Consider the following 134,807-nt stretch of genomic DNA (forward strand, 5'->3'; position numbering starts at 1 on the left):
AAAACTGAAGGTTTAAGGACTTAAGCAATAGAATAACTTAAATGGTGCAGGTTTGCTTTAACCAAGAGGTTCCCAAATGCTGCCATTACAATCCAGGTTTTAAGGATATCCATGCTTGAGTCCAGATGGTTAAATCAAATTGACTGAGGTACTAATTAAGGCACCTGTGCTCAAGCATGGTTATCCTTAAACCTGGAATGTAATGGCAATGTTTGGGAACCTCTGCTTTAACCTATATCATCCAATTAAAGGAAGTTTGTTTTCATTAGACTAACATGAATTAGATACTGTGATCTAGTGTCTGATTGCTGTGGTAGCGGCAGATTTGTTCCACTTGCACCCTGTTATTAAAGTAGAGGTCCATCCTTGTGGAAAATTTGTTTTAGCATATATTGCAAATATAAGACCTATCCCAGTGGTTCCCAAACTGGGTCCTCAATGCTTGTGCGTGGATTGTATACTCAAACTGACTGAGGTACAAATTCAGTAAGGATAGCTATTGCGATTTCAGTGGAGTCTTCACGTCCGCGCACTGCAATGCATGCGCAGAATGCAACAATTGGCCGATTGCGTGTGTAATCGCAGATGCGATCGGGAATGAATCGGGTCCTATGTCACCTGTGCTTAAGTATGGATATCCTGAAAACCTGGGCTGTTAGGGTGCCTTGAGGACTGGGTTTTTGGACCACTGACTTATCCTATTTCTAAATGTAGGTTACATGCACTCTCTAGTCCAGTCCAGTTAATTTAACGGGAACTCCGCAGGGGCGTATTTATAATGGGTGCAGGGTGTGCCAGGCACATGGGGGACCCGCACCCGCACCACACACCCTGCACCCATATTATACTTACATCTCCGGAGTCCCATGTCAGCGCCGGTGTCTGCACTGTAAAAAACGGCCGTAAAATGTGGCAACCGCGGCCATTTTCCCGTTGTTTGCGCATGTGCTATAGACTCTGGGCACACTCTAGTGCCCAGAGTCTATAAATGCAGTGCTGGGCACGCACCGAGACTGCACACGGACCCCCCTCCTTTCTAGAAACGCCCCTGGAACCCTGTATTCCAAAGTTTCCATCTTCAGGCGGCCAGGTGTATGTTTGTAGTCCTTTGGTCACATCAAATGTCTAGTGTGTACCAAAGTGAACCAATTATAACTGTCCTGCTAACCAATGATTACAGATCATTTTCAAATGCATAGAAGCTCCCAGAAATCATTTTTAATCAACATGTTATTTAACGCTTTCGGGGTGAGTCAGGTCCAGTGTTGAAGATATGGACGAAGAGCAAACATTTTCCTTTAGCTGTGAGTGTATGAACACTTAGACCCATTCCGAGTCGGACACAACTTATTATAGTAAATAGCGAGTTTTAGCAAATTGTATGTGCACAGAAGGGAAGTTACACATTCAGATGGATCTTGGTCGGACCTCTCTTTGGATGAAATGCGCGTTTCTGGGTGGCAACGCTGCCATCACGCGCAAGAGATCTGTCTCGTGGGAGTGTGGTAGGCGTGCAGCTATACTTCCGTGCCATTCTGAGTCATACAGTGAAATAGTAATCCTGTTTCTGATGGATTTCTTGTTCCCTAGCATAGGGCAGGTGTACTGTAAGTACTGATACCAATGATGACCAGATGGGACTGCAGCCCACCCCAAGTAAACATCGAACACTATGTTGACACAGACAGCCACAGTGAGCTCCATTCCGACATTCTTCACCAGGACACTCTGCACCCCAGGACTTGACTCCACCCCCGGCTTCTGTTTCCTTTCCCCATGAGTACGATCAGGCAAGGAGCAGGAGACAGAGATGTCTTTGGAGTGGCTTCTGATTGGTAGCTCTTTCTGCTCATCATCTCACACAGGGCAGGCAGTCTCAGAGGGAGGAAACTCCTCCCCTTGTGGGACTGCCGGCCCAGAGTGTGATTAGCAGTAAAGCTGGCTATACTAAACAGTGTGTGTACCCAGCGATGCGACGGACGTCTGCGAGGGCGACGGGCAGACATATTGGGCGGCCAGTACATATTACATGATCCAGTGCCCGACCACCCTATATGTCAGCCGCAGCCATGTCCCACTGCATGGGGTTGTCAGTCACATTGTCAGACTGGACTGCATGTAGGGATGACCTGACGATATGACTGACGACCAAACAGAAGCACGCATGGCCTGACATAGTGGGTACACATTAGGCGATTTTGACGATATGTCAGCCCGATTAATCGGATTGGGTGAAATATCATCTAATGTATTGTGTACCCACCTTAAGAGCTTCTAGCTGGAAGCCCACACTGTGCTAATCACTGGCCATAATGTGCTAATAGGGGCTACAGACTGTGCAGCACTAGAAGCTGTTTCACTACAGCTGTGCATGAGCAAACACTGCCTGGCTCACTATTCACTATCATATAAAATAAGTCACATAAGATATAGACCCCATTTACTAACGAGTTTTATCACCAAAACGTGTGATACATCTCACTGTGTATGATAATTGGTGCCCCAGCCAATCAGCTCCTAACTGTCATTTTTCTAACAGTGGACAGTTGGGAGCTGATTGGCTGGAGCACCATTTCTCATACATAGTGAAATTTATGACTCGTTTTGGTGATAAAACTCGTTAGTAAATGAGGCCCAAAAGTAATTATCAATTGTACTGTTATGAATAAAAAACTATATATATAACAGTCTCTTAGCGTAATAAAGTAATGTTTCTTACTAATGTAATAGGATAAATAATCCACCAGTCGCTGATGGAAAATTAGTCCTATAACTTTAGTGGGGAAAATTATTTTACAAAATTAAACCACTATTATAAAAAAAAATCAATGTATTTATAACAGTACAATTGATAATTAAATCTATCTGATGTGGCTTATTTTATATAATAGTGAATATATAGTGAACCCTGAACTACGCTTACCAGATAGCACACAAACACATTTAGGCCTGATTCTAAATCACACACAGTGCAGATACTGGTAGATCTTTTTTCAACTGTGCATTTGTCTAAGTCACTACAAAGTCACTGCGCTTGCATCCTACTGTGTGTGCACAGGATAACAGTAGCGATTAAGTCTAAAGGTAGGAGCCACCACTGATATTCACTACCTTCAATACTGTACAAGGTGTGTGTACTGTGTTTATTTTAACATTTCTTTTGCAGGTGAACTACAGGTACCAGCGGGCCTGTAATGCCCCACATGCTGATACTTGTGGTCCTCCAAGTACCAGCATGCAGCAGAGGCTTCCTGGGACCTCTATTTCTATTGCAAAAGACAATATTTTCACTTTGATTTTTTTCCACCACATTTACACTATCAACCGACACCCACTGGCCAGGGGTACCGGGGATAGCCCTGGGGTACCGGGGATAGCCCTTGGCTATCAGCCCAGGCCTGGTGGTGCCCTAGAGAGGGGGACCCCTTTATTGGGGGGGTCCTCATCTCCCCAGGGATCCCCAGCCTAGGCTGACTAGTGGTCAGAGGTAATGCTTTGGCCAGGGGACCCGGTGAAAGTGTTTCCCTGGCTGTGGCATTACCCTTCCCAGGCTAGAAAGAGTCCGGTGCTGGTTATGGAAATTACAGGGGACTCCTACTCATTTTGTCCCCTGTATTTCCACAACCAGGACCGGATCAGTAAAGCACTGTGCTGGTACTAAAAATACAGGGGACCTCTACACATTTTGGACCTCATTCAGAGTCGGTCGTTGCGGCCGCACGGTTGTACGCCACCGATGTTCGCTAAACTGCGCATGCGTAAAATTCGCAATGCGCGTGCGCAAACTAGCTGTTGCGATCGGAAATATCTCTCTCCTTGAACTTGGCCAGGTCGTTAGTTTGAGTGACAGGATGAGGCGTTTGTGGGTGGTAACAGGGGAAGGTGCTTGTGAACGGGGGAGTGGAGATCCGAACGCAGGCGTGCCTGACTATGCAAACGGCGTTTTATGGGAGTGCATAATTAACAAAGTAGTGTCATAGCACACGTGACATGGGAGGTTTTTACACTGACATGATCGTAGTGCTGTAGAGAGGGTTTGGTCAACCTTAAGCTCTACGACCAGCTCCGATGGTTTCCGATGGTCGTGATTAATCCTTATATGCCCGGAGATGACGTGTAATGCGAACGAGAAGGGGGTATTTTTTTAGTCTTACGGCCGCATCCTCCCCTTGCTCGTCCAGCTAACGATCCCATCTTAACGACGCAACTTGCGAGTGCATCATTTGCATATCCGGCCCCTTTTACCTTACGACCGTGCGGCCGCAACGACCGACTCTGAATGAGGTCCTTTGTCCTCTGTATTTTTAAAACCAGGACAGGCTTTACATAGCCTGGTGCTGCTTCTTAAAATACAGGGACCACCTACACATTTTATCCCCTGTATTTTAAAAACCAACACAGGCTCTACAGAGCCTGTGGCTGGTTATGCTTATCGGGAGGGGGGTGCACACCATTTTTTTAACAATTTTATAGTTACTTATTTTTTTAACAGACAGAAGCCTTCACGGATCTCACTGATCTGTGAAGGCCTCTGTATAACTCGCACCTTTTAATGCTAGTCGCATTAATAGGGGTTAGTTCACACAGGAAATACTCTGCCACATTCGCATGGTGTAGTAGCCTCGAGTACAAAAGTTTGCAGATTATTACATTTGCGAGTCCCGGCACCAACTTGCAACTTCAAAAAATGTGAGAATGTGCAAGATGGATTTTAACCCATGGGAACTGTGTGATATTTAAAAAAAAAAAAAAAAAAAAAACGGGGTTAAAAAAAAAAAAGGGGTTACCATCATATGCTGCAATGTAGCAGTTCCCACCATAGACTTCAATCGCGCTTTCCCACAATTGAAGTCTATGGGGGTAAGTTTAACAGGCTGCCTGGCTGCTTAGAGCCAATCAGCGGGCAGCTCCTACGGTAGCTGCCGACTGCTTAGAGCCAATCAGCGTGCAGTTCCTATAGTAGCATTTATTAACACTGTATGTATGTAGATTTGTGAATGTAAACGCAAAGAACAGTTCTTCAGATAAGAGCTGTCCATGCGATATGAGGACCACTGGGTTTATGACACGGGAGTAATATTGCACATGCACAAGCCGCAGGGAACCCTGGGAAAGATCCTATTGTATCCCTCTCTGGGCATTACATGAAAAGAATCTCATAGTCTTCTGTAGGCAATGCTATCTCTAGATGCCATCGCCTAACAAGTACAAGCTCCAGAAAGTTTCTCTTTCCAGCACTTGATTCATATGGGGAATACAGTCAAACCTTGAAAACTACAGTTTTAGAAGGTTTGACCGCATTCAGTGTTATTACATCCCGCCGTTAATACACACCAGGCTGGAGCTACCTTTTTCCCTGCAAAAGTAAGAGACACTAGACAAATATTTTCAAGCTCATAGATGGATATAACTGCATGAGGTTGTGCAAAGGGTATGCAGTTAGGGGGGGAGAGGGTTAGGTATAGTTAGTTTACTTACCTGTCCCATAGGCAAACGCAGGGGGGGTTTCCATCTGCCTGGAAACCCCCATCCCCAGCCCACACCATGACCACAATAGAAATAGTAATATAATAGAATCTTACTAGTGCTGCATTTTCTTCAAAGTATCACATATGAAATAATTAGCACCACCTGTGGATCTTTTAACATGTATCAGTCAGTAATAAATACACCTGTGCACCAACTAGGAGATATGGAAACCATGCACTGTTAGGGATGTGCTGCTATAGAGCCCAATATGTACATACAGTCAGGTGCATAAATATTGGGACATTGACAGAATGTTCATATTTTGGCCTCTATTCACCACCACAATGCCTTTTAAATGAAACAAACAAGATGTGCTTTAACTGCAGACTTTCAGATTTAATTTGAGGGTAATTACATCCAAATCAGGTGAACGGTGTGGGATTTACAACTGTTTCTATATGTGCCTCCCACTTTTTAAGGGGCCAAAAGTAATGGGACTATCAACTCAAAAGCTGAGTCCGGCCCCATTGACATCAGTAATGATGTCAGTGGGAGTGATTTTGGCTCTGATAGAGCCAAAATCACTCCTGGGCTTGCGGAAGTGAGACCCTACCGCAGGGTCTCATCGCAAGCCCAATGGTCGCGATGGTCTTTGACCATCGCGACCATCATCATGGACGCTCGCATAAGCTGTGGGTGGTAACCCACAGCTATGCGAGCGTCCAAAAGGCCGCTCCACATTTAAATAGGACAGCCCTGATTCAGAGCGAGCGCTCTGGTCAGAGCGTTCAGCTCTGAATCAGGCCCTCTGGTCCTGTATATGCTGGAATTATTACACACAATACACTTTGTATGACGCATATTAAAGGTAGATAAGTGCTAATTCTGCCCTCTTCATGGACTGGCCACACTCACTCTAACACCAGGCATTTGGAAACCCCCCCTCTAGAAATCCTGCGTTTGCTACTGTGTCCAGATCTTCACTGCTGCCGATCTTCCGGCATCGGGATTTAAACCATCGGACATAGGTCCGACGGTCATTCATACCGATCCCGTGCAAGGTGCTGTATCTTTATTTAGCATATCAGTTTAATTTGTTTCATTTCATGCAACAAAGCCCACATATGGGCCCAAATGTGACGTTCAAGTAGAATACATGTCAACAAATATCAGCCTTGTTTGCAAAATGTACTGTGTTCTGGAACAGTAGAAATTGTATTCTAATAAATGAAACCAGGGGAGGTGCCAGTTAATAGTTACACACCTTTGTTAAAAGAAGAAAACTCCACGGTGTAAATTAACAGTGTGAGACTGGCAGCCTAAACGTGCACACAGGAAACCAATTACAATAAATAGCGCTGAGATCTGTTTCAAAGACAAGAGGTCGGAACTAAGATTATGGGCATAAAAGAGATTCTGGCAATCAATAATAAAAACTCTACTGATACAAAACAAGTGATGGTGAGTAGAAGCAAAACTGTATCAATAACTAAAGTGTTTGCTAAGTGTATAAAGTCAGTAAATGAACTTGCTGGAAGGAACTACTGTGTAAAATAATGAGTATTTAAGAGACATAGAAAAAGAAGGGAAACTATACTCAGCTAATGGTAAAATATGTTGTATGTAAAATAGGTATTTTAGTAGCATAGAATCCAGTTAGTTTCCTTATTCCTTAATCCACTATGTAAGTTTACAGTTAGTTGTGTATAATATTTTATTACTCAGTAATTTAAATTTTGAATGCATTCTTCATGATTGACTGGATAGTAATATTGATTATTTGAGTTGCATAGAAAGAAATCCCACATAATGTCACAAGTAGGTATCACTACTAGATCACAGATAGCTCTTTCCTCCCGTGTGATGGAATGCCTTATACAGTACAAGCTTTGTTTTTTCACATGAACTGCAAAGTGCTATGCAAATGTTGTGTGCTTCTTTATATTCACATTCAGTGCACAGAGGAATGTGACTGAGGGCACCTGCAAAGCTAGATGGCCCAGGGACCTATTTAAAAATCTGGTTCCCGCTAATGTTCCCCTAATGTACCTGCATCCCATCCATGGCCTAATGCAGGGGTCAGGGAACTTTTTTATCTTATACCCCAAAATATATTTAGATATGCCGATCTTATCCCCTTGATTTAAAAGGAAGGAAATCATATAGTAGTGCCCCCATATAATGCCCCTGTAGTAGTGCTCCCCATAGTTATGCCCTTTGCTTGTACAAAAAAACCAAAAAAAACCCACTTACCTTAATCCCCGCTCCTGCATCCGCCGGCGTCCTGTCCGCCCCGGCTGCTCCTCGGAACTATGTGAGAGACGTCATGACGTCTTTCCCATAGTGTGCATGGAGAGAGGCGGAACCAGCCTCCGGCTAATGCAGCGCTGCAGGGAAGGAGCTGGGCGCCCGCTGGTAATAATATCTCAGCGGGCGTCCGGCTTAGAGCCACTCTGCGGCACAGCCGGGCATGCATATGAATCATTCTATATTATAGAATGATTCATATGCATGCCCGGCTGTCCGTCCATTACCCCCAGGAATTTCATTTTTACCCCATGTGGGGTAATTTACCCTTGTTCCCTGACCACTGGCCTAATGGATATGGTAGTCTAAGCTTGAAGCTGCATTATATCTTTGGCAAACACATTTACACACAAACCCCATGTTTGCCATCAGCATTGTACTGGAAGCCTCATGATCGCCAACCGCAGCTACAACCTCAGGATAAACAGCTACTGTACATTGACAGACAATGCTCATAACCAACAGCCACATTGTACAGACATTCTGCTGCTCATCCCTATAATACCCCTTTTCCACCCAAATTCCGGGTCTGACCCGGAGTTGGAACAGGGTTCCTATCCGGATCAGACCCGGAATTTGCCGGTGCCGACTCGGGATATTCCCGAGTCGGTGCCACTCACACCGGACTCGGGTCTGCATAGACCCGGCTTTTCCAGCGTGTAAAAGGTCGCTTGGAGATGACGTCATCTCCAAGCGCCACTGAAGCCGGACCAATCTGCCAGCTAGCAGCGCATTCCAGGTCATCGTGACCCGGAGTGCGCTGTTCTCACAGCAGGGTTTCACTGGCTACGCCCATGTTAAACCCTGCTATTTACCTGGTTTGGATGGCCGGGTCACTCGACCCGGCGATCCAACCCTCTCCCCTTTTACACCAGGGAGCTGCCCGGGTTAACCCTGCAATAACCCGGGTTTTAGCTCTGGTGTAAAAGGGGTATAACTGTTCATTATACACTAATTTATTCCTGGGAGGCTGTTCAGTGTGCTTCATCTCAGCTCACAAACTGTACCTGCATTGTCTGGCGTGTTTAGAGTTTGTAAGTTGTAAATGGTACCAAAACCTCCAGAAAATGCATGTAGAAATGACGTTCTGGGCATTAGTTCTGGGCAGAACTGTAACACAAACTTGTGGAACTTTTAATGTTACATGTTTATTGAGCTCCACAGTCCATCCTTATGGTTCTTCTAGGCATGGTCTCATTTGCAATCAGTGGAAGATTTTACCTAGGGGCTGCAGGGGTGCAGTAATATATGCAACTCCCAGTGAGTCTTCCCTATTAGAAGCGCTATCTGCCAATCAAACACCAGACAGGCAGGTGTTTTCTCTCCCTGGGACTGCTAGTCCTGACCGCGATTAGCAGAGAGTGCTTCAATTTGAGAAGCCACATCCTGTCTTTCCGCCAGTACTACCTGGGTTCTAAACTTCTAATGGCTGCAGATGATGTAGTCCCTAGAAGCTGGTGTTTCAGTGCGTGCTCTGGTCAGGGGCCCTACCACATGCATTATGTATGCGCAATGCACCACCTGGTAGGCACCGTGCAGGACGGGAGCTGGGCCACTGACCAGACTGCAGCACGAGCTGCCCTTCCTCACATAAAAGGGTATGAGCTGCCACTGGTTGCAATTGCTCTAACCCTGTAACTTGCCTAGGAATGAATGGGTTAAGAGCATGAGCAATGAATGCTGTAATAATCAATGCATATGTTGCTCCATCTAATATTGCCCATTTTATGCTGCCCTACAGGATAGTGCCCATTTTATGCTGCCCTACAGGGTATTACTGCACTATAGGGAGAGCTGTGATGTCTCCTGATACTAATTACTATATTCTCTTATGTAGAATAATAAATTGATTCCACATTTCCTGTGCAAGCCTGTTATCCAGTATTTATTTTTAATAAAAACTAGAAAAAAACATATAATAAATATAATGATGCCACTTCCTCTACATGGCAGGCCCTTCCTTTTGCTCTACACGGTGAGACATGCCCTTCCTCTACACAGTGGGCCCTTCACCTTCGCACAGTGGCCATAACACAACCTCCTCCCATTCCCTCTGCCAAGTGCACTGCACAGTGGGCCAGGCATGTATATGGAATTTTGCCTTCTGACTATCCCACAGATGGGATGTGGGAGAATGGTGTGCCAGTGATGTGCTGGTTGGTCTGGAGAGCCCAGGGAAAAATCAGAGTATCGGGAGGAAAATAAATATGTGCCTGTAGTAATTGGAGGTATTGATGTATGAGGTGTGTTCTTGCAAGAACACAGATACGTTGGGGTGGAGGGAGGAATTAATATAATTGAGGGAAGTTAATGTTGTGAGCATAATGATTATGAGGTGAGGGGGTTAATGATCTTAATATAGTTAATTTTAAAAGGGTTTGTTTGATGAGCCTGAGGCAGGTAATGATTGAGGGGGTTAATGGATATAAATGGAATTAATCATGTGGGGATAATTAGTGATAAGGATGAGAGGGTCAAGGAATTAAAGATTTTGAATGGGAGTTAATTAATGATGAGCGGAGTGATGAGGGAGCTAATGACTATAAGGGGAATCAATTATAATGCTGGGTGGTAATTGTTGATGAGAAGGTGGATGTTGAGGAATAGCTGCCCCCTTCTTCCTAGTTGGAAGCTGTTCCAAGTTTGTGCCCCTGCCACATGACTCTGTTACATTGCCTTAGTGAGCATTTGGACTCGGGGCTGCCTATGAAACATTGTGCTCGCTGTATTTGGGCCTTGAGTCCACAAGCTTGAACATGCCCCTAGGGGAAGTGGCTGGTTCCTCAGGCACTGCACTACCGACCGCTGCACTGTAGAGTGCTGAGCATAATGAATGGGGACACTCATTGGCAGGTGTCAGCGACCAGAACGTGCCCTATCTGCTCTGACCATGGTACACATCTGTGGAATGGAACAGTGACATGTGAAGGAGAAGGAGATGGTTGGTGGAGGAAATGTGAATTGAGGGCTACAATATTTATGGAAGGGTCAATGCACGAGTCTACATGGCTCGCCCCACTCCACCACACCCGTGCCAGATCTGTCTCTTACTAAGGGGTTCTACTTATTTATCTAGCAACTTCTAGAAGATAATAACTAGAATCTGATTGGTTGCTATGGGCAACCCCTCAATTTAGTAAATGTACCACTGAGGGCTGTATTCAATTAGCGGTGAAAAGCCGTTTTCTGCTAAAAAGTTTCGCCAGTGACGTCATTTCGCCAGCAGAAACTTATCCCCGTATTCAATTGTGGCAACTTTTCGCTGGTTTGGAAACTCAATGCAATTTACCCGACAGAAAAGTTTTGCCTATGAATAGCAGTAGAAAAAAAGTGTAGAATTGTAGTTTTGGGGTGCAAAGTAGAGCAAACTACCCTGCACCCTTGGGACAGGTCCCCATATGTAATCTGTGTAAAAAAAATTAAGAACACCCCAAAAACTGACTTTGAAAAAGGGGGCCAAAAAGTACAAAGTTGGGGTACAAACTTAAAGACTAGCAAAATAGACTTTGAGGGGGTCTGCAAGTATGGGGGAGGTTTTATTTTGATTGCAGGTGTTTGCTGAAGGTGCGTTTTTCATGTTTTTTAAAACCTCAGTTTTGTGATTTTTAACCATGCTTGCACCCATTTTCATGGACCCCAAATTTGCTGGGACTAGTTATATTCACCAAAAAAGTTGCTAAATGCTATTCTTCACCACTTGTGCAAAGACGCTAATTAGCAGCTAATGAGAGCATTTAAGTACCCCAAATAGCTTCAGCAGGGCTACTCGGGGGCATCTACAATTATCCCCAATGTTAGTGCATCTTTTGGGGGGTGTCAGGCTGATTTCCCCAAATCTGACAGCACTTTTCGCCTGTTTGCGTTTTGTCGGGTGCCAATTTCGCCGACTTCTAAATGAAAATGGAGATAAGTGGGACGCACGCAATACTTTTTCGCATGGAAAACCAGCGATGTTGGCGAAAAGTCCGGCATGCGAATAGTATCGGGACTTTTCGCATCTAATTGAATATGGCCCTGAGTGTCTTCAAGCTCAGCATGAGAAAAGAAGAACATTTCAACAACATTCAGGACAGTCCATGCCCAGCCAGCACATGTAAGGAGATAATTAATACAATTACTTAAATCTGCAGTACCTATATGTTATATTGTACTAACCCTATCCCTTCACTAGCTGGTGTCCCAGGAGCAGCAGCAGTATATATAGTATACATCTTATATCACATTTAATTTAATATAAATAACATTTATTTCAATTTAAAAAGTTTGTTTTTATTTTGCAAGGTGTTAATTATATGGATGCCACTGAAGTTAACAATAGCCATGTCACTTTTTTTCTTAAATCGCTGGTTTCAAATCTTCGCTGCTCACATGATACCTGCAGTAGTGTCTGTATAATAAACAAGTACTTTCTTTTTTTTTTAAATAATAATCATAATTTAAACATTACTGCATTAAAAAAATGCTTTATTTCAATAAATGTTTTTGTACTTCTGGTAACACTACCTGAGGATGATGTTCGTAAAACATTTTGTACAATCTTGATGTTTGATATAAAGAGGCCACTCCAATTGGGAATATCTTTAGCACTATCAGAATTATTATATAGGGCAATGCAAAAATCAGTACTTTCATCAGGGAAACATCTCTTTTCTCCAACAAAAAGGCTTTTCACCCATTGATAAGTCATCTTGGTGTTCTACCTTCTAGAAGATAACAGCTATAATCTAGTTGGTTGCTATAGGCAACATCTCCACTTCTAAAAACCTGCACTTTAGTAAATATACCCTGTTGTCTTCTACACCTAAAACCACCTAAGGATGGGCTGCTGCTCATGGCCCAGTGCTGTGTGCTTGACCCCAGGCAAAATATTGTAAATCAGCCTCTATACTTTTGTTTTGTTTGTTCAACATTAACCAATACTTCCTGCTTGTTTATTTGACTTTATACACCATATTATTTTATTAAACTCTTAGAATAAAGCAGTTTATAGGCTGTATTGGAGAAATTCCCCGTTCTGCCGACACCGGGGTCGGGGGGATCAGAGAAATCCAACATTTTGGATGATCACGATTTTTGGATCAGAATCAGGGAGATGGGTATTTTTAGCACGCAGATTTTCTCCGAATCCCAGATGGACCGCTGATCATTGATGCCCGCTAATCAGCATTTTGATCGGCATCGGCAGATCACCGAATTGTCTTTCAAACTCTAGTTGCATTTTAAAGATGGTTATTCATTCTGTTGCTAGTAAACATTCTACCATAATATTCAGCTTTACTTACATCAAATAAGAGCTTTGGTCAATAGAACAATTACAGTCGCACAAGAAAATTTTTTATTATTTTACTTCTCATAAAAGAGAGAACAAACACCCTCGTATTGTATATCCTGAAAATCAAATAATGCAACTGAGGGGTGCTACCACAGACATCTTTATTATATATATACATACAGTATATATAGAAACAAAGGACAAGAAATGAAATGTCGTAAGTGGTGCACACTTATGACATATAATTTATTGTCCTTTGTTTCTATATATATCAAATAAGAGCTACCTGTTGTTATTCCTTTAATAACAGTGAATCAACTTATTGTTTTTAGTTTAGTAACATTCACGACAATGGGTACATATAAATATATTACACAACATTGTGCATTGAGCGGATTATGATATAAATGTTGCTATGTCTGTACTATTTGTGGTGATATATAAATAGTAGACGCCAGCAGAATCCAGATACAGCAGACAGCCCAAGTTTTTGGTGTTTGGTTTATTGAAGTGTAGTAGAGGTGTTTGTACAGCTGTACTCACAGTTATACCTTCAGTGGATCTGGATGGAGCAAAGTTTGAGAGAAACATAGAGAGGACCAGCCAGTCATGTATGGGGGTAGTGGTATTCGCAGGATGCAATATAGGATACTTGCAGAGTCACTAGAGCTAAGTGAAACATTTCCATGTCCCACTCTGGCACTCAAAACACAGTAACGAGGTGGTGCTGCACATGAACAGAAGACCAAACGGTGGCCATCTTGTGAAGCATTCATGGAGACAGCACTGTAGCGCACTCCTTATTACAACAATAAACACATTACATACAATGAATTGAAACAGAAAGATAGTGGTGGGGGGTGGCTTGGACTGCACACCCTATTTCTAAACATAAGAGGTGCTGCCATGCTGAGGCTTGTAGTGCCACACAGAAAAAAAGGAATTAGTTCAATTAGTTTGGGTCCATATATTTGCAGGGTACGTATTGGAATAAGCACTATCATAGGTAAGTCCTGGATAAACTTATATAATATGTCAATATTAATAATGGGTTTGGGATCGGGGTGTGGGGTCCCCTGGGCTGGTGTGGCTGGGCTGCTTTGGGGCATCATTGTGAGTGAACTACTGTCACTTCTTACCAATCTAACACTTTTTAGCATTTAAACTACTATTTTTACTAATGTAACACTTTTTAACACTTTAATTGTTACTTTTTGCTAATGTAATATTTTTTAGCAGCTAAGCTGCTACTTCTTAATAATGTAACACTTTAAAACACTTAAACTGCTACGTATCGCTCACTGGGGGTGTTCTGGCGCAGTTTGGTTGTATTGGCCCTGGGGTCCCATGTTCTGGACTCGAACCTTAGGAATGTTAGGGACCCACCTGATGAGGTCACCGTGATGTGGTAGGTGGGCTTGAATTTTTGGCCAAACTAAGAACCTAATTTTTGCTCCTTGTTAAATTGAAGAGTTATTATAATTGTTCTGTTTATCCGCATCCTTAGTGAGCACCTGCAGAAAGCTAGCCCTGTCCAAGTATTGTGAGAAAGGAATAATTGATAAATAAGTGGAATAACAAGTGTAGATAGTTGGAAAAGTATGTGTGGCTACGGTAAGGCGGAAGCTTATCAGCCACTACTATTACAGCGGAATCGGCATGTAATGCCAGCTGTCAGGATGCCTCCCGTCACATTACCGACAGCGGCATACCGATAGTTGTTATCCCAATAGAGGTCGGGTAAGTATACTAGCCCTCCCACTTCTCCCCCTAACCCTCCCTTTTTGTAGCCTAACCCAAACCACCCCGCACCCTAACCGTCCCTCCTGTATTCCGGCGTCAGGAATAGTATAGCGACGCCTATCTTAAATCCCTTGTCGGGATTTCCCTGTCGGTATTTAGACCGGCAGCATCGCAGCCACTGGTCTCATAACTACATCCCATTAAAGCAGCCATTGCAGTTGGAATGAAAACGGTATGCAGTCGAGATGCTGATGGTCTAAATGCCGACCGTTGGTATCCTGACTGTCTAATGCCGGCAAGGGTCTAATGACAGGCGTCGAAATCCCGATGCCTGTCATTTTACCTACACCAGGAGCTCGACGCCCGGCATACCGAACAAAGGTAAGCCGGGCGCGGACAGCCGGGGGGGGGGGTTAGATTAGGGGCACCAGGGGGGGACTTAGGGTTAGGCACCCCCCCTGGAGGGTAAAGGTTAGGCTAAGGGAAGGGGGGGTTAGGGTTAGGCACCCCCGGGGTGGAGGTTAGGGTTAGGCACCCCCTCGGGAGACTTAGGGTTAGGCTGCAGGGAAGGGGGGGGGTTAGGTTTGTGCACTTAGGGAGGAGGTTAGGGTTAGGCACCCCGAAGGGAGGGTTAGGTTACTGATACTTACCTTAATGAACGATCTGGATTTTCACCCCTGTCGGGCTGCCGCTGTCGGGATTAGAACCGTGCGGCCAGCGGTATTACATACTGATTCCAAACAAAGCAATTTATTCTTGTTGATCCCTAGAGATAATCTAACATTGGGTTGATGTATCAAGCAGATTTTGAGGTGGGAGTGAAGCAGAAAAAAAAAAAAGTGACTCAGGGTCTGATACAGTTATGTATGGTAATGCAGGCCGATGCCACTCCCTCTCATCCCCAAAATGAGCTTTTCAAACATGCTGTGGCTTGGGGGCCCTGAGTGAGATTACAAAGGACTTGTTCTGCAAATGTACAGAGCGGATCCTGTGCTCCACCATCGTAAATGTACAAAAACAGTTGAGTTTACATACATTTCTGAATCAGGCCCTGTGCACCTTAGCAAAACCATGGTGCACTACAGGTTGGGCAGATTTGCAATGTGCACAGATATTTAGATGTGAGAGGAGCGTGTCCTAGCTCAAATCTTAATTGCAGTATAAAAATAAAGCAGTCCAGCATTTGTGGTCTACAAGCAACAATGGCCAGTATTTACCCTGCATGCAAAATAAATGTATTTCTACTCCTTGCATTGCAACATGGTTTCTTCCATATACAAACTTACAGCCGATTTGATAAGCTACTGTATACACACCTACCAATCAGCCACTCGATATATCTGGCTAGACACCACAACTTGGCGGTCATTTAAGTTTGCACACACAGGCCCTCATTCAGACCCGCTCGCAAGCGGGTCGATGGCAGGGCACTGCGCACGCGCCGCACGCATGTGCAAGCCCCGTTGCGATTGAGAAATCCACTCCCTCCGGGGCTCGCTACAAACGGGGCGGCTGTCGATGTTGATCGACAGCTTGCCCCGTTTTGTAGGCGGGGAGGGGGGTGGCTGGACAAACGGAGGCGTTCCTGAAGGAATGCCTGCCGTTTGTGGGTGGCCCTACTGACATCACTCGTGATGTCAGTAGTGAGCTTTCTGCTCTATTAGAGCAGGAAGCTCACTGGGGCTTGCGGCAGATGAGACCCTACCACAAGGGTCTCGTCGCAAGCCCGATGGTCACGACCATCACCTGGCCGCTCGCAAAAGCTGTGGGTGGTCACCCACAGCTTAGTGAGCGGCCAGGAGGCCGGCTAAAAAAAAAAAAGCTCGCTTTTTGCGAGCGGCTCTGAATGAGGTCCACAGTTGTGATATCACTATCGGTGGTCCCTGTGGCCAGTGTACAGGCAGTTGGTGGGTCGCCCGTACACACATGCAGTTGTACCAATATATATATACATGATATATCGGCATTGATTGTGCTGCAGGGCCAACATGATATGTCTGAGATATGACGTTGTTAGTGGCGTCTCTCATTGGAGGTACTTTGCATCATGTCTCAATGATATCACTAGTTCCTTTAAATTTATCTAATGCCCACATAGGTTACTACCATTGTGTGTTGGTGATGGCTACATCCAGTGTATACATTTGTGTCTTTGTACCACAGTATTACAAACTATGTTGTGTGCTTCTGTTGGTTTCGTTAAAGGACTCTCATGAAGAATCTACTGATGAAAACAAGGAGCGTGGAAATTGGTCCAAGAAATCTGATTACTTGCTGTCTATGATTGGCTATGCCGTAGGATTGGGCAATGTCTGGAGATTTCCTTATCTTGCATACAAGAATGGAGGAGGTAAATACACTTTCTGAAAGTAATCACTGGTATTATTAAAATTCTTATTATTTATTATTATCCTTTATTTATATGGCGCCATAAGTGTTCTGCACATACACGCTTACTTTTGAAAAAATAATTTCAGGGAGATTGTAAAAGCAACACCTAGAAGAGCGCTTTAAAGTGGACTTGTATTGGTACAACGGAGAGGCGTGTCATAAAACTGACTTACATCCAAAAGTATATGAGCCAAAAAGCAGTTAGTAAGATCTATTTATTCATGAAAACGTATGCCATAGGAATCATTGTGCCTAATAACCATACATGCCTACCCTCCCGGTTTTCGCGGAGGCTCTCGATTTTTTAGGCAGAATGGGTAGAATTTCCATGGTGATCGCGGGTCCCCATGTAGGGAGCGGGGCTTAATGGCGTGATTCCCCCCCCCCCCAAATTGCGTAATTTAGCCCTGACCCCTATTTAAATTTAAACCAATCGCCATGAATGGGGCGGGGCTTAATGAAGTGAGCCGCCAGGCCCCGCCCCTGACACAACCCAACCCACCTGCTTTTCCTCCCCAGGCTTCTCCCAGGGAGGAGAAGCAAAAGGTAGGCAAGTGTGCTAATTACCAATGCAGGGAAATGATACTAACGATCCCATTTGAATGTATATTTATCTCTGTTTTTTTATGTAACAGCTTTATAATGAGGGTAAGGCGCAATCAGGGAGATTGCTACTATTTCAGGGAGTCTCCCTGACAATGAGGGAGAGTTGGCAAGTATGGTTCTGCAGTACCTTACAAAAAGTACATAAACAAATGAAGGAACAAGAAAACAGTGACTTACAGTACAACGCAATGCAGGGCAGGGACATGGTTTATAAACATTGCTACATTAGCGCTCACATAATATTCTAATTCTTACAAAGATCATTATATGATAGTGCTGTTTAAGTCTGATGCAGACTTGAAAGTAAGGCTAGGTACACACTACACAATATTTTGAACGATTTGGCTGTTTCCGATACATCGAAACGACAGATCGTTCAAAACCAGTGATGTGCGGAGAGGTCACTGGCTGGGGAGGCACATGTAGAAAAACACAGTTTTTATAGCAAAACTCTGGAGCATGACAGTGAGTATGATAGGGGAGGGAGAATGACAGGGGAGGCTCTGCCTCCCATGCCTACCCTGACTGCACGTCCCTGTTGAAAATGTGTAGTGTGCACCCACTATCACGATCTTGGTGAACGCTGCCCCGGTCATCTGTCACATCCTCAGATCTTTTGTACATGCAGAAAGATCTGAGAATGACGCTAGCGATGCCATGCTGCTGAATGCAACATGGCCCCCGCTACCCCACCGCCGACGTTCCGTTGCTGCTGGCATCGGCAACAGTGTTTGCACTTGTGGATGTGGGCACCCCCGCAGGGTCCGTTGCTAACGAGGTTGGTGCAGATTAGACATCGTCTAGTGTGTACCGGCCTTAAGTGCCGGGAGCCATGCATACGCAAGTACGGGCATTGCAGGTCCATAAACATTTTAGTTGCAAGTATATTTTACATCTTGTCATGTGTTTCTCTAAGGATTATTCTCAAGAAATAAAGTACTGTGAGATAGTAAAAAAAATTATTTTGGTTTTTATTTGTCAATGTTTGTATTTAAAAAAGTAAGAGTATATTTACTAAAGTGAGAGTTTTTAGAAGTGATGTTGCCCATAGCAACCAATCAGATTCTACTTAACATTTGACTAGCACCTTCTAGAAGATAATAGCTAGTTGCTATGGGCAACATCTCCACTTCTAGTATCTCTCACTTTAGTAAATGTACCCTTAAGATGGGACGGTTTGAATATTGTTTTTCATTTCTTCTGTTTTGATTAACCTTGAAAGCCTTGTATATTAAAGACTATGGGGTATATTTACCAGTGGCGGATCCAGGGGGGTGATTGGAGCGATCACCTCCCTTAGTATAGTCCACATCGTGCACTGAGCTGAGCAGGCTGTGTTCAGCCTGTGCTGTAATAGGAGCCTGAGTAATGCGCGGAGAGTGGAGAGCACATTACAGAGGCTCCGATCACAGCACAGCCTGCTCAGCTCAATGCACGATGCGGACTGTGTGGTAGCCGGAGGCTGGAGTTCAGGTGAGAACTCCAGGCTCCAGCTACTGCACAGTCCGCATCGTGCACTGAGCGGAGCAGGCTGTGTTCAGCCTGTGCTTCCGGCTCTCCCCACGGGCACTATGGGAGAGATCTGTCATGACGTCTCTCCCATAGTTCCGAGGAGCAGTCGGGCAAACCAGAGGGCGGCAGACGCAGGACCGGGTTTAAGGTTAGTATTTTTTTTTGTGTGTGTGTGTGTCAGCGGCACTACAGGGGCATTACTATAAGGACACTAAAGGGGTATTACTATAAGGGCATTACAGGGGCATTACCATAAGGGCACTACAGGGGCATTACTAATGAGGCATTACCATATGGGCGCTACAGGGGCATTACTAATGCTGCATTACCATATGGGCGCTACAGGGGCATTACTAATGCGGCATTACCATATGGGCGCTAGAGGGGAATTACCATATGAGGACTACTACAGGTGCATTACTATGGGGGAATTACTATATGGGCACTACTACAGGAGCATGGGGAAGGGGGCGCAGGGAGATGGCTGTGGGAGTGGGGAGCAGGGTGATGGCTGGGGGAGTGGTGAGCAGGGTGATGGCTGGGGGAGTGGGGAGCAGGGAGATGGCTGGGGGAGTGGGGGGCAGGGAGATGGCTGCTTCTGCCCCTGCACAAAGGGGAGGATGGCTTCTGCTCTAGGACTGGAAGGGGGGGGGGGTTGCAGGGAGATGGCTGCTGGTGCTAAAATTGTGTATTCACACATACATTGTAATAATCAATGTGGCCATAAAAAAACAAACTGTAAATGGGAGGCATTATGAACAGAAAGGGGAGGTGCCAATACAGGAAAAAGGAGGAGTCATAATCATTAATCGCCCCCCCCCCCCGGTAAAAAGAGCAGTCTAGATCCGCCCCTGATATTTACTAAGGGTCGATTTTGATGTTGATTCTAATCGACTGTGTAATGCACTGCCAAAATCTCTTATCTATGATCTGTGCATGCTCTTTAGGTTAAAATAACCTAAATAATTACAAATTAAAAAAAAAAAAAACAGTGTGGGGCCTCCCCCTAAATCCATAACCAGCCCTGGACCTTTTAGCCTGGTCTGGTCATAGAATATTGGGGGGGTAGCTGAAGTAGGGTTCCCCCTATTGTCCATTAACCAGCACCAGCCTGAACCAGCCGGGGTGGTAATGCCACAGCAGGAAGACACACAGTGTGGGGTCCTCCTGCCAATGCAATACCAGCCCCAAACTGGTCAGCCCAGGGCTGGAAATCCACAGAAAGTGGGGACCCCAAAAACAAAATAGGTTCCCCCCTCCCAAACATCTACCAGCCCAGGGCTGAAAGCCCAGGGCTCTTCCCTGCACCCATGGTGGCGGTGGATGCAGGCGTAATGGGTTAAATAAATTAATAATATTGCATCAGAACTACAGGTACCAGCAAGCCTGCCCTGCTGGCACTTGTAGAACCACAAGTACCAGCAGGCTGATGGCACCGGTACCCCTACTGTGAAGAAAAAACTTACCTGGACCCAAGCAAGCAGTAAACTGTATTTACAGTATAGCACTAGTTTAATGCCAGGAAACCCACAAGGTTTCCTGTACCTTACCTGTTCTTAGCCAATCAGAGGCCGGTTACTATGACAATGGGCCCTTTTTGGCTAAGAACAGCCATTCTCTTAGTCAGCTATGGATCCTCTATTTTCGTTCCGAAAAGCAAACCCCAGGTTATTATCTGGGATGCTAAATTGTGCCATACTCACAGTGCTGATACACAGACATCGTTGATGGAGTGAAGCATACAATGGAGGTGGTGCATTTGACCAGCCGGTAATGTATGTAAGGCAGAATCAGAGGACTCAAGTATTTCTGGTCCCTGCAGAGCAAACGTATGTGTATCCAGGGCCGGACTGCCCATCTGGGAAATGCCAGAAGGGCCGATGACAAGATGGGCCGATCCGGCTGTAAACCCCAGGTGAGCAGCTCTGCCTCCCGGCGCTCTGCTTGGCCGGGACACTGAAAGAAGGGGACGTGCAGCAAGGCCATGACCCCGTGACTCCCGGCACGCCCCCTTTGCAGTGAGGCCACGCCCTCTTTGCAGGTGCGCGCACATTAGATGGACTGCCGGGGATGCTGAGCAGCCCAAGTCCGTCCCTGTGTGTACCACTGTGTCTCTCAAACACAGTGAACAAGCTAAAGCCACGCATGCACAGACTAACTAACTAACGGCGACCATCTTGGTACAGGAGAATACTTCATTTAATGTGGCATTATGGAGGAAAGCCACGTAACTCACGCCATATATCAAAATAACACAAGTATAGCTGCCAGTGAAACCTAATCAAAACGTGAAGGCAGCAGAATAAAATATCCTTGTAAATTGTGTGTGCTGGATTTCAATGTAGCACTAAGCGACAGAGGAGCTAATGGAATATTAGACATTGCAGTGAATCACAGTATTATTTATTTAGGCACTAGTTATCTATTAAACGGCCATACCACAGTCTCCGCAATGTAGATGCAGTAAGCCAAAGCGATTTTCCATACAAATGAGTACAATAGTGTAAAAACAGGAATAATACTGAATGCCATTTGTGGACCAGTGTTTTTACAGCTGTGTAAATAACTTTCTTGTTTGTGGAACCCCCATCATCAGCAACGAAAGGGTTACTTACTGTGTTTGCAGGTGGTTTTCCCTTGCATTGATTGGTGAAGTTAATTCAATTCTGACTGATGCATTCATGCACTGGTCAACCAGTAGAACATTGTGTTTTTATACAGTCACCAGTTAATCAGTGACAAGACTCTACATGTTTATATAATAAACTTTCACAATAATGTATGAGACAGGATATATGTTCCATTACATTAATAATACAAACTAGAACAGTCAGCGCACATTTATTGGTACAGGAGTACTTAGTGCAACTGTCCATAAAGATTCAATATTGTCATTAATCCACTTTTAATATCCAGCTGATACCTACGAGGGCAGAGTGCAATTACAGAGAAGTATCTTACATTTTTCTAGCAGACAATGGATTTCATAAATAAACACAGTACTGATCTTCACAGAGGAATTATTTCATGGCTTTACGTTCTGCTCATTATGATGAAACTCATGGTTTTTCCAAAACACACAATATGTACTTAGGACTTTATAAGAGGAAGTATGCCACTATTTTATACACTTACATGGAGTGTCATTGAGAGTCTTTCCAGTTGGAAATTGGTCATGGTTTGAGTATCAGGGCATTGTCAGGTGAGAAAAGTACATTTATTTGAAATAATTCTTAAAAGTAAAGTATATAAAAATTATACAGTGCTAAAAAAAAGAAGAAAAAAAAGAAAATTATGTTTAAATGACTCATCTATTGTCTGATATAGAACATTGTCATGACAGGGTCACCTTTATGAAGGTATAACTCTTGGGTTTACATACATCAATAATGGGTAGGGTATGAAATATCGGCAGTCGGGATGCCTTGTGTCAAAATGCCGACAGTGGAATCCCGATATTTGGTATCCCTAATGACAACCCTCACTTCCTGCACCCCAACCCTCCCCATTAGTGCCTAAACCTAACCCTCCCCCCTTGGTGCCTAAACCTAACCATCCCCCCTTAGTGCCTAACCCCCCACTAGTGGTGCCTAACCTCCCCCCCAAATCTTAACCCAACCTTCCCTAAACCTAACCCTTTCCCCCCCGCAGCTAACAACTAAGACGCCCCGGTGCACCTTCAATCGGGATGGCGGCTGTTGAGATTCAGGCATTGGGATTTACATAGGCGTTGGGATTTCAACGCCTATCTTTACACCCGGGTCGAGCTTCCAACATCAGGATTTCAGCGGCGGGCATCCCGTCCACAGGTATACTAACTATATCCCATCAATAACAGGTGTTCATCCCCTCTGTAGGACTCCGATCTACTCATTTGTCCATTATCAGGGGCCTACGCATGTGAAGTGAAGCCCCAAATGGGCATTATGTTTAATTACTGCTCATACAAACTTTGCGGCTTATTTACTGAGCTGTGATTTTTTTTAAAATGTCCCCACTTTAAATCCTGCCACACAAATCACTAAATGTTGGTGATTTTGACAAATCACAGCTCATTAAATAAAGCTCCATGTCAGCAAGGTGACATCATGAATGGCATTATTTCTTATGTTACATTTGTCCATTTTAATGCTATTACATTTATACACTTTGATGTGTATTAATATGCTTCAAAATGCGAGTCCTGAAAAGTACAGGATGCCTACTAATTACCTGCACCACCACAGTACCTGTAGGAAGGGAGAAAGAGACACTGCTGATACCTGCCACCTAAACCTTAAAGTTTGTTTGAATTTATCACCCCTCAAAACAAAATATTGCTGGAGGATACAATAGAAGAAACGTTTGTTGCACTCACCTGCACTCTGCAAGGACTGACCGATCTGATTGGTAGTCTTGCCTTATAAATGGAAGCAAAAACAGGTGATGTGACAATATAGCATGTGCACAATAGTGCATTTTGTACACATGTATAAATACACATCCCTAGGAAGACTCCTGATATAAGACACATCCAACTAGTTATTGTAGCATACAAATTACACACTGGTTGGCAGGTGGAACACGTCTGGAGGCACCACTCAGCTTAGGGCTGTGCCACCTCCTTGACCATCTATATCAAGCACAGCCCATACGGCTCATTCTGCACAGACCACACGGGTCACACAGTTACAGAGGTAGAAGGTGGCTTAATGGTATTGGGATTGGCAAGTACTTCATATGTGTGCCCAGGCCTGATACAGTAATAACGATCAGAGGCCCTGATTCAGAGCCTGTCGCTCTGACAGAGCGCTCGCTCTGAATCAGGGCCAGTCTTTTTTTTTTTTTTAAGAACGGCCTCCTGGCCGCTCGCATAGCTGTGGGTGACCACCCACAGCTATAGCGAGCGGCCAGGAAGATGGTCGCGGTGGTCAAGACCATCGCGACCATCGTGCTTGCGATGAGACCCTTGTGGTAGGGTCTCGTGGCCGCAAGCCCCAGAGAGCTTTCGGCTCTAACAGAGCCGAAAGCTCTCTCACTAACATCACTTGTGATGTCAGTGGGGTCGCCCCCAGACGGTAGGCGTTCTCATGGGAACGCCTCCGTCTGGCCAGCCACCCCCCTGGCCAGCCCACCAAAGGGGGCGTGCTGTCACTCAACATCGCCAGCATGCCCCCTTTGGTGCGAGACCCGAAGCGACGGATTGCCCATCGCTATCCGGGTCTCGCGCATGTGCACGACGGAGCCGGCTCCGTCGTGCGCATGCGCTCTGGGCCACCATCGACCCGGTTGCGAGCACTCAGCGCTTGCGACCGGGTCTGAATCAGGCCCAGAGTTCATCAGTGTCTATGCTAACATTGCTAAGGATATAACTACTTAAAAATGAATGTGCAGACTCTCCGCCTCACTGTTGTTGTGATAAAATCTACATGTATAGTAAGCTGATATACAGTATAAAGGGAATTAGGTTTAGTGCCTTATACTGTACATCATTATTATGATGAAATTCACAGCTGTAAGGGAGAGATGTATTAAGCCTTCTACAGAGTGGAGAAGTCGACAAGTGAAGAAATTGTCCATAACAACCAACATTTGTCAGGGTGTGCATAATTCTTATTGGCTTCCCTGCTGGTTGAAAACCACAGCAGTTATATCATTGGCATATCTATAATGGGTGCAGGGTGTGTAGTGCACACAGGTACCGGGGGGCTCACGCGGCACACCCTTCACCTATATAATTTTGTTTCATAAAAAGCTACATTTACTTCAAGGCTGTTACATGTGGTCCCTTTCTTGCCATTTAGGAGGATATCTTATAGCCTTAGGCTATCTACCTCACTACCAGGAGTGGGCGGCAAATTTCTATTGATTATTGTCATATCAACTATATGTATTTATTAAGTATATTTATTATGTTCATATGATTACCTTTTTTTATGTTTTATTGCCTATTCTTCCTATCTCTGATTTTATATAGTTATTATTATTTATTATTACATTTATTTATATATATACTTTATGTACTAAAACATTTATATTTTATCATATGCTATATGTCCAGTGACGACTGCACTTCCATTATTGTTTTTTGTTATGTGCTATTTGTATGAGGTCCAACTCCTCATTGGAAGCTGCAGGACTCTAGACATACTGTATATAATGTAACTATTGATTTCTTAATGACATTTGAATTGTAATATTTAGTGAAAGTCAGAGGTGTCACTAGGTGGGTGCGGGGGGTGCGAACCACACTAGGGGGTACATTTACTAAAGTGAGAGTTTTTAGAAGTGAGTTTTAAAAGTGATGTTGCCCATAGCACCCAATCAGATTCTACTTAACATTTAACTAGCACTTTCTAGAAGATAATAGCTAGAATCTGATTGGTTGCTATGGGCAACATCACTTTTAAAACTCACTTCTAAAAACTCTCACTTTAGTAAATTTACCCCTAGGTGTCACCCTCTGAGGGGGTGACACCAAAATGCAGACTCCTCCACAGTGACCGGGAGCCGGGTGCTACACACTATCATCACTATCATCACAGTGCACGCCCAGCTCCTGGTCACTGAGAAGGAACTGGCAGTGCAGGGAAAGTGTCTGGGGGCAGCCCAGCATCTCTGGGAGTGCTGGGCACGCCCCCACAGTGACGAAACAAGAGGCTTGCTGTGAGGCCACGCCCCCTTTTGAGGCATGCACATTTGGCGTGCAAAGAGGATCTATTGTGCGCACTGGGTATCACTGACCCTGGCGATGCCTCTGGTGAAAGTTGCTGTAATGTAAATTACTTTTGCGGTTGCATTTCCTCAATTATACTGTTTTCAGAACTTAAGCCATAAACTACATAATAATTATTATATCACCTTCCACAGGAGCATTTCTTATACCGTATACAATTATGCTTGCATTTGCCGGACTACCCCTCTTCTTCCTGGAGTGTTCCATGGGACAATTTTCCAGTTTGGGACCTATTTCAGTGTGGCGGGTTGTGCCAATTTTACAAGGTACAGTATCTGAACATTTGCAATATTGCTGTAGTAAGTGCCTGTTTGAACCCACAGTTTAATACCTTTTACTTAGTAACCTTCAGCTGTTCTGTCATTTGGGATATTAATGACTAAATTCTAGAAAAATGACCTGTGTTTCCCTCCTCATTGCATAGCATAGTGGTGCCACTTACAACGGGCGCTAATTTCAGTGTATATGAATGATCACCCTAACAGCAAGCAGCATCGTTCCCTATTACAACATGATAGGATAGGAATTCTGATTAATACGATATGTTCAGTGTCTCAGCGAGAACAATGAGCTTTATTGACATTAATCTGTTTGCTGTCAGAGTTTTGAATCTCTTGCCTGGTTTTTGTTTTCAATAGAAGCTTAAGGAAGTTGGCAAGACTATGATATCACTGCCCTTTAATTTCTGTAATCACAATAATCCTGACTGAATTTATAAAACCCTTTCACAACCTGAACAACTAATTTAACCCTTGTGTTGAAAAAAACATGGGAAATCCAGAAATTATGTTCATTCATCTTCCTTCCCTTACCGGTGACTACATAATACCTAATGCTTACCTACTTTTTTTTAGATGGGCAATCAGGACAACATACATTTGCTGAGGGGTATGACAAGGGGACATAGGCACTCTACGCGAGCATGGGAATGTCACATTAGTGAGGGTACATCTCCGGGGGCACATCCAGTACTGTTGAAGCAAATGTCCACCCTAGTCCCTTCCTATCACATAGAAACACCACATAAATGCGGCTTGCACCTGCCACTGGTCCTCCCAGCGGTGGAGGGACATCTGTCAGTGGTACATAACCTCCAACTGTTCCTGAATCAGGACAGTCGGGATTATTGATATGTGTGTCCAATTTGGCATTGATATGACTAGTTGATAGCAATACCAGTGGAATTGCACATACACCAATAAGTCCAGATGCTTAACCAGGTGTCAGGTTTATTTGCAGTGTAATAGTAGTTACTGGTACAGCCATACTCAGAGTTACACACTTGTTACTCTAGGTGGAACTTGAGCGGGATATACAGAGCACCAGCCGATGACGTATGGAGATAGCGGAGCAAGTATACACAGGATGCTCTATATCTCTATATATACTGTATATATACAGTATATATATATATATATATAAAATATATATTCAAACAGGTCCTGCACTCTCATCATATACAGGTCAGAGTTGGGGTGCTTCAAGTGGCTGGAAGGGCCGCATAAATAAACTGAGATTTCCCCTGGAGGAAGGATGCACTCTCCTTTCTTACAAAAATCTATTTTATTTGCACTTAAGCATCATGCTTGGGTGAACAAATACTCCAAACAGTGTTGAACAGGTTGCGGTCGGTCGACGTTTTGGTTCTTGCTTGAACCTTTATCAAGACCTCAATTTTCAGATGCAATTGATAACAACAGTGTACAATAATTAATAATGATCTGTGAGGTAACCAGAGAAAAACCTGTGACTTGTCTAACAGGCTCCAAAGACACTCAAAACATGTTAAAGCAAAGGTAAATGAATGAACTAAATGCCATCAAGTGACCTGATGTCTGTGAACTGCGTATGTGTGTAATAAATGGTGACTGATCTCTGGCCACCAAGTGAGAACACCGCAAAGTGCTGATGGAAATGACAGAAAAAAGTACCTTCATAGGTACTGAAAACAATGGGTCAATTTACATAATCCAAGTAAATATGCAGTGGGGTCCATGCTGGAAGACCTGCGGGTGCATACACACATACCGTTATAAATTACATACTGGCTAGGAGACCACCTTCCGGCTCCCAAATAAGCCTATCTTAGCCCAGTTATGGAAAGTGAAGCATCTGGTCCAGTCTGACCGTCAGTAATGGGGAGCCGCTGCCGCCAGGTGAGTAGAAACCGGCAGCGCTCATGCTTAAATATCATGTTTCCGGAAGTGGTCATACTTCCGGGGGGTGACGCGTGGTGACTAGTGTCACCATGGAAACCGGAGGTGCCGGAGGTGATGCACCTCAGGTGGGATGCAAGCATGATGTGTCCATGGAAACGGGGGGTGGCCGGAAGTGATGCGCCTAGGCTTGGAAGGCAATCATGGTAGTAACCAGCTGGACGCTGTCTCTTACCATGGTGATGGGAGCACTGGCTGATGCCTCAAATTTATGAGACATGCCGGGTGTGTGGTCATGGGATCATATGGTGTCATGTAGGAACCAGTTAGGCAGCGTAGGCTGAACACATCTTTACAAGTTGTTATTTGAGTAACTAAATGCATAGAGTATGATCTGTCATAAATAGATGTAGATAACACATGTGAGGTACAAAAATTAATGCATACATGATGGAGAGATATATTAACATAGGACAAATACATATTACACAAATCTGTATGACAGACATAAATGTACATAATGCACATAACATGATCTACAATAGGCTACAATAGTGCTCATGCTGCTAACAATGCTGACGCATGCCCTAAGGGACAGCATGGCTTGGGTACATAATGTGAGGTTCTGAATTTGTTGTGGACCCAGGGTGGTGATAGGAGCAGACACAGGAGCAGACTTAAATGAAAAAGTGGAGTTTTTAATTAGTGACTTAGAAGACATGGGAATGGCAAATAAAAAGTCCAGGTATAGCAGTAAAGTGCACTTGATAACTGTAGTGGGGGTTAATAGGAAATGTCCAGATAGTGACAGGCAGGAACACTCCAGTATACAGGTATGGTGAGCTGTAACAGTATGCAGATATGATGAGCTGTAACCGAATGCAGGAATGCTGAGCTGTAACAAATGCAGGCTGAGGTAATGAAGCCAAGCTGGGAGTGAAGGGAGGCAAGGTGCAGGGAACAGCAGCTTCAGGTACTCAGGCAGGTGGAAAGGTATATGGAGGGTGCAGTCCAGCAGGTTGGAGCAGGCAAGGTTCAGGCTAGGAGCGTATACAAGCAGGAAGATAAGGCACAGGTAGTCTCTCTCAGCCGCAGCTGAGAAACACGTTGCACTGGCAAAGGAAGGAAGGCTCTGAACCTTCCTAAATACTCAGTGCCGCGCTGTGACTGGCTGGAATGAGCACATGACCTACCAGGATTGGACAGCTGGAATCACATGGCCGCAGGCAAGATGGCGGTGCCCATGCCAACGGAACGGAAACACCGCCAGACCTCACCAGGCCTAGTGACAATGTGCCCACACAGAACCACGCGCAGCCAATGCCCCTCGCCAAACACCAGCACCGCTGCCAGAGACCCCCCGCCATAACAACCTCACAGGTAATACCTGGTGACTACCATGCCGAGAAACTCTGGCCGTGACAGTACCCCCATCCTTATGAGTGGCCTCAGGACACACACTTGGCTTCTCTGGATGGGCAGCATGGAACTTCCTGATGAGCGCAGGAGCATGGGCATCTCGGGCATCAGTCCAACAACGTTCCTCTGGGCCATAGCCCTTCCAGTCCAGTAGGTACTGCAAATGTTCTCTGCGGAGATGGGAATCCAAGACCTGGGAGACCTCAAACTCTATGCTCCTTTCAGTCTGGACATGGGGAGAAGCAGGCAGGACTCTGTCAAACTTGTTTAGCACCAGGGGTTTCAACAGGGAGACATGAAAGGAATTGGGAATTTTCAGATAAGGGGGTAGCTGAAGCCACGGGGTTAATGACTTCTATGATGGAGAAGGGCCTGATGAAGCGTGGAGCAAATTTCATTGATGGCACTTGAAGTCATAGGTTCCGGGTGGACAACCAGACCTGGTCTCCAACTTGCATAAATGGTACTTTCCTATGCTTCTATTCAACCTGAAATTTGTAACGGGAGGACGCCTTCTCCAGGTCAGTACGAACTTGAGACCAGATTGAGGCAAATTTCCATACAGTGTCTTCTACAGCTGTGATGTCAACGACGGGCAGGCTTTGAAATTTAGGAACCCGAGGATGAAGGCCATAGACCACTTGGTATGGTGTTTGGTTCGTGGAAGAGTGGTAGGAGGCGTTATGTGCAACTTCAGCCCATTGCAGCAATACAGACAAATTATCTTGGGAAGATGTCATAAAAATCCTCAGGAAGGTCTCAAGGTCTTTATTAATCCTCTCAGTGGAACCATTGCTTTGTGGGTGATAAGCCGTACAAAAATTTAGCTTTAGTTGCAATACAGAACATAAAGCTCTCCAAAATTTTGCTGTGAACTGAACACCACGGTCAGAGACTATCTCAGCTGGAAGACCATGGAGATGGAAAATATGTTGAACGAACAAGTGAGCCAAGTTAGGGGCAGAAGGCAATTTCTTTAGTGGTATGTAATGGACCATTTTAGAGAATCGGTCTACTACGACCCAGATGGTAGTGAACCCTTGAGAATTTGGCAGATCCGTGACGAAGTCCATGGAGAGATGCGTCCATGGACGTGATGGAATAGGTAGTGGCAATAACTCACCAGCCGGTGCCTGACATGAAGATTTATGCTAGGCACACGAAGAACATGAAGAAATAAATTCTGACACGTCTGCTTTCAAGGATGGCAACCAATAGCCTCTCTTTAAAAATTCCAAGGTCTTCCGGGTACCTGAGTGACCTGCAAAGCAAGAGGAATGAGCCCAGGTGAGGAGCTGCTTCCTTAACTCCGGGGCCACAAAGGACTTCCCTGTAGGGGGCTGTAATTGTAAGGTGGCGAAGACTCTTGACTCCAAAACAGGAGTATTTTGTTGATTCTCTGATTTGTCATCTCAGCAGAAAGATCTGGACAGGTCAGAGTGAACTGGTACCGAGCAAAAAATATCGCCCATCGGGCCAAACGAGGACTCACGCACTGAAGATTCTTGAGGAAGAGAAGATTTCTATGGTCCGTGAAGATAGTGAAGGGAAACTTGGCCTCTTCCAGCAGGTATCTCCATTCTTTTAATGCTATCTTTACTGCTAAAAGTTCTTGCTCACCAATGGCATAATTTCTCTCGGCAGGAGAAAACTTCTTGGAGAAGAACCCACAGGGATGAACTCGATTATCATCATAACTCTGGGAAAGAACTGCACCCACGGCCTCAGAAGACGCATCCACTTCCACTAGAAATGGCCTATCCAGATCTGGTTGTCATAAGACTGGAAATGAAATGAATGCCTGTTTTAAAAGTTGGAAGGCAGTCTCTGCCTCAGGTGGCCATAGGGCAGGTTTAGAGTCTTTTCGGGTCAACGCAGTTATGGGAGCCAATAATGATGAAAATCGTTTAATAAAACTTCTATAGTAGTTGGCGAACCCAAGCAATCTCTGGATGGCTTTAAAAGTTTGAGGATGGGACCAATCCAAAATCGCCTGCACCTTCTTGGGGTCCATTTTTAGACTGGAGCCAGAGATGACATAACCAAGGAATGGCACACTGGGAACCCCAAAGACACATTTCTCCAGTTTTCAGTAAAGGTGGTTCTTTCTCAGACGAGACAATACTTCCTTCACATGTTCATGATGTTTTGTTACAGAAGACGAAAAAAATCAATATATCGTCCAGGTAAACTACAACCGAGACGTACAACAGGTCCTGGAAAATCTCATTAACAAAGCCCTGAAACACGGCAGGTGCATTGCACAGCCCAAAGGGCATCACAAGGTATTCGAAGTGTCCATCTCTAGTATTAAAGGCGGTCTTCCATTCATCACCAGCACAAATGCGGATGAGATTATAAGCCCCTCTCAGATCCAGCTTTGAGAATATGATGGACCCTTTTACTCTGTCAAACAATTCTGTGATCATGGGAAGAGGATATCGATTCTTAATCATTATATCATTGAGGCCCCGGTAATCTATACAAGGTCTTAGGCCTCCGTCTTTCTTGCAAACGAAAAAGAAGCCAGCTCCAGTGGGAGAGGTGGAAGGATGAATAAATCCCTTTGCTAGGTTGTCCTGGATGTACTCTGACATGGCTTGAGTTTCAGGCACGGATAGAGGATAGGTGCGTCCACAAGGTGGCATCTTGTCAGGTAGCAGCTTGATAGGACAGTCCAATTCTCTATGGGGAGGTAAGATGTTCACCTGTTGCTCGTAAAAAACATCAGAGAACATCTGGTACTCCTTGGGAATATCTGGAGATGTTAACGAAGCTGTCTTTCTTATAGGTCGTATTTTGGGAAGACAGGATTTCTGACAGTCAGTTCCCAATGAAAGAATCTGCATTGAACACCAGTCTATCCTGGGATTATGTTGGCGTAACCAGGGTAGTCCTAAGATGATTTCTTGAGAAGCCTCTGGTATCACTAAGAACTTTAAAGACTCGGAGTGGAGTGCCTCAACATGAACTAATACTGGTTGAGTCTTCTTGGTGACCAGTCCTTTAGCTAGAGGACGTACATCTACAGAAGTCAGGGAAATTGCTTGCTTGAGAGATGAACATGGAATCTGTAGTTTATCAACTAGGCTGGAAGTCATGAAGTTTCCGGCTGCTCCAGAGTCTAATAGAGCAGAGACGAAGACAGGGTTGGGCTTGAGATCCAAAGCTAAGGAAGTCTTGAAATCTTTACTATTAGGGGATGGGCAAATAACTCCTAACTTGATGTCCCCAAGGTCAGTTAGGAACGGGCGTTTCCCGACTTGCGGGAGCAGGAGGCCACCAGGTGACCCGAATCTCCGAAGTACAGACGAGGCTTTTTAACATCCTTCTCTGAAATTCCTCTTTGGAGAGATGGGTTTGGTTCCCCTGCATGGGGTCCTCATCTATAGGAGATGGGGTGGACGGGTAGGCAAGGGAGACTTAAATGACCTTTGCCGGTCAGTTCTGTGCTTTTCAGCCTGATTTTCTCTGAAGCGTAGGTCAATTTTGTTGCAGAGTGAGATCATATCATTTAAATTGGTAGGAAGCTTACGGGTAATCAGATCATCTTTTAATCGGTCGGACAGACCATGCCAAACGGCTGAGGTGAGGGCCTCCTCATTCCACTTAAGCTCTGATGCCAAGATTTGAAACTGTACAGCATATTGGCTAACAGGACGGGTTCCTTGTCTCAGGGTCATGATGCTGGACGATGCTAACACTGTACATCCAGGTTCATCGAAAATCCTCCTGAATGAAGATACAAAGTCTGTATAGTTATCCAGCAGCGAGTCTGAACGCTCCCAGAGTGGGGAGGCCCAATCCAGAGCCGAGCCAGTCAGCAAGGACACCATGTATGCCACTTTAGTTCTAGCGGTGGGGAAGTTATCCGGCTGAAACGTAAAGTGTATATCACACTGATTTAAAAAACCACGATAGAGCTTAGGACTGCCGTCAAATTTGCTTGGCATGGGTAGATGTAGATGAGGGGATACCCTGGTCCCTATATTACCAGGCACAGGAGGAGGTGAAGATGCTGATACCCCCGAGAAGTGATTAACGAGTTTGCAGATTATCTTGGCGTTTAGACATCTCCTGTAGGAACTGGGCCATTTGATGTTGCATAGCTTCCAGGTTTTCTAAATGACCAGAAATACAGCGAAATAAATATACTCCAGACTCCTGTTCCGTGGCCGGATGGGGCCAGTGGAAATTATGAGGTTCTGAATTTGTTGTGGACCCGGGGTGGTGATAGAAGCAGACACAGAAGCAGACTTAAATGAAAAAGTGGAGTTTTTAATTAGTGACTTAGAAGACATGGGAATGGCAAATAAAAAGTCCAGGTATAGCACTAAAGTGCACTTGATAACTGTAGTGGGGGTTAATGGGAAATGTCCAGATAGTGACAGGCAGGAACAGTCCAGTAAACAAACATGGTGAGCTGTAACAGGATGCAGATATGATGAGCTGTAACTGAATGCAGGAATGATGAGCTGTAGTGAGTGCAGGTATGGCGAGCTGTAACAAATGCAGGCTGAGGTAATGAATTCCAGCTGGGAGTGAAATGAAGCAAGGTGCAGGGAAACAGCAGGTTCAGGTACTCAGGCAGGTAAGAAGGTACATGGAAGGTGCAGGGTAAGTCCGGCAGGTTGGAGCAGGCAAGGTTCAGGCTAATAGCATAACAGACAGGCAGGTAAGGCACAGGTACTCTCTCTCAGCTGCAGCTGAGAAACACGTTTCACCGACAAAGGAAGGAAGGCTCTGAACCTTCCTAAATACTCAGTGCCACGCTGTGACTGGCTGGAATGAGCACATGACCTACCAGGATTGGAATGCTGGAATGATATGGCCGCAGGCAAGATGGCGGCGCCCATGCCAACGGAACAGAAACACCACCAGACCTCACCAGGCCTAGTGACAATGTGCCCGCACAGAACCATGCGCAGCCAATGCCCCTCGCCAAACACCAGCACCGCTGCCAGAGACCCCCCACCCCATCATAACGACCTCACAGGTAATACATGGTGACTACCATGCAGAGAAATCCTGGCCGTGACACATAGGGTGACCATCATTATGTGCATAGTCCTGGGAGGAGAACCTTAATAATGATGGCAGGTGTTGGTATTGTGATATGAAGGATCTAATGGTGTCACATATTAGAGAAAAATGTTTAATGAATGTTTAATGGATTGTTCTCGTTGAGGCCCCTCTGTGCCACTGTGTCTAATGTGTAAATCCATTGGCTTTCACTTTTCTTCAGGGATAAGAGTCTATCACCACCCGAGCCTGGAGGGATCCATTCAATCAGTTTGCACCTTAAAGATGCCAATTGTTGTGCTTTTTCTAGAAAGTGTCTTGCCACTGGTTTGTCACTCTTGCCTGTTTGTAAGGCAGCACGGATTGAGGCCCTATGATTGGCCATTCTGGCCCAAAATCTTCTGGCTCTGAGGCCCACATAGTAGAGGCCGCATGGGCAGATGAGTATATAAATCAAGTGGTCCAAGGCGCAGTGCAGCCTATACTTCATTTTTATCTTCTTTCCAGAGTGTGGATGTCCTATAATCATGGAAGTGCATGTGATGCAGTTACCACAGGAATAGCTTCCTGGTCTTTTCAACATAACTTCAGGTGTGGTATTTTTCTTACCCGGAGATATAGAGTGGGTCTCATGAGTATTTGTTTGAGATTAGGGCCTCTTCTGTACGCCATCATGGAGTTTGCCATACCTGTGAAAGGTAATGTGCGATCAGTATTGACGATTGGCCAATGTTTCTTGAGGGTTCTCTGTATTGTGTTGGATTGATTGTCAAACGTTGTGGTATACAGTAGTCTAGGTACTTTCTTCCGGTGGACCTTGTTCGTGGCATAAATGTGCCGCGCTTTCTTCCATTGTTTTCAGTACCTATGAAAGTACATGTTTCTTTCATTTCCATCAGCACTTTGCGGTGTTCTCACTTGGTGGCCAGAGATCAGTCACCATTTATTACATACATACGCAGTTCACAGACATCAGGTCACCTGATGGCATTTAGTTCATTCATTTACCTTTGCTTTAACATGTTTTGAGTGTCTTGTTAGACAAGTCACAGGTTTTTCTCTGTTTACCTCACAGATCATTATTAATTATTGTACACTGTTGTTATCAGTTGCATCTGAAAATTGAGGTCTTGGTAAAGGTTCAAGCAAGAACCGAAATGTCGACCGACCACAACCTGTTCAACGCTGTTTGGAGTATTTGTTCACCCAAACATGATGCTTAAGTGCAAATAAAATTGACTTTTTCTAAGAAAGGAGAGTGCATCCTTCCTCCAGGGGAAATCTCAGTATATTATCTATATATATACACTGCTCAAAAAATACAGGGAACACTGAAACAACACAATGTAACGCCAAGTCATTCACACTTCTGTGAAATCAAACTGTCCACTTAGGAAGCAACATTGATTGACCATCAATTTCACAACCTGTTGTGCAAATGGAATAGACAACAGGTGGAAATTATAGGCAATTAGCAAGACACCCCCAATAAAGGAGTGGTTCTGCAGGTGGTGACCACAGACCACTTCTCAGTTCCTATGCTTTTTGGCTGATGTTTTGGTCACTTTTGAATGCTGGCGGTGCTTTCACTCTAGTGGTAGCATGAGACGGAGTCTACAACCCACACAAGTGGCTCAGGTAGTGCAACTCATCCAGGATGGCACATCAATGGGAGCTGTGGCAAGAAGGTTTGCTGTGTCTGTCAGCGTAGTGTCCAGAGCATGGAGGCGCTACCAAGAGACAGGCCAGTACATCAGGAGATGTGGAGGAGGACGTAGGAGGGCAACAACCCAGCAGCAGGACCGCAACCTCCGCCTTTCTGCAAGAAGGAACAGGAGGAGTACTGCCAGAGCCCTGCAAAATGACCTCCATCAGGCCACAAATGTACATGTGTCTGCTCAAACAGTCAGAAACAGGCCCGACGTCCACAGATGGGGGTTGTGCTTACAGCCCAACACCGTGCAGGACGTTTGGCATTTGCCAGAGAACACCAAGATGAGCAAATTCGCCACTGGCGCCCTGTGCTCTTCACAGATGAAAGCAGGTTCACACTGAGCACATGTGACAGATGTGACAGAGTCTGGAGACGTCAAGGAGAATGTTCTGCTGCCTGCAACATCCTCCAGCATGACCGGTTTGGCAGTGGGTCAGTAATGATGTGGGGTGGCATTTCTTTGGGGGGCCGCACAGCCCTCCATGTGCTCGCTAGAAGTAGCCTGACTGCCATTAGGTACCGAGATGAGATCCTCAGACCCCTTGTGAGACCATATGCTGGTGCAGTTGGCCCTGGGTTCCTCCTAATGCAAGGCAATGCTAGACCTCTTGTGGCTCGAGTGTGTGAGCAGTTCCTACAAGATGAAGGCATTGATGCTATGGACTGGCCCGCCCGTTCCCCAGACCTGAATCCAATTGAGCACATCTGGGATGTCATGTCTCGCTCCATCCACCAATGCCACGTTGCACCACAGACTGTCCAGGAGTTGGCAGATGCTTTAGTCCAGGTCTGGGAGAAGATCCCTCAGGAGTCCATCCACCACCTCATCAGGAGCATGCCCAGGCATTGTAGGGAGGTCAAACATGCATGTGGAGGCCACACACACTACTGAGCCTCAGTTTGACTTGTTTTAAGGACATTACATCAAAGTTGGAGCAGCCTGTAGTGTGTTTTTCCACTTTAATTTTGAGTGTGGCTCCAAAACCAGACCTCCAAGGGTTAATAAATTTGATTTCCAATCATAATTTTTGTGTGATTTTGGTGTCAGCACATTCAACTATGTAAAGAACAAAGTATTTAATAAGAATATTTCATTCATTCAGATCTAGGATGTGTTATTTTAGTCTTCCCTTTATTTTTTTGAGCAGTGTATATATATACACATATAGGCCAGTATGAATATCATTCAGTCACTATTCAGCGCTGCAAGTCGCTTAATAAAGAATTGCTTTCCAGTCCAATTGTGTGGTTCCAAAGCACAAAAAGTTATTTATGTATAAAGGGGTAACACGATGTAAGAGTTAATAATTAGAGTAAAAAGCAATTAAATAGTAAGTACAGCTGATACATACGCTTGCGCAATGGTCCCAGTATACAGTCATCAGTCCAGAAGTCTGCGGTCGCAAAGAAGATGTGTGTATACTGGGGTCAGGACACCAGCCTATATACCTTACAGGTTTCAGAGTTAACAAAGGGACAAATTGACAGGATTTCATTGGTTCTTGCTTCTGGTCAATCTGGTCATTGGTCAGTTCATATGGTGTCATCAGGGGTATGACTCAGTCTTCCAACGGTCACATTGTGTAGCTTCCCGCCGAACAACTAGTTAAAACTGGCTACAACACTGCATACAAGTAATAACTTTCTATTCAATAACTCTGTATCATCCATAACTAGCAGACGCATGATGCAACTTCTTTGCCGATAGAAACAGATGCTTGCAAATAAACAGGGATTTAGTATGATACCAAACATGACATGTCCACTGTATTCTGAACCTTAGATCTCTTTTAAGTACATATTACATCATAATTATTAGCTAACAATACCTTTAATAACTCTGGTTATTAACTATAATGTGTGTGAACCATTTTATATGTATGTGTTCGCATATGTGCATCTGTGTATTGAAATAGCAAATGTGCATCTATGTGTATGTATGTGAATATACATATGAGCGTCTATGTGTATGTATGTGAATATGCTTATTAGCATCTGTGTGTATATATGTATACAAATGTGTGCGTTATGTGCGTCAGTGTATGTGTGTTGTGAATTCGCATTTATGCACATTGGATTGCACTGACGCAAAGTAGCATCCAAGTAACAAGTCATCAGACTATAGACGACTATATTGTCAGATAATAATTGTACAGCGATCATATCCAACTATTTGACTTTGACACCAGTATACCTGTACATGATATTTTGGTAGGGTCTCAGAAGCTACGTGGAACACATCTATGTCCCACAGTGGCAAGATGGCACCGCCCAAGTGCAGTAAACAAAATGACATCCATTTTGTTACAGGGCAATGCTTCAGTTATGAAGCATTCATGGAGGCAGCGCAGTAGAACATATTTCAACACCAACAGCTCCCACAAATTGAAACTGTCTGGGCTAAATTGGGATTACTGGAAGGTGTGCTGAGGTCATCTTAGTCTTTTTTTTATCCTTTTGTCAATGTGCATGAATGCATAAAATAGGAAACTATTGTACATCTTGGAGCTGTATTGAGGCGGAGATTTATCAAACATTCTAAAGATGACATATCAACCAATCAGATTCTAGTGGGAATATTTGCTAAGAATCGTGTTTGCCACTGAACCCAAATTGCTAGACATTGCCGGAATGCTTTACCATCAAAAGCCCCAAATTATGAAGCAGCATGTTTGACTGTCATATTTGATCTGATGGTGATACTCATTGATTTTATTTGTGTTCAAATTCAATCGAATTCAGTTGAAAATGGAACAATACGATAAACTTCGCAATTAATAATTTCCTGCCATTTTGATATTGGTAGAAAGCATCACATGCAATGTGTAATCATAACCTCCTTATAAAAACTTCCCTTGAACCATCCTAACATGTGCATTGTGGTGGATTTACTTGGCAGGATTTAGCACTTGGGTTGGAGAGGAGAGTTACTCATTTCATATATTGATTGGTGAGTGATTAGGTTTAGGTAAATTAGCAGGGTTAGCATTAGGTTTTGAGGGGAGGATAGGGTTAGGCAGCCCTATCCCCTCAGCAGTATCTGAGTATCAGAAGTTCACAATGTAAATAAACAGCAGAATCAAGGTGAAATGCAGTAATAAGCCTTATATAACCAGCTATCCGCCGACTCTTAACACTGTTCTTTAAGCAAGCTGCTCTAATTTCTTCATTGCAGTCACAGTCTGTAGAACAACTTCATATATTATAGAAATAGCATGTACTGTACAAAAAAGTTATTGTCGCACATTCAGATGAAAAATTGTATTTAGATATTTTCAAATTTGATTAAAGATTAACTGTATACTTTTCCAGCATTGTAATGATTTTAATAAATATAAAGTTTTCACCAAACCACATTGCAGAATCATAGTTAATACACGCATAGGAAACAATTATGCCAGGTCATTTACTGTACTGTAGTTGTTCTCTACAAAACAGGTGGGCATTGCTACACATGTGAGGGGCATAAAACAAGTAAAGTACACATTGATACATAAAGTATTCATGTTTTTAACAATACATAGCAGAAAACCATCTATAAACAACAGGTATCCCTTCTGGGGTTATTGGGCTATTTTTCTGACTTTGTGGCCCTTTAATCTTGTGTATACCAAGACAGATCCGTATTGGGATGCAGTCACCCTGTGACAACTCAGCTTTCATTGAACATCAATGTCTAGTTGGGCCTGGACGTCACTTATAATGTGCATCAGGAGAAAGCCAAAGATTCTCCCCCTGGCTTACAGGACATGCTGGGAGGACCAGTTTAAATAATGTAGATTATTTACAGTTTGAATGACTACTACAGTAACGTTAGTTGTGGCTTGCTTATTTAGACAAAATTAACTTTTTTTTATTTCTTTCCTTTAGGTGTCGGTATCACTATGGTCCTCATTACCACATTTGTGTCCATTTACTACAATGTTATAATTGCCTACAGTTTGTATTACATGTTCGCTTCCTTTCAAACTGTGTTACCCTGGTCCGATTGCTTCAGTTGGGCTGATGCCAACTGCAGTAAGAGCATACGAGGTATGACTTGGATTTGTTAGGAGTATTTTGTAAAATCAACATTAAGACAGATAACTGAATATTTTAATAAATTACTCCTGCTTGATACTGAAGGGAACTGCCATTTCCTTGAGGAGGACAGTAAACATCTATAAACTCAGCCTTAGGTGCAGATGGCTAGGCGTTATGATTCAGCTCACACCTTGTAGAGAAGGGTGAGTTTGCACAATTACAAAATGTATTCAATTCCTGATTCATCTAAACTTTGGAGAATAAATAACTTCAGAACTCCATTCCTATGTACAAAGCAATGATGAACAGCAAAAGCATTCCATTATTTACTATGGTGGCTGGTCATGAAGGTATAACAGAACCAGCCACATCTCCTTCCATAGATCTCCGTGAGAATACTTTTTATGGTTAAAAACTAGCTGCAGGCTCAGCAGGAAGTTGGCACCTCTATGAGGGATATGTGTGTTTAAAGAACAACATGCTCCCCGTCCCAGTCTACCAGCATTTAGTGTTGGGGCTCTTTCAGCCCTATGGGCTGTGGGGATTAAGGTAGTTACCAAAAACTGGACATGTGAGCTTACAACATTACCAACATTGTGCTACCCGTGTAATGGAAGATCTGCTAGTATACCAAAAGAGTAAAAAAAAAAAAAAATTATAATAATAATCATAGATTTAATAAAGTTTAATTGACACAAGGATTTCAAAAACCCTTGTTCACTGTTTATTAAACATGAAATTTAAATATTTTTTTTCTTTCTTCACGTCATAGTCCAAATGACTGAAAAGGAAAAAAAAAGCCTACAAATAAGCCAATCACTGGTGTTTTGCTATGCATGCTTGTTTGTGATTGGCTATTGGTGAAGGGGAGTTAAACTATGTACAATCCATGATATGACTAGGGCAGTGGTTCCCAAACTTTTTCAGTTCAAGGCATCCTTAGTGTGTTCATGATTTTTTCAAGGCACCCCGAGCCAAAATAATTACCAAGTGGTCCCTTTTTTAAAGTAGTTGGGCTAAAATAACATAATTAGTATTTAGGTCAGTACAGAAATACTTATTAACTTGTTTGCAAAAATAATACACATAAATGTGTCCTCCTCCATGTGTCTGTCAATGCAACCCTCTCCTCCAAGTGTCCCTCATTGCAGCCCACTCCTCCATGTCTTTCATTGCAGCCCACCTCCTCCATGTGTCTGTCATTGCAACGTTCTTCTCCAAGTGTCCCTCATTGCAGCCCCCTCCTCAATTTTTCATTGCAGTCCCCTACTCCATGTCTTTCATTGCAGCCCCCCTCCTCCATGTGTCTGTCATTGCAGCCCCCTCCGCCATGTCTTTCATTGCAGTCCCCTCCTCCATGTCTTTCATTGCAGCCTCCCTCCTCCATGTCTTTCATTACAGCCACGCTAATCCTTGTGGTTGTCAATGTAGTCCCCCTCCTCCATGTGTCTCTCACTGCAGGACCCCCCACCCATAGTTCCCCCTTATCCCATCTTTGCAGCCCCCTCCATTTAGGACTTTAAGTGGGACTCCCTCTCCTCCTTGCTCCACTCACCAACCCAACTCTCTCCCACGCATTGCAGCTTCCCCAAGCCCCACCCTGCCTTACTTACCTTTATCGCCATTTCAGCTCCTCAGCTCAGCCATGCAGCTAGCGGCTAGCCAGGACCTCCTTCAGCAACAGGCAGCATCACTGCCTGTTGCTTCTCGCAAGCTCACATAAACCCTCCCATGTCGCGCCCCCAGCTCCTTGCACTGCTCTGTCCAGTCATGCAAGCAAATAGAAAAGAAAAAAAAACATGCAGCTTCTGGCAGCCGGCCGCAGCACTCCGGACACTGTGCTGCGGCACCCCAGGTAGCCGTGGCGCACAGTTTGTGAACCGCTGGATTAGGGGAAAGGTCAGCAATTGCTAGACAAGCAGCAGAAACCACTCCCTATAGATGGGGATTACTGACATAGTAGCATTCCATGTACACAAATAAATGTGAATATGCAGAGGCTTTGTTCAATATAACTGATGCCCATAATTTTCATTGTCTATACATTAAAGAAGCTAGCTGCAGTTTTAGTTAAGTTATATTTATCCAATGGAAAGACCTTGTTCATTTAAGTGTTAAATATAATGAAAATATATGAAAGTACAGTACTGTATGTTAACACAGTGCATTTTAATTCAAATTCAGATGAGAGTTCTGTTAGTGTTCGTACTGACTATGGTCTATTTGATTTTTCTTTCTAAATCCAGGTGTATGCAAATTATCTAATAATACAGTCATGAATCTAAACTGGGTAAATGAAAATAATATGACCTGCATGGCCAATAGTACAGTACTGGATGAAGTGGACCTGCCAAGCAAGCAGTATTGGGAGTAAGTCTATGATAGATATTTTACCTTGGCTTTAAAGCCATGTTGCTGTCTACATTGTTTGTGTTCTTCATTCCATCAATAACTATACGTATGAAGCCTGTTACTAAGTTCCAGGTTTTCCAAACAGAGAATTAGTTCAACATTAACGTAAACACATCATGCAATGTGATTTAGAGTTACAGCAGTTTACCTACTTTACTCCATGCCAACCACACAGTATTAAACATTGAGTCAACATAAATTGAAAAAAAAAATAACACTATAGATTGTTCATTTATTAAAAAAATGTTTTTTTGGGGACTTTCTATTTTTGTGGCCATACATCATTCTTTAATAACTATCCTCCTCCATGTACCAATGGTGGGGTTACCTCCCATGCATTCTCTACCATTATATGGTAAGAGCATTGGGTGATCCGGGGGGTGATTTAGGTGACTCCCCTCCCAGTGCTGCACCTTGCACTTAATGGAATGTTCTGCTGTTAAGTATTTGCTGTTAAGTATTTGCTGTTAAGTATTTTTAAATACTACCAGTGTCTTATAAAGGAGTTCTGCAACTTGTCTCTCTTTTTAACTAAAAGGCTCCTTTGTACTGCAGTCATACTTAGCCTGCCTGCATTAATGTCTGAGCAAACAGAAGTTCAATCCTCAGATTTGAAGAAATGCACAGAGTAGACTCCAGCTCTCTCCAGCCAGCTTAGTTTGTTCAATAAGACATTATAATTTGTTTTTGTGTATATGAGATGGCTGTACTTTAGATGGTCTCTGTGCTGCACTTCCTCATATTGGGGCCTACTTATCAAATAATATGCAGGTATCCCCCCAAAACACCCATTTTTGGGGGATACTTGCAAATATCAGGGATCCCCCAAATATATGAAGGGGGAACTTCAGCAGATATCTCAGATGCCTGCTTCAGATCCTCCATGTCTGACAGCAGCTGTTGCCCCCAGCTGCTTAGCTGTCAGATTTATCAAGCTCCAGTATGAAGTAGCCTACGGGCTACTAAATTGCAAATCTTTCCTGAGAGGGTGCCCCATGTGGCGTGCATGTGGCGTGCATGTGCCGCGTGTGCCGGGGATCCAAACCAGAAAGCAGCGAGATAGCATAACGCAGTCACACTGCTTTCAGCACTTTGCCAGGATGCAGAGCCATAACTAGACTTTTGGTGCCCTGTGCCAGAGACAGCATTGGGACGCCCAACATTTTTTTAAATAGAGACATTAGATAGTGCACCTGGAAAAGGGCCATGGCTTCATGGGGAAGAGATATGGGAGGCCAGGAGATGCTGGGGATAAAAGAGGAGGAAGCTACAAGTGAGAATGATAATAAACAGGGAAATTGACAGGACTAAACAGCGCTCCCTGTCCTGTGGTGCCATGGCACAGGTGGCACCACCATAGTTACTGCCCTGCCAGGATGAGCTCTTGTCAGAGCCCATCTCCTGGCAAGAGGATTTTAGTAAATTTGGGTAAAGTTATTCATCTTTACTTTGCGAATTTACGCAAAAAATAATTATCACAAACAATTGCATTAAAAATGTGGATTCTGATAAATATGCCCCATTATCTTCTCACAACTATAAAACTGTTTAAAATTGGATTACACAGTGACATAAAAAGCTGGTGCTGAGGAGGGTATGCAGTCAGGAAGCCGGCAGACGTAATCCCGACGGCCCGATTTCCAACTGCTTTATCCCGGCGAGGGTTAAATGACAGGCGTCTAAATCTAGACGCCGATCAAAGGGATGCCGGGCGCCGAGCGTGGACAGCCGCGGGGGGGAGGGTTAGGTTTAGGGCTCCCGGGGGGTATGTAGGGTTAGGCACCCCCCTGGGAGGTTAGGGTTAGGCTAGGGGAAGGGAGGGTTAGGGTTAGGCACACCCGGGGGGAGGTTAGAGTTAAGCACCCCCCCCGGGGGACTTAGGTTCAGGCGGCGGGGAAGTGGGGATTAGGTTTAAGCACTTAGAGGGGGAATTAGGGTTAGGCACTGGGGGGGAGGTTAGGGTTAGGCACCCCTAAGGAGGGTTAGGGTTACGGGGGGGAGGTTAGTTTAGTAAATACTTACCTGGGGAGGATCAGGATTTTCACCCATATTGGGCAGCCACTGTCGGGCGGTAATTCATACCGATTCCCTGAGGAGTCATCACACCAAGGGTAGTGTCGTTTTGAAGACCTACTGGAATATGACCACAGTTTATCTACTGATCCCTGAGAGTTCAGCTGTTGCTAATGGCTAAACAAAGCTGGCAGATTAGGATAGGAATGTTCAGGGGTGCCGAGAGGGAGGGGGGGAAGGTACTAATTACCCTGGCCCTGGGTTGCTGGAAGGGCTTGGGTCCAACGCCTGCCCCCCTCCATCTTACCTATGCTGGGCTACAGTGAGAGACAGCAGCAGTCTCCTCTGCCCATGGGGGGGAGCGATCACACTTGTTGCCCCCCCTCCTTAATTTGCGCCGGGCTGAGGGGCTGACGACGCTGCAAAAAAAAAGTTCCTAAGGGGACGTGGCCACGCTTACCTCGATTAGGCCACACCCCCTTACCCTGGGCTTGGACCGTCTCTCTATGGCCCTGTGATCTACTGTGTCAGGATTAGCAGGGACAAATGGTCCCTAGATTTGGCAGATTGTGGGTGACTTTTTTTGGCAAGGGCAGTTTCAGTGGATGGAGTTGTTATAGTGCTGACAGGTTAGATGGTTGTAGACAGGCCGCTCTAGTATTTTGGAGGCAAAAGTGTGGAGGGGTGAAGGTTGGGGTTTTTTAGAATGGTTGAGACAAGAGCATGCTTGAAGGAAGAGGGAAGATGCCAGAAAAAAGGGATAAGGTGAATAGGTGAGCAAGGTGGAAGCAGGAAGAGAGTGAGAGGGAGCGAAAGGGGATGGGATCCTGGTGGCAGGTAGAGGGGACAAATGGGGTTTCTTGGCGCTGGTGTTAAAAACAGGATTCCAATAGTTATGTAAATATCGATTTAATGGTAATAAATCTTAAACAGCAAAAACACAGGTTTCAGTGATAGCAAGAAGGTTGAATGAGTTGGAAATGAAGAGGTTGTGAGTAGCTAGATTATTACAGATGGAACTGGAATTCCAGAGGGCACAGGAAAAAAGGGAGAGGAGATATGGATGAGATTGGCTGGGTTGCCGGTGTGAGAGGATGGGCTGGCTCTGGAGATGAGTGCATGGAGATGGGCTGGCTCTGGAGATGAGTGCATGGGTACCAACTAGGAAAGTAGAGAGTGGGGTGATAGAATGGGGTAGGGTGGTTAGAGGTAGTAGTGGTGGGAAAAGAGTGGGGTAGAATGTACAGTTCAAATTACAGTAGATAAAAGGCAATATTAACAGGAAAAACAAAAGGGCTGTAAATACAGTGGGTAGTGATAACTGTTTTTCCAATACTTTATATAGCAATTGTTCCTTACACCTCTTAGTCTGCAAGCTCATTTGCACAGGGTCAAGTATACCTTCTGTTTCATTTTATTGTATGTTATTTATTTGTATCATGGTCCCCTCTATGTGCATAGCTACCCAATATGATGGAAATTTATCAATAAAGGATAGCAAGAACAGTAATATTAAACTATTGAAAAGGGCACATCTTGCAGGGTCATCACTTAGCCCATGTAACATTTCTCATTATTGTTCTGTACAGGAAAGTAACACTGCGTCGCTCTAGTGGCATGGATGAGACTGGTGACGTGGTTTGGTACCTAGCTCTTTGCCTATTGTTAGCTTGGATAATCGTTGGAGCATCTCTTTTTAAAGGAATAAAATCTTCAGGGAAGGTACAGTCAGAATATATACTAAAAACAAAGGATCTACTTTTTTTGCATTATCTGTTGTTTTCTGCCATTATTATACACCTCTGTCATCTCTTCATCTCAATCATTATTTGTTTTCTTCTGTATACGGTATGTACCAATATGTCTCATAATTTTTAGCAGCTGTCATATATGTGCCACTAGAAGGTTCCTTTTTGTTTAAAAAATACATAGCTGTACACCAAAATTCCGGTTTTGAGGCCTGCCCCCATAAAATCATTCTGCCCCCACAATTGCAGGAGTGTGCGACTGGCTGAATTTGAAGTTGAGCATCGTTTGTTTCTTAAATAAACTATGAATGGAAGGGGACATTGGGACGATCTTTATATCATGTCTAACGATCGTAGATTTCAGTGTTTTTTATTGCATTAGTTGACATTTCATTAAAGGTTGGATCTAAACCATTTACAAGGATGTGCAAAAATCAAGTTAATTTGCAAGGAGACACCTCTGTAAATCTGATGTCTTTATTCCTTGAATCCTATTTAAATATCTCATTCTGCAAAATTACATCTCATTTTTGAATCAGGGCACAACGTGACATGAGGCACCTGTGGTGCCTCGATCTACACCTTGTATGCACGTAATAGACACGTCCCAGTGTTGCTTTAATATAATATGTGTTAATGTGCCCTAATAATTTCATGCCCATTATTATATATGTGAGATTGTCACACACTTAGGGCTAAATTTACTAAGCGGCGGTTTTGGTGTCATTTAGAAACCGTCGGAAACTGCCGTCAGTTGACAGTTGCTATTTGTAATTGACAGCAGTTACTAAAGGTGGATTTTGATGTCTAAACTGAAACCCATGTCTTTCCCTGGTAGTTTCTAAATGACAAACCACCATGGTGTGTTCTATTTGGCAGTGGTTTCTATTGAAATTCTATTGAAACCACAGCAGGATAGAAGCTATTCTATTCATATTTATTAAATGGTGCTTTTATAGAAACAACTTTTAATTGACATAATAGACACAGACCACTGTGGATAGAAACTATTCTATTCATATTAATTTACTTCTGCTACTCTATTTGTTATAGAAAGCACCTTTCAACTGATATCATAGAAAAAGACCACATTGAATTAGAAGCTATTTAGGTCATATTCATTTAATGGTGCAAACAATATTCACCTGACATCATAGAAATATACAGCCGGCTACTTTAACTTTGTGGGTTTGTAGGGAGTATGGGCTCTATTTACTACAATCCGCATTTGTAATGCAGATTCTAGTGTGATATTACCGACTGAATTCGCATTGCAATATCACAGGGATTTACTAAAAATCCCTTGCAGGGACAGAGCTTTTTATCGCAAGCTCTGTCTCTGCGAATCCCCTCCGCAGCCTTATCACGGTATTTTTGCAAAAAATACCATGACAAGTGCCGACGCATGCGCAGACCGGCCGTCGCTAAGCCCCGCCCCCCGCATTTGCGGTCCCCCTCTCCCTTAATTACACTTACCTGCAGTGATCGGTTCTCTGGTGATGTCCTCCATGGGTCCGGTCAGCTGACATCCCATCCTGCACTGGGACTCGGTCAGGTGACGACCGGACCCCAGTGCAGTATGGGAGACCAGCTGACCGGAGGGAGGATATCACGGGAGCCCCGATCACCGGTCCCTGTACTTTTTTTTTTTACTATTTTACTGTTTAGACCACACAGCTGATCCCTGGGGCTGGCTCCGGACTCTGCTCTGGAGCCGGCCCCAGGAGCCCGGTAACCAGGGAAGACCCTAGATAATGCCACCTTCAGGTGGCGTTATTATCACAGAGCTTTCCCCGGTAGTTTTTCACATTTTATTTTTAGTAACTTTGGACAGATCACATTTCCCATTACAATTATCTGCTTACTAAAAATAAGTGACAATTAGGGCTTGGAGTAGAATTTTAAGAATTTTAAGCATTCTACTCCAATTGCCCTTTAGTGACTTTAGGTGATACTAAAATAATGTGAAAAGGGTGTGAAAACACCCTTTTTCACTTTAGTTTAGTAAATATAATGTTAATAAAAAGTGCCCTATAAGTGGAGAAGAATAAAGTTGTAGCAAAGTATAAGGACAAAGAACTAAAGTGATTGCCAATTGTGGTGAATTATTTTTTTTATAACTTGTCTTGTTTCATGTTCTGTATTTGTCTATTTAAAGTGTGTTTTCCACTATAATTTTATTTGCTTGTGTAGTAAGAGACATCATAATCTTCCATACTCCAGTTGGATATTCCTGTAAATCAGTTGTTGCCTGTCAAAATCAATTAATTTACTTGCTGTTTCAACAAACACACCTGCCTGAGGCTAGTAATTTTTCTCTGCAAGTTTGCCAGTGGTTTTATGGTGGTTTTCAAATTCCCTTGCTTGATAAATGCAGGGTTTCTATTCTATTCTAATTTTTCTATGGTCTAAGACATTGATGGTGCTTTGATATTCAATTCTGTTCTATTTTAAAGTGAGCTTTGATGGCGGTTTTGCAGCATTTTAGTAAATCTGCAAATAGCAAAACCACCTCCTTCCTGCCGGGATTTAGAACCTGCCGCTAATTAAATTTTGCCCTTAATATTCATCTCTTTGGGTGCCAACATGTGTTATTTTTCAGGTGATTAGTCTATTCGTGCTACTCTGGGCTAAAGGTAACAGTTTTTGATTTGGCAAAAGTAAGGATTTTTTGTCCATTTTGCCTCTGAATTTAGGGGGTCATTCAGACCCGCTCGCGAGCAAAGGACGCTCGCAAGCGTGTCGATGTTGCCCCACTGCACATGCGCGACGGAGGGAGCTCCGTCGTGCGCATGCGCGAGACCCGGACAGCGATGGGGTCTCCGTCGCTCCGGGTCTCGCACCAAAGGGGGCGTGCTGTCGATGTTGATTGACAGCATGCCCCCTTTGGTGGGCGTGCTGGGGGCAATGCAAGCGGCCAGGAGGCCGCTCCATTTTCAGGTAGGAGGGCCCTGATTCAGAGCGAGCGCTCTGGTCAGAGCATTCAGCTCTGAATCAGGCCCTTAAAGCAGTTGGTTCTATCTTTAAACCTAGTTGGTTTTACCTTTAAAAAAGTTGCCATTTTAAATCCTCCTGTGAAATAGCCGAAAAATGTGCACTTTTGCCAATCAGAAGCTGTTACCTTTGGCCATATGTCTTAATAAAATTTGAGGGTGTCAGTTAGATAAATAATCTTTTGATTATTTTGAACAATCTTAATCAATTTAATAATTATAAATCCAATCCAGCAACTATAACTATTGTTCTCTCTCTCTGTATCTATGTTATTATATGACAATAATCAAACTTAGCGGATTTATATGTTGCATTGTATTGCATTTTTCTAATCACTGCTGTTAACTGATTTAACAGATCTGTAAGGGTTGAGTACAGGATGCCGGTGCTCAAGATCCTGACTATCACAATCCCGACGCCGGCATCCTGTCGGTCAGTATCCTAAGATTCCTAACCCTCTCCCTCTCCCTACCCCTCCCTCCCCGCTGCCTATACCTAACCTCCTCCCTAGTGCCTAAAACTAAGCTCCCCCTCCCCGCACCCTAACAATCCTCCTAATGTCTAACCCTAGCCACGCTACTTACCTTCAGGATACGGGCGGTCGGGATGCCGGCGCTGGGATTCTGACAGGTGTTGGGATTCTAGCGCTGGTATTCCAGCACGCTGGGATATTGACCGCATCCCGACCTATTGTGTCTATAATGTCATGGAAGATGTTTTAGGTGTACCCCTATGTTCTGATAATTAAGTATGTTATGTTGATGTGTTTTTGTCAACAAATAAATGATGTTCTGTATAATCTGATTTCCAGGTGGTGTACTTCACTGCGATATTCCCATATATAGTCCTTTTCATACTACTTGTTCGAGGTGTTACTCTAGAAGGGGCATATGAAGGGATAGACTTTTATATTGGGAAGCAATCAAACATTACAAAACTAATGGATGCAGAGGTAAGTGTGATCACTACACACTCTTATCTCTAACAAATCTTATTGTCTGTGTTTTTATCTGCATGTAATATAGTATATTTCTGGTTGCATACAGGGCCGGCAACAGAAATCTTGGGGCCCGGTACACTGATGTCTCTGTGGGCTCCACATTCTCACCACCAGCCCCAACCTCGCACTCACACATAACTCCCCTGCATGTATGATATGTGAAGAATGATAAAGTTATCTAAAAGATATGCAAGTCTTTTAATAAAGTAAAATACACTATGGCTCACCACATTGTCACTGATGATGCAGGCAGGTCTTCTTGATCACAGTGCTGTGGATGCCTCAGGGGTAGGAGGGATGGCGCCTGTAGCCAGCCATCCTTAGTCCTCAGCTCCTCGTTACCTTCCTCAAATTCAGCCTCTCGCCATTCTCAGCCCAAAAGTCCCTTATCACCTTCTTCAGCCTCAGACCCTCATCATCATCCTCAGACCTTAGTCCATCACCTTCCCCAGCCTTCAGCCCCTTCACCTTCCTCAACCCCCACCCCCTTCCTCCACACTCAACCCCTTCCTCAGCCCTCAACCCCTTCCTCAGCCCCCAACCCCTTCCTCAACACCCACCCTATTCCTCCACACTCAGCCCCTTCCTCTGCTCCCAGCCCCTTTCTCCGCTCCCAGCCCCTTCCTCAGCCCGAAGCCCCTTCCTTTGCACTCAGCCCTTCCTCTACACTCAGCCCCTTCCTCCACACTCAGCCCCTTCCTCAGCCCACAGCCCCTTCCTCTGCTCCCAGCCCCTTCCTCCACACTCAGCCCCTTCCTCAGCCCCCAACCCCTTCCTCAACCCCCACCGCCACACTCAGCCCCCAACCCCTTCCTCTATCCCCAACCCCTTCCTCCGCACTCAGCCCCTTCATCCGCACATTCCACTGTGTGTCTGTGTGGCAGCATGACTTATCACGTCATGCTGCAGCGTTGCTGAAAAGGTGTTATCCGGCCCGGGTCACGTCTGAGCCACTGGCAAGTCCAGCCCAGTGCTGCCTGAGTAAAAAGAACAGGGCGGCAGATATGGGTAATGGCGGTCGTGGCTGGAGCACGTAAGTCTGCCATCTGTGGCCCCGCATTGTGCCCATCTGGGTCTCGGGATCCCTCTGGACCTCAGGGCCCAGTACGGGTGTACCCTTAGTCCCCCCCTGTCGCCGGGCCTGGTCGCATATGTGACTTTTATATGAAATATACATGCAGAGATGTGCCACCATATGGTCAGGGTTATTTAAATACTAAAGACCCAAAGAAGAATCAGACAAGCGGAAGAGTACATGTAAAGAAATTATATAGGGGTTGGATTTATTATAGAATGTACATCAGATATACATTAAATGAACTTAATGCAAACAATTTGCCCAAGAAGTGGGGAAAGCCATTGGAAAACGACTATATAGGAACCGGTTTTAGTAAGAGAGAGGTTGCAATTCATAAAGTTCAGGAAGACAGCATTTGCTTTTTTAAACTATGAGGATTTTTAAAACAAATGGACCACTTTGGAATAGGAGGAAAACTGAAAGGTAACATGAGGAACGTTAATTAGAAAGTGCTATAGATCAGTGGAAAAGTCACCTAGCAGTTGTAGTGGGGAATAATTTAGTAAAATAACTTAAAGCTCCATAGGACTAACAAAAGTTACCATTAAAATTTGTATTCCAAAAACTAAATAAAATAAAAAATAAACAACAAAATGAAAGGTAACACTCAAAAATGGACCACACCAAAAAGGGCAGAATAAATTGAAATGTGTAACTTGTCCAGTATTTGTATAGCATTTTTGTTGCATGTGGAAAACCTATCATACTAATGTTCAATTGAAAAAACTTACTACAGTATATAAATAGTAAAAATAAATACCAAAAATACAGTTTATTGCAACAAACTTCGAAGTTAAAAATTGACTAGGTTATTCAAATTCAAACAAACTGACCCAAAATATGTGATCCTACTGTAATCAAGAATGAGCCCATAAAAATTTTGTATAATTTCAAACCAGTTGAAATTAATCAGATTAATAGTAACAGAACCTCAATGTACCATATTTAATTGAAGTAAAAAAGGAGATTGTATATGACTTATTGACTCAGGTAACAATAGTAACAGGTCTCATGCCCTCCATTTTGTTTTGAAGTTATAAAGAAGATGTAATTTAAAGTTTCTCGTAGGTCCACTTTATGATCTGGAAATTTGGAGGTGGAAGTTGTGCTACTATTCTTATCAGTGGAAGGTCTCATTCTGCTGATGCTGGGAAGGTGCATTCATCTAGGTTAAGCTTACAACATGCAAGACCCTGCCTGAAATTTCAAAGACTTTAACAAAATGTAACCACTTCCAGCTTACACCAAATCCTGTTTATGCAGTCGAAATGTGCAGATAGCAGACATTTTCTGGCTGTATTTTCCAACATACCCTATCATTTAAAATGGATCATTGATGGAAATTGCTCTTAATTTGGGGTGATACTGTACATGGTGTAATATTTGACCAATTAGACAAAGGAGCTCATTCAGACCCGGTCGCAAGATGCGGTCGCTCACTGGCAAAAAGGGGCCGGATATTTAAATTAAGTGCTCATACTGCGTCGCGTAAGGACGCCCTCTATGTCTTAGCGAACTATGGCAATGAGTGCTTGCTAGTGTATGAAGACGCCCCCTTGCCACTCGCAACACTCGTCATCTCCGGGAATTGTAGGATTAATCGGTAACATCGAGAGCCATAGGAGCAGCTCCCCGCCCTTGAGGTTGCCTTTCCCCCCCACAAGCACTGCGATCAGTGCGGGCTGAAATACATGCAGGTGACATGTACAATGACGCCACCTTGCTAATTATGCACACCCTTTAAATGGCGTTTTGGTGGCCTGACATGCCTGCGTTCGCAACACCACTCCCTGTTCACAAGCACCTTCCAATGTTAACACCCACAAACGGCACTATCTGTCACTCAAAGTAGCGACCTGATAGTGGCTTACGAGCAACCAAAATCAGATCGCAAAGACTGGCTTGGCAAAGCGCACTGCGAATTATACACATGTGCAGATGGGAGAAAATCGCTCACAGTGAGCGAGCGCAACTTAGCGACCGGGTCTGAATCAGGTCCAATATCCCAACTTTACATATGGTGAACTTTGTGGATTTACTAAACAGACAGTTGTGCACTGTACCTATTCTACACAAAATTACCAGAAGTTATTCTAATACAGTTCTGTTGATAAATGCCCATTTTCCGTCCTAAAGTTTTAAATGGGTTCTCAATTTTTTGTAATCTGTTACTCTGTTATGCTTACCTATATGTAAATCATGTGCTGGCTGTGGGGTGTTCACGCAAGGGGAACTCCAAAAAAGAGTGATTTGCACAAATAACAATGTAAATCATTATTTCTTTTAGAGCTTTAAAAGCAGTTTGTAAATAACCAAATATTGAAAATGCAAAATAGCAAAATCCACAAGAAAAGAAATCCCAGGTGTTAATAAAATGTATATATAGCTATCCATAAACATACTGTATACAGATGTGCCCTTTCTCATTTAGTTTCAATACATGCAGCACGATATGCCCGGTGTGAGTGAGCTGCGATGCCAGTAGGACACAAAAAAGACGCCCGGCGCTAGCAGAGTCTCATGGGACCAGGCGCGCCAAGAAGGGATGTTTTATGTGACTGCAGCAGAGACAAGGGGAGGAAAGGAAAGGGAAAAGGAAAGTGAAATGAAAAGGAAAGGGTAAGGGAAAAGGAAAAAATAATACCTGATGAGAAACTGTTTTTAAAAATCAAAACACCACATCTGCTATGGCATAATAAAGATATTAGGAGACACTTTATTTTAAAAATAAGACTAAAAACATGTATTGGATAATGTATAACTAAAGTCATATACAAATAATAACATAATGTATGTACCATACAAATGCATGCAAACTTCAAGAATAGAATATATTTATATCATACTTAAAACATACCTGTTGCAGATGAAAAATGATCTTATGATTAGATTTGCAACTGTAACAAATTCAAAAAGTAATCAAAAAGTGGAGCTCCACAAAAATATATAAATACTAATGTTCTTGTATAACGTGCCTCTCACAGTATATAGAAGGGTCTAATCATTCCCAATATCAACTGTAGACAGTAGTAAAGAGTGGTAATAAAAACAGAGGGATTGTGATTGATTAGTGTGGTTATTATTTGTATATGACTTTCTTCCACACTATTAAATACAAGTTTTTATCCTTATTTTTGTCCTAATATCATTATTATCTGCCATATCAGATGTGGTGCTTTGATTTTTAAAACCGCGATTACTCATCAGGTGTTAAAAAAATAACAAAATCACAGAAATCAATGATTTCTGCAAATAAAGTATAGAACAGCAGAATCTAGTAAGAGTGATTTTGCAAATTATTATTTAAATCTTCAAAAATAATTCAGTGGTTTCAGATACTCAAATTGCCTGAAAACCAACAAGATGGGTGAGATTACCCATTAACTTCAATGGTCATTTATTTCTATTTTACGCTACATGCAGAAAGTCCATTCCAATTTGTTTTATTAATATTTTTACCTTGGCACCTAGGAGTGTGGTGAGGAGACCAGTTCTAATCAGCACAGGACTGTTTGACTTTAGGAGGAGACGGCACTTACTCATTTTTGTGTGTTTCCCCAGAGGCTCCAGCTCTGTTATTAAATGGGTTGGGATTAGTTCCCACTATGAAAGAGGGACCCCATCTGCAGGTTTTCCTGATATAGTAGTATTAGGCCAGCCTATCCTGACTTGAAGTTTGTGAACCCATACTGGTTGACACCATGTTTTACTGAGACTCCATGGGTTGTTTGAGGACTTAGGAGGGGGAGGGTCACAATATAAAAGACCAAACAACTACAGTATATATAGTGGAGAATCTCTCTAATTCATTTTCACAACAATTAATTACAATGGGACTTCTGCGTGTACTTTTGCGAACACCTTGGAAAGGCCATTGGAATGCATGCCCATTAAAATCAATGGGAAAAGCAACAAGTTTCTTAAAACAAAACAAGTTAAATCCTGTGTTTTAACTTCAAAGTTGTCAAAACATGCTTGATTTAGAAAGAAAATCACTACTTAGACTAGTAGATAGTTTGGCCAATTTATTCAAAATGTATTAAGGTGATTTTTAGAAATTTGAAACTGCTAAACAAAATCACAGTTTGCTAGTTTGCCCGAACCACTTTCATCTCTCTACTATCAACCTCTATGGGAATGGATTTGATTGGTGGTTTTCGTACTGTAGTAAAATAATGTTTTGCAGATAACAAATATTATTGTAGAATTGGGTGACAAAGTCACCTTTTATTGTTTTAGCCTAATCAGATAATTTATAAAATGTACCTGGTTGCAACATAAAAAGCAATGCTTTTGTACCTCGTTAATTTTTTTAAATTATGCAGAATGATACACAAATTACATCAGTGAACTATGGAAAAATGTGAATTAAAGGGCCATAACAATTACACTCCCATGTTTTGGCCAAATTAAACCACTGCAGGTTGAGTCTCCCATATCCAAAATACTTGTGACCAGGGGTATTTTGGATAATGAAATATTCCGTATTTTGGAATAATTGCACACCATAATAAAATATCTTGGGAATAGGATCCAAATATATGTATTATATGCACTTTATGCACACAGCCTGCAGGTAATTTTATACAATATTTTCAATAATTTTGTGTCTCAAACAAAGTTTGTGTACAGAAATGAAATTCATTTATGTTTCATATACACCTTATGCACACAGCCTGAAGGTCATTGTATACAATACTTGTAATAATTTGTGCCTTAGACAAAGTTTGTGTACATTGAACTATCAAAAATCAAAGGTTTCATTATCTCGGTCATGACAAAAAAATTCCGTATTTCAGAATATTTCGTATTTCGGAATATTTGGATATGGGAGACTCAACCTGTACTACTAAATGGTATAGCAAACTAGATACATACATATTTACACAGGGGAAAGCCTGTACCCATTGTTTTTTGCAATTTGGATAATATTAAATGAAATGACAAAATTAAAAAAAATGATATGCATTAAGTGTTGTGTCATCTTATAAGATCATAATTCATAAATAAAATGATCTTCCTAATTTGCCATTCATTACAGGTTTGGAAAGACGCCGCCACTCAAATATTCTTCTCCCTTTCCACGGCCTGGGGAGGACTTATCGCTCTCTCGTCGTACAACAAATTCCACAATAATTGCTACTCAGATGCCATTGTGGTTTGTGTAACTAATTGTGCGACCAGTGTGTTTGCCGGATTTGCCATATTTTCCATCCTCGGGCATATGGCTCATGTGTCCAAGAAATCAGTTTCAGACGTAGTTGATTCAGGTACGTACAAGTGTGAATAGTCTGCATATATGACTTTAATACAGCACTGATTATGGAACAGACATACTTATTGGTGCATGTTGTAGGGCTACAGAGGAATATGCCCAGGGCAGAATGATGTTCAGTCAAATAAAAAAAACAGTCACTTAGCAGTTAAATAAATGTCAGAGGTCACAGCAGCTAGGTACCCACACAAACCTATAACAGGCAATGTGAAGCTGTGAGTCCGGGTTTTCCATAGAGGCTTTAGCTAAATAGGGAGATGTATCAAGCCTTGGTGAGAAATAAAGGGTAGATGTACTAAATAAACACAGAAAGAGAAAAGAAACCCTATACGAGTGCACAGATTCTTGCCAATGTTCACATAAAATATAACTTTTATTAGGATAATTAATTTTAATTCGTAAAAGGTTTCTTTTCTCTGTGTTTATATAGTATTGTAATATCCCTGAGTTGCACCCCTGCAGATCATTATATTATAGATTGAGAGATAATTTGATTATTAACAGGGTTATTCTGCAAGTATAATACCCTTGGTGCGACCCGTTATTCCAATTTTCCCTTTCCTTGTGTTTTAAATGGTAGATGTACTAAGCCTTGAAGAGATATAAAGTGGCGAGAGATACCAACCAATCAGCTCCTGTCATTTTTCAAACACAGCTAGTACGATAGAAGTTAGGAGTTGATCATTTGGTATGTTATTTCTCACCATGCTTTGATAAATCTCCCCCAAAGTCACACACAAATCCATGCAGCTGTAGAACATAAAAATAAGTGAATTATTATTATTGTTATGTTAGATACCACACTGCTTCTCAGTCATAATGTACAAGGTAACAAACTAAGGGGTCAATCCTATTAGGTGCGAATTGCGAGTAAAGAGTTTTTCTCTTGAAACTAGCAGACTTCGCACTAATACGTGCTCACGAGAACTCTTCAAATCCAATAAAAAAATGCCTATTCACGGAACTCGCAGCAGAGGTTTGCAAATTGACTGCCAAATGACATGTGAGAGAAGTGCATAACAAAAGTGGGGAGACCATCTTGGACCCCCCAAAATTGATCATTTCATTAGCAGGACCTTATAGAAGGCTGTTTGTGGGCATTAGGAAGTTACTGTAGTTTTTTAAATGGTGTCAAATGGCTGATTTGTGCTTTTTTAAAAATATGCAAAAAAGTGATAGAAAGATAACTTTTTTGTTTAATCTCAAACAAATGAAATGAAAAATGCAAAAAAAAATAAGGAAAAAAGGTGATTTGTGGGTACTTTGAGGGCACCTTGAATACTTGTAAAAAATGCTTAAAAACAATTATTTTTCAATTTAAAAAATATTGTCATTAATTTTAGGGTGCCTAAACTAATGAAAAGTTGATTTGGAGGTAATTTGAGGAAATGTTTTTCTACCCCCAAAAATAACATGTAAGGGGTTCAGCACAGTGTCCCGACATTTTAACTTTAAAATAAAGATTTTCCTTTCCATCTCTCACCCTCAGGGAGTTGCGAATGGAAAAATACGAATTCAGTCTCACTGGTTCAGTGCAACTTGCTAATTGGATTGCAAAATGAATTCGCTGTGCGAATTCAAAGAGAAAATGGCAACTCGCATTTCGTAATTCGTACCAGGGCCGGACTGGCCATCGGGCACTTCTGGCAAATGCCAGAAGGGCCGATGGGCAGATGGGACGATTTTGGCTGAAGCGCTGAGCGCAGGCTTACCCGGCCGGCGCTGCAGTGTTCAGGGGATCCCGTTATTTACATACCCTGTGGCTGCATCATAGCATAATGACGTCATGACGCGGCGGCTGTGTGACTTGGCCAGCTCTATCCAGCTCCCGAGAGCTGGCAACTTGCCGGGTAAGTGGGTGGCGTCATGACGCGGTAGCGTCATGACGTCCTGGGTTGGTTTGACGCACGGTGGGGGCGGGGCATGCCTTCTGTGAGTGTAGGGGGTGGGGGCTGACTGGTGCACAGGTTACGCAACACCCACGGCGCCGGCGGTGATGTTATTACGCATCCCAGGTGCTCAGGGATAAAAAAGCGCTGCGTGGGCGGGAAGCCTGAGTGGACTGGACCTGGACGCCATTTTGGGACTGCATGAGTTGCCAGCTGAGAGACAGATGCCATCTGAGACTGCAGCAGAGACCCCAGTGAATCGTGTGTGCAGTCACATTGTCAAAGTGAGTGTGCACAATTTTAATTCCCCTTGGTGTGGTGGGTGGGCTGCTCTGTGCAAGCTAGCAGTGCCTGGCCACTCCCTCTCTTTCTCTCTCTCTCTCTCTCTCCCTTCTCCCTGGCAATTTTATTGACCGGGCCCCCCACAACTTAGTTGCCCCGGAGCACCCACAAGTCTTAATCCGGCCCTGGTCCACGTCATTACTTAGTGATGTGGCTGGCTATGAGATGCGTGGTGGGGGCTGGGCCCGGAAGTAATCTGGGAGGAATGGCTGGACAGCATTTTGACAGCTTCTGTGAGCTGCCTGCAGGATTGCCCGGTGGCACCATGCTGAGGACCTGGTGGAGTCACTGGAGTGTCACGTGCGGCCGCGGTGATGTCAAGACGCAGCCGGCTGGTGGATGAAAAGCGCAACGTGGGCGAGAAGCTGGCTGAATGGACTGGATGCCATCTTTGGACACCTCATGATCTGCTGACAGACGCCATCTGCAGATGCCAGGGTATTACTGTGAGTGGCATAATATGTTTTAAGGGCATTATTGTGTGTCATAATATATAAGGGGCATTACTGTGTAGCATAATGTATAAGGGGCACTACTACTGCACGGCATAATGTATAAGGGGCACTACTACTGTGTGGCATAACGTGAATGGGCTCTACTGTGTGGTGTATTGTGAATAAGGGACACTACTGTGTGATGTAACGTGAAAAAGGGACACTGTCCTAACGTGAAAAAGGGACACTACTGTGTGACGTAACATGAATAAGGGACACTACTGTGCAGTGTAGTTTGACGAAGGGACAGTACCGTGTGGTGTAATGTGATGAAGGGACACTACTGTGTGACATTACCTGACTATGGGGCACTACTGTGTGATGTAACGTAATTGCTGACTCTCTGCTGCTTATCTTGAGCGTTATGATCGCTAATGCAGTATATACTTGTTCTGTATTCTGTTGTACTGTAAGTCACTGGTTTCTTTTTCACTTATTTGTTTATGTACTTTGTAAGGTGCTGCAGAACACATATGGTTGCGCTCTCCCTGCTTCACCTGTGGATTGCGGCACAAGCGCCCTTTTGTTAAAATGTGTAGTTACAGCTCTGCTTTGGTGTGCAGAGATGTGTCCTCTGCGTTCAGCACCCCTGCCCTAAAAACTTCCTACAGTGAACACGATCTAATCCTGAACAACTGCTAAGCTAGGGATTGGTCATTTAGGAAAATGCCTTCCCTTTTCGCTATGTGTGACCTACACCAGTAATGTCAGACTATGGCACATGTTTGAATCCCCTGAAGGGTAAGCTCTGTTGTAGGTATTGCATTTTTAATACAGAGAATGATGTGTACTTGTATGTTGTTCTAATATCAATTTTATTGGTAAGAGAATTGACTATGATGTTGGAGGAGTCGGGAATAGTAAGGGGAGGTGTCTATGCCAGGAGCCAGATGCTGACGTGAGGTGGGCCTGTGTGCTCTTTAAATGCCAGGGCCTATTTTTAGTCCCAGTCCAGCCCTGATTCGTACCTAATAGGATTGACCCCTAAATTTAGACATGAAAATGGCGGGTAGATTGAATACAAATGACAAATGTAAATTCCTAGTGTTCGGCATTCATAAATGACCCTAGCTCTCTTCAAAATAGTTTATAATATAAGGAATATTATCAATTTAACAAATGCCTCAAAGTATCAAATTTAATGGTCATAGTCATTGACCTTTCATCAACGTCTATGAGGGTAACTCATTTCAATCTCATCATTGGTATTCATATGCAGGATCGACAGACAATAAGTCGACATTGTAAAGGTCGACACCAGATGGTCGACAGTCAATATGTCAACAGGTATTAAAGGTAGACTGACAAAAGGTTGACAGTGCAAAAGGTCAATTGGTATAAAAGGTCAACACTTTCAAATGGTCGACACACACCAATGGTCGACACAAAAAAGGTTGATAAATGCTTATTATTTTTTTTCAACATTTTTAAGGTTGGGTTTATGGCTATGGTTAGGCCCCCAGGGGAGGGTCAGGGTTAGGCTGCCAGAGGGGACAGTTAGGCTTAGGCACTAGGGCGGAGGATTCTGTTTAGGCTATGGTTAGGTTTAGGCACTTGGGGAGGGTTAGGTATAGGCACCAAAGGGAGAGTTAAGTTTAGGGTCAGGATTAGGCTTAAAATACAAATAAAACCATGTCAACCATTTTTGTGTCCACTATAAGTGTGTTAGCCATTTTGCCATGTCGACCTTTTATACATGTCAACCTATTGCATGTCGACCATTTGCAGTGGTGTAAATTCACCCCAGACGCCCGGAGGCAAGTTATAATTTGGTGCCCCCCCATCACAGCCGCTGACACTGTAATGTAGCAATTCGCATGCAGACAGGCTATAGATAGAGGAAGGCGGCAGCTGATGGTCTGACATGGAGATCTCCACTAGTGTATGGTGGCTTCTTAGGTGCCAGAAAGAGGTGCCATGTATTGGGCGGCTGTGACGGTACACTCCGGGTACATAGTTACAGCCATAAGTGAGGTGAATGTTGTGGACAATGGAGGAGGTGCCCCTCCAGAGCTGGAGCCCGGCGGCAGGCGCCTCCATTGTCTCCCATAATTCTGCCCCTGACCATTTGGTGGTGACCTATACATTGTTGGCCTTTCGTCTTTTGACCTTTTATACCACACCGCTCATTATTGCCTTCTTTCAGTTTATGATTGAAAACAGGAGAGTACTGTATCTCCGCCACTAAGAAAGGTACTTTATAGAACAAATCTTCATTGTGACACTTCCGCTATGCAAAACTAGTTCCTTATGGTGCGTACACACTAGACAATATTTTACATGATTCGCCCGATTTCGACGCATCGGAACAACAAATTGTGCAAAATATGTCCAAATTGTGAGTGTCCACTTACGATCACGATGCCGATGCCCGTACCCGTGGGTCGTACATCGCATCTTCAGATCTTGCCTACTGAAGACTAGGGATGTGCAGGCTCGGTTCTACTCGGTTCCGTTCGTTTTTTTTTCCCGAATCTTATTGGGTTTCAGCTGTCACGAGTTTTGGATAGCCAATAAGATTCGGTAAAAAAAACCGAACGGAACCGAGTAGAACCGAGCCTGCACATCCCTACTGCAGACATGATTTACTAATCTCATACACGATTTTGTGCAGATAGTTAGATTTTGTGCAAATTGATCTTTAGTCAGATTGGACACTTTTTAGCACCATATCATGTCCTGGAGTGTTGGGGAGCTGCCGGGGAGAGTTCAAGGAAAATGGCTCACAATATCGCATCTTGAGCACATCATCCATTGTGTAGGCACCTTAACTCTCCATAAATGGGAGCCTAGTAATGTAGAACTGTTAAAAGCAAATGGCATACAGGGCCGGTTCTACCATTACGCATGCTACACAGCTGAGTAGGGCGCCACATAGTGGAGGGCCCCTCAGCTGCGACCATGCGGGCCGCGGGCAGACTGTGTCTCTGTGACACAGCTGCACCGTGTGTGTAGCGCTGACCGGACGGAGTTCAGTCAGTACTACACAGTGTCAAACACACAGCCGCCGGTGTCGGCAGCTGTGTGTTTGTTTTGATTAGCAGCCAATGAGAGTCAGTCAGACTCTCATTGGCTACTGCGCCCACTGCCGGAGCTGGGCTGGAGCTTTCCGGCTCCCGCAGTGGGCAATGGGAGAGACGTCATGACGTCTCTCCCATAATGCAGAGCGGCCTGGCAGGACGGACTGAGGAGCGGATGACGGCGGCCGGAGCGGGAGTGGGGATTCAGGTAAGTGTTTTTGTTTTTATTTTTATTACATGTGTGTCTACTCGGGGGGGGGGGGGGTTACTGCTGGGGTACTGCATACGGGGGGACCTCCACTGGGGGCACAACAAGGGGGGATTACTACAAAGGGGGGACTACTACAAGGATAATAATGCATTATTAGTGCATTATTACACTATAGTCAAGGATAAAGAAAATGTACAGTAAAAATAGCAAAATTGTTTTCACTATTGTAGACAACAATGGTTAGAGTTATAATTAAAAATACAAATAATTTAAAAACATGGTATCACAAGTTAAAAGTCAGGCTTAAAAATAAATAACGCATGAAAAATAATGAAATTCTTACTTAAAATTGGAAATGTATTCCTCAGGCAGATTCTATATGTTGGACGTTTGTGTCTCAATAAATATTTTTAGTTTTAAATTCTATTATGAAACCACTGTAATGAGACAGTTATGCAAATCCTCACATTCCTGTAAATTAGGCTGTTTCCTGCATTTTTATAAAAGATTCCTTTCCGCACAGAGCATCCTTGAACTTTTGTAAATGAGTAAAAAAGATAATGGTCTGTAAATCAATGACCATTTCAGAAATCAGATGCTCCAGAAATACCTATCTGTTATAGTAATTGCCCAATAATACAAGCTAACGTCAGTGCTTATACAATATGAATACAGGGCATACTTTAATTACATTGCCATTTCCTAACCATATGTACAGTACAATAGTTAAGGAACAAGTGTCTGATTTAATATCCTGGATGTAAGAGTGACATATTTTGAGTTGCAGATATCTTAAGATAAAACATGACCTGCTGGTGGTACTTGAGGCCTGGAACTGAGTACCCCTGGTATAGACTATTTGTAGGCAGCTGCTAAATAAAGATAAACGTATATATGTAATACTGTATCTCCAGATATGAAATAAGAGGAACTTTGGCTGCGCAAAAAAGTCTATAACTCACAAATAGCAAAATCACAAATGTATTATACAATATAAAAAAAATGAAACAATATGTATAATCTAATTGCATAAAAACCAACAATGCTAAAATAATCATTCACATGACATGGATGTGAGTGCTGCCAGAGCATATATTTAATGTGAGACAACCCTCTTATGTTAGTAGCAAAATGTTAGTGTTCATTATGAATAGTCTCAGTGGGGGGTCAAAATAACACCACTCAATCAAAGGTCATAATACCTTTCCCCCCGATATGATGGTATGTTGCAATGGCTTTTAGGCAAATCCTTTGGATATACAGATGGCACCGCTCTGTATTGTGTGATCTGGAACCATTCATCTTTGGATGTCTGTTGCTGGCTCTGGTTTCAGACTGGGATCTGACCTCCCCAGCGTGCCTGTAGAGCAGGGGTGGGCAATAAGTAGGCCTCCAGCTGTTGTGGAACTACACATTCCAGCATGCTCTGTCACTGTTTTACTTTGTACTAGAAAAATTAGTCAGGAGCTGATTTGTTGGTACTTTATCTCTCTCCACTTTATCACTCTCCAAGATTTGGTAACTCAATATGAAACTATTCAGTTAATTAGTCAGCATTTGGCCCAAAGGCCAAGATTGGAATACATGTAAAAAAATTCTACTACATACAGTAACTATAAAAAGTAATGATAATAAAAAATATTTTTCAACTGTTCAAATGGTTCAAGATTACACAACACAGAGTGATGAGATCTATACCCAAAGGATTTGCTTACTAAATAATTAAATTGCAGCATATCATTGTATTGAGAGACAATTAATTTATTACCTTTCATTGAATGTTATTTTAACCTCCTACTGAGACTATAATGAACACTGACATTTTGCTACTAATGTAAGAGGGCTCTCTCACATCAAATATATGCTTTGGCACTGCTCATATCTATATTATGTGAAGAACTATTTTAACAAAGTCTGTTTCCATGTTGTTAGGTTACTCATATTCTTCATTTTCTGATTAAGGTATTCAATAAGGGTTGGGTATGGGATGCCGGTGCTCTGGATCCCGACGGTCAGATTCCTGATGCCGACATCCCAACAGGGTTAGGATACCAACACTTGTCAGTCAGTATCCTAACCCTACCGCTCTCCCTACCCATAACCCTTCCTCCATGGTTCCTAAACCTGACCTTTCCCTCCCAGCACCCTAAACCTAACCCTCCCGCCTTAGTTACTAACCCTAACCATAGTGCCTAACCACTTATCCAACCACCCCCCCCTAACCCCAGTACTTACCATCAGGATACCGGCATTCGGGATGCCGGCGCCGGGATTCTGATAGGTGTCGGGATTCCGGTGCAAGCATTCTAAGCGCCGGCATCCTGACTGTCGGTATTTTGACCAAATCCCTTCAATAGTCATAGACTTTTCTGTGCATCCAAAAAGAAAAATCCCTCCCCCCACCCCGCCCTGTACATTCATCCTTAAATGGTGTAGTTGCTGAAAAAGCAGGTGGTCTTAGGGCATTCTGACATAGAGAAAATCCATGTGTCATAGGGCGAGATGCTGGAAGGGGAGAAATGTGGTCAAACCCCCAAAATGCGTGTTTGACCGCATTTCTCATATGCACCAATCCCCAGAGTGCATTGCTCTATTGCGGTGGGTAACGCCATCTTCCTGATGGCCTTACCCATAGAAGCCTATGGGCTTCTCTCCACAGAGTGCTGATAGAGGGATCCCTCCCAGCACCCCCCGCGGCGCGTGCGCAGAAGGACGTCAGAGAAGCTTCTAGGTCATAGACCCGGAAGTCCCTCCATCGCAGAGGGACGCTCTTACCGACAGAGCAGTCCTTTGTGGTGATCATACATACCAGCATTACCAATGCCGGCATGGTTGCGAAGACCGGAGGAGTGCCTCGCATCCCGAGTGTGATGCGCCATGCAACCTGCCCGCAATGTGTTTCCACCTTCGGCCTAATCAGTATATCAGTATAGGGCAGAATTCCCTATGGGCAACGACATAAAATTACATATTCACTACAAAGGCAAACCAACCCTTGTAGTGAATAGCACTATGGTTCTTCCAAGCACATCTGGTGGCAGGTGGCTCACTATGCTATCTTCACATGGATGTCAAAATGCTACTTATAACATGTCCAAAATAGAGACTATTATCTTCCCTTCTCCCAGAGTCACAACCTCACCTCATACTACCTCGCCATTAGTAACACCATAATTTCCTCAGTCTCCCCAACCTGCTGCCTTGTTGTCACATTTGACCTCACATCCAATCTCTCCCCTGTCCTGTCAATTCTACCTGCAAAATATGACCAGAATGCCCCTACTCAGTTGAATCACTATGGAGGCAGGGGTGGGGCGGAGGGGGGGTGCGAAAAGTATCGGGTGACACTTTCAGAGGGGGTGACACCAAAATAGCAGAGTAGCGGTGATGGATGATGCAAGCATGCTCATGTAGTACTAGGCAAGCCCCCAGCGTGACGTGAATGGGGACATTACGGGAAGCAATCGGGAAGCCGACTGCCTAAATACCGGCAGCCGGCTTCCCGACTGTCATATCCCGGCAAGGGTGAAATGCCAGGCGTCTAGATGTAGACGCCCGCATTTCCCCGACGCCGGGAGATCGGCGCCCGGCATCCCAATCGTAGCGATGCTGGGCGCCGCGAGCGGACAGCCGCGGGGGGGAGGGTTAGGTTTAGGGCTCCCGGGGGGGACTTAGGGTTAGGCACCCCCCCGGGAGGGCTAGGGTTAGGCTAGGGGGAGGGAGGGTTAGGCATCCCCAGGGGGGACTTAGGGTGAGGAACCCCCTGGGGGACTTAGGTTTAGGCAGCGGGGAAGGGGGTGGTTAGGGTTAGGCACTTAGAGGGGGGCTTAGGGTTAGGCACTTGGGGGGGAAGTTAGGGTTAGGCACCCTTAAGGAGGGTTAGGGGGGTTAGGTTAGTAGATACTCACCTATCCACGATCGGGATTTCCAGCGCTGTCGAGCTTCCGCTGCTCGGAACTCTGCTGATGTCGGCCTGCCGCTAACGGGAATCGGTATTTCATACCCATTCCGACATTACATGTTGCCACGCCCCCAAAATATCATACACCAGGGGACGTGGCTTCGTGGACATGATGCCACGCCCCTTTCTTACTAAAGATAAACCTCTTACATACTCTTATATCATCTCTCCCCACTGCTACTGAAACCACCTCATATCTGAAATCCTCCTCAACCTCAACTATAAAACCATAAACCACCCTCCTTTTAAATCACAAACCTAATCTCAAAATACTCTCCCTCTCCTCTCTAAGACCTATCTCTGGCATGCATCTCCTGTCTCTGATAGTCAGACTGAGGATTTTGCCTTAAATGCCTATTGTAAAGTAGTGTCTATATATTATAACTTTTGCCATATGTCAAAAAAATCTGGAAAAATTATGCATAAATGAAGGAAAAAAAAAATAGACACTTAAGTCTGCTGAAACCAACTCTCATTCCCAACTATAATACTTCTCCTCTGCTATTACCACTTTGGAATTCCCTACCATCTCTGATTATACCCTTGTACTGTCTTTATTAGTGCCTACTCTTACCAATACTACACTCACTGGCACACCCTCACAACTGTCCCCGCCTCCACTCTGATACACACTCGCTCTCTTTTCTCGACTGATGCCTTTATACCATTAGATTTAAGCAGAGCCGTAACTAGACTTTTTGGTGCCCTGTGCCAGAAAGAGCATTGGCGCCCCCCTCATTTTTGAAAGGGACATAATTCACCCAAGAAAAGGCCATGGCTTCATGGGGAAGGGCCAGGGAAGAGATAGGAGAGGCCAGGAGATGCTGGGGATGAAAAAAACAAAAGAGGCCCAAACAGCGCCCCTTGACCTGTGGTGCCCTGTGCGATGGCACCGTCCGCACTACCCTAGCTACGGCCCTGGATTTAAGCTCTCTGGTCCCTCCCTGCCATTTGTTGTCATGTCTGCATTTATTTTGCCTTTACTATATGTCTCTGTTTTATGTTTATCCTGTTTTTCCCACTGTCTGGCATTTTTGAGCAGTGCAGCACCCCAAAAATGGAAAACAATAAAAATAATAATACAAGTGCCAGCATGACCATTGGTGTTACTAGCTGCCTATTGTAATACAAGGAAGGGGGATGTAAAAAGACAGACTATTATAACAGTATATTAGCTGTTATCTCCAGTTCACTCCTAGGTTTCACATAATTATAGTGTATTCGTATTTTTTGTGTCACATGCTGAACTACAGATTGTGTTGAGCAGGTTCAGTGAACTAGATGCTTTATGCTTTATACCACTAATGTTAATTTCATGTTTTACTAGCATTTACCTACAGTACGGTACTACCACAGTTACTAGTGCTTGCAAGCATTTCAATAGAGAGAGTTCCTGGTTTCAGAACACATTTTTTTTCTGTCCTCATGCGTTTAACATGGGTAACATCAGTAATGTTCTTAAGCTTCTAGTAGTTTAGAGGGAGCTACAAATGAGCACCAAAGACTAGCAGTAACACTGATAATAAACATATGAACTCGATACTTGACAATGGCCCGGTGGGTTTGAAACGCGTTGGTGGCATAAGGAGAAGATGGTCACTGCGCTTTGTGGGATTTCATCTGTTGACACCAGTGCGCGCTGTTAATTTTTACTCTTTTATTTTTGGGTGTCCATATAACTGGATTTTTTGTGGAACTGAATTATTATTCTGCAATGAACACTCATACATTTTTGATAGCGGATGATTCCATGTCTGTCTTGGTATACACAGAATTAAGTGCTATGTGTTTGTTACAAATTATATTTCTCTGTCTCCTGAGACAAAGTCTCCTGTCTTCTAAAACAACTTTTATGTCCTTACATTGGATTATTAACACTGAGCGCTATTAGACTATCATGTGATTCTTTAAGCCAGGCTTGTCCAACCCGCGGCCCGCGGGCCGCATGCGGCCCAGGTCGGCTCGTAATGCGGCCCGCATACCTCTCAAGTGTCCCGTATTCAGCGGGACATTCAGGATATGTCCCGCTGTTCCGGGATTGCTCACTGTAGTCCCAGCGCCCCCAGACCATGCCCCCACGCTCTCCTTCATTCACTGTGCCGCCAGCGTAATCACCAGTGGCGGGCTGGGCCGGGGGGCAGGGTGCCATGTGTCCCCCGGGCCGCAGCATCATGCGGGCCGCGGGCCGGTGCAGTCTGTGTCACTGTGACACAGACTGCAACGCGCGTGTAGCGCTGACCGGACGGAGTCCGGTCAGCGCTACACAGCACAAACACACAGCCGCCGGAGCCGGCAGCTTTGTGTTTGCTGTAATCAGCAGCCGCTGAGAGTCTGTCAGACTCTCAGCGGCTGCCGCTGCTCCCACTGCGGGAGCCATCTTCGGGCTCCCGCAGTGGGTAATGGGAGAGCCGTCGTCATGATGACGTCTCTCCCATAATGCAAAGCGGCCAGAGGAGCCGGTGGAAGCGTTGGGACCAGGAACGGGAGTTTCAGGTAAGTGTTTTTTTTTTTTTTTTTTTATTAAGTCTCTCTCTACTAGGGGCGGGATTACTATGGGGGCACTACCAAGGGGGGGGGATTACTATGGGGGCACTACCAAGGGGGGGGATTACTATGGGGGCACTACCAAGGGGGGGATTACTGTGGGGGCACTACCAAGGGGGGGGTTACTGTGGGGGCACTACCAAGGGGGGGATTACTATGGGGGCACTACCAAGGGGGGGATTACTATGGGGGCACTACCAAGGGGGGGTTACTATGGGGGCACTACCAAGGGGGGGGATTACTATGGGGGCACTACCAGGGGGGGATTACTATGGGGGCACTACCAGGGGGGGGATTACTATGGGGGCACTACCAGGGGGGGGATTTCTATGGTGGCACTACCAGGGGGGGATTACAACTGGGGGCACTACCAGGGGGGTGGATTACTATGGGGGCACTACAAGGGGGGGGGACTAATACTACTGGGGGCACTACAAGGGGGGGACTACTACTACATTACTGTTATTTTATTTTATGTGCGGCCCAAACCAAGTTTTCATCTTCTAATGTGGCCCAGGGAAGGTGAAAGGTTGGACACCCCAGCTTTAAGCGGTTACATTTCTTTGAATATCTTAAACAGCTGCAGTGTTTTGGAGCACCTGTATGGGAAGTAACTATGATTATTATTGAAAAATATCAATGCATAGCCGGTGTGTACTTGGCTTCATTCTGATGAATGTATAAGATTTATATCTTCGTTGCAGATATTTATTTTATCTTTATTTTATTTTGATTTAGGCTTTGGTTTGGCATTTATTGTATATCCAGAAGCTTTAACAAAGTTACCAGTTTCTCCTCTTTGGTCGTTCCTGTTCTTTTTCATGCTCCTTACCTTGGGACTAGACTCTCAGTTTGCAATGATAGGTAAGAGTGCTTTTAAATTACGGTTTTCATGAATTCACTTTAATTGGACTTGTCTTACAATGTGATAGACATAATAAACACAGCAGTTCTTTGGTTATTCAGGGTCTATTTATTTAAAGTAAATCTGTATAGCTGCTTTTGCAGCAATAGAGTTTAAAGTTATGGCTACACTGTATTTAGCAATCTAGGGATCCTTTTGGATACCTGCGTTATGGTTTGACAGGTGTACCTCACCAGTCAGACTGCCCACCTGCTACTGGTGCAGCCGCTGGCCTCTCCAGCTTCGCAATACTGCCCCAGAAGGGTTCAGGGTAAAGCCATCTATGGGGCAGAAGAAAGCAGCAAAATACCAATTAAATCTCTGATTTCTCCAGTGTTTAACTGTTGTGAAATTTCCTTTCTTTGGTTAAAAGATGAAAGATTTTTCTTAACTTTGTAAATAGACCCCTGAGTGCCTCATAACGTTTTCCATGGTCAGTTAGAAGCATAAGGCATAACATGCACAGTTGTAACATTTTATTTACGTTAACAACCTAGTAGAAGTCAATGTCATTATTTATAGCAATGGAATTTAGTCCAGCTCTTGGCAATGTTTTTTTCCTGCAAACGTCATATTGGAGGCCTGTGCTGTTTGTTTAGGAATCGCAAACTATTGAAATGAAAATTTGGGGAAAAAGTGCAGCCTTCAGCAGGGCTAATCGGGGGTATCCAGAGTGATCCCCCATGTCAGAGCATCTTTTTGGGGGTGTTAGGGTGATTTCCCCAAAAATCAGCAAAGTTTTCGCTGATTTCAATTTCGCCGGCTGCCGTTTTCGACGATTTCAAATTGAATACGGGTATAAGCGGGGGCATGCGCGATACTTTTTCGCTGGTAAAAGCTCCGATGTGTGGCGAAAACTTCGACATGCATAGACGGCGAAGTTTACGTTTCAAATTGAATACCCCTAAAATACTCAACTCCCCTGATGTTAATGGCAGCTGTAAGTACAGTGATGGCAGGATGTAGAGCATCTAGATATGTGGCCACAATAATGACTCCACTGGCAGCATTAAATAAGCTATATCCGTTTCACATATGTAAATCATAAGTGCTCTAGAGGGCAATACACCCATGCACATTTCACCCCACATCCAATGTAAGTCATCTCTTGGTACATGTATCAAGCTAAGATATTCTTACTATACTCATTAATTAATCATCTTCTATTTTAATATGCCCGTTTTTAGAATAACTACATAGTAATTATCTAAGTAAATATGTATTTTGCAGAAACTATCACAACATCTATACAAGACGCATTTCCTCAGCTCATGAGAAGAAGACGGATCCCTGTCACTATTTGCTGTTGCGCTGTTCTGTTTCTGCTTGGGCTGCTCTGTGTTACCCAGGTACTATCACTACCATTTAGATGTTTATGGTGAGAATTATCATGCATGGCGAGATATGGGAGCTGATTCTGAGCCGCACACTCCTGCGACTACTATAGCGCAGGGGCTTCACTAGGGTTGGTGTTACGTTTTTTTTTGCTGCAGTCGCATCTGCGACTTTATGCTAATGCAAGTATCAGCCCTTCCCCTGGTGTACAGCTCTGCGTCTGAATGCGCAAGGCCTGGAATGCCCACTTTAAGCAGCTGTAATCGCAACCATTGTAAGCACCATCAGAAGTTGCATCCGTCCCATGCTAGGTGCATAATTACCGTCAGAGTATGGCCTCCAATATGCGTGCCTAAGCGTCTGAGTTTGCAACTACTAATGTGGAACGCCAGCGACACTCCCATAACACACCTTCCAGTCACCGCCTTGAAATGCCCAATACATTCCGGGGTCAGTGCGGCTGACGCCTCTTGGGGTCAGAGTATGAATGCTAATTATCAGTAAAGAGAGGTATCCTGCTGAATGGATCCTAACAAGTTTACTGCATCCAGTGGCATAACTAAGAGGGGTCAGGTGGGTAGGTGCACTGGGCGTTGTCAAACCGGTGGCGCGGGGAGCGCTGCTGCCCGCTGTCCTGGTCAGTGGTTAGTGTGTAGTGCAGACCAAACTGAGGGCCTGATTCAGCAAGGATGACTATTGCTAATGCATATGCAGTTAGCTGATTGTTGCGTACTGCGCATGCATATGCATTGCACGTATGCAAAGACACCACTGCGATCACACTGCAATCACGGAGACCACGCAGAGCCATCGCAGAGTGATTGACAGGCAGTGAGCATTTGGAGGTGGTGACGGGGGTTGGTCAGAGGAACACATTTGAACTGACAGTGAGTGTACTACACAGCAGTAGTGTTTGTTTTAGAAGCCAATAAGAGTCAGACAGACTCTCATTGGCTGCAGCACCCAGGGCCAGGGCCGGGCTGGAGCTCACTCATAAGCTCCGCCTTCTGGCTCCCACAGTGGGTGAATGGAGAGACGTGATGACGTCATCACGTCTCTCCCATAGTGCCGAGCTGGACCGGAGGAGTGGATGGCAGTGGGCGCAGGAGCAGGGAATCGGGTCAGTATAATGTGTGTCTGTGTCTTATGTATAAGGGGCACTGTATAATGTGTACTACTGGGGGCACTGCAGAAGTGGCACTACTGGGGGCACTATATAAGTGGTAATACTGGGAACACTGCATAATGGGAACTATTGGGGGCACTGAATAAAGGGCACTGCATAATGGGCACTGCATAAGGGACACTGCATAATGTGCCCTACAACAGGGGCATTGCAAAAGGCACACTACTACAGGGGGCATTGCAAAAGGGGCACTGCTACTGAGGACATTGCATAAGGGTCACTACTACAGTGCACATTCCATGAGGGGCACTACTACTAGAGGCATTGCATAAGGGGCACTACTACTGGGGGCATTAGGGTGCATATGTAATGGAAAGGAATGTTCCCAGTGTTACGAGAAATGTTGGTGTGTCATGTTGACATACCCCATTTTTAGTGACCACAGCCCTTGTTGTATGCGAACACGCCCACTTTTTCAGTATGCATGCCTAAGGTGCACGCATATAGTGGGGGGTCTCCATTTTTCATCTTGCCATGGGCTCCGAATACCCTAGTTATGCCACTGACTGTGTCAGTACTATTTTGAACAAATCACCTACAGATGTGTCCTTATACACTGTGGCTCAAATCGCTCCAAATAGCCCCTCTCAGCACACAGGTGACTCAGGAGCGCCAAGCGACTTGTCTCCAAATGTGCGACTTCCCACAAATAAATCCACTAGAAGCAATAAAGCTGTATTACTAGTGTACACAGACCACTGTGATATGCGACATTTGTACATCTGACTGAGCCTGAATCTGGGCCAAAATGGTTCTGATGCGAAAAGACATGGCTTTCCTCATGCTAAGTTTCGTTGTGCTTATTCTGTGACTTTGTATGTGAGTGAAACCAATTCCTGTGCAGTTAAAGTCGCAGCGTAGCATCTCTAGTACACTGTGAGTGACTTTACAACGTTTGTGCAATGCGTATAAGACACAAGATTTAAAGAAAAATATGGTAAGCTACTACTGAGTTTCTCAGTCACACCAGGCGTCTCATGCAATATGACATATAGATGCTAGATGTATAAGGACACATCTGTAACCCAAAGACCATTTGAAAGACATGTTTTGGCAATGCGTTTCATGCTCTACCAGTTTCCTCAGGAATTATGGAACTTCAAAACCATGAAATGCATAAAAATCAGTGTCTATGGAACCGTTTTGGATTAGTTTGTTATTTTAAATAAATGCATCTTTCTGTGTTTCTGTGAGTCTTCAGCTGCAATTAATTTATTCATAACAATTCCTAGACATTCATTGGGCGGAATTCAATTCTTTTCATCCCCTATCGCGCCCGACGGAGCTATTCTATTCTTGCTCCTGTCGGGCGCGATCAGCTGCCAAGCGCTACATTTCAGCTCGCAGCCCCTGGGGGATGAGAGCTGAAATGTGCGAAAAGTTACATGTTTGGGCGCCCAAACATCACTTTTCGCGATCGCGCCCAGCACTTTGGTTGGGGTTAGCCATTTTACGCGGCTAAACCCGACCACTTTGGGTGCGATCAGCGTGAAACGCTGGCACAATTGAATAGCGGCCCGCGATCTCCTGTCACTTTAGACGGGAGATGCGGGTCGCGAAATCAATTGAATTCTGCCCATTGAGAGAGTCCCGGCATTACAGCCACTTTATAAAAACTCTGTTACTCCAGTGTTATTGTTTTAATTAGCAGTGCCCTCTTCCCCATGTGCTCATGTTAATACCTAATGCCTAATGCTCCATGCGCTTTTATTTATATGGGGAAATAGGTGGCTAGTAAAGACTAAGACCCTCATTCAGAGCCGTACGCTCTGAGCAGAGCGCACGCTCTGAATGAGGGCCACCCTCCATAAAAATGGAGCGTCCTCCTGGACGCTCGTATAGCTGTGGGTCACCAACCACAGCCTATACGAGCGTGCATTTTGATGGCCGCGATGGTCGTGACCATCGCGACCATCGAAACTGCGAGCCGGAGCCTGCGGTTGAGGTTTTCAACCACAAGCTCCGGAGTGATTTTGACTCTAACAGAGCCAAAATCACTCCCACTGACATCACTAGTGATGTCAGTGGGCCGGCTTCTGACGGGAGGCGTTCCCATGGGAACGCCCCTGTCAGGGAGGCACGCCCCCGGCACGCCCACCAAAGGGGGCGTGCTGTCAATCAACATCGACAGCACGCCCCCTTTGATCAGACACAACGAGCGAAGGACTTTCCTTCGCTCGTCGCGTCTGGCGCATGCGCACGATGGAGCTCCCTCCGTCGTGCGCATGCTCAGTGAAGAACATCGACCCACTTGCGAGCGGACAGCCGCTCGCGAGTGGGTCTGAATCAGGGCCTAAGCACAAAATAATATTAAAACGTGGAAAGTAAATAAAAAAATTATGTCTGCTCTCCCCAAAATTGTGATGGCCTCGGTATATGCCTAGTCTGGCTACTGGTAAATACTACCCTATAACTGTGTTACTCTGACACTGTGATGTTATCATGGGTAATGTAGTGAGTGTAGAGGTGAGTGCAACAGTGTCGTTAAAATAATGAATACCTCTCTATAAAAGGTAATGTACAGATCCCTGGAGCTAGCAAGGGTTAAAGGTAAGACCCTGAAACTGTAACATTGCCCATCACTGATACTAGGGAAAGGAGAAGTCATGAGAAATATTAATGCAAATGAAATATAGTGGCATTGTAACTATAATGCAGAAGTGAGAACTTTTGCAGAATTTATAGTCTATGATTAGGAAAACAACCATTAACTCTGCTGTGTGTTGCTGAATTAAGACAATATGAAATGTGAGATATTCCAAATGTGAAAAAATAATGAATATAAAAATCAATAAAGACTAATATTTAATAATAAATTAAAATAATATACATGATAAAAAATACTTATGCAAACCCACTGGATAAAAAATATATCATATTAATGTTTTAGCCACAAAAACAGTATGACCCATTCCTATGTATACCCCAGATGTTGTAAGCATGGCCATTAAGAGCTGACCCAGGCCTGGGTGAATGGGCGTGACCTAATCACGGGAGGCGTGGCTATTCCCCCTCAGAAGCACTTGTGCTGGGCAGCTCACAGGAAAGAGGGAGGGGGGGGGCTGTGTTGGAGCTCCAACAAGCCTGGGCCAGGGTAATTAGTATCCACCCCTCCCCCCTCTCTTGGTGTAGTTGGTCCTTATGATATATGATTTGTAATTATAATCGCTAACTGGACTATTGCCAATCAGTACACTGATAGAGGGATGGTCTCCTTCTGGTGGAGATGGTATATCCACAGTGTAGTCCTCAAATAGCATGGTAAAAAAATAGGTGAAATTCACTGATGAGCCCAAGAGTTAGGTGAAGCAAGGTGCTAAAGAGCACCTTGTTTATGATATACCCGCTGGATGAGCTACAGACTTGCTGTGGAACGCTCAGACCAACCTCCGCTCATATTACCCACATTTTGCTGCTTCACATAACTCCTCCTTGGTTCACCAGTGACTTTCACCAATTTTTTCACCATGCTATTTGAGGACTACATATGTATATGTACCATCTCCACTAGAAGAAGACGATCTCTCTATCGGTGCACTGATTGGTAATTATAATCGTTACTTGGACAATTGCCTATCATGATGTAGAAACAGAAGAGAGATTCCGCACAGAACCTAGGTCAATTAATTAATTATAAACCAACCATCTTTAATCCATATACTAATTGTATCATTAACAATTGTTGGTGGTGCTCCCAAAGCCCAGTTTTGTGCATACAATAAACAGAAGAGAGAAAAAAGCAGGACTAGTTGCTGGGGCACTCTTCATGAATATTCATATACATATTAAAATCTAACTTTTATTATAAATCAGAAAATTATAATAGGTACCCACAAATAGTAATTAGTGCTAACAGGTGTTATGTATTAATCACCTTCAGCAAAAGAAAATAACTTCTATTTCATAGAGTATTCAGGCAAAATATTATTGATTGAACATTCCACCAAGTTAAGTTGACTTTAGATTTGATAAAAAATTGACACTTACAGGTATGTTTGTCGCGCAATTAGATGGTTTTAAAGTGCTCTGCCATGTGTATTCTAGTCCCAATTTCTCCTTTTTTAACCTACAGCACCTGATATTCCCAAGTGGTCTCCCATCCAAGTACTAACCAGGCCTATTACTGTTTAGCTTCCAAGATCAGACGAGATTGGGCAGATCAGATAATGTATGGCTTTATATATAAATTAATAGGGAAAATGGTATTCACACCGGCCCACGGTCAGAGCATAGATTTATTAAATGTAGGACCCGCCGCATGTGAGTAGTCCTTTTTATTTATAAAAATAATGTTCACAAACAGTTATGCATGAGCATACATTATTTGTTACACGTAGGAGTGGTGTATTTTACTTATGCTAAATCATACATATCACACGTGTAACCAAACATAGAGGAATGTATGTAACGGAGTATCTCAAGAATTGTATATACAGATGGTATTGCATACCCATGTATTTCATCCTTTTTTAGCAGTAATCATATCATCATTACATGCTTAAATGTAGAGATATCTATCACAAAAACAAGTATCCTCAATGCTCATAATAAATTTATTCAATTCCTGTGGTGTCTGGATTTCATAAAGCAAAGTCACTTAGTATTGTGTGCACTATTTTCCTTTAAATACAGAATGCCTATGATTACATTTCATTAACCATCAATAGTGAATCATGCATAAAAGGCACAATAAACATTTCCTTGTTAGAGTGCCAAAGGTAGAGCGTTCACAGATTTTAATATCCTGCATCCACGTAGATTGCTACATATTAACAATTAAAGCCATCAATTATCAACATAGTATTCCTTATGCACAACCACGTGACATCTGCTGGGTGTGAAGTTAAACTGATCATTAGACACGGAGGTCCATCAGTTATTTTGCATGATCACACAATACCAATACTGTGGTGACATGGAGTCTGGTCCATGCACTGACTGATTCTCCATGTGACGTGTAGTATTTTCAGAGGACGCGCGTTCGCCCGGCTGAGGGCTTGTTCACCTCATCCATGCTGCGTATCTAGTAACCGCTACGTTAAATATGCATGCCATTATCATTACCGCAATTTCTGGGCTTCTATTGGGTAGTAGAGGATTGTTAGGGAGACGTGTACATGCCTCCTGCTGAAGCCATAGGAAGTCATGTGAGCGCACTATTGTCCTATAACCTTAGAGATATGTCACGATGCATGCTGGTACCAAGTTAGACTACATTTACCAGCATGCATCGTGACATACGACTAAGGTGAAATCCAGACACTACAGGTATTTAATACATTTTTTATGAGCATTGAGGATACTTGGTTTTGTGATAGATATCTCTACATTTAAGCATATGATGATATGATTACTGCTAAAGAAGGATGAAATACATGGGTATGCAATACCATCTGTATATTGTGACACAGTCGGGATAGGGATCCCCCTTCTGGGGTAGACAGACTCCCTCTTTACACACACCGCAGCTGGAGAAACAGGACACAATTCTGGGGTTCTCGTACAAGCTGGTCGAAGCCAGTCTTTATTGTGCCAGGTACATAAATAAAACAAAACATAAGCAAAATCCTAACCCATCTGGGTTCTAACTAGACAGTAAGTTCCCTCACTATAAGAACACTAAACTGAATCCCCGTCCACGGTAACTTCTGGTTTATAGCCAAGAGTGTCTCAGAGCAAGGTAACCTGCGGTGTGCTCTCCCAGGTATGAGACACTGAGCTACAACTGAACACAGCTTAAATCAGCCAGTTCCAGGTGTAAGGCCTAATGAGCCTGCTATCAGACTGAAAGGCCCAAAACCTGGATGGAGCCCTCCCTCACCTCACATCCACACCCCCAGGACCCAAACCGGCTTTTCCAAAAGCTGATTCTCTGGTCTGTTTACAAAACAGTCTTATCCTGGGGGGTTTTAGAACACATAGGACAAAAACCAAGGACAAACATACCTGTCATTGACCACTTTACCAGTGCTTCTATCACAATTTACAATTCTTGAGATACTCCATTACATACAATCCTCTATGTTTGGTTACACGTGTGATATGTATGAATTAGCATAAGTAAAATACACCACTCCTACATGTAACAAATAAAGTATGCTCATGCATAACTGTGTGTGAATGTTATTTTTATTAATAAAAAGGACTACTCATATGCGGCAGTCCTACATTTATGAAATCCTTGCTCTGACCGTGGGCCGGTGTGAATACCATTTTCCCTATTAATTTTTATCTACAGCCATACATTATCTGATCTCCCCAATCTCGTCTGATTTTGGAAGCTAAACAGTAATAGGCCTGGTTAGTACTTCGATGGGAGACCACTTGGGAATACCAGGTGCTGTAACAGGGGCGTATCTATAATGGGTGCAGGGTGTGCGAGGCACACGGGCCCCTGGGTCTAGGGGGGCCCCGCACCGCACACCCTGCACCAATAGTATTACTTACATCTCCGGAGTCCACGTCGGTGCGGGGGTCGGCGCTGTAAAAACGCCGGGAAAATGGCCGCTGCAGCCATTTTCCCATCATTTGCGCATGCGCAGTACAGGGAAAATGGCCCCTGTGGCCATTTTCCCAGTGACCTGTGCATACTCTATAGACTATGGGCGCACTCTAGTGCCCAGAGTCTATAACTCCGGCGCTGGCCACACACAGCTCAGTGCGCTGCTGGCTGCCAGACAGAGAGGAGGGGCCCGTGTCGGATACTGCACACAGGCCCCCTCCTCTCTAGAAATGGTCCTGTGCTGTAGGTTAAAAAAGAAGAAATTGGGACTAGAATACACATGGCAGAGCACTTTAAAACCATCTAATTGCGCGACAAACATACCTCTGAATGTCAATTTTTTATCAAATCTAAAGTCAACTTTACTCAGTGGAATGTTGACTCAATAATATTTCACCTGAATACTCCTCTATGAAATAGAAATTATTTTTCTTTTGCTGCAGCTGATTAATACATAACACCTGTTAGCACTAATTACTATTTGTGGGTACTTTATAATTTTACTGATTTATAATAAAAGGTAGATTTTAATATATATATGAATATTCATGAAGAGTGCCCCAGCAACTAGCCCTTCTTTTTTTTCTCTTCTGTTTAACAATTGCCTATCATATAAGGAGGAATAGTCCCAATAGAACTGCATTGCTATTGGGACTTACAACCAGTGGCGTAACTATAAATTTTGCTCCCCCATGCCGAAAAAGTTTCAGGCGCTCCCCCCCCCCACCCAAAGATCAAACACACCCAAAGACTACATTTAAGGTGTGTGGTTACTACATGATACAGCAACGTGCCTTACACATTATGACACACTAAGTAATGCCACTTATAACACAGTGTGCCAGACCGGAATGCCCCTTACAACACATTATGCTACACCGGAGTGCCCCTTAGAACACATTATGCTACACAGCAATGCCCCTTACACATCCCACACAATAATGCCACATATAACACATAATAACATACAGTAAAGCGCTTATAACAAATTTATGCCATGCTGTAATGCCCATATTTCACATTATGCCACACTGTAATGCCACATACAACACATTATGCCACACAGTAATGCCCCTTACACATTATGCCACACAGTAATGCCCCTAATAGCACATTGTGCACACAGTAATGCCAAATACACATTATGCCAAACAGTAATGCCCATTACATCCCACCCTGACAGATCTACTTCACCAACCCTCCTTTCAGCTCCTGCCAGTCCGTCACCTCAGCTCAAGACAGGTTGCACTGTTTTTATGTCCATGCAGAACCAGATTATTGGGAACATAGTTTATAACCTGTAAACTGTGTATCAAATTAGTGCCCCTTATACAGTGCTCCCTGTAGTTGTGCCCCAAAATGCAATGCCCCCTATAATAGTACCCCTTATGCAATGCCCCTGTAGTAGTGCCCCTTATGCAATGCCCCCTGTAGTAGTGCCCATTATGCAATGTCCCCTGTAGTAGTGCCCATTATGCAATGCCCCCTGTAGTTGTGCCCATTATGCAATGCCCCCTGTAGTAGTGCCCCTTATGCAATGTCCCCTGTAGTAGTGCCCATTATGCAATGTCCGCTGTAGTAGTGCCCATTATGCAATGCTCCCTGTAGTAGTGCCCCTTATGCAATGCCCCCTGTAGTAGTGTCCATTATGCAGGGCCCCCTGTAGTAGTGCCCATTATGCAGGGCCCCCTGTAGTAGTGCCCATTAAACTAGTGCCCCCTGTAGTAGTGCCCATTATGCAGGGCCCCCTGTAGTGCCCTTTCTAGTAGTTAGCCCCCTGTAGTAGTGCCCCTTCTAGTAGTTAGCCGCCTGTAGTTAGCCCCCTGTAGTTAGCCCCCTGTAGTTAGCCGCCTGCAGTTGCTCCTCCCCTCCGCGCGCACACAAACAAACACACACACACAAAAGAAAAAAACACAAACACTTACCTTTATCCCCGCTCCAGTGCTGCTGCCGTCCATACCCCGGCGTCCGCTCCTCGGCACTATGGGAGTGACGTCATTACGTCACTCCCATAGTGCTCTGCGGGACCCGGAAGCCGGAGCTCACTCCTGAACTCCGTCCCCGGCGTCCGCTCCTCGGCACTATGGGAGTGACGTCATTTCGTCACTCCCATAGTGCCCTGCGGGACCCGGAAGACCGAGGGAGCTCCGTCCTCCAGCTGCCGCCAGGGGTTTGATTAGGAGCCGGGCGGGTGCCCGGCAGATGGAGGGTGCAGGGGGTGCGAACGCACCCCCTACACCCTCTGTAGTTACTACTACTGCCCCCGTCGCCCCCAAACTACCCAGCACCTCCAAGCCACCGCGGGGGCTGCGGGGGCAGTAGTTACGCCACTGCTTACAACACCGGGGGTATACATTGGAACTGGAGTCATTATACTGTTTTTACGGCTGAAACTCTTATATGATATGTTTTTTACCCAGTGGGTTTGCATAAGGGTTTTACACCATGTATATTATTTTAAATGATTATTAAATATTAGGGGTCTATTTACTAAGCAGTGTTAGCAGATAGAGTGAAAAGTGATAAGGTGCCAGCCAATTGTCTGGCACCTTATCACTTTTCACTCTTTCTCCTAACACTGCTTAGTAAATAGACCCCTTAGTCTTTATTGATTTTTATATTCGTTTATACTTTAATTGTGATATACTCTTATGATTTCTTAGCGCTACCACCATTTCTTTTTATGTCATTGATTCTCTGAGGAACTGACTATCCCTATTTGTGGCAGCTGCTGAACTCCCTTGTTATTGGTGTATATAACTCACATTGCAGAACAGTATTGAACATTTTGCTCATTTCTCTTTTCTTATGCTCATGCAACTTGTTGTAAACATCACGGAGGCTGATGTAGAGTCGGTAGGAAAATGGGTGAGCTGTATATATCTCAAGATAATTATACTTCTGCATCGGCAGCGTATACACCTACTTTACTACAAGTCGTCGTCCTCATCAGTGTGTACTCACACCTTCCCTGCACCAGGAGCAGATTACACACCTCCTAAAAGGCATATATACACTTACATGCTGGTCTTCCTGTGCCGCTGCATGAGCATACCCTTGCTGAACTTTGCCTATGTGAGACCACCCACGTTACATTTCTGTGGTCGTAAGGCTTGATATGTGCCAACTGCATACGGTTCAACATAGGCGCATTTACATACATGCATTTGCTGTGCGATAGTGCATGATGGTCCAGCCATACTGATGTATTACCCATTCTGCATTAGCCCCATGTGCTTATTTATTTTAAGCTAGGGGCTTATTTCATGTTACATTCTGTGACTGAAGTCAGCGGAGTAAATGAAAGGAGCTCTTAATAGAGAATTTGTCCTGGTATAGTAACAAAATCTACACATTACCATTGTATGCAATATTCTGTTTTGTTCAAATATTTATAATGAACGCTACAACGACATGAACTCTTACTGTTTTTTGAAGTCAGGAATTTTCTGGGTTAACCTGATTGATTACTTCTGTGGCGGATGGGCCATCCTCTTTGCTGCGGTGCTTGAGTTGGCAGGAATGTGCTGGATTTATGGTAAGATGTATTCAAAATATCATTCTATGCTCTTTGGTTACAGATATAGTGCAAATTATTTTGAAATATGCCCGATATGATTCAAAATGCAGCAGCTCTGTGCAAATGAGGTTTTTTACGATGCTATGCTCCTGATTGTTTGTGCAATGGCTCCTATTCATAGGCAATGTACATAAGCTAGCTGGGCAAGATGGCAACAGCTGCAGAGACAACATTTAGCATGGGTGAACTAGGCTGGACTGGCATTTCCTTGCCTAGTATGAGCTATGTATATTAATGTCCCTAGTTATGTACTCTTAAGATGTTTAAATGAGATTCAAGAGGATGACACAGTGCATGTATGGGGAAGTTCCTGGGTTAGCACATTGGGGATGTGGTCAATATATATATATATATGGAATCAGTATGGGATGCCGGCAGTCGGGATCCCGGCTGTCAGAATCCCGACACCGACATCCCGTCAGGGCTAGCATACCGACATTTATTGTTCAGTATGCTAACCCTCGACCTCTCCCTACCCGAACCCTAACCCTCCGCCTTTGTGCCTAACCTGAACCTCCCTTCCTAGTGCCTAAACCTAACCTCCCCCTTCCCGCTCTCTAAACCTAACCCTCCCCCTTAGTGCCTAACCCTAACCCTCCCCCCCACACCGCTACTTACCTTTGGTATCCTGGTGGTCGGGATGTCAGCGCCGGGATTGTGATAGGCATCGGAATCCAGTGCTGGTAATATCAGTGCCGGCATCGCGGCCGCCGGGATACTGACTGCATCCCATATATATATATATATATATATATATATATATATATATATATAATGTTTGCTTATAACTGCAAAGTGAACTGTTATGCTGTATTGCACGCTTGCAGTATTACACAAGAAGATAATCACAGTACAAATATGTCAGTCTACATGTAAGATAGGTGTGTATCACCACCTGCTGGTAAAACCTGGTAATGATGATGCAATGATATACAGTATGAATTGTACTGTTCTATAGGACACATAATAAGATAGCAATACTTTTAAGCATTTGTTTTTAAGCAAATACTTTCAGACATCTTCGTATGATAATGGTAAAATACACAAGGCTAAATGGAAAATATCTAAAGCCGTTTAATTCTGTATTTTATTACCTAATGCAACATTGTGAAATGGAACCACCAAGGAACACAGAAAAAAAAACTTCACTTAGGGATGCAAATAGTTTTTTATATGTACAGTAAATTGCTCATACAAGGGTCTATTCATGAAGATCTGCAGTATAGAATTGTTACTTATCACCATAGATCGCATCAGTTCGATGCGATCTATAGTTTTGATAAGTAGCAATTCATGTGCCCTCACTGGTTTTGCGTAGCGAAGCGGTATATCCAGGTTTGGCAGTGCAGTCTTCTCTTTTCTTTCTTTGTGTCTTCTAATTTTTTTGTTCATGTGCTGTTGTCATTTTCATATTAGCACAAGTGCCTGGTGACTCCTGTGAATCTTCAGTGCGCCGGCATCTGGGTAGAGGGTGTACTTTGTGCGTATGCGCCGGGTCATCTCGGCGGCGGCGGTGGGGGGGTAGGTAGGGAATCTGAATCTGTATACGAAGTGCTGCTATGTGTTTAAAACTCATCTGTGATGCCAATAAGAATCAAAATGTAAAGAAAAAGTTGTTACGATACACCTCTCGGTGTGGCACAGTCGTGCTGGGTCTCATGCCATAGGGCGTATTGAGGTTAAATAGTATATTTACTAAAGGTCAATTTTGATTGACTTAAAATCGTTCAAAATCGATCAACATAGATGTTGTGTCTCTGGGGGTAAATCACACATTTAGTAACAGACAATTTTTTTTTTAGCATTAGTAAATGTTTGATTTAGCACCAGAAATACATCAATATTGATTGATTTTGAATCTATCAAAATCGATCTTTAGTAAATATGCCCCTAGGTCAGTGGTTCCCAAACTTTTTTGAATCATGGCACCCTGGAGTATTAGCATTATTTTCACGGCACCCCTAGGCCAAAAGTTTGATCATGAGAAATTCAGGAAAAATGTAGTAAGGTACAGTGTCATCCTTAGGGTCAGTTATGTGGTAGTGGACAAATTTGTGCTTCTTTTTGTCCACATATTTACATTACATTGACCATAAATAATTTGATTTGGTGCTGGACAACCAACCTGAGACACCCCTGCAAGTGTCCTGAGGCACCCCAGGGTGCCACAGCGCACAGTTTGGGAACCACTGCCCAGAGGCGGACTGGGCCGGGTGCCATCTGCCCCTCGGGCAGGTACGATTTTACTGTTATGGGGGCCGCCAGTTGCGTTAGGCACCCGGGAGCAGTGGCGGATCCAGCGGGGGACGTTTCTGACACTTTTTAAAATCCTAACAGAGAGCAGCGTCAGCGGCCTGCAGTGGCATTAACATCGTTGCTAAAAATGAGTCTGGCTGACTCATACGCTGTGGCCGGCCACGGGCTGTAACTAAGCAGCAGAAGGAGGCGGTCCGGACGTAGCAGAGGAAGGTGACCCCCTCCTGTTTCCTCCCCTCTGCTTAAGCTCCTCCTCCCTGATGCAGCTAATTGCCGGGGCTCCGACGTCACAATCTAGTGACCGGCCCCGGCACAAAAAGGTTCAGAGGGGCCATGAGACTTTCAGGAGCCCAGCGCAGCGTCCCCAAGCCGAAATTGATTGCTGCGGCCGCCCCTCTGTAACCACGGTCAACTAGAAGGAGCAGGTGGAGACGAGGGTAAAAGTAACCGGGCACAAGTAGCAACATGCAGCCTTGCCCACCCCGCACATCAATTACAGCAGCACCACTGGGCCTGGCACCTACCACACTCCCCACCCATGAGACAGAAGAAGTAAAAGAGGGGACCCTGAGTGACACTGCCTGCATCATCAGTGACAGTCAGCTATGTGTGGTAGGTGACAATGTATTTTTACCTACCTACCTCTCTCAATCCCCCCTATGGATTAAGCACACATATGTTGAGTGCACCCCTGCTGTTAGCCACTTGACCATGAGTGCAATATATATATATATATATATATATATATATACACACACCTCCAGGTGTGGCACTCAGCGGACTTGATGAATAAATATATCCACGCAAAGATTGCTGCAACGTTTCGGGATTTATTCTCCCTTCGTCAGGCTATATCATACATGATGTATGTATGTATGATGTAGCCTTACGAAGGGAGAATAAATCCCAAAACGTTGCAGCAATCTTTGCGTGGATATATTTATTCATCAAGTCCGCTGAGTGCCACACCTGGATGTGTATGGACATATTGTAGTGAGCGCCGCGGCATTGTTTCATTTATTGGAAGGAGGGTGATGGACCAGTTGCGAGATATATATATATATATATATATATGTGTATACATACTGTATATGTGTATACATTTTGTGATAAATGAAATGGGTGTCGAGATGGTTTCCCTGTTACTCATAATCTAACACTGCAGCCCTTTCCTGTATCACCTCTGCCAGTCTGCTCCTGTCTCACTACCGTTCCATCTCTTACCCCAACAAATCACCTTGACACTCTCTTGTCCCACCTGCCCCCTCGTCTTCTTCCTCCTGCCCTCACTCTCCTCTCCATTCTTGTGTCAATGTCCCTCCTTTTCCTGTCTCCTCTATTATCCCCTTCTTAACTAATCCTTTCCCGTCAATCCTATCTCTTCCCTGCCACATCTATTCCCCCCCCTGCATATCCACCTTCCTCCCTTACACATTTTCCATCTCCCCCCCCACAAATCCCCTTCCTCCACCCCACACATGCTCCCACCTCCCCACTACAAATCCACCCTCTTCCCTCTACACATCCTCTCCCATGCACATCTAGCCTCCTCCTCCTATACACATCTACCCTCCTCCTCCCATAAACATCTACCCTCCTCCTCCCATACACATCTACCCTTGCCCCTATACATCTTCCCCAATACACATCTACCCTCTTCCCCCCTACATATCTATCCTCTCCCTACACATTAACTCTCCTCCTGCAATACATCCTCTCCATACACATCTACCCCCCTACACAACTACTCTCCCTACATATCTACCCTCCTCTCCCATACACATCTACCGTCCTCCCCGTACACATCTACCGTCCTACCCCCTACACATCTTCCCAACCCCACCTAGACATCTAGAGGGAGACACTCATTGGTCTGGACTTTCTGGACCGACAGGAGGCTTGTCCCTAGAGGGGGACGGTTTTAGATTTTGGGTACAATCGCATTTCTCTTTTTTTTTTTTTAGTTATATAGAAAGCCTGGGCCACTTGCTTGTGTTGCTCCCCAGGCTGAAAGTTGCCAGCCAGCCCCTGCCACTGCCCTAGGTGTATGCGGACACATCTGTAGTTGAGAGATTTTTTGCAACTGCAAAAATTCAGAAAAAGTGCTGTGGTGCATGCGTTATACAGAGTATACTCTCAATGGCCACATGGTATCAGAGATGTTCTGAAAAACTGATGGGCATTCCTGGGCGGTGACTGGGAGGAGCCTAGTAGTGCCAGCAAAAATGGTTCGTTCAGTGGGCGTATTATGGGAGTGTCGTAGGCGTGTCAGTGGAAGCAGCTGCTTTGAGAGACGCACAGACGCTGGTATAAGAGGCAGTGGTGAGATGGAGAAACTGCACCTGCCACAGTACTAGTGCAAGTTTGGATGGTGCGACCGATAATGGGGTATAAGGACTACAGCATACATGGACACTAAAAGTGGGCGTCTCTGGCCTTGCAGAGGTGTACACAAGGGGAGGAGTTCGTAGCGGCATTTGCATAAAATCGTAAGAAGGTGACCGCCAATAGATGCTGCTGCGTGCGACTAGGCCCATTGGGAGACTGTGGGGGCATTTGTCTTGTATGTCAACAATGTTATCAAATGGAGACATTACATATTATTTTTTAAATTGAGTTTAAATAATTTGTCATCTGTGTCATACTAAGGCTGCTATTTTGTGTCACAGGTGCTAACAATTTCATAAAGGACATTGAAATGATGATTGGAAAAAAGCACTGGAGCTTCTGGTTATGGTGGAGAACTTGTTGGTTATTTGTGTCACCAGCCCTATTACTGGTAAGTAATATATCACTTTGCTTTAGCTGGACACAAGTACGTCATACTTCTTCTTATGTTAAATATGGAAATATAATTGGTACAGCTTTGAATTAGGGATGTGCAGGCTCGGATAGGTTTGAGTTTGCACGCTGAGTTCGGATTTTTCCCTCCAAAAAACGGGACTCAGAAAGAGGCAAAACGTCATCTTGCATGGACAAACATCATCATTCCTGGACAAAAGTGCAAGATGACGTTATTCTTGCCCCATTCTTGTGACAGCCATACTGTACAATATAGCATTGAATGTTCTTTCCACATGGATGTCCCAATGCTACCTAAAGCTCTATGGGCCTGTTTCAGAGGTGTACATTATTCCGATGTTTACAGAGTTAAGCGAATATCAGTAAATCATATGTATAAGTTGCAATGCGCATGTGTCAAGGTACATTACAGTATTTGCTTGCAGTGACTTTTTACATGCAGTGTGATTGACAGTCATGGAGCATTTGGGGGAGGTAACGGAGCGGCGGCAGAGAACGCGGGCATGTCTCAACTGTTTCAGGGACAAATGCAGGATTTTTACAGGTTTATAAATATATTTGATAAGTGAAACTGATTCAAGCGACTAGCATGTCTTATGTATAAGGTGTTGTATAACCCAATGGGTCAAGAATGAAGTGCAATAGTGTATATATATATATATATATATATATATATATATGTGTGTGCATAAGTCTTGTAGCAAAGTGTAGTAAAGTGCTTTTTGAAAAAAGTGCAGTGTGTGCCAAAGTGTGCTAATAAGGTGCTGAAATAGACAAATAATTTAACCTTTAAAAATGACCCCCATCAAAATGGGCATGGCAAAGTGCTTCATCATAAGTACCAAAAAATATACCAATGATATGAACAGAGGTGCTGATTCGGAGCCGCTCGCTAGAATCGATCGCTCGCACGATGTGTATACAAATTGCGTAGACAGTGCAATCGTACAGCAATGCATAGGCACGCCCAGTATGTCTTAGAAAGCGATCACATAGTGTATGCAGACACCCACCAGCCTGTCTTAAGATGCCCAATTGTGCATCTCATTTCCAGGAAGTGTATGCAACCATCCGTACATCGGGTAACATCGGATGTGATCGCAGCACTTGAGGTTGACCATACCCTGCCTCAAGCACTGCGAGCACTTCAGTGAGATGCTCAAGCACGCCTGCGTTTGCACCTCCACTCCCTCGTTTTTAATGGCCAGCCCGTTACCACCTACAAACGGCTTCCCCTGTCACTCACTCTGCTGGGCTGTCTATGCGCAGGGAGCGAACGCATTATGTAGTTTCGCTAAGGTATGAGCATGCACACTGTGATGCATGCGTACAATGCACACATAATGCATACTATCGGCAGCAGCGAGCGTTTGCACCTTAGCGAGCAGGTCTGAATGAGCTCCAGAGTGCAATAAAGATAAATATATAGCAATTTATTTATACTGTATGTAACCAGGCTAAAGGGTTAGAGACAAAGGTTGCATTAATAAAAATACATATATGAGGTAATTTATTAATAACTAAATTCATAGTCTATATTAAAAATATATATGTATAGCAATTCATGATTTCTATATATGAAATTGTTACTTTGAGGTAAAATATATGTACAATTTATGAAAGAAGCATATATATATATATATATATATATATATATTATATATATATATACAGTATATATATATATCATATATCATGTATTTATATGACAGTTTATGTGGTACTCTTTTCTCTGTGGTGGGGATGTGCCCAAGTGTGTGGGATGCACATGAACAGTAGAAAAAGGGGTGGAGTGATATGGCTGGGAGTGGTTGGGTTCCTGTCAGAAAAAAAAGGGCAGGTACAGATACAGTGATAACAGCTGACAGCGGCTGCTGACAGTCTGGTGTTCCCCTGCTAAAATGTATTTTATGGACTAGTGTAAAAGGCTTGTCAATATTGTGAGCCTATATATATATATATATATATATATATATCCACTAAGAGAGTACGAAGGACCTCTTTTAGCATAACCAACTTACAGGAGAGTAACTGAAGGAGACTTATTCTAAGTACAAGGGAAATTCCTTTAATGGTGCGTACACACTGGGCGATTAAAGTGGACGACTGAACGATAACGATATCGTTATCGTTCAGTCGTCCACTTTATCGTCCATTTTTAACACAAAAAAGATGAACGATGACGACGACGCGCGTTCCCGCGGGTCGTTCGTCATCCTCGTTCATCGGGCTGACATGCAGGCCAACCTGACGACCTCGTCAGGTTGCTGCATGTCAGGGAATGGGTGAGAGAGCCCGGCGCTGAACGATATCGCTAATGATATCGTTCAGCGGCTGTGCTCAATGTCATGAACGACATTGAGCACAGCCTGCCGGGGACACACTAGACGATATCGCTCAGGGAGCATATCGTCTAGTGTGTATGCACCTTAACTCTATTGTTAAGAGAAAGGAATAGGTCCTGGACTCTGGTGTAATTACACATAATTCTGTTTGGTCTATACTGCCTATATACTAGGACAGTTTGCTAAGGTTATTGCTTCTCATTCACTGTTAAGCTAATGGTAATTGTTAATGTAAAAATGTAATTGATGTCTGTAGACACAGAATTAATATACTCATACCTACCAACTGTCCTGCTTCCAGCGGGACAGTCCCGTTTTTCTGGGACTGTCCCACTGTCCTGCCCGCGGGCCGCAGTGTCCCGTGGTGGGGGGGAAGTTGGGAGAGCACAAAACGCTGCTCTGCTATGCAGAGCAGCGGGTGTGCAGTAGGAGAACAGATGCCACGCGCATGCGCATGGCATCAGTTTTCTTGTGTAGGAAGAGCCTGGGGGCTGCCCAGCGTCTTGGAGACTGCTGGGCATGCCCCCAAAGTGACGAAAACGGGGGAAGCTGTGAGGCTCCGCCCTGCTTTCTGTAAGCTCCAGCCCTTTTTCTTAAGCCACGCCCCCTTTTTGGACGCGCGCGCCTTTGGCGCGCAACCTGTCCCTCCTTTGCAGGATGAAAAGTTGGTAGGTATGTATACTGAAGTTATGTAAAGCAAATGTGTATATCTGACCTGTCTTATATAAAAGTTATCCTGATCTAATATTGTTTATCTATTACTTACCTGGAGAGGGTGGAACACGGAGATCATATGTATGGAGTAGCCTAGAAGAAAAGAAAAGACAGGTGGTATTAACAAAGTTGTGTTATACCCAGATTATATTTATGCATTATTGTACACTACACACCATACTCATAAGTAATAGCTTTTCCCAAGCAAGCCTTACAATTTAGCTTGGGTGGAGGCACTGGAATAGTAATAGGAGGTACACCACTTAACATGAGTTTATGGTTACATAGGAGTTAGTAACCTGGTGTCCCTTTAGAGGGTAAAGGGGGGTTACATGTACATGAGCAAAAGTCCAAAACACAGCCTAGCAATAATCACAACCTCTAATAAACCCTTAATGGGTAACCAGGTGGATAATGAGGTGCAATGTGCTGTGCAAGTATTAATAAACAATAGGTTCATAAATACACTTCATAAAATAATAGTTTATAACATCCAATTAATAACACAATAAGAGTAAAATATGTCCAGAAATTGTTATTGTCACAGACAGCATCTCCTGCATGCCCTTTTCATTTTTAAAATAAATTCTGAACCATGAAGTTGATTGTGTGGGCAAAACATGGAAGATTTGAAATTTACCCAGTTTTTTAATTGCTTCTCCCTCACCCTCCACCCCATCTGGCTGCCCCAGGACCCTGGAGAATTGATAGGCTGATATAAATAACGGTTCAGCTCAATAAACGCCTGCCTCCTTTGTATGTAGGTGACTCTAAGCAGAATAACTAGATAATATTGATGGTGGGTGTCATTCGAGACACCAGCGCAGAGCATCTTCCTGCCAGGATGTGTGCAATAAAGTGCAAATACGTTTCATACAAAAATTAGTTGTGTATATTGGTGACATACATACATACATACATATTTACATGCCGGGCATAAAGCAGGCTGAGGTAACCTGAGGCACTCCACCCGTTGTTGATAAATAACATCTAGCAGGCCTGGCAAACAGCATGGATGCTGGGAGTTGTATTTCAGCTGGAGAGCCACAGATTGCTTTCTTCTGATGTAAACAGCAAGTCTTGGTCCCATTATCCCCAACAACCTCACCGAGCAAAAAAGTAAACGTCTGGTTACAGTGTGTACTATATAGCACCTCCCCAAGCAAGGCCACAGCATTTCTATTAGATGTATAAAAAATATACGGCGTATATGGGCTGAATTCAATCACGGTGTGGCACAAAATGGCTACCCTCACTGTGTGTTAGCGACAGGTTCAGATGTCACTCAGGTGATCAGGTGGTTGGTCCTATATATACGCCCCAAGCATCTCTGTGTGATGGTGCAGACACTGCATAATATCTGACAAACTTTCCACACTCAAATAGCAAACCTTTTGCAGATCAAGAATGTCTTTCAGGAAATGAAGAACTCCTCCCTCATAAAAAAAATTCAGAATCAAAAATTAAAAAAATTTACAAACTAATCAATCCTTCCTTTCCCTGCCTTCAACTACTCCATAAACATACTCCAACTCCTTCAGGCCTCTGATCTAGTTCTTGATTATTGAAAACATTATTGGTTTCTCTATGGGGTCGTATAGTTTATTAAACTGCCATACTTTATGTCACTGCAGTGCCACTCTGTTTCCTAGGTGTGCCATGTTGGAAGCTGAACTGCCACATGTTTGTGACGCCCACTGTTGTAGCTTAGCTTAGTCAGCCAGCTAGCTCGGTGCAACAATTTGGCCCAAACTGATCTAATCAGAATATTTAATTAACAAGCCAAGTAAGACCAAAGCAATTTCCCAGGTGCCCATGTAACAGTACTTGCCAGGGTATATGCATACATATATCCATATGGTGAAGAGAAACCTGTCAGTGCCTCTGCTATTTCAGAGAAACATGATTTATGATTAATAAAATGAAACATACAGTATGTTGCACATTCAAGTATTTCCTTCTGTATCTTTGCAGGCAATCCTTTTGTGGTCTCTGATTACTTTTGAATCCCCATCATATGGTACCATAAAATATCCTACCTGGGCAACATCTCTTGGCTGGTGTATAATCTCTTTCTGTGTTATATGGATTCCTATTGTAGCTGTAGTAAAGCTTTTCCGCGCACAAGGAAACTTTCTTCGGGTAAGCCAATTAGCATGGGGACAATTCTGTAACCGTAACAACAGCTGCAACAGATACAAGTTATTGATGTACACAGTCTGTACAATGACAGTTAGGAACTGTTTGGTTGGTACTTATCTCTCACAGCTTTATCTCTTTCCAAGGCTTAGTACATCTACCACTCTGTGATCTGTTTTTTGTTCACCATTCCATTGAATGGCGCGCTACACTACAATAGTAAAATCTTTATATTGCAGAGTGAACTGTAACAAAAAAACTCTTCTTTTTCTTTCCTCTCCTCTTATGCACCAGTGAATGCCAGGAGAAAAACAGTAGCACACGCATTGGGTTTGCACCAGTACTAACAAAACCATAGAGATTTGGCTTGACAGGGTTAGTAGTAAATGCTAAAGTCACATTACTCAATTTATACAGAATATAGTAGTGTAATAAAGTGCCACGTAGATCATAGATTCTCAAACTCGACCCTCAGGACCCAAATAGTGCTTGTTTTCCAGGTCTCCTCACAGAATCACAAGTGAAATAATTAGCTCCACCTGTGGATCTTTTAAAATGTGTCACAGAGTAACGAAAACACCTGTGCACCTACCAGGAGACCTGGAAAATGTAACCTGTGTGGGGTACTGAGGACCGAGTTTGAGAACCACTGACATAGATGATATAGAAAAGTCTGGGCAGTATTATTTTTACAAGTGAAAGTCACATTTACCAAGCAAAATCCACTTAAATTAAATGCAGGTAGAAATATAAAATAAAATTACAATTTAAATTCTAACACATTGTATTCCCCTATAAATATCCAATGGGAATCTTCTTAACTGCCATGGTCCAAACGCAAATATCACTTAAGTCCTGCAAATAGATGGCCGCTGCTACATATAATATAGCAGCCATACAAATGATTTATGTATGTAATTATTGCCAGTTGTCTGTCTCATCTCCGTCATGCACAGTGGGAGATGGGGCGTGTACTCCAATGGCAGCAACATGACAGAACAAGAGAGGAGAGTAGGGCCAGTGCTCTGGCACAGGGGTTATGCATAGCGTGGAGGGAGCAGGATGGGACATAGGACCTCATTCAGACCCGGTCGCAAGCGCTGAGCGCTCGCAACCGGGTCAATGTTTTGGTCCTGCGCACGCGCAGCGGCCGCACTGCGCATGTGCAAGCCCCGTAGCGAGAGAGAAGCTCTCTCGCTCTGGAGCTCGCTACAAAAGGGCCGGCTGTCGATGTTGATCGACAGCTCGGCCCGTTTTGTAGGCGGGGTGGGGGGGTGGTTTCACAAACTGAGGCATTCCTTAACGCCTACCATTTTGTGGGCGGCCGCACTGACATCAGCAGTGATGTCAGTGGGGAGTTTTCTGCTCGATCAGAGCAGGAAGCTCCCTGGGGCTTGCGGTTGCCGAGACACAACCTTAGGGTCTCGTAGCAAGCCCCGATGGTCGCGATGGTCTTGACCATTGCGACCATCACCCTGGTCGGTCGCTAAGCTGTGGGTGGTAACCCACAGCTTAGCTAGCGACCAGGAGGCCGCACTTAAAAATAGAAGCAGCCGCCCTCATTCAGAACGAGCGCCTCTGAATGAGGGCCATAGTGGGGACAGGTCCATATTACTGGTATACTATAAGTAGGAGGGGACTAAGCACATCAACCAGTCAGAAGCCGCTGCAGATTGTCATTATCAGCAGGGCACTTTTTGCACCAAGGAGTGATATTCCTTCTGAAGGTGAATTTTTTCCAGGTCTTCCATGGTTGCGTTTGTGAGATCATACCCTTGCTGAATTTGGCCTAGGCATGCACGCTCCCACCTCTCTAAGTGTAAGGAGTCATAAGCTTTAGATACAACAGCATTTGTAAATGGACAGCAGCGTAAGCCTTTTTAGTGCACATGAGAAATACAGAAATGTGTATTCTACATAAAACAAAGACACATACGTCCAACTCTACATCAGGCTCTATATGACATCACAGATTAATTAATTGTAGGTAACTGTCTTTTTAAGATCTGTAGACCTGCTGACAACTGGGGACCTGCACTCATTCAGCACCGGGGAGAACGTTACAAACATATTCCGGACAACAGTAAAGAAAAAGATTTTGTAGAGATCCTGACAGTGACCGCCATGATGGGATATGATAATGATGCCTATCTTTGATGTGACCCTTAACAGATGACTGGCCTGCTGGGAGCATACAGTACCTAAATCAAGAGTACATTTCTTTTTTTCAAGCAAAAGACTGTAACATCAGCACCTCAGGATTGTAAGGCGCTGCCGAACACTTGTGGTACCATATATATAAATGATAAAAATAATGATAATAATAATAATGTACTTTAAATATATTTAATTTTGTGTGCAATAAACTATTAAACCTATTGTAGTTCTAATTGTCTTTTAGAAAACCATGCAGGTCCTTTACAAAACGTAATCTAGGCCTGCCACAAGATACCTCGCTGGTGCATGCCACCTCTCTGCAAAAGAAAAGTTTTTCTTCTCCATAAATAGCATAACTGATCACTCCCCATTGAAACCTATGGGGGGCTGTATCAAGAAGAGAAGAAAAAAGAGAAAAAACTCAGTTAATATCATCGACCTCACTGCAGATTTCTCTTCTATAAATAGGGAGAAGAGAAAAAACATCTTTTCTCCAGCTGAAATGCTAAATAGAGCCCTTTGTCTTGTCCTATACTTCTAATAGGACCCGCAATTGCATGTGCACTCAAAATAATGTAATACCATAATTGCCCACTTCCCTGGAATTACTGGGAGACTCACAAATTTTGGGGGAGTTCTCGCAACTCCAGAGATAGGGGTCTATTCATGTGGCTAACAAAAAATATCACTATATATCGCATCGCATCGATGCGATATATAGTGATGTTTAGTAGCCATTCATGTAGACTTACCTCCGCGATCACTGGAAGCATATCGGGAGCCCAATATGTCTGCTTCTCACTGCGCATGCGCCAGCGTCTGATAGCAGCAGGTCAGGTCAAACCTGCTGCAAAGGACGCTGGGCAAAAAGGGGGTGGAGCCAGCCCGGTTGCCGAGCAGAGAGCAGGAAAGTATGCAACTTCCCTGCTCTTTCGTTTTGCATGTACAGATTACACCATCCTGAGCTTTCCTTTCTTCTATGACTTGTTTCTTCTATGAATGGCTTTTCACTGCTCTGCGAATAGACCCCAGTATACGCAATCCTCCTGCATCCCAACCATGGGTGTAATGGCCCCTCCCACCTGGACCTCACCCTCAACAGATCTCCCGGAGGCTAGGAAGCAAAAGTTGGTAAGAATCAATAATATATATGACAACAAATGATTACATGAAATCTTAAAAATACATATAAAAATTTATAATAAAATACAACCAGAATCCAGATGTAGAAATTTAAATCCTGTTGATCACTGCACTGATTGGCTGTGATCAAGCCACGCAGGCGAAATGTATGTCAGTCCCCAGGGAGCCCCATAACTGAGCAGTGTGGGACACTCTTGCATCCAGGTTGTATGTGGATTTAATGAATATATTTTCAACTAGTTTGCCTAAAGATGGCCATACACGGCATGATATAACTGCCGATCCGACGCATCGGCAGAATATAGGTGCTATATCATGCCGTGTATGGGCAGGATATCGTACTCGATATCGTGCTGCGTGCTCCCGCGGGATCGTAAATCGCATCCCCAGATCTTCCTGCAGGTTCATATGATCAGGGATGCGATGTACGATCCCATTCAGATGGTGGAGGGAGGAGCTGGCATATCGTGTGGTCAGCGGGGACCACGCGATCGTCAGCGGGGACAGCGCGAACCGTCTGCCGACGGATCAGCCACCATAAGAGTCATGTCTCCATTGATCAGTGTATATGTGCACACAGACTTATAAGGAATGATTACTTAAAATGCAGCTGGTGATTTTATTTTACTCAAATGTGTGTAATTTAGATTAGCATCGTGTTTGCACTATCAGAAGCACAAGCACTTTATTCATTTTGTGTAGACCTCAGCAGTCTGATGACTTTGTACTGTAACAGGGTCGTAGTAAATAGGACACACAGTAGGCAGGTTCACGGTGAAACAGTGCCTTTTAATTATAATAGACACTGTACTTTAACATACACAGACAGAAGCCTGGACAAACAGGCACAGCAATTAGACATGCAGGTGTATGTAAATGACCCAGCACCAAAATGCTAGTGTTGTTTGCTATGGTAGAGTGCGTCCACAATCCGCTATGCTCCTTAGTGCAGCTATTTCAGAGAAGTCCCTGGCACTAATGGGACTCCGGCCTGCTTGCTGGCCGCTATTTGACGTCAGTGCCCAGAGCACCGGGTGGATGAGGGTTTTAAACCCTTCCCGTCATCCAGTGATGATTTCCATCTGGACCTGTGCAACCCAGAATATCTGGAGTTCCAAACCTCCACTTCTGCTGCAGACTGCACTGGATTTGCTTTAGTCTCCCTTGGAGGGAGCTGATCCCACAGGAATGTGGGTAAATCAAGTAAGAGGCAACCACTCTCACCACAGTACATACAGACTTACAAAGAACGATTCATTCATGCAGATGGTGATCTTATTTGACTAATGCCTACAATTTAGATTAGCTTTGTGTTTGCACTATAATTAACACAGGCACTTTATCCATTTTGCATAGATATCAGCAGTCTGCTGATTTGACACTGTATGATTTGTTACACACAGTGGATTATTACAAGGTTTTTCTATATGCATGTTGTTTGCATTGATTGATGAAATCTATTAAATACATCTGTAACTTTATTCAACACTTGCTGCTGTCATTCTAGTTACACAATAGGATGACCTTTTGTATGCTGATTTGTCAATCGTGATCTACTTACAGTGATTTACATATGTATATTTATTCACACAACTAATTATATCCAAATTAACTTTATGACAAGTTATATTAGTATTTGAACTTCTTAACATTAATCCACGCAACTAATTATATCCAGATGAACTTTGACATGTTATATAAGTATTTGAACTTCTTAACATTAATCCACACAACTAATTCTGTCCAGATGAACTTTATGACATGTTATATAAGTATTTGAACTTCTTAACACTGCCACTAACACTTCTTTTGTGAATAATAATTCTAATTAAAAGTTTACTTATACATATGCTGCCAAAGATAGATTTTTTTTTGCACTTAAACTACGCTTATAGTCCATTATCATTACTCCCTAATTATTTATTGTTGCAATTGAGTGATATTTTGCAGTTACTATTTTCTATCAATTTTCCTATCAACTCCCAACAACAGCCTACTAGTTCTCTCATCGACTGTCCTATACCTGAGGGCAAGACAGTAGAAGGCAGAAACTAACAGCTGTACCAGGGAATCAATACTAGCTGTAGTTTCTAAGGGTGACTGTAAAACGCAAGTCTCTCACTTCCCATCCTATGCCTTTGGCAAGATGGGAAGCAGCAGAACTTAATGTATAACAGGTCTCCATCTGCCTGACTGTATTACCTTATACTATTATTAAGTGCAGCAAAGTTTTTCACGGCAGCGCCTATTATATACTTTTCATATATATACACATGGTGCAGTGATCAACAGGATTTCAATTTCTACATCTGGATTCTGGTTGTATTTTATGATACATTTTTATATGTATTTTTAAGTTTGTATGTAATTATTTGTTGTCATATTTTGCCGTCCATAGAGGGATGATCCCTCTTATCCACCCCTATACTGGTAGAGGATAGTGTGTCCCTTCTCTCTGGGGTGTTGCATGTATGCTAGCAGTATCCTCCCTTCCCTGTCATCCCATGAGTGCATAATACTACTAACCCCTGGATGTCATCTGTGTACCTACTTCTATTTCTACATCCATTTAGCACTACATGTGCCTCTACCATCCCAAGCTGTCATGTGTCCCTACTATTGGTACTTCCCCATAGCCTTCATCATCTGTCCTTACTACTGCTACCCCAAGCCAATTCACATGTGTCCCTACTACTGATACTTCCCTCCAACTATCATTATGGGCAGCACAGATGGTGTAATGGTTTGCGTTACTGCCTCACAGCACTGAGGTCGTGGGTTTGATTCCCACCACGGCCCTAACTGTGTGGATTTTGTATATTTTCCTTGTGCTTGCGTGGGTTTCCTCCGGGGTACTCCGGTTTCCTCCCACACTCAAAAAATATACTGGTAGGTTAATTGGCTCCAAAAAAAAAAACAAACATAAAAAATGAACCCTAGTGTGTGTGAGCATGTGATAGGGAACATAGATTGTAAGCTCCACTGGGCAGGGACTGATGTGAATGGCCAACTATTCTCTGTAAAGCGCTGCGGAATATGTGTGCGCTATATAAATAACTGGTAATAAATAAATAATAACTATCACCATGTATCCTATTACTGCTACCCCAAGCCAGTTCACTTATGTCCCGTCTACTGATACTTCTCCCTAGCTGTCTTCAGAAAAGGGGGCCCTATACTGCACACCCTGAATATATATAATAGGAGGTGCTACCTGTGGAAACTATTGTTGCAAACAGTAGTGGCCCTTAATAATCAAAAAAGAGCTGCAATAGTATAAGTGTATGGACCTATGCGAGCGGCCAGGAGGCCGCAACTTAAAAAACAAGCTCCCGCCCTGATTCAGAGCGAGCGCTCGCTTTTTGCGTGCGGCTCTGAATCAGGGCAAGAGTTAGTTCAATATGCATCTATCTATCTATTTTAATACAAGGGCCGGCTAAAAGGTCAATCGCAATCTACCAGTAGCTCGCGGAGCTTCCACGGGTAGATTGCGACCAACCTGCTGCAGTTTCTGGGAATGCTGGTCTCTGAAGAACCTATGTATAAAATAAATTAAAAGCACCGTGACTCCGTGGGCCTTAGTCCTCTGTGTATACAAGCACCATGACTCCGTGAGCCTTAGCCCTCTGTGTATACAAGGACCATGACTCTGTGAGTCTTAGCCCTCTGTGTATACAAGCACGTGCCTCCTTGGACCTTGGACCTTAGCCCTCTGTGTATACAAGCAACAGGACTCTTTGGGCAGTAGCACTCTGAGAATACAAGCACAGTGACTCCTTGGGCCTAAGGACCTGATTCAGAGCCGCTCGCTCTGAATCAGGGCCGGGCTTTTAATTTTTTCGGAGCGGCCAACCATCGCGACCATCGGGCTTGCGACGAGATCCTTGTGGTAGGGTCTCGTTCATCGCAAGCCCCAGAGAGCTTTTGGCTCTAACTCGTGATGTCAGTGGGGCCGCCCCCAAACGGCAAGCGTTCCCTCGGGAACGCCTCCGTTTGGGCAGCCACCCCCCCGGCCCGCCCACCAAAGGGGGCGAGCTGTCATTCAACATCGACAGCTCACCCCCTTTGGTGCAAGACCCGGAGCGATGGATTGCCCGTCGCTAGCCGGGTCTCGCGCATGAGTACGACGGAGCCGGCTTCGTTGTGCGCATGCGCTGTGGGCCACTGTCGACCCGGTTGCGAGCGCTCAACGCTTGCGACTGGGTCTGAATCAGGCCCTTAGCCCTCTGTGTGTCCATAACACACAAGTACTGTGACTCGGTAGTGAGTGGCAATGTTTCATAGATGTGCTTTAAACTGTGGTGTCTGTGCCGCTGTTCTGTCGCTTAGTAACCAGCCAGCTCACTGCAGCCTTTGGCCAATAATGGTGAAAACAATATTGTGAGCTGTGAGGTCGTCTAAATTGACTGTAAATTACTGGAAATTAATGTTATTGAGGTTAATAATACTCTAGGAACAAAAAAAAGCCAAAATTATGTGATTTTAGCTCTTTTTGGCAATGTTTGTAAAAAAATCTAAATCCAGAGCCAGTCACGGCAGGTTTGGAAAATCCAAATCCAAAGTCGGACGACAAATCAGAGCCAAATAGAAAATCCAAATCCAACAAAAATGGTCCGGCGCACATCCCTATTGCTTATATGCCTGCAATCGGCGAGTAATCCACACTGCGCATGCGTATGCTTTGCAGTGTGCGTGCTCAATCCAGTAACTGCAGTTGCAGAGGATTTACAGGGAGTGCCATTTGTGGGTGGTGATGGTGGGGGTGGGGATCGGATGAATGCAGGCGTGCCAGTGCATTTCAACGCTGTTGCAGTGGCATGCATAAATTATCCACTGTGATACCAGATGCCGCTTGAGGCGTCACAGCATGCGCATAAGTAAGCAATTCCTCATTGAGGTCTGGGCTTCCCTAACTGTCCGATGTTACTCGATGTTACCGATTGTTTCACTATGTTGGCCAAGTATACGGATGTGAGTAAGGCGAAGTGGGCGTCCTTATGTCAGGCTGCAATCACAATGCAAACATTGATGATTCAGACCCGCTCGCGAGCGCAGAGTGCTCGCAAGCGGGTCGATGTTGGCCCAGTGCGCATGTGCACGACGGAGCCGGCTCCGTCGTGCGCATGCGCGAGACCCGGATAGCGACGGGCAAACGTCGCTCCGGGTCTCATACCAAAGGGGGTGTGCTGTCGATGTTGAGTGACAGCACGCCCCCTTTGGTGGGCGTGCCGGAGGCGTGGCTGCCCAGACGGAGGCGTTCCCATTGGAACGCCTACCGTCTGAGGCCGGCCCCACTGAGTCTGGGGCCGGCCCCAGTGGGAGTACTTTCGGCTCTGTTAGAACCAAAAGCACTCTAGGGCTTGCGGCAATGAGACCCTACCACAAGGGTCTTGTCGCGAGCCCGATGGTCGCGATGGTCTTGACCATCGCGACCATCTTCCTGGCCGCTCGCTATAGCTGTGGGTGGTCACCATGGCCAGATTAACAATGGGGTGGATGGAGCTACAGCTCCAGGCTTCCACATAAAAATAGGCCCATCAACGTGACAGCATGATTACCAGCTGCCTAACCGGCCATAAATAGTTTTTCCAGTTTCCCCCCTAAAAAAAATTATGCAATTTTTCTATTTCTTTGTAGTCAGGGAGACTATGGCCCTCATTCAGAGCCGGACGCAAGTGGCCGTTCGTACGTTCGGCGTACGTACAGAAATATGTTAATTTAAGCGCTCGCTCGTAATTTCGAACGCAGCTAAACTTCCTCCCCAAAGTCTACCGACCCCTCCTCTAACTAACGAGCGTGCCAAATAGCGAGCGTACATCCCCAATGTGGCTTGCAGGGAACGCACGCACAAGTACAAACCGGAAGTGGGCCTGTCAGATTCCGATTACCTGCTCATTTATTCTGCCTACCTCCCTCAATCGTATCATGCCAATCAATATATCAATTATCTTAATTGCTCGTCAATTTTTTTTTTTTTAAATGCAATAAACTTTACTCTATTCCGTGTTTGTGTTTAGCCGCAGAATACGTACGGCTTAAACATTCGCTTTTATTTGTCAAAATACATGTTTGAGGCAATTATCCATTTGTTTTCTTTGTTTTTACCCACGCATATTTTACTGGGTTCATTTCTTTATTTAAATTAGCTTACGCATGTCACTGCATCAAGCCTATCATAACTCTCAATAGATTTGTGGCCCTGTCGAACACATGACTCATACACTAACCAATAGAATTGGTTCCTGTTAATTACCCAATCAAATTTTTTTTCTGGTCTTTATTAAAATTGTTTTATTAAAAATACACCATTCCATTGCCATCATGAGAGCCTCGGCATTCACCAGGCGCGAGCTGATGGTCTTAACCGAGGTGATGGACAGACGGATCACCAGCCAGCCTCCCCCCCATCACCAATCGGGAAAAGCGTTCCGCATATGCGGAGGTACGTGGCCGCCTGCGTTCCTTCGGCTCACGCTGCCAGATCGGCCAGCTGGAGCGCAGGTGGTCCGACCTGCAACGGCGGACGCCCCGCTTGCTGGCATGCTTTCGCATGCAGATAGTGGAAAGTAAGTTTTTTTGACTGTGGTTTTCATGTTTATCTTTGTGGCCCTAACTGCATGGGCATATTTTCATGTATGGCCTATTTATTATTTGTACTCATATCTGCATGTGCATGTTTTCATGTAGGGCCTATTTATTATTTGTACTCATATCTGCATGTTTTCATGTAAGGCCTATTTATTATTTGTACTCATATCTGCATGTGCATGTTTTCATGTATGGCCTATTTATTATTTGTACTCATATCTGCATGTGCATGTTTTCATGTATGGCCTATTTATTATTTGTACTCATATCTGCATGGGCATGTTTTCATGTATGGCCTATTTATTATTTGTACTCATATCTGCATGTGCATGTTTTCATGTATGGCCTATTTATTATTTGTACTCATATCTGCATGGGCATGTTTAAATTTTTTGGGGTTTAACATTTAGCGTTTAACAAGGTGATGTTCTAAACAAACCTCAATTTGTTTTCCATCATTTAGGGGCAGAGCGAAGACTACGGCGTCATCGCCGTCAAAGACGGCGCTCTCGGCCCCTCTCCCCAACCCCCAGCCAAACATCCTCACCCCAAAATACCCTAAATTCCCCCTCTTCCCCAGCCTGCACAGACCCTGTTGCACATCCGTCTGTGCTACTTCCCCTCCATCCCAATTCCCCCTCCCCTCCAACCACCCCTCTCGTGACTACCCCTCCCCTGAATCCGTAATCACCCCTCCCACCTCGTTGGGGAATGTGGCCACCTCCGAGGAGGACGAGGGAGTTGGTTCTGGGCCAGCCGTCATTTTGAACGGTATATTTCCCTTTTATCTTTTTTTGTGTTTTAAAATGTTTGGATCTAATCCTGTGTCTGTGCCTTTTACTTTTTTTGGTTTGTCACAAGTTTGGGTATATCTCTGTTTGTCTTTACCTTTTACTGCTGATTTCCCCATACACATATACCACATGGCAAAACTTTTTTTTTTTTTGTGTGATTTTTTGGGTGTCCATTTTTGTGTCCTTTGGTTTTTTGTGTTAAATGTGCTTTTGGTCACAATATTGTCATTTTTGGCTAGCTTTGTTTTGCTTGTTTTTTCCGGTGGTTTCATTATTTATGTATTAAGCCCCATACTTTTCTAACCCACAGAGGACCAGAGGCGTTTGGCGGACCTAGCCGGGTGCGTCCAAGTGATGCGGGGCCACGTGATCGGCCTTGACCGTATGGCTGGGATCCTGCGTCCCTAATTTTTTATTTTAACAAAAATTATTTTTCCTAATAAAAAATTAAAAGTTAGAGTTCAGTCTCATTCCTTGTCTCCAAATCTTAGATTGTTTACACTGACATAAGTAGACTCTTCCAGCAAGTATTTGCAATTAATGTCACTAAGATTGTGTGTTGTAGATTTTTAGAAAACAGGCACATGAAACAGCTAACAGTAACAATCTGCTTGGGTTTTTTTTGTATGTTACAATTTTAATATTAGTACATTTTACATGTTCCAATTTGGGGGGCAACCTGCTTAGGCCGCGATTCCAAAGCATACTGATTGTACATAATACCTTTTGGTGTTGGTTTTGACCCAGAAAGCATATTTAAATTTTGTTCAAATAGCGACATTACAGGATTAACCCTTAAGCAATTTTAACGTGGGTGAACCTGGTTACACTTGCTTGCAATGTTCAAGAAAATTTGCAAAATTACACTCTCAAAAAATTTATTCAAAACATAACTAAAAAACCAAGGTGTTGGCTCACAAACAATACACACAGTGATAACAAAAAATACAACCCATCAAACACCATATGAAAAAAGTAAAGAAAAATCAAGAACTGGTTGACGAATGAGCATGCCAACATGATTCCACAAATGTTGCGTTGCAATATTGGGTCCAGAATATATATGCAATGTGTCCCCATGGAGGTTTGTTTTGGTCAGCAGGAAGTAGTCATCGTTTCAGTCCCAAAGATTATGAAATCAAACAGAAGATGGGAAAAAATAAACAAATTAATTAGATGGTGTCCAAAAATCCTTACCACATTGTGTCAAAGAACTTCTTTTGTGCAAAAAATTACCTAAAATATCTGGCCACCACATCATCGCGTATGGACCCCCCACATACTGACCTCCGACCAACCTCGGGGGGGCCATCCTCAGGCAAGGCATCCTCTGGCTGCATTGGGACACCACTCCTTATGGCGATGTTGTGAAATATCCCACACAGGACCACAATTTTCGAAACCATATCCAGCAAATACATGAGCTCGCCATCAGAGCGGTGGAGGCATCTGAATCGGCCTTTTAAAAGGCCGATACAGCGCTCCACCACTTGCCTGGTGGCTGTAAGTGCGGAATTAAAATTACTTTGTGGCCCTGGTGTGGGAGCCAAATAAGGAGTGAGCAGCCAGGGCGTGCAAGGGTAGCCACTGTCTCCTGTGAAAAAGAAGTGACAACATCAGGATCACTGTGTATCAAGATTAACATTGTTATGTACTAAAGGTCTCCACTTACCCAGAAGCCACGCATCACCAGCTTGTAGGTTGTTTAATTTGTGCCATATCCCTGATTGCCGGATGACGAATGAGTCATTTGCACTGCCGGGTAATTTTGCATTCAGGGACAGGATCTGGAGGGAGGCATCACATACCACCATTACATTCAGGGAGTGACAGTGTTTGCGGTTGCGAAATATGGCCTCCAGCCGTGCTGGAGTGGTATGTGAGTACCATCCACAACCCCTATGATGTGTGGGAAGACAGCTATTTGGTAAAAATTGGCCTTGGCCACACTAAGGGCACCCATATCCAAAGACATTTGAATAAAATGATGGAGGTGCTTGAAAAGGGCCTCCATCACTGCCCTCAGGATCCTGGAAAAGGAGGATTGGGAGATTCCCGGCACTATTCCCACCGTTGTTTGAAACGATCCTGAGGCACAGAAATGTAACACCGCCATAAATTGCGTAAGTGGTGGTATTGCTGTAGGACTGTCAATTTGCCGCTCAAGATCACTCTCTATTAATGAGAGAGTGTCTATGATGATTTGGGGCGGAAGACGGTAGCGTCTTAACACCTCATCATCGGGCATTCCAAAAAGGGTGACACGTGTTCGATATATCTGGGGCCTTGCACGCCTACGATGCCTATGCCTGGGACGAGATTGAGGTTGGTCGGCTTCCGGGAGCATGGCCAGAACAATCCGACCAAGATCAACCTGAAATTGCAAGAATTGAATGTAAGGTTTTTTTGCCCAATAAAAATTGAAAAATTACTTAGCTTGACGATACAATCCAATGATGCTTACATGCCGGGGTATTGTCATGATTTTCTAAACCTAAAAATAAAAACAAACAAAGCAAAAATTTAGGGTGGCCATTTAGTAATCTAAATTGGGTGCAATACAAAACATAAAAGGGGATAAACACACATTTGGGCAAAGAGCAAAACAACAGTGCGCAGACTACCACAATTTGGGCACCAAATTCTAAAAAAATTGCTAACGGGAAATCACAACCAATTTCAAGACAGAAAATAAGCAGATAAAAATGCGCTAATTAGTTCGCAAATACAAGACAGAAAATAAACAGATAAAAATGCGCTTATTAGTTCATACATTTAGGAATCACAAAACCAAAGGTTAAAAGTGTAAGGTCAAACAAAGTTGCGTTAAACAAAACATGAACATTTAATAAACAAGTGAAAAAACAAACTTACCAATAGAGGATATATAAGTCACCGGATATAAAGGTTGTTGGGGCAGAGCCAAAAGAAACCTACCAAAGGAGAATTTGTAAAAAATTGACGCCCCAAATTTAAAAAAAAGAAGGATACACAAAGTGAACAAAAGGAAGACGGCCAAAAACTTACCAAAAAATGACACAACAAAGAAAACAACCACACCAAAAAAAGCGAACGGAAAGAAAAACTCCAAAAAGACAAACCAAAAACAACTCCAAACAACACCAAATACAAATCCCGCCAACAATCCACTCCGACCAACGTAACCTCCAACAACCAACACCCGCCACCTCGACTCGAGACGCCCCAAGCCATAAATAGTGTTTATTTTCCTGCACAAATTAAGGAGGGATCATAGGAACGCACAATCAATGATGCGGATGAAAAATAAGGACACATGTATAAATACGTCAAGACCCAAAAAAAACGTTCTGGTGTATTTCTTGTTTGGAGGTAAGAAATGGCTACAGACCAGGGAAACAATGGCCAAGAGTCTGCCGGTAAGTTTTTCAGGCATTTCCAAACAAGGATTATTTTGAAACATAATATAGTGAAAGTTTGCAAGCTTAAATTTCTCAACGTTTAAACAAATAGGTGAGGAGGATGACATGGAAGAGGCTGCTGGGCCCAGTATTCCAGGCAAAGCAGGGAAAAAGAAAAGGCAGCTACAATTCACAAGAAAGGAGATGGAGGTTTTGGTTCAGAAGTGTGTGGACATCCTGCCACAGGCAGACAGGAATATGGGTGCAAGCCAGAAGTGGAGAATGTGGGAGGAGATAGCCAGTGCTGTCAATAGGGTGGGTGATTATGTCCGTCTAGCCCGGGATGTCAAACGGCGGTAAGTAAAAACTTGACCCCCCTAAAACCAAAAAAATAATAAAATCAGGAATAATGGTTACTTTTTCACCCACAGATGGCAAGACTTCAAATATCGCCTGAAACAAAAAATGGCAGACAGGGCTAGGCATGCAAGGGGGACAGGTGGGGGTCCCACCCCTGTGTCATTGGAGTAGAATGATTTGGAAGAGCTGGCACAGGGGTGTGTGCAGGCTGTGGAGGTGTTTGGCGTGTCGAACATGGATACGGACATGCCAGACTTTGCGGCTCCTCATGTTGTCCCAGGTAAATATTGTGATGTAACCAACTCTGAAATGTTATTGTGCCAATATGTAGATTCTAATGTGACTCTTTTCTCATTTTTCACACAGAGACACAGGCGGATGAGTCTGCTCCAGAGGGGAGCCTTGGCCGCAGAATTTCTGCTGTCTCTGCAGGGGAGGAACCAGTACATCCGGCTGAGGACCCTGCAGAAGCCAGTCCAGGGCAATCCCCCTCGCAGGCAGTGGCACTCCTCACAGAACTCAATTTTAAATCGGATTTCCATACGGAGATTCTGCAGAGGATGGACGCCAGTCTGCTACGGGTGGCTGAGGCCCTGGAACAAAATGCTGCCGCCAACATGACCATTGGTCAGGCCCTGGCGGAAAATACCAGGGCCAACATCCGCATCGCCAATGCCCTGGAGCAGCTCGTTCTCCAGCACATGGTGGAGCCGACCTCCCTTCCTGCCGGAACATCAGGATCCTCCACCTCTGGCACAACATCAGCCAATCCTCCAAATGTGCCTAGCCCTGTGCCTAGTCCAGAGGCCACAACATCTGCCTCTGCACAGGTCAGCCCGATGACAGCCCGGACCCGGTCTGGCGCCCACCCTCCCCCAGCCAAACAGGGGAAAAAACGTTGACAGCACTGGCTACTTTTCCCACACTCCTTCTGTGCTTGCCCCATATTCCTTTCTGGCCAAAACTTCCCTCTCCTTTCTTGTGAATTGTTTTTAATTTTTTGTTTTGTTTCCATACCTTTTATGTTTGGCCAAATTATAATTTTTAATGGAATAACACTGGCAAATAAGTTTGGGCCAAAAATGGGCCAGAAAATGTTTTTATTTTCTAATAAATTTTGAAAAAATGATCGACATTGTATTCTGACATTATTTTATAAATGGTTTACAGTTAATCCTGGCCCACAAGGCAAAAACGATCTCCCAAAAAAACAAAAAAAAATTGAAAAATAAAGGGCTCTTTAAGGAACACTTTAAAAATTACATAAGGATGCAAATTCTCCTGACCAAAGCAAAATGGAAAAATACACACAAACATGATGACATTATTGTTACAATAGCACAAATACAAAATAACATCCAAAAAAAACATACCTACAAATGTACGCTAATTGATTGTGTAATCCTGAAATTAGCAGCTATGATTTCCACCTGCGTACGGTTTTGTGCTAACCAAAAAAACTCTTCTCAAAACACATTACAAGCTGGTTTTCAATTCAAAATTGATTGTTTTTCTGACAAGCCGTGATTAATCGATGAAACATCGTGGAGGCCCGGGACGGAGGAGAAGGCCATCGCCAATGAGGTCGAGTAATCCAGACCCCAAGCTGTGAGAGCAGTTTGAACGGAAAGAGGATCATCCAGTGACGTATGACTTGGAACGAACACATTTGACGTTCGCATCAGATAATGTATGTACGCCCCAAAAACGCCTCGCCACGCCTGCGTTTTTCCATCTCCACCCCCGTCAACGCCCAAAAACGGCCTGTTCTGTCAATCACATTTGACATGTCACTTCCTGTTCGTAATTTGACAAACGAGACAAAAAAAGCTCGCAATCTGCCGTACGCACATGCGCAGTGTTACACCGACGCATGCGCGGTTTCCCAACATCGGAACGCAACGAGCGGCTCTGAATGAGGGCCTATGTGTCTCATAGTGTAGGGGGTATACACACCAAGGTGACTTTGACCACACCCACACAGCACCGATCACAGCTCTTCCCCTTCTCAATACAGGCCCTTGAACATTTTCAGCTCCAGGCCCATGTGGGCCTTAATCCGGCCCTGGTGGTCACCCACAGCTATGCGAGCGGCCAGGAGGCCGCTCTGAAAAACAAGAAGGATGGCCCTGATTCAGAGTGAGCGCTCTGTCAGAGCGTCTGGCTCTGAATCAGGGCCTACATTCCAACAGAAATCTATCAGATAATCAGATAATCCTCAAATATTTACTATAAAGGACGCACTTTACTTTGATTGGATACATTATTACAATCACACTATTATCATACTAAACTATAAGCACCTTCTTGTGTGCTTATAGAGAAATATGTATATAACACATGTAACTTTGACAAGGAAGATTACCCCCCCCATCAGCTCCTGGCCCTACAGCAGCTGCACCCATGGGTGTAACTACCATAGGTGCAAGGGGTGCAGCTGCTATTGGGCCCAGAGCTGAGGAGGGCCCATGTGTTACATACATTTTTCACCACTGGGTGGTACATAGTGGCCCTTACAAACTTTTTGCTATGGGGCCTTCAAATACCTTGTTACACCCCTTGCACCTATTGTAGTTACGCCCATGGCTCTAAGGGTCACCAGCTTTCCTATGAACAGAGAACTTATATCAGTAAAAATTAAATGCTAATTTGTACCACTACTTCTGGTCTTGTCCCCTTCTGAGAACCTTTTGGTTGAAAGTGAGAAAATATGCCCTTGAACACCTAGTGAATTATGTGCCATTTACTGATGTATGGGCCATATTTGGCATACTTCCGGAGAGTCAGCGAGTGGCGAGGGGTTGTGGGCGACTCCTCCTTATCATTATCATTAGTGCGGTGGCCCGTAAGGCTATACTTCAGACATGGATTGACACTTCTCCACCAACACTGCGACTTTTTAAAGAAAAGCTTTTCTATGTATTCAATATGGACTGGATTGAGACTATGTTGGAGAAAGAGAAACGAGCTAAAAAAAATTTCCAAACATGGGAGAGCTATATTGATACTCTGACCTTAGTGCAGAGGCATAGAATCCATGATTCATTAAAATTTACCACATGGTATTGCCTGCGACTGACCTCGGGGGATCCTACGATTAGGTTAAATTAGTAGAGTATTTGACTTTAATCCCAAGGACCACAGCCTCCTCTAACACAGTGTGTTTTTCATTTTCGGCTTCGCCCCCCCCCCCCCCTTCTCTGTGGCTTCTTAACCCTGTGGTTGCACTCCTTTATAGCTTGGGCTCATGGAACGGTTTAGAGACTCAAGGGAAAAATTTAATATAGGTGCAATAAATATTATAGTTGTATATTCAGATGATTTTGGATATAACAGAGATTGATCTGTTTTATTGTAATATTTGAATTTACATTTAAAATAATCAGTTATATAATCAGACACGGACGAAATAAGTAAAATGATGTAAATGTTTATTTCATCTAATGTTTAATCTGTATATGACAACTGACAATTTTGTATGATGTGATTTTATGGTGTTTCAATAAAGAAAAATTTTGAAAAAAAAATAGAATTGTTAAATTTAAGTAGCACAGTTATTCAGGTCTAATAGGGGTTGTCCCAAGCTAGTCCCTCAAACTATTGTCTATATCTTCTACTAGCTTGGGTGGAGGCACATCTAGTTTAGTAACTCATAGAACACTAGAAGTAGGGTTAGAAGTGGAGGCACTGCTGAGATGTGCCTCCACGCAACCTGTGCAAGCTAAGCTGTGCCTCTTGTCATCTCATTAGCAGCGACATCTGCCTCTGTGGAGAAGTGATCCTCATCTGTGAGTGGAATCACATTGTCCAAAAGAACTTTAGCACTCTGGAAGGGCAGTGAAACAAAATCGGACCTGATCTGACTGAGCATCTCAATCTTAACTCTCTCATAGCCACCATAGTTAACATAGTGTATCTCTACTTCCTCAGAGTCACGGTAATAAGCACCTGTGCCCTTCACCATGCATTCTCACATCGGTGCAGCACAGATCACACCAAATTCTACTGGAGTGGGTAATGTTCTTTGTTATTTCAGACTGCGAATAACAAAGAAACATTTGCTGATCCAAGCCTCCGAGCACATGAAATGTAGAATGGGTATGCTGTTGTACAAACATGTGTCCTGCGTTCACTACATTCACCACAATCACTTCAACTGTGACCCTATCTGGCAGCATCAGCCACGATGTCATGGGAAGAGAATGCAACGCCATAGAAGGGGGAGGTGCAAGATGTTAGTGAGGTTCAATTCTTTGAATTTATTGCCAATCAGAAACAGTGCTCTGTCAATCTGCTGCTGAGCACCTTCTAAATGACACATCTGGTAATCCTGTGTGTAAGGCACGGTACAAATGTATATTGTGGCACCAGAAGACTCTTTCAGATAGCTTTGTGGCCGCCGGTCTCATCACTACACCCCCATATATATATATACACACACCCTAACTATCATAGCACAAACCAATCACATGGTGGCCCACCAATCATCCCCCAGACTGAAGGTTTAACCCAATCCACTCTCTTTCAATCACTCTATTTCTCAAAAAAGGTACAATCTCACCGCATTAGACTTTTGATGTTTATATTGAGTCTCCTTCTTCTGGTGGAGGTCTCTCAGATAAGGTGTGAGAAAACATTGAAGTTGTTGCATCGCCTCAAGCACAGGGGGCAAATGTTGTTAATCTGCAGCCACTGTGTCAGGCAAGGAACATGGAATGTATGCTGGCAGGTTGTTACGGCCATTTCCGTTTCAGCTTCTATCTCGTAGATGCAGATGGTGCAGATCTCTACTTCCTCTTCTCTAACAACGCATCTGCTGAATGTGGGGAGATGGGGCAGAATGAGCCTCAGGATGGTGTCCAGAATGTTGCATTCTGCAACTTCTGCATTCTGCGCAACCTGTTGATATTGGCTGGCAGTTGGCTGGTTCCTTGCTCTTCCAGAGGATGCTCCATTTCTCACTCTTCTTGATGATCTCCTTCCAGCTGATGGTCTGAGGCATCCTGACCTCAGCCATGTCCAAGCCATGCTCTGGTTTGCTCCATCTAAAAAGACATTCATATATTGTAGATATAACAAATAGCCATATGTAACATGTAAAGATCAAAGATCAAATAATGTTGCCATACAATATGAGTTATAGCAATAACATGATTTTTATATATTGTTTAAGATACAAAGGACTAATTTATCAACAAATGTTATCATTCACAATGAGTGTTAAAACTCATTGTGTATGATAAATGGGGCTCAAGCCAATCAGCTCCTAACTGTCATTTTTTAAACAGATTACAGTTGTGAGCTGATTGGCTGATGCACCATTATCATACGTAATGAGTTTTATCACTCATTGTGAATAATAAAACTTGTTGATAAATGAGGCCCTTAATAATCAAAAAGGATCTGCAATAGTATAAGTGTATGGATGCAGGCCCCAAATGTTTAGCGGTTTTTGATCAGTAACTGACTAACAGCATGAAAGGTGCCACCCAGTAACATGGGAAACTGTCCAAAGACCACTATCATAATGCCTCCCACTTCAAAGGACAACTGCCAAAGAATGAGAACTGGCTGGTCTAAGATTTAATTTATTTACCATTTTTCTTACCTTCATTTCCAATCAGCTGAGTTAACTCCCATCGGCTCATTGTAGCTGCTGATAAAGTGCCAAATAAAATGAAAGGTAACAAAAAACAACACATAGAAAGAAAAAGCACAGATGTGATTGTGCGCTGAACTCCAGTAAGTGGTGAGGAGCTGGTAGCGTACACTAGTCTGCAGCTCTCTCCTGTGAGGCCTGTCTCATGCGTCAGCAACTGCTTCTGCTCAAGAGTGCCACTGATACTGCCGTGCGCTTGGGTTTTATACCCGGCCATACAGTGGCCACCTGACCATGGACAATGTTGGTTACATGTAAATGTGGCATGCGGGTGGTAGGTGGTGATGACTGTGCTTCACATCAGCTCTCTGCCCTATACCCCACATCATCATTTTCCCACTGATATCACACAGTTAAATCAGAGGAAATAATATGTTAGTGCTGAGGAGTTAATAATACACCAAAAACAGAGGTTCTGCTGCTGGAACCAGTGAGCTCAGCTGTCTCTCTTATACCAGGGCCGGCCAAAAGGTCAATCGCGATCTACCGGTAGCTCACAGAGCTCCCGCCGGTAGATTGCGACCAACCTGCTGCAGTTTCTGGGAATGCTGGTCTCTGAAGAAGCTGTGTATAACATAAATTAAAAGCACCGTAACTCCATGGGCCTTAGGCCCTGATTCAGAGCCGCTCGCAAGCGCTGTGCGCTCGCAAGTGGCCCGATATTTATGCACTGCGCATGCGCCGCATCGTGTGTGTGCGAGCCCTGCAGAGCGACTGAAGTTCAGTCGCTGCGGGGCTCGTAACAAGACGGGGCGGCAGTCGAGGGTGAGTGACAGCTCGCCCCATTTTGTGGGCGGGTAGGGGGGCTGGCTGGACAAACACAGGCATACCCTTAGGAACACCTGGCATTTGTAGGGAGGTCTTACTGACATCACTACTGATGTCAGTAGTGGACTTCCTGCTCTGTTAGAGCAGGAAGTCCATCCGGACTTGCGGCAGCCTAGACCCTACCACAGGGTCTCGTCGCAAGGCCGATGGTTGCAATTGGTCTCCCACAGCTTTGCGAGTGGCCGGAGACCAAAAATAAATAAAAAATAAAAATGCCCAGAAACCCATAGCCAAATCCAAATCCAGCAAAAATGGTCCGGCGCACATCCCTATTGCTTATATGCATGCAATCGGGCGATTAATCCACACTGCGCATGTGCATGCATCGCAGTGTGCATGCGCAAGCCAGTAACTGCAAATCCAGAGGAATGACAGGGAGTGCCATTTGTGGGTGGTGTGCCATTTCAACGCTGTTGCAGTGGCATGCATAAATTATCCACTGTGATACCAGATGCCGCTTGAGGCGTCATAGCATGCGCATAAGTAAGCAATTCCTCAGTGAGGTCTGGGCTTCTCTAACTGTCCAATGTTACTCGATATTACCGATTGTTTCAGTATGTTGGCCAAGTATACGGCTGTGAGTAAGGCGAAGTGGGCGTCCTTATGTCAGGCTGCGATCGCAATGCGAATCCAAACATTTAAATAACACCGCTGATATTAGCAACGCAGTTGTGTGCGTATAAACAGAATAGCGATCCGCAGCGAATCAGGCCCTGAGAGGAAAGATCAATTAATGACCAGATTTGGATTGGGAAGAGGATTGTATTCCAACAGAAATCTATCAGATAATCCTCAAATATTTACTATAACGGATGCACATTACTTTGGATTGGATGCATTATCACTTCCTATACTACACTATAAGCCCCTTCTTGTATGCTTTTAGAGAAAAGTGTATATAACACGTGTAACTTTGACAAGGAAGATGCCACCCCCCCCACCCCCCTCAGCTCCTGGCCCCACAGCAGCTGCACCCATGGGCGTAACTACCATAGGTGCAAGGGGTGCAGCTGTTATGGGGCCCAGAGCTGTCATGTTACATACATTTTTCACCACTGGGTGGTACATAGGGGCCCTTACAAACTTTTTGTTATGGGGCCTTCAAATACCTTGTTACACCCCTTGCACCTATTGTAGCTACGCCCATGGCTCTAAGGGTCACCAGCTTTCCTATGAACAGAGAACTTATATCAGTAAAAATTAAATAATGAAGTAACTTCAAATGTGAAATCCCTGGAGGATGTAAGAAAATATTATGTAAGAGTCATAGGAGCTAATTATGTTCTGATCAATTTGATAATAAAAAAAGCAAACAAACAATTGATACCGGTAAAGATATTACCTCTGACCATGGGCCTGATTCAGCAAAGATCACTATTCTGCTAATACGCATGCAGCGCAGTTGCAAATATCAGCGTTGATATGTAAATGTTTACATTCACATTGCGATTGCAGCCTGACATAAGGCTAATGCACGCCCCAGCAAAGCGGGCATGCCTGCATTCGCCCAACTCCCCCCATCACCACCTACAAACAGCACTTCCTGTCAATGAATCTGCCATGGCTCTGCATTTCCTCTGCGATCACAGTCCCAATCACAATAGCTAGTTTGCACACATGCACCGCATTGCGTACGCATGCGCGCTACACAACAATTGGCTGATTGCATGCGTATAAGCAACTGCGATCCTTGCTGAATCAGGCCCAATGAGCGCAGTCATTAAAACTCGGGTTTTACTTTTTATAAAGTCTCAAGGACGGCCCATTTCATGAAATGTTTCCCCAAATCATTTTTACAGTTATCATTAAATGGAGTTGTATAGTCTCATTGCGATAAATACCAACCTCTGCTTATGGCTGCAATAAGCACTGTTTTTGTGCCGAACACTGTCATAAGCAAGTGGAGTACATAACTCAGGGGCATAGCAATGGGAGATTGCCCACAATATATTCACCCCATTTAGGTCTGTAACTATGTACCCAGAGCATACCGTCACGGCTGCCCAATACACATCACCTCTTCCCGGCACCTGAGAAGCCACCATACACTAGTGGAGAGCTCCGTATCAGACCCTCAGCTGCCACCTCTGTCTATCTATAGCTTGTACCTAGTTATTGGTGTCGCTGCTCCTCAGCAGCTTCTTATGCCACTGTGACACGTCCTGTGCCCCCCTCACCCAAAACTCTCTATATTCACACCTCCTGGGCGGCAGCCCTAGCCTCAGACCCGTGCAGCAGTCCCGATGCACCCTCTCACCAACAACTCTCTGTCCCACTCCTTCCTAGCGACAGCCCTAGCTGCGGACCCATGCAACAGTTCCCGTAACTCCCCCCTTACCCACAACTCCCAATCACACTTCTCCCTGGCAGTAGCTCTAACCATTTTGCCAAGAGGACTCTGAGCCTCATGCTAATTGCACCATACAGGTCACTATCTTAACTGTGACTAATGCATACAGATGTCTCCACATACATCTATCCTCCATGCACTACAAGCCACGTTACACCAAACATGTGAGCGCAGAGTGACTTAGTAGCGCTGAGCATTTTTTAATGCAAATTTTTCCCTTCAAATGCATCGTATTCGTACAGCGAATAGGATGCGCAAGCAGCTTCTGCTGATTAAAATATGTGGCATGCGTAGAGTATATTCTGTGTGTGACTGTGGAGGTATCTGCATGTGAAATATTTTACCACATTGGCAGAAGTATGTGAAGGCAACAATCCGGAATCCACATCGGAAAGATATTGACGTGCCAAGGCGTAAAACTGATCTAAATCTCCATCAAAATAACGGATGGTCGATCATCCACTGAACTTCTTAGCAGAGAATCAAGTGAAGGGCTCATTACAGCAGGTATTACATTGATCTGTGAGAACTCTGAGGGCCTGATTCAGAGCCGGACGCTATTTGTGCTCACTCGTTCAGAAAAAGGGGCCGGCTATTTAAATTGAGCGCTCGCTCTTTGCGGTCTGTTGACGCCTCTATGTCTGAGCGAGCGAACGAACATGCGCTCGCTGTTTTGTAAAGACGCCCCCTGGCCGCTCGCATCATACGTCATCTCCGCTATTTATTAGATTAATCGAGTACATCGAAAGGCGTCTGAACTGCTCGCAGTGCTTGTGGATGGATTTTCCTACCGCAATCATGCGAACAGTTCAGGCTAAGAAACAACCAAGTGATGTGGTCGATGACGCTGCTTTGTTAATTATGCACACCCTTAAAACGCCCGTTTTGACTGTTTGGCACGCCTGCGTTCGGATCTCCACTCCCCGTTTTCAAGCACCTTCCCCTGTTACCACCCACAAACGCCTCATCCTGTCACTCAAATTAGCAGGCACTCGCAATTTTGCGAACACACAATTTCCGACCGCACTGACTGGATGCCACATGCGCATTATGACCCATACGCATGCGCAGATGTACGAACATCGCTCGGAGCGAACGAGCGGCCACTTACGAGCAGCTCTGAATCAGGCCCAAAGTCCTTTTTGGAACCAGGAGACGGAGGGCTATCACTTGGCTAAATGGGTAGAACTGGATTTGGTTTGGAGACACTTAAACTGGCAGGAATCGTAGAAGTCAAAACCGGATTAAAACCGGACACACTGGAACTGGATAGAACAGGAAGTTTAGATGACCGTTTCTGAGTCTCGACTGTACTAGTAGTCAACATGGTGATGCTCTCGGGAGTGGCAAACAGGAATCCATGTCTGTATCCATGGCACTGTGAATCCCTCCTGGGATCTTGGCACTGGAAATCTCCCCTGGAGCTGAGGCACTGGAGACCCCTCCTGGGACTGAGGCACTGGAGACTCCTGGGGCTGAATCACTGGACACCCCTCCTAGGGCTAAGGCACTGGACACCCCTACTGGGGCTGAGGCAGTGCGCACCCCTGCTGGGGCTGCCAACTCAGGCACCACCTCTAAGGTTGACAACTCAGGCACCTTCTCTGGGGTTGGCAACTCAGGCAACACCTCTGGGGTTGGCAACTCAGGCACCTCCTCTGGGGTTGGCAACTCAGGCACCTCCTCTGGGGTTGGCAACTCAGGCACCTCCTCTGGGGTTGGCAACTCAGACACCTCCTCTGGGGTTGGCAACTCAGGCACCTCCTCTGGGGTTGGCAACTCAGGCACCTCCTCTGGGGTTGGCAACTCAGGCACCTCCTCTGGGGTTGGCAACTCAGACACCTTCTCTGGTGTTGGCAACTCAGACACCTTCTCTGGGGTTGGTGACTCAGACATTTTTCCTGGAGCTGGAGGTTCATATGCCCTTCCTGGAGCTGTAAAATCAGACAACCCTCCTGGGGTTACAAAGTCAGATGCCCTTCCTAGGGCTACAGAATCAGATGCCCTCTCTGGGGCTACAAAGTCAGATGCCCTTACTAGGGCAACAGAATCAGATGCCCCATCTGGGGCTAAAAAGTCAGATTCCCCCTCTGGGGCTAGAGAATTGGATGCCCCCTCTGGGGCTGGAAAGTCTGATGTCCCCACTGGGGCTGGGAAGTCAGATACCCCTTTTGAGGCTGGCACATTGGTCACTGCTCTTGAGGCCGAAACATCAACTGCCCCTGCTGGGGTTAACACATCGGATACCACTGCTGAGACTAGAACATCGGATACCCCTCCTGGGGTTGAACAGTCGAACACCTCTCTTGAGAGTGAAACATCGGATATGTCTCTTGAGGCTGAAACAAAGGATTCCCCTGCTTCAACCGAACCATTGGATACCCCTGCTTGTACTGGAACATCGAATACCCTTGTTGGAGGTGAAACATTGGATACCCCTACTGGGGCTGGAACATCAAATCCCTCTGTTGTAGCTGGAACATTGGATACCCCCATTGGGGTTGGAATATTGGACACTTTGCTTACAGGTAGAACATCGGATACCCCTGCTGGGGTCTGAACATCAAATAATCCTTCTGGAGTCTGAGTATCGGATGCCCCTACTGGCACTGAAACATCGAAAATCTCTGCTCGGACTGAAGCATCGGATACCCCTACTGAAGTCTGAACATTGGATACTCCTCCTGAGATGCAGGAACAGACTTCTCATTGACTTTAGGAGATTTGAACACTCTCTATTGAATTCCAAAACTGGAATTGGGTGCTCTTGTCACAGGACCCCAATCTTAAACTGAAGTTCCTTTTTGGGCAACTTCCTTACCACTCCTATTTAGAGTAGGGGTGAGCGGGTTCGGATTTCTGAAATCCGAACCCCCCCGAGCCCCCCCGATCCGAGTCCGATCCGAGTCAGGCTCGACTTTTCCCGCCTGACTCGGATCTGAAATCGAGGCAAAATGTCATCATCCCGCCTTCCGAGTCTCGCGGGTTTTGGATCCTATATAAGGTACCCGCGTCGGCGCCATTTTCTCACTCGGCTGTGGACAGTGAAGAGGGAGGGTGGGAGTTAGGGCTGTGTAGTGTAGTGTAGTGTAGTGTAGTGCTGCTGTTGTCCACTACTTCAAAGTCCATAGGGGCTGGCTGTGTTGTGCTGTGCTGCTGTTGTTAATAGGGGCTGTGTCCACTACTTCAAAGTCCATAGGGGCTGGCTGGACTGTGTTGTGCAGTCAGTTCTCCATAGGGGCTGTGTCCACTCCAAAGTCCTGTGCAGTGTCCCAGTCCTAAAGGAGTGCTGTAGTGTTGTCCAGGGGGTGCTCTGTCCATCAGGGGTGCTCCCCCCAAGTGCTAAAAAAATAATATATTTTCTGTGTTTGTGAATTGTGTGCGCAGTAGCCGCACGTGCATCAACAAAGTAGTGCCAAGCGTGCGCCTGTGTCATAAGTAAAGGGCCGGCTGGCTTGACCGTTAAAGGGTGCTGTAACCCCTCCTCCCACTAAAAAAATCAAAAGAGTTAAGCTGGCAAAAGCACAGCGAAGAACTGTGCTTTCTAAGAAGATATCACAAATCCCCAAGGAGAGTCCAAGTGTGGTGGTGGTTGCGATGCCTGACCTTCCCAGCACTGGACGGGAAGAGGTGGCTCTTTCCACCATTTGCACGCCCCCTGCAAGTGCTGAAAGGAGCACCCACAGTCCACTTGCTGATATGCAAATTGAAGATGTCACTGTTGAAGTACAACAGGATGAGGATACTGGTGTAGCTGGCGCTGAGGAGGAAGTTGGCGAGGAGGATTCTGATGGTGATGTGGTTTGTTTAAATCAGGCTCCGGGGGAGACAGTTGTTGTCCGTGGGATGAAAAAGCCCATCACGGTCATGCCTGGGCAGAAGACCAAACATTCCACCTCTTTGGTCTGGCAATATTTCTATCCAAATCCGGACAACAACTGTCTTGCCATATGTACCATATGTAAAGGTGAAATAAGTAGGGGTAGGGACGTCAACCACCTAGGAACATCCTCCCTTATACGGCACCTGCAGCGCGTTCATAAAAAGTTACTGTCAAGTTCAGAAACTTTGGCTAAGACCGTAAGCAGTCCAGGGACACCTAAATCCCGTTGTCCTGTTGTATCCAAGCGCCTGCAAACCACACCGTCAACTCCCTCCTCGTCAATTTCCTCCTTAGTCAGGATCGGAAGTAGTCCTGCAGGCCATGTCACTGGTATGACTGACTCTCCTATCCGGGATTCCTCTGGAGGATCCTGCATTGCTACGCCTACTGCTGCCGCTGCTGCTGTTGCTGCTGCTGGGAGTCGTTCATCATCCCAGAGAGGAAGTAGGAACACCACTACTTTTACTAAACAATTGACCCTCCAACAGTCCTTAGCGAGGAGGATGAAGTACGACAGCAGTCATCCTGAAGCAAAACGTATAACTGAGGCCTTGACCGCTATGTTGGTGTTAGACGTGCGTCCGGTATCCGCCATTAGTGCAGTGGGATTTAGACAATTGATGGAGGTAGTGTGTCCCCGGTTCCAAATCCCATCTAGATTCCACTTCACTAGGCAGGCGATACCGAGACTGTACAGAAACGTCAGAAAAAGTGTCCTCAGTGTCCTGAAAAATGCCGTTGTACACAATGTCCACTTAACCACGGACATGTGGACAAGTGGAACAGGGCAGACTAAGGACTATATGACTGTGACAGCCCACTGGGTAGATGTATCACCTTACGCAGCAACAGCAGCAGCGTCACCAGTAGCAGCATCTCAGAAATGCCAGCTCGTTACAAGGCAGGCTACGCTGTGTATCACCGGTTTCAGTAAGAGGCACACCGCCGACAACCTCTTAGAGAAACTGAGGGAAATCATCGCCCAGTGGCTTACCCCACTTAGACTCTCCTGGGGATTTGTGATATCTGACAACGCCACCAATATTGTGCGGGCATTACATCTGGGCAAATTCCAGCACGTCCCATGTTTTGCTCACACAATAAACTTGGTGGTGCAGAATTTTCTGAAAAGCGACAGGGGCGTGCAGGAGACGCTTTGGGTGGCCCGAAAAATTTCTGGCCACTTTCGCCATTCAGCGACTGCGTGCCGAAGACTGGAGCGCCAGCAAACACTCTTGAACCTGCCCCGCCATCACCTGAAGCAAGAGGTTGTGACGCGGTGGAACTCAACCCTCTATATGCTTCAGAGGATGGAGGAGCAGCAAAAGGCCATACAAGCCTATACATCCACCTATGACATAGGCAAAGGAGGGGGTATGCACCTGACTCAAGCACAGTGGAGAATGATTTCCGTGTTGTGCAAGGTTCTCCAGCCCTTCGAACTTGCCACACGTGAAGTCAGTTCAGACACTGCCAGCTTGAGTCAGGTCATTCCCCTCATCAGGCTTTTGCAGAAGCAGCTGGAGAAAGTGAAGGAGGAGCTAAGACGGAGCGATTCCGCTCGGCATGTGGGACTTGTGGATGAAGCCCTTCATTCGCTTTGCCAGGATTCCAGGGTGGTCAATCTGTTGAAATCAGACCACTACGTTTTGGCCACCGTGCTCGATCCTAGGTTTAAAGCCTATGTGGTGTCTCTCTTTCCGGCCGACACAAGCCTGCAGAGGTGCAAAGACCTGCTGGTGAACACACTGTCAGCTGAAGCGGAACGTGACACGTCAACGGCTCCTTCTTCATTTTCTCCTGCAACTGGGGCTGCCAGGAAAAAACTTAGGTATCCTAAGCAACCCGCTGGCGGTGATGCATGGCAGGCAGGACCAAGTTTGGACATCTGGTCCGGACTGAAGGACCTGGCAACAATTTCTGACATGTCTACTGTGACTGCATATGATACTGTCACCATTGACAGAATGGTGGAGGATTACATCGGTGACAGCATCCAAGTAGGCATGGCAGACAGTCCATACCTGTACTGGCAGGAAAAAGAGGCAATTTGGAGGCCCCTGTACAAACTGGCTCTATTTTACCTGAGTTGCCCCCCCTCCAGTGTGTACTCCGAAAGAGTGTTTAGTGCAGCCGGGAACCTTGTCAGCGAAAGGCGTAGGAGGTTGCTTCCACAGAATGTGGAGAAGATGATGTTCATCAAAATGAATTATCAGCTCTTCCAGGGAGACCAGCCTCCAGAAGGTACAGAGGGACCTGTGGTGGTGGATTCAAGTGGGGACGAGTTAATACTTTGTGAGGATGAGGATGTACACACTGAAGAGGGTGAGGAATCGGTGGATGAGGAGGATGAGGATGACATCTTGCCTCCATAGAGCCAGTTTGTGCAGGGACACATTAATTGCGAGCTTGTTTTGTGGGGGCCCAAACGAACCAATCATTTCAGCCACAGTTGTGTGGCAGACCCTGGCGCTGAAATGATTGGTTTGTTAAAGTGTGCATGTCCTGTTTATACAACATAAGGGTGGGTGGGAGGGCCCAAGGACAATTCCATCTTGCACCTCTTTTTTTTCTTTGCATTATGTACAGTTTGGGGCCTAGTTTTTCAAACTGCCATCCTGTCTGCCACTGCAGTTTCACGCCTAGATGGGTCACGTGTTTGTGCCGCCCACTCGTGTCGCTTAGCATAGTCATCCAGCTACCTCGGTGCAACGTTTTGGACATAAAAACACTATTGTGAGGTGTTCAGAATAGACTGGAAATGAGTGGAAATTAAGGTTATTGAGGTTAATAATAGCATAGGAGCAGAAAAACCTACAAATTCTGTGATTTTAGCTGTTTTTATGCTTTTTTAAAAAAAAATACAGATCCAAAACACAAAACCCAGAACCCAAAACACGGAAGGGTGGTTTTGGCAAAACCAATCCAGATCCAAAACACGAAGAAAGATCCAGATCCAAAACCAAAACACAAAACACGAAAAGTGGCCGGTGCACACCCCTAATTTAGAGTAGTGGAAACTGGAACTGAAGGTAACAATTTAGATAGTTCATTCATTGACATAAATGCTGTGACACTGAAACTTGTCACCCTTCCTTGATTTGCAGAGAGAACAGTCTTTTATAAAATAATCAGGACCCTGAAATTCCCTGCGCCGCTGACATTCAGCCTCTGACAGCTTGGGCCATGGAAAACTCTGATATTTCTCCCTTTTTGGTACAGAGGAGGAGACCACAGTTTTTAAGGTTCCTAAATCAGCAAACTCCTTGGCTTTAGTATACTGAGTTGGGGTTTTTGTCAGAATCAGAAGAAATTAATTCTGTTAGAATCAGCATAATGTTGGCTAATAGCTTTTGCAGCTGCTCTAACATGTGCTGAATATTCCAAGTTGTGCAGGATACAATTTACTTGGTGACTGGAAGGTCTGTGAGCCATTGTGAGTAGTGGTCCCTTTAACCGATTTATGTAGTTGATTACCAGAAAATTCTTCAGAGAGTGGATGTATGCAGGGGTTAACAGAGTCTGAAAAAACTCTGAGACTGAGATGCCATGGTAAAACAATCAGCCAAATATTGTAGTATACCTGTGTCATCTCAAATCTTTTCACCACATTCATAAGACCCAGACTGGGGTCTGCCACTTGAGTCTGACCAGCAGCATCCATATTTTTTAGGCCAGAGCAATCTGTCACAACTCTCGGATGGTTAATGGACGCAACCCATAGTTTGGGAATTGACAAGACCTATTTCTGAGGCGTGGGCTCTAATGTGCCGGCGGTGTTTACCAGGGAGCCTCGCAAGAGGGTATGGACTTAGCTGCGTCCGACACACAGGTCGCGGCCCTCAGAATAGGTTCCCCTATACAGGTGCTAGTGTACTCTGAATCTAATGGAGAAGATTCTCAGCATAGTCAACAGGCCGGGTCAAAACCAAATGGACAAATGGTACCAGGGAGCAGACGTATGCAGGTCACTGAGGATAGCCAAGATCAGAACCAGATAACCAAACACAGTACCAGGGATTAGGCAGAAGCAGGTCAGAAACAAATCCAGGGTCAGGAACAGACTTGCAGAAGCTGATTGCAGGAATCCTCTAATCAGTGCAGCTGGTGATTGCACTGAGCTGGCTGCAACTGGTGTTTTCTGAGTAAGTTCTTAGGAAAAGCTTATAATTCCTAAACTGGAATACAGCAGCACACGATTCAGGACACAGAAACTTATAGAGCCAGATAGCAGTGATGGTTTTCTGAACAAAAGAGTCACAGGATAGAACTGAACACTAGGAAGCAACTCTTTGCTCTGTCACCAGTGGGAGTTCTCACAGGAGATATGAATCTGCTGCAAGTCCCTAATAGGCTACTGAGGTCAGCTGAGGCAGGAGCACTCCGATTGGAAGAATGCTATCAGCTGACATAGTGCATGATAGTGATGTCACTGCATAGTTCTTGAACAAGGTCAGGCAGAAATCCTGACCTGCAGCAAATGGCAAGTAAGTCACACAATTTGAGCAGAGTGTGACAGTGATAAAGGCAAAGTGTCTGTCATAGTGGGTACTAATACCCATCTGTTCAAGAGGTTGGCTAAGTGGTGTAACGAGGAAGGTAAAGATATGTATACTCAAAATTTGTTGAGGAAAACGTTATGTATACAAAGTGACGATTCCAGTGAAGAGGTGGTTTTGTGTCCAAATACTTCTCAATTGATCAATCCAATTGAGTCTTGCTTCATTGGAAGTGATATCCCCTCTGCCGATAAGAATTTGTTGCTTTAGGAGATTCAGAAGCGAGAGTCAGCGTTTTCGTTGGGAGACTGGGACAGCTACCGGAGTAGAACACTGAATTAGACTGCAGGATGAGACTCCATTTAGAGAAAGATATAGAAGATTAGCACCTGCTGATTTAGAAGATGTAAGAGAGCATTTAAAGAAGTTGCTGGAGACATAACTCATTCTGAAAGCCCTTATGCCTCCCCAGTAGTAGTGGCATGTAAAAAGACTGGAGAGATTAGAATGTGCATAGACTATAGGAAGCTAAATAATCGCACAATACCAGATCAATACACTTTCCCCAGAATAGAAGAGGCTTTGGATTGTTTAGAAGGAAGCAATTGGTTTTCCGTTTTGGATCTAAGAAGTGGCTTTTATCAAATACCCATGAGCCCTGCTGACCAAGACAAGACAGCTTTCATATGCCCTCTTGGGTTTTTTGAATTTCTCAACATGCCACAAGGAATCAAAGGTGCTCCTGCAACTTTCCAGCGAACTATGCCACAAACCTTTGGGTTATCAAGAAGTGATTGTATATTTGGATGACATCATAGTTTTTGGAAAGACCTTAGAGGAACATAATCAACAACTTCTCAAAGTGATGGATAGACTAATCTCCATAGGACTCAAATTATCCATTGATAAATGCAAGTTATGTCAGTCTTCAGTTAAATATTTGGAGCATATTGTGAGTCGAGAGGGGATTTCAACAGATCCATCAAAAGTTGAAGCAGTTACCAGGTGGCCCAGGCCAAAGAAGCTGAAAGAATTACATTCCTTTCTAGGATTTTGTGGTTATTATAGGAGATATGTGCCACATTATTCTAAGATTGTGCGATCCCTTACAGAATTAACAAAATGATATGCACCTGCACAAAAGAGATGCAAATTGGATAAAACTTACACAACTAGCCCGAAAACCTACCATCGACAGTCTGAGGAATTTGGAGACTGGTGGACCTCTTCTTGTGAAACTGCCTTTCTGAGATTAAAGGAAAGACTTGTCAATACTCCTGTCTTGGCGTATGCTAATCCCCAATTGCCATATGTACTACACATTGATGCATCCTTTGAAGGCTTGGGAGGTGTATTATACCAGAAACACTCTGACGGGCTTCGCCCTGTATCTTATATCAGTTGGGGAATAACCAATAGTGAACGCAACTACCCTGTGGATAAACTTGAATTTTTATCTCTAAAATGGGCTATAGTTGACAAATTGCATGACCACTTGTATGGAGCAAAATTAGAAGTGCATACAGACAATAATCCACTGACCTATGTGCATACCAGTGCTAAATTGGATGCAACAGGACATAGATAGTTGGCTGCACTAGCTATCTTTGATTGTGGGCCTCTAGACCTAATTTGTGTAGACTTTATGTCATTAAAAGGTCCCTATGGGAAGCAGCAACATAATGGTTATCATGGACAATTTCACAAGATATGCCCAAGCATATGTCACTCGAGACCAGAAAGCTGTCACCGTAGCTTAAAATCTAAGGGAGAGATTTTGAAGGCCGGTTGATAAAGGAGCTCTGTATATACTGTGGAACTTAAAATATCATACTACACCTTACTACCCTCAAGGGGATCCACAACCAGAATGCTTCAATAGAACATTACTCAATATGATAGGCACTGTTGATCCACAATGTAAGCAACAATGGAGTAAGTACCTAGGACAGTTGGTACATGCCATACAGTACTTTATGTTCAGAAGAGAAGCAAGGTTCACTATTGACGTCTGCATGGGTACATCAGTAAAACTTCCCTCTTTTCAGTCTCACACCAAATATGTTGCCCAGTTAAGAAAAAAACTTAATGAAGCTATCAGTTGGCACAAGCAGTTTCACAGCAGTCGGGGGAGAAGAATAAGATTAGATATGATCATAAAGTATGAGAGCAAATATTAAGCTCAGGGGATCGAGTATCATTAAGGCAGTTAGGAATACCCAAAAGGAGAAAATTGGTTAATCGATGGAAGGAAGATCCCTATGTGATCCTTGAGAAGAAACCCGACCTTCCGGTGTATAGGCTCCAGGTAGAAGATGGTATAGGGCCTATACTTATATACCATCGCCAACACTTATTACCTCTAAGAAAAGAAGTGTGATTTCTTGAATTTGCTGAAGTTGAATCGCAGAGAAAAGCACAAGAACAAGCTAATTGGAGGTTACAATGTACCTCTAGATAGGGAGATAAAATGCCTAACTCTACAGTTAACTGGGAAGAGGGTGACACCGGAGGGTAATATGAGGATGCCCATGGAGTTGCCCATACGTCCTTATCACCTGCTCCTTTATATGAAGCTGATAGCAGAAATAACACTGAGCTTAGTGAACTCAAGGGAACACCCTACTAGAGATCAACGAACCCCCTTGCTCCTAACTTATGATAGGTTAGGAGAATATATAGAGGTGCCCCGACTAGTACAAATAAGTCCACATATTATGAATTCTTGGCCTTATTTTGGGAGCTAATAGATGGGGGGAGATATAGTACAAATATTTATGGGTCATGTTGGTGCTCTAGAACTGAATTTAGTTGTTATTATTCTGTTCTCAAGCACCAGAGGGAGAAGCAGAGAAAGTAGTTTCCGGGGGTTGACCCAGCCCCTAGGACTTGTGTTATACTATCCTGTTGCAGCAGGAGGCAGGATTGAGGGAAGTGAATTGGAGAAATCCAGCAGATTGACAGTGCTGAAAAAGATCTTTTTAATACAGGCAAGTCAGTGTTCAAATCAACGGTACCTTAGAGATACTACAGATGAATTTAGTATCAGGCACCCATATACACTAGGGGTGTGCACCGGCCACTTTTCGTGTTTTGTGTTTTGGTTTTGGATCTGGATCTTTCTTCGTGTTTTGGATCTGGATTGGTTTTGCCAAAACCACCCTTCCGTGTTTTGGGTTCTGGGTTTTGTGTTTTGGATCTGTATTTTTTTTAAAAAAAGCATACAAACAGCTAAAATCACAGAATTTGTAGGTTTTTCTGCTCCTATGCTATTATTAACCTCAATAACCTTAATTTCCACTCATTTCCAGTCTATTCTGAACACCTCACACCTCACAATAGTGTTTTTATGTCCAAAAGGTTGCACCGAGGTAGCTGGATGACTATGCTAAGCGACACGAGTGGGCGGCACAAACACGTGACCCATCTAGGAGTCACACTGCAGTGGCAGACAGGATGGCAGTTAGAAAAACTAGGCCCCAAACTGTACATAATGCAAAGAAAAAAAAGAAGTGCAAGATGGAATTGTCCTTGGGATCTCCCACCCACCCTTATGTTGTATAAACAGGACATGCACACTTTAACAAATCAATCATTTCAGCACCAGGGTCTGCCACACAACTGTGGCTGAAATGATTGGTTCGTTTGGGCCCCCACAAAACAAGCTGGCAATTAATGTGTCCCTGCACAAACTGGCTCTACGGAGGCAAGATGTCATCCTCATCCTCCTCATCCACCGATTCCTCACCCTCTTCAGTGTGTACATCTTCATCCTCACAAAGTATTAACTCGTCCCCACTTGAATCCACCACCACAGGTCCCTCTGTACCTTCTGGAGGCTGGTCTCCCTGGAAGAGCTGATAATTCATTTTGATGAACATCATCTTCTCCACATTCTGTGGAAGCAACCTCCTACGCCTTTCGCTGACAAGGTTCCCGGCTGCACTAAACACTCTTTCGGAGTACACACTGGAGGGGGGGCAACTCAGGTAAAATAGAGCCAGTTTGTACAGGGGCCTCCAAATTGCCTCTTTTTCCTGCCAGTACAGGTATGGACTGTCTGACATGCCTACTTGGATGCTGTCACCGATGTAATCCTCCACCATTCTGTCAATGGTGACAGTATCATATGCAGTGACAGTAGACATGTCAGAAATTGTTGCCAGGTCCTTCAGTCCGGACCAGATGTCCAAACTTGGTCCTGCCTGCCCTGCATCATCGCCAGCGGGTTGCTTAGGATACCTAAGTTTTTTCCTGGCAGCCCCAGTTGCGGGAGAAAATGAAGAAGGAGCCGTTGACGTGTCACGTTCCGCTTCAGCTGACAGTGTGTTCACCAGCAGGTCTTTGCACCTCTGCAGGCTTGTGTCGGTCAGAAAGAGAGACACCACATAGGCTTTAAACCTAGGATCAAGCACGGTGGTCAAAATGTAGTGGTCTGATTTCAACAGATTGACCACCCTGGAATCCTGGCAAAGCGAATAAAGGGCTTCATCCACAAGTCCCACATGCCGAGCGGAATCGCTCTGTCTTAGCTCCTCCTTCAATTTCTCCAGCTGCTGATGAGGGGAATGACCTGACTCAAGCTGGCTGTGTCTGAACTGACTTCACGTGTGGCAAGTTCGAAGGGCTGGAGAACCTTGCACAACACGGAAATCATTCTCCACTGCGCTTGAGACAGGTGCATACCCCCTCCTTTGCCTATGTCATAGGTGGATGTATAGGCTTGTATGGCCTTTTGCTGCTCCTCCATCCTCTGAAGCATATAGAGGGTTGAGTTCCACCGCGTCACAACCTCTTGCTTCAGGTGATGGCGGGGCAGGTTCAAGAGTGTTTGCTGGCGCTCCAGTCTTCGGCACGCAGTCGCTGAATGGCGAAGGTGCCCAGAAATTTTTCGGGCCACCCAAAGCGTCTCCTGCACGCCCCTGTCGCTTTTCAGAAAATTCTGCACCACCAAGTTTATTGTGTGAGCAAAACATGGGACGTGCTGGAATTTGCCCAGATGTAATGCCCGCACAATATTGGTGGCGTTGTCAGATATCACAAATCCCCAGGAGAGTCTAAGTGGGGTAAGCCACTGGGCGATGATTTCCCTCAGTTTCTCTAAGAGGTTGTTGGTGGTGTGCCGCTTACTGAAACCGGTGATACACAGCGTAGCCTGCCTTGTAACGAGCTGGCGTTTCTGAGATGCTGCTACTGGTGACGCTGCTGCTGTTGCTGCGTAAGGTGATACATCTACCCAGTGGGCTGTCACAGTCATATAGTCCTTAGTCTGCCCTGTTCCACTTGTCCACATGTCCGTGGTAAAGTGGACATTGTGTACAACGGCATTTTTCAGGACACAGAGGACACTTTTTCTGACGTTTCTGTACAGTCTCGGTATCGCCTGCCTAGTGAAGTGGAATCTAGACGGGATTTGGAACCGGGGACACACTACCTCCATCAATTGTCTAAATCCCACTGCACTAATGGCGGATACCGGACGCACGTCTAACACCAACATAGCAGTTAAGGCCTCAGTTATACGTTTTGCTTCAGGATGACTGCTGTCGTACTTCATCCTCCTCGCTAAGGACTGTTGGAGGGTCAATTGTTTAGTAAAAGTAGTGGTGTTCCTACTTCCTCTCTGGGATGATGAACGACTCCCAGCAGCAGCAACAGCAGCAGCAGTAGGCGTAGCAATGCAGGATCCTCCGGAGGAATCCCGGATAGGAGAGTCAGTCATGCCAGTGACATGGCCTGCAGGACTACTTCCGATCCTGACTAAGGAGGAAATTGACGAGGAGGGAGTTGACGGTGTGGTTTGCAGGCACTTGCATACAACAGGACAACGGGATTTAGGTGTCCCTGGACTGCTTACGGTCTTAGCCAAAGTTTCTGAACTTGACAGTAACTTTTTATGAACGCGCTGCAGGTGCCGTATAAGGGAGGATGTTCCTAGGTGGTTGACGTCCCTACCCCTACTTATTTCACCTTTACATATGGTACATATGGCAAGACAGTTGTTGTCCGGATTTGGATAGAAATATTGCCAGACCAAAGAGGTGGAATGTTTGGTCTTCTGCCCAGGCATGACCGTGATGGGCTTTTTCATCCAACGGACAACAACTGTCTCCCCCGGAGCCTGATTTAAACAAACCACATCACCATCAGAATCCTCCTCGCCAACTTCCTCCTCAGCGCCAGCTACACCAGTATCCTCATCCTGTTGTACTTCAACAGTGACATCTTCAATTTGCATATCAGCAAGTGGACTGTGGGTTCTCCTTTCAGCACTTGCAGGGGGCGTGCAAATGGTGGAAAGAGCCACCTCTTCCCGTCCAGTGCTGGGAAGGTCAGGCATCGCAACCACCACCACACTTGGACTCTCCTTGGTGATTTGTGATATCTTCTTAGAAAGCACAGTTCTTCGCTGTGCTTTTGCCAGCTTAACTCTTTTGATTTTTTTAGTGGGAGGAGGGCTTCCATCGTCATGTGAAGCTGAACCACTAGTCATGAACATACTAGGGATCGACCTTAGCCGTTCCTTGCCACTCCGTGTCGTAAATGGCATATTGGCAAGTTTACGTTTCTCTTCAGCTGATTTAAATGTCTTTTTCAAGGTCATTTTCCTGAACTTTGCCATTTGGGATTGTATGTGCCCTCTACTATGACATTGGGCATCGGCCTTGGCAGACGACGTTGATGGCATGTTATCGTCTATGTCATGACTAGTGGCAGCAGCTTCAGCACTAGGAGGAAGTGGTTCTTGATCTTTCTCTATTTTATTTTTATCAGAGAAAGTTTGGTCCTCCATTTATGTTATATCGATTTGATATATACGTGCGGCAAAACACAGAAAATAATTATTTTTTTGGTTTGGACTTTAGTGTACTTTCGGGGGTTACAGCACCCTTAATGGTCAAGCCAGCCGGCCCTTTACTTATGACACAGGCGCACGCTTGGCACTACTTTGTTGATGCACGTGCGGCTACTGCGCACACAATTCACAAACACAGAAAATAATTTTTTTTTTGGTTTGGACTGGAGTGTACTTTGGGGGTTACAGCACCCTTTAACGGTCAAGCCAGCCGGCCCTTTACTTATGACACAGGCGCACGCTTGGCACTACTTTGTTGATGCACGTACGGCTACTGCGCACACAATTCACAAACACAGAAAATAATTTTTTTTTTGGTTTGGACTGGAGTGTACTTTCGGGGGTTACAGCACCCTTAACGGTCAAGCCAGCCGGCCCTTTACTTATGACACAGGCGCACGCTTGGCACTACTTTGTTGATGCACGTGCGGCTACTGCGCACACAATTCACAAACACAGAAAATAATTTTTTTTTTGGTTTGGACTGGAGTGTACTTTGGGGGTTACAGCACCCTTTAACGGTCAAGCCAGCCGGCCCTTTACTTATGACACAGGCGCACGCTTGGCACTACTTTGTTGATGCACGTGCGGCTACTGCGCACACAATTCACAAACACAGAAAATATATTATTTTTTTAGCACTTGGGGGGAGCACCCCTGATGGACAGAGCACCCCCTGGACAACACTACAGCATCCCTTTAGGACTGGGACACTGCACAGGACTTTGGAGTGGACACAGCCCCTATGGAGAACTGACTGCACAACACAGTCCAGCCAGCCCCTATGGACTTTGAAGTAGTGGACACAGCCCCTATTAACAACAGCAGCACAGCACAACACAGCCAGCCCCTATGGACTTTGGAGTAGTGGACAACAGCAGCACTACACTACACTACACTACACAGCCCTAACTCCCACCCTCCCTCTTCACTGTCCACAGCCGAGTGAGAAAATGGCGCCGACGCGGGTACCTTATATAGGATCCAAAACCCGCGAGACTCGGAAGGCGGGATGATGACGTTTTGCCTCGATTTCAGATCCGAGTCAGGCGGGAAAAGTCGAGCCTGACTCGGATCGGACTCGGATCGGAGGGGCTCGGGGGGGTTCGGATTTCAGAAATCCGAACCCGCTCACCCCTAATATACACTAGCCACTATAAGTCAGTGCAGCAGCATCTATTGCAAACAGTCAACACACAATCTACTGCAGGACTGATACATTTCCAGCTTATTTACCCAAGCTTGATGAACTTTGTATGCATATACATCATTCGCATAAGCAATAAAGACTGCATTCTACAATTAGGATCAACCTATTATTAAGGAGCTCTTTCAAGAAGACAACACAACTTATGCATGCCATCCTCCACCCCTGATAAATACTAAGTGCACCGAAAGAAATAACCACAAGGTAGTAGTATTGATTACTTTATTATATTTATTTATTAATTTTGTGGGCTCTACTCTGTATATATATATATATATATATTTATAAAATACAAAGATACCAGCACGCTAACACTTCTAACTATCCTTATATTAATATCACCATATATATGTCCAGCATAAGTGAGTCCTCCAATGTGTAATTTACGAGATTGCACTAGGATCCTTTGAATATGGTCCACAGCTCCCCTTTGACTACCCAGGGATTCACTGGGTTAAATGGATCTATCAAATATAAGATGAGAAAAGGGGGCACTCCACAGTGCATGAATCAGTTTATTCACAAAGAGTAAAACACATATAACTCCTGGTTAGAAGCTTGTAGTTCTCGAACCACATTACAAAACTCTGTGGGCTGGATACCACATGATAATACTGCACCACATCAGCAAACCCCGTCTCAGCCACGAGTCTCCTCAGTCCCTTCGCCGCACTGCAAGCCCGCTCACATGCCTCACTCGGTGACCACCGGAGCTCCACGCCAGTCCGAGGACACCTGGGTGTATGCATATAGCGTCAGTCAGGCCACACCCTAACGCGTTTCGTGTATTACTTCATCAGAGGGTTGAGCCTGGCTGACATGCTGACCTCACTAAAACTGATCGGCAGCCAATCACTGCCCGATCTTACAACTGATTTGCATATGTAAACAATAGCCCTATTCCTGCATGTCTGAGCTCGTCAGAACGCAGGATCCTCTATCGGACTCCAGGTCATTATAGCCCAGGCTCACAAATACAACTTATACATATATCAAAAGCCACATACGTATGTCACTATATTTCACACAGTTACTTCCTACATCAAAACACAATTTATACATTAAAAATCCTCTAAAATTATACTCCTTGGACTCTTATTTTTATAGCAAGCTATTATAATTATATCTTAATACGACTCGTTGTTGTCTGACCCAATGTACAGAATAGCTACATCTACATGTTTTATAGTTATTTAGTGCTCCAATAACTGCATATCTTGTAAACTAGAAAAAAAGAACCATACTTATTTCACATTCTTATTAATCTATAAAGGGGGTGATTTTGTACCCTTCAGTCAGACCTGTCGGTACTAGTGTATTGAGGGTAATTATCCAAAAAATCTCCCTCTTGGTTACTTCTTTCTCTCTATCCCCCCCCGAAAGGTTTAGCTACTAATTCTATGCCTTTAAAAGTAAGGCCTGCAGCATTACTATTATGACATCATTTGATGTGTCTCAGTAGGATATGATTTAAAACTCCATTTTTTATATTATATGTAATTTTAGTATTCTTTTCGTTTTTCCGATGTATACAAGTTTACACGGACATGTAATCATTTATACAATATACATCGAATTACAATTAATATAGTTTTTGATACTGTAATGTTTCTTAGTATCAGTTCCATAGAATTGTTTTGCATTTTTCTCTCCATAATTGCACATTTCACACCCACCACAGGTATAAAAACCTTTTACATGACAAATAGTACACCTAACTTGTTCTTTAGGGATAACAGGTTATAGCTTTTAGATATACATGATTTAATATTTTTCGCTCTCCTGTATACTATATTTGGCTGATCAGAGAGATGTGGAGCCAGAATAGGATCTAACTTCAATATATGCCAACTCTTCCTAAACATGTTCTTTATCTGCTTCTCCTGGCTATTAAATTGAGTGATGAATGGACAGAAAAATCTGGAATCAGTGGAGTTACTTTGTTTCTCTTTATACTGTAACAATTCATTTCTTGATTTCTCTCTAGCTTTATTTCTTGAGTTGTCAATC

General features: G+C 44.3%; 1 protein-coding gene and 1 pseudogene across 1 annotated transcript; one reads left to right on the top strand and one right to left on the bottom strand.

The window, feature by feature from the left end:
* The first annotated feature begins 26,160 nt into the window (after positions 1 to 26,160).
* Positions 26,161 to 95,350, top strand: LOC148538574 (sodium- and chloride-dependent neutral and basic amino acid transporter B(0+)-like). Its single transcript, XM_088452588.1, has 12 exons — positions 26,161 to 26,281; positions 40,197 to 40,358; positions 42,596 to 42,719; positions 46,364 to 46,496; positions 50,328 to 50,468; positions 56,636 to 56,864; positions 70,069 to 70,194; positions 71,465 to 71,583; positions 82,696 to 82,795; positions 87,763 to 87,872; positions 92,929 to 93,096; positions 95,098 to 95,350. Exons 1-12 carry the CDS (start codon positions 26,176 to 26,178, stop codon positions 95,248 to 95,250), a joined length of 1,671 nt encoding a protein of 556 aa, XP_088308714.1. The 5' UTR covers positions 26,161 to 26,175; the 3' UTR covers positions 95,251 to 95,350.
* Positions 76,819 to 76,937, bottom strand: LOC148538575 (5S ribosomal RNA; annotated as a pseudogene).
* Positions 95,351 to 134,807: the final 39,457 nt, after the last annotated feature.

The sequence above is a fragment of the Taudactylus pleione genome, unplaced genomic scaffold, assembly GCF_031769625.1.
Source record: "Taudactylus pleione unplaced genomic scaffold, aTauple2 ptg000039l, whole genome shotgun sequence".
NCBI classification, from domain to species: domain Eukaryota; kingdom Metazoa; phylum Chordata; class Amphibia; order Anura; family Myobatrachidae; genus Taudactylus; species Taudactylus pleione.

What these genes read in the sequence shown, in the direction of transcription:
- LOC148538574 (XM_088452588.1), top strand. Translation starts at nt 26,176, where the DNA reads ATGCTTGCATTTGCCGGACTACCCCTCTTCTTCCTGGAGTGTTCCATG. An exon ending in CAAAACTAATGGATGCAGAG is followed by an intron (nt 50,469 to 56,635) that starts GTAAGTGTGATC and finishes CATTCATTACAG; the next exon opens with GTTTGGAAAGACGCCGCCAC. An exon ending in CACAAGGAAACTTTCTTCGG is followed by an intron (nt 93,097 to 95,097) that starts GTAAGCCAATTA and finishes TGTCTTTTTAAG; the next exon opens with ATCTGTAGACCTGCTGACAA.